Raw genomic sequence first — 144,179 nt, 5'->3', positions numbered from 1 at the left:
ATGAGGGTGCCCTGGGAAGGCAGACAGCTGTGCTAGGAAGTTATAAGAAGTTGGGAGTTGCCTGATATGGGTTTTGGAAACCAAAGTCAGGTCCTCTGGAAAAAAAAAAAAGAACAAATTCTTTTCTTAAAAAAAAATTAAGTACTTTCTTATTTAAAAACACTTGTAATTTTGCAAGCTAGCAGTAAAATATTGAGTCCAATATTTTACTAAAAATTACCAATTAGCACCGTATATATTTTAAAGCTCATTGGAACATTGTTTCACTGCAAATGATGATCATCTCCAAGGTCAAACTAGTCTCAGCATGTGATTTTGGTTCCAGATAAAAATATGTATTTGGGGGGCTGGAGAGATGGCTCAGAGGTTGAGAACACTGACTGCTCTTCCAGAGATCCTGAGTTCAATTCCCAGCAACCACATGGTGGCTCACAACCATCTACAATGAGATCTGGTGCCCTTTTCTGACCTGTTGTCATACATGGAGGCAGAACACTGTATACATAATAAATAAAAAATATTAAAAAAATATGTATTTTAAAACCAATTAACTACATTAACATATTTGTTAATCTAACAAAATCTAAGTACCATAGTTTAAAGCAGCGTTTAATCTCTGAAATTTTTCTAAAAAGAAGGCACATAAAGAAGTTGAGAAATCAGCTATAAAAACAAATAACTCATTCACTTTTTTTTTAGAAACCTCTTATTTTGTTATTCTTCCAGATTGAACTCTTAATCACCAAGCTGTAGCTCCACACTCTCTAAGATGTAAAATTAAACAAGGATGGCCATTAAATTTCACCAAATGGCTTTGGAGTAATGAATGAGTTCATGTTAAATAAGTTCTTCCATTTTTATGTTATTAGCTAATTACATTATAAAATGTTTCACTCTTGAGTAGCTGCATAGATGCAAATGGATAAGACCAAATGACTGTCCATAACGTGATTTCAGGAATGCTCATTCTGGAAAGTTTTATTGCTAGTGTCTAGCTTGATTTCTGAATATTTAAGAAATGTGTTGTCTAAGATTTCAGCTTTGAAATATCTTTTAAAAGTCTGTGGGGTTAGGATATATGATCAAAGCTTTTTTTTTTCTTTTGATGAAAACTTTTAGAGTTCTGGAAACTTCCAAAGTCTATCTTTGCATTGCACGAAGTTATATATTTATATAGTCAAGGTTTGTGATTATTTAAACTTGTGCTGCTTTATAACTAGTGTAGTAGTTTCTTACATTGCATATCAAAATTACCAGCATTATTTCAAGCTTAATTCCAACCAACACAGATGTGTTATGGCAGAGATTCAAGGGGCCAATAATCCAGCCTGGTATTGATGCTTCTCTGCTCGGGACCTCATGACGCTGAGATCAAGGTGTTGATTGCTATGCCATCATCTGGAGGCTCGGCCAGGGAAAGGTCAGTGTGTGGGCGCCCTCAAGGTGTTGGCGGATTTCCTTTTCCTTGTTGTTGAGAGACTAAGGCTTTCATTGTGTGGCCAGCAATTGGCTGTTGGTTGCTAGCAGCTGTCCTTTGGTTCTTACAGTGTGACCTCCTCCCCAGACCTTTTCAGACTGAAATCATTTACTTTGAGGAGATTTTAGTACACTTTAAGGGCTCACCTAATGAGCTATATCCATTGGGAATAATTATCCTCTTATCATCTCAACGTCTACTGATTTGGGGATCTTGCATCGAGTGGCCCCTGTGCATTCTAACATAATCACAGTATAGGCAAGCTCTTGTTCTGTTCACAAAGTCTGGCTCATACTCAGAGGACTATAGTATGTACATATGCTAGATCAGGAAAACTCAGGGGTCATCCTAGAGTTCTGTTTGCTCCTCTTTATCTATCTCATATTTTCCAATTGGGGGCGGGGGGATGGTCAAAGCTTCCAAGATGGCGGCTGTGTAAAGTCCTTCCAGCTTCAGTGGAAAGTTTTGCTGTCTGTGACAGCGCTGTGTTGCTTGTGACTCTGGTAAGACGAATGTATTCCCCCCCCCCCCCCCGCCATTTCTCCTTTCTCTTGTTAGGGTGCGTCCTGAGAGAAACTCTTGCGACAGCTCCAGAGGTCAGAGGTTTGTAGTTCACATGTTGTCACTCAGCTGATGGCTCACCTTGCTGGAATGAGGCCATATCCACACCTGCAGCCTTTCCACGCTGCCTGGCTCTTTCTTCAGCTTCTTCAACCCCCACACGAGGTGTGAGCATATTGAACTCCACAGTGATTCCTCCTAGCTTCTGTAGGCTATTCATGTCATCCAAGGTCAGAGGCAATTGGAACTGATGAATTTCAGTGGATATCAGTCTGTTCTCATAAACCCCAGATGATGATGGCAGATTCCAGAGTACTCTTGATGCCTCCCTCTTGGTGACCTCCCCCACCCATATTCTCTTCCTGATTGTCCTATGAACTTCAAGCTTCAGGGATGAGGCAATAAATCTTTCAGAGGCAGCCAAATAGTTCCTAGAACTGCACAAGGCCAAATCCTGAAATCTGTTCCTTTATATACACATATAGGTAGGTACACACATATGCCTATGAGTAAAATCACATATATATCTATACCACATAGATCTCATGCATATGTAACTGTATATATGAAAGAGAAACTGCTGTATGTAGTTTTGCTTTTCTGCACCCTAAGCTGCTATTGTATGAATTTTCATCATCAACACAGCTTCCCAGTAAGCTATGCTTTCTGTCAAAGTCAACTTTTCTCTTTGAACATTAAACATTTTATGTCTTCTTCTTTAAATAATAATTACCACTTCCATTTTTGGGGGGTTTATTGGTTATATTTTTGCTTGCCTCTCAGTCCTCAGTTTTCAATCTGTTGAATAAAAATTAGATCTGCATTTTATGTTTATGGTCAGTCTTGTAGAGTGATTTATTTTACCAGTACCAGGTCATTTTACAAGCATGTATTTGGAATGTTCCAGACTCAGTGAATCTGTGCAGCAGGCTTATAGAATAGAGGTAGGGGCATGAGTTCTCGTAAGCAGGTTAACCAGCACATAGTAAACAAGACCCTCTTGTTGCCATTATAATTTACAGCTGTAATGTGTTAATACAGATGTGCATACACACACGCACACACAAATTTTTGTAAATTCTTACCCTTTCACAATGATTTATGTTGTCAGTGTTATAAGCCAACAGATCTTGAAACTTGAGTGGCTTCTCAACATTACAGAAAAGGTTTTTGTTTTTTTGTTTTTTGTAAACAAAGTCAACCTTCTAAATGTCAGTATTTATAGGAATAATAAAAGAAATGTATAGGGTTTATTTTTATAATTTTTAATTCATGTACATGTGTGTATATCTGTGTGTGGGTATGTGCAGGTTCGCACAGGTGCCTATGCGGTTGGTCAACAGAGGACATCCGATTTCCCTGTAACTGGAGTGACAGGTGATTGGGAGCTGGGAGACAAACTCTGATTCACTGTAAGGGCAGCAAGTGCTCTTTAAAACTGAGTCATCTCTCCTGCCCCTTCATTTTGAATTGAAAAGAAAAAATAATATTGAGTTGGACTAAATGAGCTCCCACTCCCCAAGTCAGAATTGCCTTGTGGATCATATTGCTTGAAAGGACAAAATCTTTTAAAAAAAAAATGGTTTTATACCTTTTTCTTTTGTGACAATCAGTGACTCCCTGGAGGTGTCACCGCTCAGAAGAAAAGGGATCCTGGCAGTTGGGAACCAGGGAATATTGAGTTTTATAGCTCGTGTGGAAGAGCGCTCTGGCAGCCGGGAGCCAGGGGATAGCACAGACCACACACACACAGTAAGCATAGCAGCTTACAGCCCTGATCTAGGGAAGGTTTCCCTAATGTGACAACTCTGCTACCCAGGAAAGGGCTTCCTAGGGAACTTGTTACAACTCGGCTCTGGTGCTCCACAACGCTGCTCTGCTAGGGGAAGGCTCCCCCAGTGAAAGTGTTACAGCCCTGCTCCGCTCTGTCTCTGCCCTAACCTCAGTCAAGAGACTAATTGGGAGGGAAGAATCCAGGAAAGTGGCTGCATCTACCAGGCTGCAAGAAGAGCAACCACAAACTGAACAGGCACAGGGCTTATATAGATAGGGCTTCTTAGGGGCGGAGTTTTCTCAGGGAGAAGTGGGAGGGGAATTGGTTAGTTTTTCCCTGCACAAAGATTGGTTAGTTTAGTTGGTCGGGGCAGAGAGACTGATCTCAGAGCCAAACTGTGTTTATCGGCGAAAATGAATGCAGACAGACTGTAAATATATATACAGCTTTAATGGGGAAATAGACTTACAGAACCACAGGTTCCCGCAGAGAACAGGAAAACAGAAGGGGCGGTTGGGAGCACGCCCCGCAATCTTTATAAGTAAAAAATATCCTCGGGGGACCCTGCCCCCAAGTAACGTGATTGGCTGGATCTCTCCTACGTGTGTTTCTTTCACTGGCCTTTTTAATCCTTTTGACTCTAGTTTTGGGGTCAGGGCATATTTCTTTCACTGACTCTCATTCTAAGAACAAAGTATGTTTCTTTGGCACTGGTTTTTAGAGTCAGAGTACATTTCTTTGGGTCTGGGTTTAGAGCTCAATCATTTTTTTAATGGCTCTAGTTTCAGAGTCAGGGTGGGTTTCTTTGGCTGGACTTTTACCCTACACTCCCCTATTATCTTTAAGGTGAAGACCAGAATCCATACTTAAGATTTCCCGCTGTGATGGTCCCTGCAAAGTTCATTCACTGGGAACCAACTGGGAAGCAGTGCTAAGAGTCAGGGCTTCCCTGGTGAATGAATGCATCCATCTGTGGACTATGCAGGAATCTATGGCTGAATGAATGACTCTGTTGGCAGATGGGCTATGGTGAAAGTGGCAAGCTTGCTGTCTTTTACCATGCAAGGTACAGCCAGGAACTGTGAGCTGAATACGCCTCTTGTCTTTATGTATTATCCACCCTTAGGTATTTTGTTATAGCAGCAGAACATGGGCCAAGACAACCAATGAGTATGAGTCCTCTGTGGCTGCCCAAATACACACCTCAGTATTCTCAACATGAAACTGTATTCACATGAGAGGACTCATATGGATTTCACACCATTCCTTGCTCGCTTCTGCCTACAAACTCCTGTCTGTGATAATAACTTTTTATCTAGAATGTTATCTTCCTGCTAGGCTTCCTGTCCAAACCCTATTCACCTCAACTTTTGATAACCAAAACCATTTTCTTCCTTTTAAAAATTTTGTTTTATTTTGAATTATATCTCTCTGCATGTTGTATTATGGTGTGTGTGCATGTGAGTGTAGTGCCCATGGAGGACAGAAAAAGGGTTCTATGCTCTGGAGCTGTAGTTACAGAGGGTTGTAAGCTGCCTGACATGGATGCTGAGACCCGAATCTTCTTTAAGTTGAATTACTCATGTAGCCCTTAGGTCCAGCTCCTTATTTCCCCATGTGTGAACATGTACATACAGATAGTGTGTATAATGTACTCAGTTCCTTCAAAAATAGCAGTGCCATTTCATGTTTCTTGGTGTGGCCTAAAGGGCTCAAGGGAACCTGCACTGTATGAGTTAATGAACTTTGCCACAGCTTTTTCAATAAATTGAACCCAAATCAAACTTGGGAAGGTCCCCCTTCCCACCACCCCTCCCTCGACACACAAAGAATCTTTGGTCACACTGTAAAACACTCACAGTACTTTATGATAAGGAAGACTGGCAGACATGGAGTTGGTCATTCCCTGTGCTGCGACCAACTTTAACCTCTTGGCTAAAGCTCTTGTTCTTGCTGCTTTGTCCGATTTTGCTCACATCTCAGGAAGTCCCACAGATGCCTGTTATCCTGGAAATTCAAACTGCTGGTGAGAGTTTATCCTCTGTTTTCTCAGCTTTTCAGGTGCTTTCTCTGCAGGATGATCTCCTGCTGCTTGAAGTACCCTTTGTCTCTCATAAACAAGCCGAGGTTCAAAGAGCATCTTACTGAAAACTTCTTATTCACATCCCTCATTGTGGGAATTGGGTCATACCCTGCCTAAGAACGGCCTATGGGAATAGATTCTCCTTTTGCTGGTGCTCCATCCATTACTTCATACTTAGCCATTGTTTCTGTTTCTGTTATGGTGCTGGCTCCAATTCCTGTGATCTTTTTCTTGGTCGGCTGTAACTCCGTGTGTTGTGTTTTTATTCTCACTGATAAGAAGTAAAGTTTTCCAAGGATCACATCCTGTAAATGATACTTTGACTTAGTATATTCAAAATCTATGTGCAGACAGTCTTCAATGCCCACTTCCATTTTAACAGAATTGACATCAGGATAGGTAGCAAGCTGGTGAACAATAAGACTTTACTCTTTCACTGAGTCTGTCAGCCTCCTCACAACGGTCACCTTAAGAAAATACCTCAGGCGGACATTGGAACTAATGTATGACTCACATGGTTTTCCACTTGCATAAATCCCAGATCCTAACTTCTGCTCTGAGTCAATTCTCTGGGTAAAACTGATGCTAAGATTGTGATTCATGAGTATTACTCTTATCATTGAAAAGTTCAGTTTGATCTACAAATTCAATCCTAATTCCTTATTGCTCTAGCCTCTTTCCAGGATGCTTCAGGCAGGACTACCTTTCTTGAAACAGTTCTTTCATTATAGAAGGGATAGTGTTTTTCTACTTCGCCATCTTCAGTTTCCACTGCTGCCATTTTTCTGGCTTCCCCATGATTAAGGGCAACATCAAGCTCACAAACAGGACAAAAAAGGCTCCAGGAGAGGCAGAGGCAGGCGGATCTCTGTGAGTTCAAGACCAGCTGGTCTACAAGAGCTAGTTCCAGGACAGGCTCCAAAACCACAGAGAAACCTTGTCTCGAAAAAAACCAAAAAAAAAAAAAAAGGCTCCAGGAGAATTCACTGTTACCACCACCAGGTCCCCGTGTCACTCAGCTTCCCCTCAGGAGAACTCTCATCCTTGGGAATGGGTTTTGAAGTCAACACTACTGATAAGATTTTGGTGTGAATGTGGCTTGTGACAGATGCTGTGACATTCCCTCAGAGACTGTTCCTCCTCAGGATTTCCTCAGCTGTGGGACAGTCTGATATAGCTTGTTTTACCCGAGAATCCTGGTACAGGGGTACTTACAAAATCCCAGATATAAGCTTTTAGACATTAGCTTAGGTTAAAACAAGCAAGCAAACAAAACACACAAAGAAAGCAAAAACCATGTCCATAACATTGACAACAGACCCTTGCTGCCCAGCACTCACTATACTCAGACAAATGGCCTCTCTATGAATTCAGCTGTGCCTGCTTGTAAAAGCTCCTCACAGTTGGGCTTGTTGACTATTGTCAACAGTATCCTGTCATTTCCTTGTCCTGAGGTCCTCCTGTCTGTATCTCTGGTCAGGAATGGTGTCTCTTTGAGAATGATGAGAGATGGATATGCCTTTGAGAAAAGGCAAAACACAGAACACTGTGTATTTCTACAGAGCTGGGCCAAACATTCTGCATCAGAAATACCATCCCACTTTACTGAAAGTCCATAAACTACACACACACACACACACACACACACGAACATATACAGATCTAACTACATTCTTATATATAAAACTATAGATCTTTTGTTTACAGGGAAGACACAGAACATCTCACAATGAAATTATGTACAGAAGACCAATTTGTAAGTATTTTTCTAAAAATAGCTCTTCACTGATGGGGGTAATAATTTTGTGGATAAAGTTGACATGCAACTTGACTTGCAAGCATGAAGATATGAGTTCAACTCTCCAAACCTATGTTTTAAAAAAATAAGTCAAGTATGGTAGTATAGGCTTTTAATCAGTCTTGGGGAGGGAGACTTGGGCTGGATCCCTTGGACTCACTGGTCAGGCAGCCTAGTCTAAATTGTGAGCTCTAGGCCAGTGAGAGTCATGATCTCAAAAACACGGAAAAAATAAAAGAAAAGAAAGGTCAGACGCTAGAAGTTGTCTCCTGGCCTCTCCACGCATACCATACTCATGCACTCACATGAGTATCACACACAGGTACACATGTGTATGCATGCACACACAAAATAGGTCATCACAATTTATCATACATTTGCAAGAAGTATCTTCTTAAGACTCCAAAACAATCCTCTAAGGTACAAAAGGCAGGCATAAGAGGCAAGGTCTTATTTGTCCTTGTTTTCTGCTATACTGTGAGAGCCCGAAGGTTAGAATCGGCATTCACCGTTCACTCAGGACCTAGTATGCCCATGGCACACAGAACTTCCACAGGTACGTGCTGGGTTAGAGAAGAGACCCCGCTCTTTAAGGGTCAGGAAACTGAAGACAGGCAAGAACAGTGACCTGCCCCAAGTCACGCTGCAGGACGATGAGTGCGTGAGGATCCCAACTGCAGTCTTCGGACCCCTGAGCCCAATCTCCTACTGTTTATTGCTCAAACATGTGCGGAGATCCCACTTAGCAAAACCTGAAAGGAAACATGGGATTATAAATGGAGTTTAATTTGTACTTTCAGAGTTTCTTTATCACTGTGTTATTTGTAGAATAAATACACAAAATTGGGGAAAGAGTCCTTGAGCAGAATTGAAGCTCACTGTGAGAGTAAGACCAGGGCCACAGGCTTGTCCAGTATGTGTCACTAGGCCTGTATTGATTCCACAGTCCCAATCATGTGCTTCTCCTGATGGCACGCAGCTGGCCACACAGGCCAAGAGTGAGCCACTGCATTCCCACCTTCAAAATAACAAAGGCCCATGACTGGACATCAGTGCACTGCCACAGCAGTCAGTGTAAGCGGCAAGGCACTTAGCGCTGTGACTGCCATGTTATTATGAGAGGAACCCAAATTATTTACTAAGTCGGGGAGTCAAAGTAGAGTGCTCATGCCCCACACTTTAACAGTGAACTAGAAAAGATCCGAGTAAAACTTTTGTTCCCCAGTATTTCCATGTATCTCCCACCCGCTTGCCTCTCACTAGCTGGGAAGCTAAGCAGAGCATTCCTGATTGCTCAGCAGATGGAACATGAGTTCATTGCTTATTTTCTGAGCTCCACCAATGGGGAGATTTCCCCCTTAATCTCTGCTGGTTATTGAGTGTTTGCTAGCCCTCAGTCCAGTCCTGGGAGCCTGGGAGCTCCTTGTTCTAGCAAGTAACTGTCTCCTTCAATCATTTTTTTAAAAAAATTGTGACTTTTATTTGTCTATTTGAGTGTGTTGAGTGCATGTACCCAGGCATTCGGTGCTCTCAGAGGCCAGAAAAAGGCATCAGATCCCCAAGATTTGGAGTTACCGGTAGTTGTAAGCCACCGTATGAGTGTTGGGAACTGAATTCAGGCACTCTACAAAAGCAGAAAAGTTGTCCTATCCCCTGGGCTAACTCTCCAGTCCTGCCATCAGTCACATATAACATCAATTGGGCCAATCAAAGCGCCACAGCAGAATACATTTCTTCTAGAAGTTTCTGTACAGACAATTTATAATTCTTGTGGGGCCATTACATACAGAGGAGCAGTGTTTAGAGCTTGTTGTGAAATGATGGAAAGAAAGAAACAGTAGAGGTCACCTATGTATTTCTCAGGTAGGTGACTCCTTATCTTGTCCTCAGAGAAGACCTGGTATTCGTTGTACCATTCCGTGGCTCTCCATTGCCTTTCTGAAGACACTGAGACCTAAATGCAGGGAAAGTGTTACTCGTCTGAAATCACAGAGGGCGATTTTACAAATCAAAACATTAACTTCACAAGTAAGTGGAAAACACAGTTCCATGGCCTCCAGAAACCTGGAAACAAACTGTAGTTTTGAATGGATCATGACACAGAAACTCAGTGCACAGCACACGTGTGTCTGACAGCAAAACCTTTGTCTTTGAGAGCCAAAGGTGTGTCTTGAAATTCCATAGTTCTGATGGACAGATGCTGTGTAAGGAACCTGTGCACATCTTCACGTTTAATCCACAGAATCTGAAGACTCCAGCCCTGTCTATTCAGATAGCTATTTTTTTAACATCCTTTTTTTTTCTTTGAACATTTTATTCATTTGGTGTCTTGAGAATGTGAGTGTATATGCCAGTTGCACCTGTAGAGGTCAGAGGACAACTTTCAATGTCAGTTCTTTCCATGTGGGTCCTGGGGATTGAACTCAGATCTTGGGCTTGAGGATTTTAGTTGCTGAAGTTTTTAACTGCTGACCGAAGATAGATTTATTTCCAAGTGATTAATCCCATCGCCACTTACCTTGGTAGTTTTCCCAGTTGGATTGACGAATAGAAAAGTCATCGATTAATGATCACATGGGCAGTTAAGACGCTTTTAAAAGTCAACTCATTTCGACTGAGGTATCTGAGTGGAACATAGTCAGAGCTACTGTGTGTATCAATAGAGCATCCTTAGATCCAGGCCTTTCATGCCCTCCCCCAAGCTTTAGCCATTGATCTTTTGGGTCCAAAGATGATGAACATTTACACAGAGAGAATTTGTTTAAGGGAAATTGTGTTGACCAAATGAAGCAAGGCTCCCCAGTGCATGTTTGTTCCATGATATCAAAGCCTTTTTGACTGTTGACATTTGGTGTGTTTTTGAAGGACAATAAAGAAAACATTATAGTCAACTTGCTTCAAAATGGTTATCAAAGTATCCTCACATGAACATTTTTCCTGTCACTTTAAAAATGTTTTATATTTGGTACATGGAAAATTGTAAACAATACCTTAAAAGTGGTCTGACCTGCTGTCTTGAAACACATTGACTGGACATATTGCCTATGCTGTTTGTATAGTGTGATTTATTATTCTCATTTTCTCCATTGATTTTGTCCAATTCAAAAATATTTGATAAACATTTTAAACTAGGGTTTAATTACATGGTCTTAAATTAAAAAATCCTCCTGTCTCAGCATCCCTGGTGCTAAGAGTACAGATGTGCGCCACCACAATGGACTAAGTTTTGAGCGACTATGTACTGGGCACAGGAGATTGAAGAAAAACAGTTCTGGAGCCCAGGACAAATATTTCTCTTCTACCACGTAGCATTTTCATGAACATGGCCTTGGCAAATCTGGTTAATGTACACAAGTTCCATCTTATCAAGTAACTTAGGGTAAAATTGAAGCAGAGATGAGGACCAGCTGGTTGCTAGGTACCAGTCACTTCATTTGGCAAGTTGTTGTCAAAGAAATTAACTTATTAACACTCCCACTTTCTTTCATATAAATGAATAAGGTCACAGAATTGGAGGTGGGGTGGGAAAGGTGGTTCTTTGTATATATAACCTACCTGCTTTGCCATACAAAGGCATAAAGACCCCGTGACTTCCAGTCATCTTGTGGTGAAGTCAGGATCTGAACACAAATCCCTCCTCTAGCTCTTCCCTCTAGAACTACTGCCCATTGGTTTCCTTCAAGTACAGTAGGCAGGTCAGGGCCAAAAGTCTAGTTGAAAGAAGGACTGGGAGGTTGCTTTTGCATTTCTGTGTATGCTAGAGAAAAATAGACCAAAGTATCTTGTCAGAATATTTTACATCAAAAATAGATTTCACCTGTAGTAAAACAACTTGAGGAGACTTGAAGAAAGTAGAGTAGAAGGTTTCTAGAATGTTATGGAATATAATATCATTAGTTATGAGTAAGTGAAATAAGTTTTAGTATACAGAATTAGTACAACTTTGGGTCCCTATAAAGATGATAATGAAAGTCTGAAAAACTCTCTTATGGAAGAAGTGACAATCAGCTCTCAGCCCTAAGTAGGTCACCTATAGCAACATGTACACTCAAGGCTAAGAAAACATCAGGAAAGAGGGGGTAGGGAGAATGTTAAGAGATAAAGGATGTGGAGTTGCATTATGTGAAATGCAGACTTGTGCGCATGCTACGGCTATTGCATTAACTCACAGCAGCTGTGAGCAAGATCAAGCCATTCAGTATTTCCGCATGGATGGAGGAGGGGTTCACAAACCCTCAACCGCATCTGAGAACCCAGTGGTAGCTGAAGGTTCCTGGGGAAGGGAGAGTCGGGGTGTGGCCTCTGGTAGGTGGCTCAAGCTCCAGCAGATGGCCCCTCAGCTATTCACATGCAAGCAGCACTAAGTCTCAGGTCTCAGCGAGTGAAGGAGGAGGAGGGAGTGGAGAGATGAAGTTGGAGGGGATTTCGGGGAAGGGCGGGAAAGATTGGATGTGATCAAAATACACTTATGAATGTATGGAATTTACATCAAACAAAGTTAAACTTACATCAAAGAATAAAAAGAAATATTGTGTACTAAAAACGACTCTCTTTGAAAGCAGGATTTTGATTGAATGGAACTGACTGAGACTCAATATGTTGTCTTCGTGCTTGGGAAGATGGCAGTAATTCTGTCTCTCGAAAGTCTGAGATAGGCCCATACATAAAGATGGTAATGAAAGTTCAGGACCAACTTGGGTTACAGATTAAGTTTCAAGACAGCTTGGGATCCATAGTAAGACCCTGACTCAAAGTAAAAATAGGAAAAGGGGGGAAGGGGAGGGGAGGGAGAGAAAGGAAAAGGGAGTGGAGAGAGAAGAAAAGAGAAGAGAAGAGAGAAGAGGAGAGGAGACAAGAGAAGAGAAAAGAGAAGAGAAGAGAAGGGGAGGGAGAGAAAGGAAAAGGGAGTGGAGAGAGAAGAAAAGAGAAGAGAAGAGAGAAGAGGAGAGGAGACAAGAGAAGAGAGAAGAGAAAAGAGAAAAGAGAAGAGAAGAGAAGAGAAGAGAAGAGGAGGGGAGGGGAGGGGAGGGGAGGGAAGGGAAGAGGAATGGAGAGGAGAGGAATGGAGAGGAGAGGAGAGGAGAGGAGAGGAGAGGAGAAAAGAGAAGAGAAGAGAAGAGAAGAGAAGAGAAGAGAAGAGAAGAGAAGAGAAGAGAAGAGAAGAGGAGGAGGAAAAAGGCATAAAGAAAAACAAAGGTCCTGGAAGATGACTCACATTCCAAGTTCACTTTGGCTTATAACCAAATGCCTGCTTTTCAGTTTACAGTGTGAAAGGCAGGTGTTTTACTCCTGTTGGCACCTGGGCATGTGTTCTTGGCAGGGAATCATACAGGTGAGGAATCTTGGAATCTTAGCAAACACGAACTGGACCAAAGAACCGGCTGCCTTCATCAGCTCCTCAAAACCTTATAACCAAACTTCTCCTTCTACCTAAAGGCTACTCCCTCCCAAAGAAGGAATTATTTCATATTCTATAGCATGGGCTCTCCTTCTTGATTCTACATACATCTTCCCAAAGTTGATGCCTTCTATCCTGGGACTCCATATTATTCCTACTCCCCTTTTCTAAACCAGGTTTTCAACCTGTGTGTCTTCCCTAGCTTTAGATAGATGGTCCTGGTCCTCACACCTGTCTGTCACACACAGATAAATCTCAGCAGTTCCTATTCCTTTCCTTATGTAACCAAGAAACCTTTTGAAACTTGAAGCCCAACATCTTCACCCTCATCACTTTGTCTTGGAGGAGATTCCGACATTGGCTTGTGTTGTGACCTGTATTAACTTTGTGGGCCTACCCATGGAAGGAATCAGTTCCCTGGTCATGATTTGGCACTCAGGGCAAGCAGTGATAAAAAATATTTTCCTTATTCTTGAGAGAGATTAGAATTCAGGGCTGAGCTCGAAGACCCCAGAGTTAGAGACCTTGAATTTCTATTTCTCTTTTACCACTTAGTAGGCAGGGAACCTTCAGTAGGGGATTACCATCTTTGTCTCTCAGTCTCCCCATGTGCGCAAAAGAGATTTTTCTAATGTAAACCTCAGAGGCCAGCTTTGAGTAGCAAATGGATCATCTATCGTCATTTTTAGGACACCTAGTAACTACCACACACTGGTGTTCCTCTCTGTCAGTACTTTTTCTAGATTCCAAACAGCCCTTTCCTTTATGACAACATCATGCCTCAGAAGTTTCACAACACAGGTGAGTGGTTATGGTTTCGAGTAACACCCTCCTGACGTGTGATACAGGGCAGATGTGATTAGATAGGTTAAGCTTGTTTTCCATTGACCCCATGCAGCGCCATGAGGCACCACAGAAGTTACTTCATAAACATCATTCTGTGTTCCTTCATATGATAGTCAGGCAGATGATGACATGAAAGGAGGCATAAAACAGACTCAGAAAAAGTACCAAGTGTATCACATTCATGGGTCCTAGGAAACTAGAGACTTGCCATGCCATGTTACCACAAAAAGATCTGCATCCAAACTCAGGTCCTCTGGAAGAGCAGCAAGGGTTCTTAAGAGCTGAGCCCTCTCGTCAGCTCTGTCACTGCATTTAATGACTTGGAAATGGGCTTCTTGCTGTCTACCTGGAATGAACAGCACTGGATAAGTCCTGATCCACATCAAGGTGGTTCCAGACCCTGAGTTCATGCTTGCTACGCCCTCTTCTGATGGATCAGTGAAATGCAACTCCAGACCCTTTGGCCCCACTCTGTTCCTTGCTAGCAAAATAGCTCCTGACCAACAGAGCTGTTGGCTATACTTTAGTCATTCTCTTTGACCCTCATCTCTGATCTCTGGGTTTCCTCATATTCTATCCCTCACCTCAAGATCCCAAGGCCTGGGAAGTTCAGAATTTGATTCTGATCTCACATAGTGGATGCCATACCATGAATTCTAACCCCTGTCTTTTCCTTACAAACTTGCCTGTCTGTCTTTCCATCGTCTCCATTTGTGTGTGTGTGTGTGTGTGTGTGTGTGCTACTTGTGAATGGGAGTGCAAGTATATGAAGGTGTGCATTTGTGTGGAAGTACACATTCTGATGTGTGTGCATGCATGTGGAGACCAGAGTGTTGTCCCTCAAGTGCTGGTCCAAGAATCTGCCCATCTCTTCTGTTTGTTTATAGACAGGCCTCTCACTACCATAGAACTTGTCAGTTAGGCTAAGCTGACTGACCAGCGAACTCCAGAAATCCATCTGACTCTGCCTTCCCAGCTGGGGTTCTAAGCACACTCAAACATGCCTAGCTTTCTCTTTTTCGTGTGTGATTTCTGGGGGTCTGGTCACAGGTCGTTATGCTTATCTTTACTGATTGAGCCTGCTCCCAATCCTTCACCTTCTCCATTTCTTGCTGACAATCCCATTCCCTTGTTCCCCCAGGTTTCAAAACCTGGAGTGAACACTGATAGAACTTTGTTCTCATGTTAGGTATTGAACTTCTGCTATAATAACTCAGGTTTACACCACTTTCCTTACCTCATCAATATAGCTTAGACTTTTTTGTTATATGCATGAAGTATACATTGAGATAATTTATCAGCTCCAAGGCGTTTTAAACATGGAATCCAGATATTCTCTAGAATGCCCATAGATGACTGTGAGTGGACTTATAAAACTTCTACTATCACTTTAAAGACATGATGCATTTACATAATATATACATTTTCTTTGCAAACTAATAGTTTTCATTAGTATCTTCAAGTATTCTGAAACAATCGTCTTTAGAAGACTGTTCGTCTTTGAATTATTCCAGTTCCTCACCTTTTTCAGCCTCCAGAGGCCAGCTGCCTTCATTGGCTTGTGGCCTGTTCCCTGCAGGACTGAAGCCCTAGGTTTTCACATCTTCCACAACTCAGTACTTGCTCACTGGCCCCTCTCAGGTGACCCAGGATACTCTCCCAATCCAAATTCCCTTAACTTAACCATATTTGCACTCCTACCACCCTTGCTGGTATAAAATAGCATTCATGAACTCTATAAATTAGGGCCTGGGATCTTTGAGGGGCTATTGTTCAATGTGTCACGACAATCCATGCCCCAAATTTGTGAAGTGCCTCTCTCCTAACAGTCTTCATCAACCCAGGCAGGTTTTATTTCTCAATCTCAAACTCTTACCTGGTCAATCTCCTGTTAAATTTTTGAGGACTTCCTCTTGCTTATCAGATCAGCCCATATCTGTACCCAGCCTTACAGGTTTTCAGCCAAATGACTGTGGTTTATCTCTCTCATCTCATCTCTAGTTTCTACCAGCTGGGACATCCTAAGTCACTAATACCCTGCACTCCTAACTCTACAGCTTTACACTGCTGCCCCACTAACAGTATCCTTTCCTCTCACCCCACCCATCTCTGCCACTGGGTGACTGTTGATAACTGTTTTTCCCCATCATTTCCCATCCACAATGTTTTCCTTTAAAGACTTGAGACACTTTGATCCAGAGAGTAATCATGTATTATTTCCATTCATTCATCTGTTGGCAGAAGAGGAGTAAACATTCCTGGGACAAAGTTTCTATGTGTGCCTCTGAGTGTTTGGAGGAGCTTCTGAGTGGATCCTTCTCTCATGTTTGCCAGAAAGCAATTCTGTACCCTTTAAAGACACTGTGACCTTCATTTGAGTGTTTTGTCTTCCATCCAATAATGCTATTCTGGAATGTGTTCTATTGTTATCACTTAAAGAAGAAAAATGTTTATAGGAGAATAATTATTTCACTTAGTGAAAAATTACTTTTATTTTCAACCACTTTAAAGCAATGAAGATATTTTCCTTTATAGGAGACTTAAAAGAAGAGCAATGTGAAAAACTTAATATTAATTTCTTATTTATGTGCATGAGTATTTGTCTGTGTGTGTGTGTGTGTGTATCACACATGTGCAATGCCTGCAGAAGCAAAAAACAGCATCAGTTCCCTTTGATCATTTATAGAAGTCTGCCAAAATATACATTTCCTATTTCCTATTGGAATTTTTGATTCATCCTCCATGTTTATTCCATCATCCAGAACAGAATGGTTTTTTATAGCAAGCAATAGTTTTTTTTTTTTTTAATTTTCCTGGTGAGACATGTCCTTTACAGTGACTGGGAATAACTGGCCCAATTTTGACTTGGGGGCCTGCAAGAGGCCCCCCAAGGAGTTTCCTGATGGTATCAGGTTGCCTTGTCTGTCTTTTGTTGATCTGCATTCATTGGTCCAATGTTGGCCTTTGCTACATCTTCTAGTCCAGAAGACTGAGACTTTCTATTTTTGCCATTCCCAGAGAAGACATTATTTCTAAGAATTGCTTGTCTACAAACCCTTCTCAGATGTCCTATTCTACCACAATTAAAACATTTGGCATTTTGATGTCTCCTCATACCTTTGGAAATTGCTTGTCCTATCCAAGCCTCAGTATTATAGTCAAATGTCTCAATGTTCATTGTATGCAGGATCCATTCATCCATCAATGCTGATCAAACCTTTAAAGGCCCAAGTATCTTTTTGCATTCTAAGTTGGCATTTTCAAAAGCCAAAGATTCAATAAGTACGTGTTTAGCTTCTGGGTCTGTTATTCCTGTTTGTACAACCTTAGTTAATCTTTGTAAAAAGTCACTAAAGGTTCTCTTCGGCTGTGTTTAACCCAGGTATATGATTCAATTTTTTTCCTAGTTCTTTAATGCTGTCCCAAGCATTTAAAGCTGCTGTGTGGTATAGGGGCAAGATGTGTTCATCATAAAGGGTTTGATCCTATGAGTCAGCATTAAGTGCCCTTGCCAAGAATTTGATCTTGGGAAGCTTCAAAACCTTTTGCTTTTCCCTGTTGTTCTAAAATTCTTGTCTCTTCTTGCCAATAACATTTCCACAGTAGTTTCAACCTGTCTTCCAGGATTGCTGAAACTAATTGAAGTCAATCATGTGAGGTAGCCTTATTGCTGGAAGCCCTTGTCTTTACCACCTCCCTAACAAATGGTAAATGTAAGCCATAAAATATGACTGCTTGCTCATTTTTTATAGATCATTCATACCTATAGGTTTCCATATACATTCTTTGGTTTGGGCATTTAGAACTTGATGGTTTGCCAGAGTTGATTACAGGGTAGGAAGCTAAAACCCTTGGTAAATCATCTCTGACTCTGATAGGTACTGGTGATGTTAAATCCTTTCCTTGTATCTTCTTTCCCTGCTCATCAGCTCTTATAATTTCATCAACCATTTCAAATCTTTTTACCACTGTCTTTTGTAAATCCTGAATCTCTTGATTTATGAATATCTCTAATGATTTCATTGAGTCAGTTAGCCTCTGGTCCTCATTCTGCACATATGACTCCAAGGTATGAAATTTTTCCATTAAGGATAACTTCTCATCCTTGGATATCATATGAAAGGTGTGCAGATTTCCTTCCTAGAGATATACTCTATCTGCTAACTTATCATAACTTTTTAGCAGATTTTGACTGTCAAATTCAATAGTATGAATCCTTTCAGATAATTTCTCAGTACCTGTTGACATGGATTGAATTTTATCTGTCAAATTAATGTTATCCTTTTCAATGGCATTAATTTTTTAGCTAACTTTTGATTTTCAATGGTATTAATTCTGTCAGCTAGTTCCTCATTATTAGTCTGTAAAGACTGCATCATTTCGAAAAGTGCCTGATTCTTGGTTCTGTTATCAAACCATTTTCTTCAGGATATAATATAAAAAACAAAGCTAAGTCCCAAAATCCAATAAATGGATATATTAGAAAATACCATATAAGCCTTGCAGAATACCATCTATAGTATAAGCAAAAAGGTTATTAAATTCCTGGATGGTAATATTGTCTGCAATTATATAACTTTCAAATTCATTGATTTATTTATTACTCAAATAAAGTTACCTCCATTATGAGATTGCAGCAAATTGTAGATGTAATAATCTTTATTGATCAGCAGGTGTTGGAGTTCAGACATGTAATAGAGAGATGCGACTGGCTGAGGAGAGACTTGACCAGTATGGCGTGAACAGTCCCTCTCAGTTCCATGTTGGGGCCTGCTTAAATACTGACAAATTGCTTTGCTTGACAAATTAAGAGCAATTAAATCAATTCCATACACGGAGAAAGGTTTTTTTTTTTTGTTGTTTTTTTGTTGTTTTTTCTAGAATATCAAGGAACTCAGAGCTTTCAAGCAGGGAACACAAACCAGAAACTGCACAAGTCTCTGTGAAGTCAGGAAAAAAGGGGGAGAAGCCTGCATGAGCCTGGAAAATTGCTAGTCACCTCATGGTAGCTCTACTGTGGCAGGGTTTTGACAAAAATTGCTTAGTAGGTGAAATCAAGCCAGGCAGGTGGGGATGGGAGATATTATGGGCTGTAGACCTTTTAGTCCTTTTTGGGACAGTCCCGGTAGGTGTGGAGTTGGGATTCACGTGGGCACCAGATGAAGATGGACACTATAAAGTATTCCCACACTAGCTCAAAACTGAGTATAATAAAGGGTTCTTTATTTAGGGGTAGATTCACAGATCACAGTCCTCTGCATGGGTGAGGAAACAGAAACTGAATCCAGCAGTGGAGAGAGAAAGCATGCAAGCTTTATGGCTGCATTTGTAGTATAAGAGACCACACCCAAGTGGGCTGGATCTTAAGGGCTATTGACTAAAGGAATTCCCACAGAAATTCTCTCTAGCTCCATTGTGATGGATTAAAATCGAGCTTTCCCATTTTCCTACTTGATGGATCTAGCTTTCTTCTACTCCAATCCCATGCTCCACACTGTTGTAAGATTTGGCTCTCCAAAATTTGCTCTGTATTCTGTGTCTCATACTGCCAATCTCCACTCCCAGATACCCACTACTGCAATAGTTCATGTCTCAGTTTAGAGTGGGGCCCACAGGATCAAAGCAGTGCAGTAAACTGAGCCTAGTGTGGACAGTTGGACCAGGCTTTCACATAGACACACACCACAGACTATTAAAAATAATAAAAATAAATGTTTCTATTGAAAATGTTAAGTGTGAAGAAACATAGGTCTCTTTAAAAAATAAAACAGTCCTATGAACATATTTTATTATTTAAAGAACAAGAATTGTATAATTGGTGCAAATGTCATAAAAATAGACTTCTTTAGAGGAGCCTGGGGAGATGTATTAATGGTTAAAGTACTTGTCATGAAGTGTGAGGATCAGAGTTTGGGTCATATTCACCAGAACCTATGTAAATGTCAGGTGGGTGTGTGGGCCCATGTATGTACTTTCAGTCTCAGAAGAAAGAGAAGAGGGGGTCATACTGTTCTTCATATCAGCGACTTCTGAATTTGATTGAAAACCCCTGCCTCACTAAATAAGATGTAAGAGTGAATGAGGATGATTCTTAGCATCAAGTTTGTGCCTCCACATACATATGCACCCATGCACGCACCTGTTCATACACACACACACACACACACACACACACATGCACAGCCATACATATGCAGTACACACATATAAAAATAGAAAAAGAAAATGTAGACTTTTTTTTCCAAAAGATAATTTTGGGCAATTCCTAATTCATGATTTTAAGAAGAGTCAAGAGAAAAACAAACAAACAAACAAAAACCAAACTCGAGTTCAAGGGGGGAAAATTGACAATAAAGAATTCTGGGTAAATATAGTAGCTTGGGAGACTATGTCACTGAATCCCCTAATCCCTTATGAAACAAATGAAAATTAGATGGGTAAGGTAAAGTATTTCATAGTAACCAGTCAAGGAAGAGACATAAGCTCCCACTCTAATTTAAAAAACCTTTTTTTATAGTAAGGAAGAAAGTGTACAGAAGATTTGAGTCTGGGGTATTCTGGACTGGCACCCAGCTCTTCCCTGCTTCAGGGGCGTACATCATGGAGCACAGGAACCCAAACCTAAGGATTCTCACCAATATCATTCCAGGTGGAAGATACAGACTGGCAGCCAGGCACAGCAGTTCTTGTTGCTTTCACAAGCTTGGTGGTTTAAAAACAGCATAACTTATTTTCTTACAGATCTGAGCTAAATGGTCCACAATGTATTTTCCCAAGATAAAATCAAGATTTTCACAGAGCCTTGTTCCCTCTGGAGGATCCAAGAAACAATGTATCCCTTTGCCTCTTCCAGCTTCTGGAAGCCACCTGCCTTCTTTGACTCTTGGTCCTGTCTTTAATCTTCAGAGAACATGGCTCCAACACCTGCTGTGATGGATCAAGCTCCTCTCTCTTCAGAGTGCCCCTTCCGAGGACTTTTCTAAGAACTGTGCTGGCTACTTCCGGGTACCTTCTCCATCTCAAGATCTTTACCTTCATCACATCAGCAAAGCCTCCGTTTGCCACAGAAGGTAAAAGACAAGTTTGAGAATTAGATAGGGACATTTTAGGGAGAAGTCTATGCAACAAAATGTAGTGAGATTTCTGGGGAGAGAGCAATCTGGCCGGCCTCTGCAAAGCTGCATTCGACCTCAACCAAGCTCTCTCGCGCCCCCACGTGGACTATTTTGCAAAACTTTTAAATGCAATTTGCACTAAGGTCATAAGACTGGGAAAAACATGTGCATCAAAAAAGAAAAGAAGTCCATGGTTCAATTCTGAGGTCACTTTTATACCCTAGAAGTCAAGAATCCAGGAGAAATCTTTTCAGAAGAAAATACAGTCAGTCAGAGAAGCAGACCCACAACCGCTTCAAGCAGAACTTAGTAAATGTGGGTGGGTGTGATCAACATGTACATATGTGAAATTGTCAACAAATAAGTAAAAGAAAGAAATAATTTAAAAACTTGGTAGAATTATGAGTTCAATAAAATAAACATCCAGAGAAGAAGTGACTCTTGAAAATGGTACGGGTTCAAAAGAGATGTTGATGTTCTAAAGAATAGGTGCTGGAGAAATGGCTCAGTGGTTAAAAGTACTTACTGCTCTAGAAAGACCATGGTTCAGTGTCCAGCGCACACACAGTGGCTCACAGCCTCTGTAACTCCATTACAGGTAGCATGGTGACCTCTTCTGGCCTCTGAGGGATTCTGCACATCTGTGGTACACACAAACTCATACAGACATACACACACATGCATATCAAATAATAAATTAATTAATTTTAAAAGAATTTGCTAATTGAGATCAGAGCAATGTCATTTCAGGCCTTACATGAAAATTAGAAATTGCAAGAAACAAATAGGTCTGACCAAAATGCTAACCAGTTGCATGGATAAAAGTCATGGTGAGTCAAATATATATAAAATCAGAGAAAAGGCATGAAAACAATGAGAAGGAAACTGGAAGGACATCCCAAAATAAGCCTGATTTCTGCCTGGATGGTAGAAAGTTCAAGAAATGAAACAGAAAGGAAAATTCATAGGTAAATTTATAAGAAGTCCCAAAGGTAAGTGGAAAACTGGTTCTTCACATTGAAATGATAAACAATAGCCAATGAAATAAAACAAGACAAAGGGAGAGTTCTAGTTAATGAACGAATCAGTCAAGCAAATCAAAAGAAACCTGTTGCTATTTGCATCTATAATATAAATGTCTAATTACCTATCAGTATGACATAAATATGTATCATAAATTATGTAAACATGCTTATATAATCTATGTAAATACACATGTAATTTATGTAAATTAAGATTATATTTTCCGTATATATTTAGGTAGATGTACATTTTAATTTCTATCTATCTATCTATCTATCTATCTATCTATCTATCTCTCTATCTATCTATCTGAGACAGGGTCTCACTATGGAATTTACTATGCAGACCAGGATGACGTTGAACTCAACAGAGCTCAACTTGCTTCTGCTTCCTGAGTGCTGGAATTAAAGGCATGCACCATCATGTCTGGCAGCACACACACCTTTTAAATTACTTTTCCTGAGGCAAGTTCTTAATACATATTGCCCTCAAATGTGTGATCCTCTTGCCCTCTTGCCTCTACCTCCTGAGTACTGGAATTACAGTTAGGAGCCTTCATGCTTGGTTATTCCATTCATATTTACTATTGCTCTTATTAACTTATGCAGGTTTACCTGAACAAATATATATATATATATATATGTAACTACAGATTTATATCGTTAAACTTTATATTCATAAAGTAAATATAGATTGTGATGTACACCATATTGGTAAATCATCCTGTGCCATTTGAGCTCACTGAGAACCCTGCTCTAGAAGTGGGGTTGATTCTTCTCCCCCATATTTCAAGCATATTTGCCCCTTGTCTATCAGTGGCCTGGATTCCCGTAACTCAATGATAGAGAGGGTAAAAGAATAGCAAGAGTGAAAACATCCTGTCCTTGAAAGCAGCAGGAAGGTAGACCATTTTCAACAGAGCATGCAGGGAGCTATAGTAGAAAAAAGGTCGGACAGTCAGTCATGGGAAGCTTATCCATGTGGGGTCAAAAGGGTGCTGTAAATTAGGAATTTTACCCCATTGTCTCAACTCCCCCAATCAATTTCTACTGGATATTTGCTGGCCTTGCTTAGTTTTGATGATGTAATCTTAGTTATTTGTTCTTTTTCTTGAAGTCTCACCTAAGGAGACACTGTTCTTTGCCAGACACTCTGGCTGTCTTCACAGGTCTTTCTCAGTCGATTTCTGCTGGGTGTTTTGGGCATTCAACTTAATGTTGTTTTGCTGTCTTATCTATTCCTGTTTTTCTATCTGTCTACCTACCTGATGTTTGCTATTTATTCTTTTAGTTTTGGTTTACTCATTCAAAACCAAAAGTATGATCATTCTCTAAATCTTGCAAAACGCAGGGTTTCCTTAAGTGTCATGTTTACTCTATGCATTTTTGAAGAAAAAAACATTTTTAAGATTAAGGGACTTCCCTTTTCTTAGTTATTTGCTATTTTTTCTTATAATGAATGGGCGTTGACATTTAAGAACTTCTCATGTACTTCCCTAGAAGGTCATGTGTTGTTTTTTTTTTTTTGATCCGCTCATAGTGTGTCTCTCACAATATGATTTCCTAATTTTAAGTGGGCCTTGCTTTCCTGGAAGAGCTATTCTTATTCATGATTCTTATTCTTTGGATTTGTTCTCTTGAGTGTCTTAATATTGCATGTGTGATTTATTTTCTCAATGGTATTCACTAGTGAGATTGACCTATATATAGCCTTCATCTTATATAGTGTGGTTTTGGTATCAGGATTAGGACAAACTTAGAATATGAGCTATCTGTTTTTCAGGAAGAGTATCTGCCTTGAATGTTTAATGGAACTAATCACAGACCAGGAGTTTCCCTTGACACAAATCAGTTTTATAATTCTGATCTTATTTCTTTAACAGTAAGGCAAATTTCTATTTCTTCTTGGATCAGTTTGGGTAAAGTTATACATTCTATGTAGTTATTGCTTTGCCTTAGTTCTCAAATGTGTTGAAATAAAGTTATCCACAGAATCTTCTCTTCTTTAGAACCTGCATCAACTGAAGGGATATAACTTTTTTTAAAAAATATTTTTTGTTTTATACTTATGGGTGTCTTACCTGTTTGTGTGTCTGTGAACCACTTGCAGTGGTTCAGTGTGTGCAGTGCCTGAGGAGGCTGGAAGAGGACTGTCCTCTAGAATTAGAGTTAAAAGTGGTTGTGTGCCTTCAGGTGGATTCTGGGAATCAAACCTGGACCCTTTGCAAATCCTGAGGGGTATCTAATTCTACTCCTCTCAGCAGTCCTCAGTGCATGTGGTTCTGTGTGTAGTGCGGGACCAATGAGAGTTCCCCTCCACAACAGTGTGTCTATTGGTGTTGTCATTGTTCAGGTTCTGTTTAGGCAGCCATTTTGTTGAGACTTTATGTAGCTTCCCTGCAATTTCTAGAAGACACGATTTCAAAGCATACTGCTGGTCATCTGACACAATCTTTCCACCTACTTTTCCAAAATGTTCCCTGGGCCTTAGATCCAGGAGTTGTTTTGTAAATGTATCTATTGGGTCTGGGTACCCTACAATCAATTGTTCTCTGCATTTTGACCAGTTTTGGTTTCCTTTAATGTTCACTGTCTGCTACAAAAGACAATTCTTTGGTGAAGGATGAGAGCTACACTTAGAGCAAACTCATTTCTTAAGTGCGAAGTCCCAGTGTCCTGGCTAGAGTATCAAGCGTGTTACATATACATATATGTAACAACAGCAAAGAAAAAGAGGCCATGATTTAAGGGGGAGTATGAAGTTATATGGAAGGGGAAGTAGAAAGAAAGGGAAGAGGGAAATGATATAATTATATTTTAATTTTTAAAAACAAAAAATATATTGAAAAAAGAAGTGTGATGTTTAATACAAGTATCCGTGTACATGTAAGAACTATAAAGCTATTTTGTTTCTCAATAGAGTGCTATATAGCTGTTCTGAAATACTTAAGAGATGAATTTTATCTTTTTTGTGCTTATATGTGTATATTTGTATGTGTGTATGTGTGTGTATGTGTGTGTGTAGTTGCGTGTGAAGGCTAGAGGTTAACATGGACCTGGAGCTTACCTAATGGGCTAGTCTGGCTAGCCAGGAAGTCCTGTCCCAGGGATCCTCCATCTTCTCTTTCCCAGCGCTGGGATTACAGTTGCATGCCATCACACCCTGTTGTTTTGCCAACCACACCATCTCCTCAGCCCCTGGACACATCAGTCCTGGTTTGACACGGAGGACATCATAGATTGTGTCACCCACCCGGCAGTCTTGATGCCCTCTATGGCTGCTTTTCAAGTGAATTCCAGCCCTTATCTGCTTTTCCTGAAATTGGTGATTTTTTTTCATAGCTACTGCAAGTGATGACCTCTTTAGGGCCAGAGAAATAAGAAGCCAAGAGTCTACCAACTAGACATGTATGGAAGTTCACTTTAGTTCCCTGAACTGTCTGCACTCCAAACACAGCTGAATTCAGGAGCGTCTAGTTTCCCAGATAATGCCAAGACACCTGCTTCAAACTGCAAAATCACATGATCTTGAATGAGCCTAATACAAACCCAGTTAAGATGTTTGATTCGTAGCCAGAGAAATGGCTCTGTGACTAAGAGCACGCACTGCTCTTCCAGAGGACTCGGTTTCGATTCCCAGCACCAACATGCTAGCTCACAGCAGCCAGGGGTTCCAGTTCCAGGAGATTTGACACCCTCTTCTGACCACCACAGCTTCAAGAGCAGGAGGTATACTTACACATATGCCCAAGAACACACACACACTCAAAGTAAAGTATTTAAAATGTTTAATTTATGATACTTATTGTGTCCTCATATATATATATATATATATATATATATATATATATATATATATTTCTGAGCACATATTATCTTAAAAATTTGCATTAGAAAAATTGTGATTGTTTAGAATGACAAAATAGACTATATTTTTGGGTCAAAATATATTTCAGATATGTTTCTCTTTCAGTTCTGATTCCCATATTCTTCCAAAAAGGGAGCCATCTCTGAGCTTTCTCAAATGGAAAGTTCATGTTGTTTCAGTTACATAAGAGATTGCTTCCTCTTCTGTAACTGAAAAGTTTGAGCTTCACACGGCAAGCAGATGTTGCCCCTGTGTTGCCTCCATATTCATTAGCCTATAATGAATCTATTAATTGAATATGTAAGTTTGACTAATTAGACGGAAGCTATTTCTTCAGATTTAAAGGGTAATAATAAAAAATTTAAATTGCATCACCAAATCAAGCATTTAAGAGTTGATAAATGTGAACTGGAAAGTGCACAATTCCAATATAAATTAGTTAATCATCTCTGTTAATCTAGGTGAGATACATTAGTGGAAAGGTCAGTCCATTTGAGGCTCGATCTGTTTTTCAGATACTAAATTTAAAATAGCAAAGCGAGAGCATGATGAAATGAGGAGGCACAGGATCCCTCTTCTGACCCAGAGGCTGAAGAGTGGGACCTCTGTGATGGATACCCACATCCAGGCCCCCATCTGAATACCAATCAATACCCTGGGACTCTTTAGAATGCATTCTAGTTTCCTTTTTGTTGTGATGTAATGCTCTAACCAAAAATAACTAAGAGTCTATTTAGCTTACACATGCAGTTCAGAAGGAAGACTGGGCAGGAACTCAAGCAGAACCCATGGAAGAACACTGCTTACAGGCTCACTCCCAGGTTCACGCCTAACTAGCTTTCTTATATAATCCAGGAGGTCTTGCTCAGGAGTGGGGTTGTCCATAGTGGGCTGGGCCCTGCAGTGACATTTCATTTGCATTTTAATAAGTAAAGCTTGCCTGAAGATCAGAGAGTAAAACCGCCCCAAAGGTCAGCCTTACAGACCAGGCAGTGGTAACACACACATTTAATCCCAATAGCTACACTAGTTGCCATAGAAGCCACGTGGTTATGCCTTTAATCCCAGTGGTGCACGCCTTTAATCCCAGCCCTAGAGAGGATTATAAAATGGGAGGAAACAGTGCTCAGACACAGTCTCATTCTGAGATTCCTTGGAGAATTGCCATTTTGGACTGAGGTCGAGGTAAGAGCCAGTGGCTGGCTGCTTTGCTTTTTGAATCTGAAGGTTGAACCCCAATTTCTCTCTCTGAGTCTTTATTAATCATGCTCCAGGGCCCTCCAACATCACTTAACAATCACAACAGTTCCCCATAGACATGTCTATAGGCCAATTTAATCTGAGTAATCCCTCAATAGAGATTCTCTTCTCAGGTGACTATAGGTTGTGTCAAGTTGACAGTCAAACCCGACTGGACAGAGAGCAACTGATGTCTCTGGAGTGGAGCCAGGCACTCAGACATTCTTTTCTAACTCTCTAAATGAATATAAATAGACTCAAGGTTAAAAACCACTGAACTGTTCCATGGATGTCTGACCCCTGCTCCCAGCTCAGCAAGGGTAAGATGACCAAATACATACACATAAGGAAACTGACAACTTCGAGAGATGGCTGCTTCTCTGCTGTGGGGAAAACACACTGGTTTCTCCTCTATTTCCTCTCTTTCTTCCTTCAGCAAAGGGTCACGTACTTGAGATAACATCATGTGGATTCAGGAAGCTGAAAGCATTGCCAGTTCCCAGCATTTGCTTCTGGAAATCCCAGTTTATAGAGATGGGTTCTATCTGTGTTACCTTTACACACACACACACACACCTCACAAGGCAGCGCTGTGGAGACAGTTGGTTCAGTCTGTATGCTACAGTACTTGTGGCCCTGAGTTGAGTCCTCAGAACCCAGGGGAAAAGCTAGGTCTCGAGGCTCATGCTTGTGATCCACATACTGGGGAGGCAGAAACAAGGAGAAAGCAGGGACTCACCGGCCAGTCAGCCTTGCCTGATCAGCGAGTTCCTAATGAGTGACTCTATCTTTAAAAGCATGTTAAAGTGGATAGCTTCTTGAGGATCAACACCCTTGGCTGTCCTCTGGTCTCTACACTCTAGGATATACGCATGAACACACACACACACACACATGGGAAACGTCACAGGTGTTTTCTGTTGGACCTCATGTTGGAAACTCGTGTCTTTATCTTTTGGGCTTCATGTCTGTTCCTATAGTAATCAGAAACACAAAGAAACCGATAGAAGGCCCTGGAGAAATCAAATGAGGGACTTTGTCTTTTCTGATGCCTTCTTTTATAGTCATTCTACATTTCTCCTGCAGCTCTCCAATGCTTTGAATATTTAATTATTGTCATTCAGACTCATTACAAATACAGGACCAGGGACATCACACAGGTTTGTGTGTGTGTGTGTGTGTGTGTGTGTGTGTCTTCATAGGCTAGTATTTCCAGGTTTAACAACAGTCTCTAGAGAGTCAGTTTACCTGAAGGGGAACATATGCATGACTATAGCAAGATTCCTTGCTATTTGGTTTCGGATGTCCAAACGGGATGCTCATGTCCTAGCCATGAATGTCTTCTGTTTTTGCCTGGTGCCTTCCACACAGAATTTATAGTTGAGAAGTGGTTAACATTCCTCCTCTGCTGCAAACACAACTAGTGGCCCTCGTATCCTTTCAGTGGCCCCTCCCAGAATGCAACAGAGGACACCAAGGGTTGGTCATTTAGTGTTGTTTTCTAGTGGTTATGAATGAGTCTCTATCCCAAACACTACTAATGTTTGCGTGAGAATCTCTTATGCCCCGAAGATCCTCAGAATTCAATGTCTGCATAAACCCAGCACTCCGGGGAGGAAGGACTTGCTGAGGATTAAAGAGTTCTATGGAAAGTGATAAGAACAAAGATGTCTATATAGAAGTGGGGGTTTTAACAGTCAAAAGCAAAATATAAACTCAGGAGCATGAAAGACAAAAAAAAAACCTGAATTATATGCCAAGCACTTAAATTGTTAAAAACATCTATTAAAATCCCCTACCTTGGCTGGTAAGGTGGCTCAGTGGGTAAAGGCGGCTGCTGCCAAACCCAACTACCTGAGTTTGGTCCTGGAGCTCCACATGGTGGAAAAAAGGAACCAGAACAACTTTCAAAAGTTATTCTTTGACCTTCACACGCACACCATGTGCACCCACAATCCCCCCAACACAATAAAAGCAAAACCTGATGGAGTACTAGTAATAGCTGTGCCTAATCTGTGGCCCACACGGCTCTATCTTTAAATTCTCATGAGCAGGCTCTAAGCAGAACATTTTCTATGACAAATTTGACTTTTTTTAAAAAAAAAATCTTTTAATAACAGTTTTTATTCTAAACCAACTTCAATCTAAAATTTGACGGAATCCCCAACATGTTTTCCTGCAAACTAATTCAAATTAAATTTAGTAAGATAGACGTCTTAGTATCAGACACAACTCACAGGTTGCCCACAGTCGGACATAGTCACCTGCAGAGGGCGCTGAAGCCTTTTTCCTCAGCCCTGGCGGACTAGATTGCCAGCTGGGCTCTTCATGTTTCCCCCTGTAAAGTGCAGTTGCTGCTAAAGGGTAGCACCTGCATACTCAGATCACTCACTGTATAGTGTACATGAAGTAGAACTGGGCCTTACAACAAACACAAATCTAGTTCCCACTTTTAAAATTGTCTCCAGGCATCCCCCGAACATGGAGGATCCCTTTCAAAAAATAGTGGTGTGCTATGTACTGAAGCAGAGTTTTGGAGTCCTAACCAGTCAGTGAGCCGCTTCCTGAAACCACGGATATCCCTTTTTGTGGAACACAGTGACCAGAGGCCACATTAAGAAATGAGGGAGTTAATATCTAGAGAATTTTTATAGCTAATAAATGCCCCAATCTCAGCCTCTTCTGGGCATTAGGAGGAAGAGCTAATTAAATGGGTGTTTAGATGGCCAATAAAAAAAAGTTAATATCGATGTTAAATAAGTGCATTTATTTTATAGAATTTTTATAATGGGTCCAAAATACTTCATTAAACATTTCTGGGTAAAAAAAATAGGCAAAGTTCTTTCTATAAGCGTTTGTTAATGAATTAAATGTATTTCCCTCTAAATATACTCTGCGTTAAGCTTGTCAGAGTTTTCAGGAAAGATTCTAAATAAAGTGGCCAGGCACATCCCTTTAGAGATGGATGAGACCATTAGGAGACACTTAGATCTGAAACGAGCTCTGAGATCATTCTGCATATAACCCAAGCCCTCTCTCCCCCCTTTTTTTTAATATTTCAAACAATGTGCCTCTTTCAAATCATTAGACTTAGAGACATTTAAGGAACTGATTCGATTAACCCGGATGATAGAAATGCTATAACATGTGATTTATTTTTTTGAAGATAAATTACAATGTCAGCATATCAGAAAAGGTAGGTTGTCGTTAGTGATGGAAACGGGAAAGCCATTAAGCAGGCCATCTGACACTGGGATTGCTCCAAAACGTAGATAGGGGCTTGACTTCCTTGCTGAATGTGCAGCTACCGTGGAAACAAAGGTTCCTTCCTGGAAAGGGATCTTTATGTCACATTTGGGTTCCCTTGTTGATTTTGAAAGCATCATTCTTAATAAATACTTGCATAGTCTTAAAAGCAGCTAAAATGCAGCCCAAATGGTTATGGTTTTATGCCTTAAAGTCGACCTTCACATAAAACCCATGCCTTGAAATTACAAGGTTGCATTCTATTTTTCAGGTGAGGAAATTTGAGGCAAGAATTTATTTTTCTCCGCTACAACTCCAGGGTATTGGCTCCACTAGGCCTAATAAATTGTTTTCACAAGGAAACAGAGCATGCTGGAGTTTGGGTTTCCTGGTCCAGGGGGGTTCAAATGAGATGTGTCCTAAACAATAAATAAGTACGGGCTGGAAAGGCAGAGAGGAGAAATACTGTACTGCTGCTGCTGGTGGTGGTGGTGGGGAATATGTTGTAACCAAATAAGGAGAAAAGAACAAACTTAGAAATATGAAAACTGTTTTCATAATTATAGAATCTATGGAGACAATGAGATGACAAAACAAGATAATAAAGGAAATGGAGGGAAGAATGAAAACATTGAGGAGGGGTATGGAGAGGATCTTTAACACTGAGGAATATAATTACTGAGGGTCTACAAAATGTAGACTAAGTCAGGCAATGGTGGTACACGCCTTTAATTCCAGCACTTGGGAGGCAGAGGCAGAGGCAGGCAGTTCTCTGTGAGTTCGAGGCCAGCCTGGTCTACAAAGCGAGCTCCAGGACAGCCAGAGTTGCACAGAGAAACCCTGTCTGGAAAAACCAAAGGGAAAAAAAAAGAAAGAAAAAATGTAGACTAAAGAAATACTATGGCTAAAATATTCTGTTTCCTGCTAAATTTGTTCCACCTTCAAGTCAATAAGGTGGTCCAAATGTGGCCAGAATCTTGCGTTTAAGATGGGGGGAGTTATCCCATCTTAATCATGAAGGAAACCATTTGTAGAAAACCTTGAATGTAAACATGCAGAGTGAAAGACGTGACAAGCAACAAAGCTTACCACCTCAGAGAACAAGTGTTCCTTATCCTGAGAAGGTAGGGAAGCTGCCTCCACTTGTGGAAGTGGCCAGCTATGGTCCTTTTGCTCCGAGCAGACAATAGAAATGCATTGGCTACTGTGACCCACGTTGTTTAGGAACTGAGGAAGACAGATGGGAAACAGAGGACTCAGATCCTGTGCTGATCACCTCACTGTGTAATTACAAAGTGTCCTGGGGAAGGAGTCATGAGGGAACAATTAAACCAGCTGTCACTGAGCATGATCTGGGAGTAGCCTCCTGTACAGCCCAAGACAGAAGTCCATCTATCTGGAACAAATGTTGACAATTGTATGGTCTGTGGATACTGTTCTTTCAGACTGGAGCTAGCAAGTAAGATATGGGTCAGAAGTGGAAACTCTGACTTGTGCTTTGAGACCACTCACTCACGATACCAGTGGTTTCTAGGACGTGACCGTCCTTCCAGACCTATTCAGCCATGGGGCCCAACACAAATTTCCCCCATTTTCTTTCTTCCTCAAAAGTTTCTGCTGGCTTCTCAGTACCTCAGCATTAAGGTCCCCACAAACATTGGCATCCCCACAACTTGGGCTTAACTGCCTTAGCAGCCTTGTTTCCTGCTCCTCTGGCTGCATCTAATGCTTCCCGAACCCTCTCCAACAGCTCTGTCCTGGTGCTTTGCACACTCTGCCTGCAGTGTGTGCCTGCCTCTACCTGTGCGGGTTTCACTTCTCCAGTCGCAGCCGCTCAAAGGTCAGCTTCCCAGATTCTCGGCCTCTGCCTGGCTGGAGCAGCAGGTCCTGCCCTTGATGCACTGTGAGAGCAGCCCTTCCTAGAGTCGGGGACGCACATGTCTAGAGGAACGGTTGCGAGCTTGCTGGGGAACAAGGCTCTCCCTCCATCTAGCTTCAAAGTGACCTCCCAGCACTGTGCCCTGCCTTGAAGATGGGGAAAATACCTTTGGGTGGAGGGAGGACAAGACATAGGACACAACAAAAAAATAACTGCTTATTTGCTGGTGCTTTTTCTCTAAAAAAAAAAAAAAAAAAAAAAAAAAACACCAAATCCTGAGATCAACCCCCACCTTACAACAAGATACAGTCTTTGGTCTCTTCTGGTGTAAGGGAGGATGAACTTCTGATCCTCCTGCCTCCACGTCCCAAGTGGAGTGCTGAGCCGCTGGGTTTTCAGGCATGCATCACTACCCTGGTCCTATGTGTGCTGGGAACTGAGTCCAGAATTCTGGACAAGCACTCTACCAACGGAGTTACTTCTCCACCAAGTTCTCCTTCTTCCTCAGTATCTGGTCTTCTATAGCATAAACAAAAAGAGATTCTCACGAGCATACTCCGTTATTAAGACACAATCTTTGGCCACAGATATTCTCCGTGAACGGAAATCTCTCAACGACCCAAATTAAGGTGCATTGCTGCTCTACGAAGCACTCCACTCAGGTCACCTGGGGCAGCTAATCTGAATTCTCAGAGCCTGCATCCTGTCTCACAAACTCAGTAAGACCACAGCATTCTGTCTGTCTGCACAGCACCTAACCACCAATCATTAGGCAGCTTTAGTTAATGAACATATTTAAAATCCATGTTTTCTGTACAAGCTTAAGACATGGTTCTGAGTCAAGGGGTTCTAAAAACGACATGAGGGGAGAAAGAAGCAGTTGCTCGGGAGTTTAGAATGTTCCATGGAAAAACAGGAGGAAACAAAATGGAGAATGTTTGTGAGGATTTCATGGGGATGAGGCAGAAAATCTTTAAAAGTTCTTTCTATATGGGGCTCCAATATTAGCCCAATGATTCCCCATAACCCTATCTGGAGTGAGCTGTCCAGCTTCTTGATTGGTACCCATCTTTTCCGCCATCTCTACTATCTAATAGGCCGCTAGTTGGAGGAGAAGGAATGGAGATGGAAGCTCAACCTGGGGATCGGACAGGATGGCAGTTGCTACCAGACTGAAAATCCCGTGTTTCCGGGTGTTGTTGAAAGGAGAACAGAGGGGCCGGGAACCACACACCCCAAGGCTCTCAGGCACAGCTAGGCCGCAGGGCCGGCAGAGGGCAGCAGCTGGGCGGAGAAGCCTAGCGGGGGGCCAGCGCGGCCGGCGTCTGCTGCTCCAGAAAGTTCTCCTTGAGAGCGTGGGGCGCATCTATCACCCCACCCCGTGGCCACGCGTCCTTCGCGCTACGTGGGAGGGCTGGGCGGAGGGTCCCTCGAGTTGCTCGGTACCCGGGGGTGTGGAGGGGAGGGTCAGCGGGGAGTGATGGGGCGCGGGGTTCGGCGGAACCTGAGCTCGGGCACCTTTTCACCGGGGCCGTCCGGCCACTGGGCTCCTAGGGCCTCTCTCTCTGAGTCGGGTCCCGCGCGCGAGGCGGCATCACGGCCGTCGAGGCCCCCGGGGGCGCGGCGGACTTGACCGTGTGGGCGCGCGGCGCCGTGCGCCGGGCCGTATGCAAATGCGGGCCGCGGCGGGACGTCCTCATGGGCCGCACGTCCAATAAGAAGCGCGCCCCGCTTGACACCTGCCTATATACAGCGAGCGCGCCCGGGCCGCGCAGCGCCCCGCGCACACCCACCCGCGGCTGCCCATGACTTCCAGCGAGATCGCCATGCCCGGCGAGGTGAAGGCCGACCCCGCCGCGCTCATGGCCTCGCTGCAGCTCCTGCCGTCGCCCACGCCCAACCTGGAGATCAAGTACACCAAGGTAAAGCCGTCCGCGGACGCTTTCTAGAAGCTTCCCTCGGGATGTCTTCCGAGGCCGGGGCCCAGAGGTCGCCTGTCACCCCCCGCGCCTCCGCGGGAACGACGATGCGGGCTTCTGAAGTCCCACCGCGGCTCGGGGAGCGTCTCCCGGGAACCGGCCCCCATGAGGAGGCAGCGCGGGGGTCGCCGTCAGTGGCGGATGGCGGTGACGACCTCGGGGCTCACTAGGGAGGTGGAGTTTCTCAAAGCAAGCTTGGGTCGGGTTCTGGGGTCCCCTGGGTGTCCTTAGGGCGAGCCGAAGTCCGGTTCTGGGGGTCCCTTAGATATCCCTAGGGCAGAACTAGGCTTGGCTCTGCGGTCCCTCGGATCTCCGAGCAGGCTGGAGTCCAATTCTGTGGTCCCCCAAGTTTTCTCAGAGCAGTCGGAGTTCCGGTTTTGGGGTCCCCCGGGTCTCCTCTGCAGACCAGGGTCCGGCTTGGGAGGTGGTTCCCCAGGGTCTCCTCAGAGCACGCAGGCGTGCGGTTGTCCGGGTCCGTCAGTCTCAGAGCAAACTGGGGTTCCCCTCCAGGGTGGCTTTGCAGTCCCGCGTTGCCCCGCAGCCCTCCGGGTCTGGGCTGCGCGGCCGCGCGGGACCAGCTTACCTCAGAACCGGGTCGCTGCAGGGGTTGTCAGGACCCGGGTCCCACAGATTTCGCGGGAACCCGGCCGAGGCACAGTAGATCGATGCCAGGATTTCTTCAGGATTTTGCAGGCAATGCACATCTTAGTAAAGGGAAAACAACTGAATTCGCACAAATTAGCGAGCTCACTTTTGCCCTGAAAAAAGTTCAGTTTTTTCCCCTAACGAATTCTGACGTCTTACGATTGCCAAGCAGGAATTATTTTTGTTAACCCGCATTAAAAAAGCAATACGCGCCTGATACCCGATGTAAATTGACCCCACCCCCACCACCACACACACTTTCTCGGGGTGGGGAGAATCTGTTTTATCCATGAGGTGAAATTTGTGAAATACGTACACAAAGGGAATGTATGTTATAGCAAAGAGGCGGGCACAGCATTTAAAGCCACATTTCTTGGGAGTTTATTTGAGATTTCTCTTACTTGATTCTCATCCCTTCCTCAAACTTAACACCCATTAACTTAAATGCAGCGTGCACACACAATACAGCTAATTCGTGCTCCACTGCGGGCATTAGAAGATGCACGAAATGTAGAGAACTTAAGTTAGTCGCCTCTGACACTGCAATGGTTGAAAGAGAAATGCAAAAACATCGTTTCTGAAAATTTGTTGCATTGAATTTCAAAATTAGGACTAGTAGGATTCGCATTTTTGAATGTGGATTTAGGTGGATTTAATGTACCTGTTAGCTTTTAGATGCTGTGACAAATTTTTGAAAGCCATTTTAATGAGAGGTCGTTAATGGTTATAGCCCTTTAGGCATTGTTTGCATAACAATAGTGCCAGTGTGTGGCACATCTCCCGGTTTAGGAACAAGCCAGGGAAGCATTCACATAAAAGTTTTGTTTTATGAGGGTCCCTAACCTCTTCTGCTGCGCTTTAGAGATCTTAAGAGGCAAGCTGCACACGTGATTGCCCAGGGTTTGTTTTAGACTTTTGATCAGCTTATCCTAACAGACCCTGAAAGTCTGCAGTAGATATCTTTTTCAGAATTTCATTTGGAAGCTCCTCCAATTCTTTTCTCTAGCCGCCCCTCTCTTCTCTCTCTTGTTCTTCCCCAGTAGGAAGGACAACTGATTTATAGCTAATTGGAGTCTTTAATGTCGGAGTCTTTTTTAGCTCCATGAAGACTTTTATCCGGGATCCACTTTCCCACTTATTACCAAGAAAAACAATCAGAAATGAAATAATGGATTGTAACGTGATTCTTTAATTTGTGGGGAGGAGGCACCTTATTTTTGCCTTGACAAACAACCCTCGTAAATGTGAGTAACACTAATCCACAGGCGAGCTCTTTCACAAAAACGTGTAAAATCGGCTATCTGTGAGCATTCCCAGCGGCTTCTGTTCTCAGCTCTTTAGTGAGACTTCTAAATTTTCTGGGACAGGAATCACCAACAAGCCATTTTGGCTTATTTTATTTTAACAGAAAGAATAGTGACTGCTCTTTTGATAGCTTAAGATTTTTTTCTTCAAAAGAAAAAGTTGGGAGGTCTTTTTTTTTTTAAAAAAAATCATTCATGATTAAATGTGAGGAAAATATTATTATAAATTTCAAACAGAATAATGAACAAGGTAAACAGGTACTCCTTTAGTGCTATTATATTTGCTAGGAAAAATGTTAAAGGGTAATGTAAATTTTATTATGTCTTCTCAGGAAACAAAACATTTGCATCAAATAAAGGTGCTATGAGGCAAATAGACTTATCATTCATCATTTGTCCTGTTTAACATGTCCTTATTGAATGATCTACAATATGATTTTTCTTTGTGATTTGACATTATAAACTAATAAGTGACCAACATAGCTGATCAGATTATGAAAATTTTAAAAAAGTGTTCTTGGGATATTTTGCATTGTGATTCTGTATTTTCTGCAATTTTCATCATTTTATTTCTTCTAAAAGAATTTTGCACTTTTAATAAGAGAAAGGGGAAAATAGTCAATATTATGGTAATGCCATTGTGTGTCAAAAGTTCTGTAAAAATGCTAGGAAAGGAAGGTTCAATCTAGAAGCACTCTGAAAGAGCCTAAGTATGGCTTTCTATTCGCTTTTAAGCAATTGCATTTCACTAAAAATTAAGTCTCTGGCTCCAAGTTCTAGTATCTATTTTATACAAAAGATAAATGACAATAATACCTTTGGAATATGTCTATTTTCCTTTTTCTCCTAATACAGGAACCTAGTCCCCAAGTTATTTTTCTTTCAGTGATCCTTACTAAGGAATATGGGTTATTGTTTGCTTACTTGTTTGTTTTTTGAGACTAATAGTCAAGAGAGAGGAATACTGGAATGAAGCGTGGAGGGCACAGGGTGGAGCGGAAAGAATGTATGCTCCCTGTGTTCTTTGAAGACTGCCTAATAGCTAATATGGAATCTGATTGCCTTTCACTGTACTTTTCTCAGATTTTCTGAGTGATTTCTGTTTCATCTCTCTGGTTTTTGTGTTGACGGCCATATTCTGTAAGCATACACATTGTAAAACTAAGGCTTGGCATTCTCATAGGAACTGCTCCTGACTGTGGGACCTCTCTTCCTCTCCCTCCCTTCTCTCTCTCCCCCATTCCCAGATTCCCAGGTCTTTAAAAAATTTTTCTTTATTCCACTCCACTTTCTGCTTTCTCTGTCGGCTCCATCTTTCTTTCTAGCACCACTGGCTCCCTCTTTTCATGAACAACTGAAAAATCCCCGTAACTGACAACATGCAGGGTTCTGTGTTCCCCCAGCGTTTGATGCTGTGGAGAGGCACAAGGATCCAGAAAGAGGATGTTTGTTGAGCACTGGTATGCTGCACTAGAGGAGAAAACACAAAAGGCAGCTCACTGGGAAAAATTAGAACAAATGTGCATTTGGATACCTATTGTTTATTCTTTTACTTGTTCACTTAACACCCTTTTAATAAGTTTGGTCTTTTTTTCTGGGGTCAATTCCAGCTCTGTTCAAAGGGTTTTTGAGGGACCATATCCTAACAATAGTGCAAATTGGATTATGGAACACCTGCCTTCTAGGAACTTAAAGTCTTTTTTAAAAGATTGAGTGCCAAAATGTTCTTCTCAGCGTAGCAGTAGATCAGCTGATCGATGTAATGATAATGTTTGCAGTACCGCTTGCATTTTCACGGGGCTTATTAATATTTACCTGGCACCTCCATGCATGAACACACACACACACACACACTTTAGTCCTGTGAAATCTTTTGAAGGAGAATAAAAATAGGAATAATTGATAAGGAAGAACTTGGCCTTGAATTTTGAAAAACTGAGAATGCATTCTTTGTCATGCTCTTTACTTTTCTTATCTATGACACTTGTTTTAAAATGTAGAAAGATTAAATATTCATTTTTATTGCTTCTAATGGAATCATGAGGAGAGTGTGAAATCCATCTACTTCACTTAAAAGAGTTGCCTTTATCATTTTTCTCAAGATGCATTTTTATTTTATATGTATCCTTGAGTATTCGTATGTGTACTGCATGTATGCAGGTGTTCAAAGAGGCCAGGTAAGGGTGTCAGATCTTCGGAAGCTGGTGGTTGTGAGCCACTTGTTTGGGTGCTGGGAACCAAACCCAGGTCCTCTGCAAAAGCAGCAAGTGCTTTTAAAACCACTGAGCTGTATCTCCAGTGCTACCTTTATAATTTTTGATTCCTTGGCTTTAATTTACTATCTGTTATTTTTCTTGTTCTTGGTCATGATTCTTGCCTTTTCTGGACCTTGGATCTTGCCATCGTGGATCTCATTCTAAGTTTTCATTCCAAACATTTATCCTGTTTTGATGATAAATTATCCATCTAGATGTCTGTTTATAGAGGACTTCTAGTTCTTTTTTTCTTGCTTTTTGTTGTTTGTTTGTTTACCTTTTCAGAGTCTGGGGAGATGGTTCAACCAATAGAGTACTGGCCTGCAAGCCTGAGGACCCACAATGCTGTCTTTAGCACTCATAAAAAGCTTGGTGGGACAGCTGGGAATATGAAGATGGGAGTCCTGGGGCTAGCGAGCATGCTAGTCTGCCTGAGTTGGAGAGCTCCTTGTTCCATGAGACTTTGCTTTACAAGATAACTGGGAAAGTAGTCAAGAAGGGTACCTGACACCCCCTCCATACCCAAACACACAGTAAAATAATACTTTTTAAAGATAGCAATACAGCTTTTTGATGCTTTTATCAAACAAAGAGTAGCTGTCATGGGATTGGATTGGATAATCCTCCTTAGATCCTGTTCTAGTGCTTTCTGCTACAGGTACCAGGGTTACCACGTGGAACCATCATATGCTGAATGATGAACAATCTTTTTCTATTTCAGTATAGACTTGGGAACCTGCCCTGTGAGGTCTAACTTCAGTATAGCCAAGCTTAAGAAAAGCCAGGCATGTAGAGTTGGTTCTTTATCTTTTCCATTAGTGAAACTGGATGATCCAACCATGACCAAGCCAATAGGTATTTCAAGTCTTAGCACATGGTTCCCAGTTCTGAGTCTTTCTCAGTGGAATAATGAGATGCATATACTGATACGTGGTTTTGTGTTTTGTGCTATTTTACTAACAGTTTATTGTGGTCCACAGACTATACACAGCCCACCTGGTTTTGTAAAAAAAAGTTTTATTGCAGCACAGCTCTGCCTGTTCAGTAACATATTGTCTGTGGTTTCATTACAGTGTCAGAAGCTGAGTCCTTATAGCAGAGACCATACGGCCCACATTTTGGAAAAAAGTTTACAAGCTCTTGACATGGAAAGAGAAGGGCTTTGAGTTAAAATAGGTTTTGTTCAAAGACTGGCCAGGCATGCATTTGTTGACTACCTGGATAGCTAGCGTAAGCATGTAGTGCCAGGTGCAGTGCCAGGTCTTAGAGAGTCCATAGTCAAGAGTACATATAGTGTCTTCTCTCGATGAGTTTTTCTTTCTTTCTTTCTTTCTTTTTTTAAAACTGAGTTTCAATTTTTACATTGATCAAAATTGAAATAGTAGTACCTGCTTCTCAGGGCTCACAGGACTAAACAAAAAAAGTACCTATGCTGACAATAAGCCAGTGAAATGTGTTTTTGTAGATACAATGATTTCACTTGGATCATAATTATATTTGTAGTTCCAAATTGAAGGTTGCCAAATTTAAGAAAGATCAGAATTGAATGATTATTTGTGTGCTATGTACTTTTCACTAAAAAAGACTCTCTGGGTGTTTCCTCAGGTGTCTTATATTTATCAAAAAGTCACTAAATTAATTTCCAAGCTAGTATTTCAATAGCAAATGCTTTATCTGATACATGAGTCAAGGTGTAACATTAATAGATTGCATGCAATATGCTCAATTGGCTGAACATAAATGCTGAGTTAGGAATACTTTTAAAATAGTTTGAACGAAGATGTAACCAGATCTCAGAAGTTAGTTATCTTTTGGCAGTGGAAAAATGTCTTTGATTTATGTAATCTGAAACTGTAGAAACCTTCATTGGCTTTGACTATCCAAGATAATGCATGAATTTGAAGGCAGAGGACAGTCACCTTCCAGAAAGTAAAAGCATTTGCCAGTGACTAATTGACAGCCTTCCTAGCCTCTTATTAATTTCTTTATTTATGATGTCAGGTAATTTGAAACCCTTCGTTTCCTGTCAAACACGAATCTAATGCCTATAGACCTGATTGCTGTTATGTTACCTTGGCTAATTTTTAATTGCCTTTCAGACATTCTCAAAACCCTACTCCATGTAACCTTTCAAATATATTAAAGTTTCCAAATTGTGAAATTCTTATCTGTGGTATTTATTACTTGTCTTGCTTTAATATTGAGTCATATTTCAATTGTTTCCCTTTAAAATATGAACATTCCTAGTAGGCGAGCTCTCTGCCAGCAAACTACTAGAATCTCAACTCTTACTAGTGTATTTACAGTAAACCTATGTTTGAAAACACTTTCGGGCTTTGGAAATGCCTGTAGGAATAATAACTGGGTGTTTGCCGCATCCTGACTTCTGCTGGACCCTTTATGCTTGCTTCCCTGGGACTATACCTGGGAGTTAATTGCCTTCCTTGTAGTGTGGTTAAAAATTAGAATGTCTTGGGGTAACTATGCTCATTTTTATTCTAGAAAGAAGCCTTCCTGTTACAACAGTTGGGCGCTGGTGCCTCAAGTGGTCATCTCTTCACTTCCTTACCTGTTCACTATGTGACTTTTGGAGAATCAAAGTAGAAGTGTCTTCACTGCTAGATCTCCAGAAAGATACAGTTTGCTGTCCAGATGAAACAGCGAGCATTTTCCTCTTATTTCTAAGAATTTAGGTGAACATGAATATGAAAATTCCTCCTAATACTGTTTCTTGTTTTTTTTGTTTTGTTTTGTTTTGTTTTGTTTTTGTCAGGGTTTCTCTGTAGCTTTGGAGCCTGTCCTGGAACTAGCTTGTAGACCAGGCTGGCCTTGAACTTACAGAGATCCGTCTGCCTCTGCCTCCCGATTGCGGGGGTTAAAGGTGTGCACCACCGCTGCTAGCCTAATACTGATTATTAAAGATGAGAGAGCAATTCAAAATAGATTATATTTGTATATTTAACCATAACTTTTATTCATCCAGCCTAAGTCTGCTTATTTCAACTCTGAGACTTCAAGCCCTTTGCTTCATGCCATTTCTAAGTTTTCCTAAAGATTAAGCCAAGACAAAGTGTTGTAGGTGACAAGTCCCTTCCTACATAGAGAACTACCTCCAAGAAGTAAGTCTGGCAAGATATTATGAATTTAACAAACTCATTAATAGGCAAAAATAATCTTTTCTATAGCCACCAGTCCCTATAGCAAATCTATAGACTGGGCATGATGATGGAAAAGGTCAGGGTAAGAGGATTCAGTAGCAAGGCTTCAGCTGGGAAAATGATACTAGGTAGTGCCTGTGTGCATTCATGGGGACAACTGGAGGCCTTCTTTCCACAGGGGCAAAGTTTGGACTTCCTCAGCAAATCCTTGGTTGGGGGAGAGCAAGAATCAACACAAAACTTTGATTTCATTCTTTCCAACTCTGAACTGAGCAAATACTGTAGAGTCTCATATCTAACTGAGCAAATACTGTAGAGTCTCATATCTAGGATAACAATGTAACTTAGAAGAGAGGCTATTTTCTTTTTTAATTTTAGATTTGTTTATTTGATGTGTGTAAATGTTTTGCTTGGCTATATGTCTGTGTACCATGTGCATGTCTGGTACCCAAGAAGGTCAAAAGAGGGTGATAGAATTCTCTAGATTTAGAGTTATGGATGGTTGTGGTTGATGAAAATTAAACCCAGGTCTTCTGCAAGAAGACATGCTCTTAACTGCTGGGCCATCTTTCGAGCTCCAGAGAAAGCTATCTAACTGTATTACCCAGGGCCAATTTTATTTTTAACTGTAGCCAGAGTTATCCTTTCCCTCACCTAAAGTTGCTCATTTGTTGATTAATTCAGCATTTGTTAAGGCTTCTTTTGTACAGAGCATTGGTAGTCACTGTCTGGCACAAAATGACACATAGATGTGGTCAGCACGGGAAGACCCTGAAGAGAATCCCTGCTCAGCCACTGAGTGAGGGTGCGTGCTAGTGACTTCCATGCAGATGACAGGATGAAAGTGGATCAAGTGCTTGGGGAGTCAGAAGTAAGGAGACTTTTCAGGCTTGCTGAACAGTCACTGTAGTTAGATACATTCAAGAGGAATCAATTACATAGAAAAGTATAGGTGGTAACACAAGTATGTGTGTATATGAATATGAGAACAGTTCACACAGATCATTTCCTCCCCAGCTCCAGTTGAAGCTCCCTCTATTAGAAAATTTGTTTAACGTGCCTAACCTATCTGGCATCATAACTTAGCAACAGTGTACTGTAGAGGAAGAGTTGTGCACCCAACCTGTGACTTCTAGAGCTGCCACTGCCATCCATAATCACCCAAGGGTATTGTTTCACGTCTTCCCTGCCTGGGAAAAGAGCAGCATTTAAAGGGTGGTTTCCGCTGAATGCGTACTGCTTTTCCGCATAAAACTGAAAACTTAGAGTGAGGTCCGCATGGTTGGAGACCTTCTGCAGTTCCTAAGGCATAAAGAGTTGCACCGAGACCCTCCTGCAAGCTCCTTCCCTCCCCTTTGTCCTCAGAGGCATTAATCTTTATCTTATCCATACACATAGACGCACCCATAAATAGTGTGTTGTTGTTTTCTGTGATACAATATTTTGTATAAGTGGCATTATGCTGTATATATCTTATGATATATTTTGCTTTGCTTAGCATCATATTTCCAAGGTTCACCTGTATTGTCAGGTATACCTACAACTTAGTCATTGTCATGATTTTATATTGTTTCATACTTTGTCTGTATCCTAATTTTTAATTTATTCAACTGTTGACATTTAAAGTATTTTCAATATTTTGTGATAAAAATGACGTGGCGAGCAGTCTTCAGCATGTCTCCTTATATAACTAATGAGAGAGCTTCTAGAATAGATGTATACAAGAGATTTGCTGGCTCATGACTGTTGAAAGAGTTCAACTGGAAATGCCAGGTCTCTGTCTAACGTGATTATGTAAGTTTCAGCTCCACTATCTGTCGTCTACCAGATTCCCCAGTGCTCTATATCCTTGCCTGTGCTTGGGTTCTGATACTTGCCAGACTTGGCAACTCTGTATGGAGAGAGTGATGTCTCACTGCAGTTGTGATTGGCACTTTCTTGATTTCTTGTGAGATGAAGATTCTTATATACTCAATTGCTATTTGATTTGTCTCTTATGTAAACTGGCTAGGATTTTTGCCCGTTTTTCCATGTATATGTGTTATTATTGATTTATAATATTTATTAATATTCAGACATGCAATCCTTTGTCAGATATATAATATGCAAACATTTTCTTGCTGATTATATTCTTTCTCTCCATCTTTTTCCTCTAATTATCATTAAGTTTTAATTGCAAATGAAGAAATTTTATTTCTTGACTAAGAAATACATTGTAATTTCAAGTGTTTTGACTTTTTCCTTTTATTTTTTTTCTTTCTTTCTGGTTTTTTGAGACAGGATTTCTCTGTATAGCTTTGAACCCTGTCTTGGAACTAGCTCTGTGTACCAAGCTGGACTCAAACTCACAGAAATCCACCTTCTTCTTCTTCCTCCTGAGTACTGGGATTAAAGGCATGTGCCTCCACCTCCAGGTGTTTTGAGGTGTTTTTATATTGCTCTGAAAGTTTTGCTTTATTATTGAAACCTTTGATTTTTTTTTTTTTTTGGTTTTTTGGTTTTTCGAGACAGGGTTTCTCTGTGGCTTTGGAGCCTGTCCTGGAACTAGCTCTGTAGACCAGGCTGGTCTCGAACTCACAGAGATCCGCCTGCGAAACCTTTGATTTTTGTATTCATGTCTTAATCTCCTTGGATTTGGTATATGGTTTATGTGCAAGGACACATAAATATGAAAGACAAATGAAATAGTGTATGGAAAGTCAGATATATTAATGGGTACATTATTTTGTTTTTTTTTTTTAATTTTGTTCTGTGTAATTTTGTAATAAAATTAGGAAATCTGGAATGTGTGGTCTCCAAGTCTGGTCTTCTCTATTGTGGAACTGTAAGAAGTTGATGGTCACTTTTAAGGACATTGGTTTCCCTAAACTAAGAGCCTACTTCTAAGTGAACTTATTTTAAAACCCCGAGACACAGATGATTACAATTCACTCATGCCAGAATTGAATTCTCCTTGCCTTCCTACATTACTGTAAGTGTTAGATGTCAGCTATTATTGTACTCACACTAGAGGACTTGCATGCTTTCTCTCTTCTGTGAGTACACGTGTGCACACACACACACACACACCACTCATTTTTGAAAGGCCATGGTAAATAAAGCAAGTTTTTAATTATAAGCTGCTTGTTTATACGTTTTGGAGAAAGCATGTATGGGTGACAGTATGAAAAATAATGTCTAGTTCAAAGTTCTTAAACAAAACAAAACCTAATTCAGGGGCCAAAGGGATGGCTCAGTGATTAAGAATACTATTTGCTCTTCCAGAGGGTGTGAGTTCAATTCCTAGCACCCACATGGCAGCTCAAAACCATCTGTAACTACAATTTCAGGAGATCTGATACCCTCTTCTAAGCTCTTTGGGCAGTCATGCATGTGGTACACAGACATATATTCAGGCAAACACTCACATACATGAAATAAATAAAATCTCAGAAACAAAAACCGAACTAATTTGGTACAGTATTTTATCCTGCCTGTGTAAAATTTTGAATTATTTCTTAGCATCAGAGTTGAAAATAAATCATAGTTTATTCAAATAAACCATTTGAATATACTGTAACTCGTCTTTAAAGTCAAAGCTGGTGCTCCACATTTCCCTCTGTTTTTGGATTCTGTAGGCAATAGGATGCATGCAGCTGTGCCTATGTTTGCAAAGACTGTTACTAGATTCTCTGACCATGGCGTAGAGTCCAGACCCTCTGGGTGTAGTGCCTTGTAACACCTAACCAAGTTGGCCTCACAATGTATTTTTCTATAGTGAACTTGTATTGTCTATGAGCCCATATTACTTATTTGTATTTCTTTAAAACTGTACAACTTTTGTGTTAGAGATTATACTTTTCTGTATAATTCTATCACTAAATTGCAAGCTCTTATATATCAAGGTATATCAAAAGCATTGAGCTCCATGTGTAGCAGTGTAGATGCATTGGAAATGTTTGCTGACTGAATGGCTGCTGTATAATTATTATTAATAGCTGCTGATGTGTATATGAGTATATTTAATTCTTATGGAAATCCTATAATGTGAATATTATAGTAATAGCTCCCTTTCACAAGTGAGAATATTGAGCATATTTAAATTAAATATCTTTTTGTGGTCGACCACTATAGCAGGTAACAATGCCAGCATGCTGTTCTCTTCTTTGCTGTTGGTAACAGCAAGAAACACACAAGAACTCTAAGAAAACAATACAGTTTGAACCATCAGCTCTACTTACTTTTAACAGTACATTTTAAACCCAGCTCTTTGGCTACAAATACCAAACCTCCAGTTGATCAGTATTTTCTGTAGCCACTAGTAGCAACAGTTGGAATGGCTAAAGAGGAAAGACCAAGCAAGGGAGTGAACGGAGACAATCTGACACGATATGAACCACCTGGATAGGTGTGATTTTGCAGGTGACGGTAAAGCAGAGGTGTCTGGGTTCTCACAGGCTGGCCTCACACATTGCCCTGAACAACACCTGTCTGCTTGCTTCTTTTTCATTTAAAAGATGCTCTCTTTGTCATGGTTATGATGAGCCCTTGGCAATGAGGATGTGTGCTCTGAGGCTGCTGAATGTTCACATGTATTTCACAGTCTTTTTTTGACCCCGCCCCCCCCCCAGCCGATTATTTTGTATAATTTTATTCTTACCTCTGTGGAGAATTACCTTCCAGAAGAGTTGGGTGGAAATGTTCCCTCTGACTGGCTAGGAGGGCTAACTCCTGTCAGGTTACATGGTTACTACATGGATCTGAGCTTGAACACAGAGCAGAGCAATCCAGGCAGTAGTCAAAGCTTCTTAAGTCGCGTCAGTGATAGAAGGAGGAGGTGCCTACGTTTTTATTGGAAATGGCTCAAAAATCCTGAGCAAAGAAATGTTGACTGTTAGTTGTCTCCTTTGGTGTGATCTTAGAGCATTTAAATTTCTGTCTCCACTTTCAGAGAGGAATCTTTCCTTCTTCACATCGCCACAGGCCTGCCCCTCCTCATTCTTTCCATCTCCTGTTCTTCTTACCTGTGCCTCAAGGAGTTTCTCTTAGAGCAGACCTCTGATGATGGGCAACCCTGGTTAGACTCATTTACCTGTTTTCATAAAATGACTGGTTGGGCTGGGCAACCTTTGTGGCTCTCTCTTCCAGCTGATGACCTAAATGGCCTTTAGGGAACCTGGGATAGCCACATTTGACTTCTATGAGCCCTCTTGAGAATTTAGTAATTACTTAATGGATTGAATTGGTGACATATACTATTCCAGATAACAGCCTGGGTTGCATTAAATTAACCTTTGCAAATGGGTATTTATTGGTGTACTCTTAAAGGACTACATGTGTTGGCAGTAATTGGTCTTCCACGTTTCTCTACGCTGATAGGTGTTTGTACCGAGTGAAATTTTTCTCAGATTAGAACCTGGGTGGTAGTTTTAGCCATTTAGTGATGTATGTCATTGTGTTTGGCACACTGAGCATAAATCCTGTCTTGTAAACAGCAGGGAGACTAATGAGGTTTGCCCACATTCGGGTGTCATTACCAGGAATTCCAACAGAGAAAAAGAGAAGGCCTAGAAAAGAAGTACAGAACCGGGATTTGGGGGGCCTTGATAATCTGCTTTAAGGAGGGAGATCATTGTTCAGAATTTACTGTAGATGTCTGTACACAAATATGGGCTAGGAAAACAAATGTTTTGCCTTTAATGAGCATTTACAAAGTCACTGGCTTCACTTTCCAGGAAGATGGTGTGGTCTGATTTGTGTTTCTGTTGTGAGTGTCTTAAGAGGAAGACCTGTGAATAATGTGTGGCTGTGGGGTGTGCTTTTTGCTTACTGGGAACCTTATAATTTAAGTCAACTAAGATTTCATATCAATTTTAACTTTACAACTTTTGGAGTTTCTGCATTTTTGTAGTAACAAATACACATAGCTTCGGAGCACACCAAATCTCTTGCAAGAAGCCTCCCAAAAGGTAATATTTGAGATTTACTTCTAATATTTATCTCTTACTTCTATTAAGTGATGTATATGTTTGGTGCTGTTACACCAAAGAGTATAATTATTGCTTATGCTTACACTAGTTTTTTTTCTGGACTTGAACTTTCCTGTTTTGAAATTAATTAGTATTTTTGATTAAAATGCTTTTCCACCTAAAGCACTTTCCCCTCCCCCAACTCCTCCCAGATCCTTTCTACCACCCAATTTCATGTTCTTTCTCAAAAAAAAAGGAAAGAAAATAAAAATCAGACAAATAAATTAAAAAAAGACAAGAACCACTAAGACAAAAAAAATTACCAAAACAAAACAAAAAGTGTTCCCAAAACAGGGAGTCTATTTTGTGTTGTTCAGCTGCTCCTGGGCATGTTGGAGTGTGGTTTATATACCTAGTAACACTCCATAGGAGAAAACTGATTTTCCTAAGACCACATATCATGGTTGCTTTGATATATTTTGTAGCCCAATTTTTGGTATTTGCATGAACTAGTTAATGAGCACACTATAGAAAATGAAATTGCCTCTCTCGTTTGTGGGGTCACTAATTGTATAATGGCAACTAGAAAGTGAGTGCTAAGGTATCGTTTTGAAATAACCATCTTTTATGCATTTCTTCTCAAGAGAAAACACTCATCCCGGGATAGGAAACTCCTTTGGTCCCACCGACTTGCACAGTCCTTTGAAGTAGACCCTCTCACTGAGGGTACACACAAAGCAGTGAACGAGGCAGTGGGTGAGACATTCGAGGACGGGGATCTGCCTCTAAGGTGTGCACATATAGTGATTCCTCATATAACATACATTTATTCAACTAATGAATGAGCAAAATCATTTGATTGCTTGTTAAATTAGGTCCTGGAAACAGGAAGATGCTTTGTGATCCTGGATGACAATTTCCGAGACATTATTTTATTACTATAAAATAAGGGGACAGAATGAGATGCATATTTATTTATGTACTTATATAAATAACTAGAAGAACCATTTTTCCTTCCTATCTTGATGCTTTAAAACTCCCCACTCTCCAAGACCCAGAACCTGGGGTTAAGAGAACAGGAAGGACAATACTGAACCTGTTCACACTTAATTATCTTTCTGGGGCCAATTTTGGGATGCTTTTGTTAAGAATACTTTCCCAAAGGTGTAGTGGTGATTACTAAAGAGTGCTCACAAAACCTCTGTTAATGATTCTCCTGTACTGAGTGCTTGCAGTGCAGTAAAGTTCACTGAGTAAGAATTAGTTTGGGATTCTCATGGTTTTTGTTTTTTGGGTTTTTTTTTTTTAGTATATTAAAGGATAATATTTTGCTATGTAAAAAAGAGATCCTTATATAAAAATATGCCCAACAGAAATCCTGTTTCATGTCTGTTAGGTTTACAGCCCTCGAAATTAGAGCAGTGGCTGCTGTGATTATTCCTTCAGATAGCCAGGAAAGGTTTGTGGCCACTTCTTTAAGCTGTTGCAGCAGCTTTTCTGCCAGGCTAAGTTCCTGAAAGCCACAGAGGGCCCAGAAACTCTGAGGTGAGAAACCTTGTCAGAAGCTCACCGCTTTTCACACAGTCTAATAGAGACTTAGCACTTGGCAGGTCAGTGCCACTGCGATTTGTCTCTGACCTAAGAGTTCTGGAGTTCTTCACATCAAAACCACATCTTGCTGAGCTGAGATCAAACGCAGGAAGGTAAGGGCCCTGTCAGTGATTTATCATGCCAGGGAGAGTGCTCAGGCCAGATGGGGCCACTGGGAGTGAAGCTGACATTCCAGCCGCTTCTCATACAGGAGTATCATGTAGTTAGGACTAGTTTTTCGGAATAGGATTGCATGTCAAGTGGCAGCTTTCAGTGGTATTTCGTAGGAAGTCCTATAGCCAACATGGGCTTTTCTCACAATCATCTACTCACTTTTTAACCTTTAAATTGTAATTAGCAATTTCTTGACCAAATAAACATTTGGTTTTCTTTCTTCCTCTCTCCTCCCTTTCTTCCTCCCTCCTTTTCTTCCTTCCTTTTCCTCTTATTCCTTCTCCTTGTAAGGTACCCATTAAAAAAGAGGGAAGGGAAATGGAAAAAGAAAGGCATGAATGAATGAACTAAGGAGCATTGAGATCTCAAAAATGTCTTTTTAACATTAGTTTTTCTAAACATTAGATGTGAGTTTAAGGTAACAAGCAGAATCTATAAACTGTGAAACCTGGCACTTATTAGTTCGTCATCCTTTTAAGTCAAGGATGTTTGGAATGAATCATTGTAAATAATATTACAGAGTAATTCCTGAGATAGGAGGAGGCATTTTATAGATTCTTTTGCACATTTGCTAAAGCCAAAGAGAGAGAAAACAAGGAATCATTTAAGTATAAAATAGATATAATTGTGTTAGAAATTATTTTATTTCCATCTGAAAATTCACTAATTCCTCTCTATAACTATACCAGCAGTATATGGAAATGATTGCCTTTTATTTATCGTCATGAGGAAATGAGAAACCCTTCATTTACTGATTCCAAAGACCTTTCAGTCTTAGGATATTCAGCCCTTCTAACATAGGATGTTTATTTTACAACTTAAATGAAGAAATTAATTTACAAGCTTACAAGTGAAAAGAAGTAAATCAATTTCTCATTCAACTGAAGGTGCTGGTTGCTTCTTTGGCCTTAAGTTTTTCTATGATGAGAGCATTTTACGTAAGTGGACCCAGCTTTCACGGCTAGAATTACCTTTATCCTGAGAGTCAGTACTCGCTTGATTTCTATGATGTCACTTTATTCATCGTCAGAGTTATTCTGTCTGATGAAACTCCCCAGCTCTGCCAAGAGTTAAGTTGGAAGTGCAATAATGAAATGATACCTGCTCTATTTGTCACTCAGTGTTCTTGAAGCATGGTGGCCTAAGAAAATCTGGTTAATTTTGCCAGATAAAATACATCTAGTTAAATTTGAATTGGAATTATTAAGTAACTTTCTGGTGTAAGTGTACCCCAGGATTTCTTAGTGATTTGGAACATACTTAGGTTGAAATTTTACTCATTTTTCTCTTCTTAATAAATTCCCATTTAACTGGGCATCCTGTCTCTTGTTGAAACTGGCTACCCTAAAGTGTTGGACAGAAGGCTTATGATTCTTACTTGTGAGCTGCAAAATAGACACCCGCTTATGTAAATGTAATTGGCATTAAAATGAAGGAAGATTCAAAGAATCCTTTCTAATTGTACTGGGACCATTGAGTGCCCTGGAAAGACTTCTTTCTCTTAACCCTTAGCAATGCTGTTGGATAGGCCAACCAGATCCATTGTAAGGACAGCTTAATCTCCTAAATGAATTGCTCCAACCTTCCAATTCAAAATCATACAAACAAAAACATTGAGATAAGCTGGGTGCTTTTCAAATGGGGACCCCTGTGGCTTTGAAAATAAACACTCCAACCTCTTTCCACTCCAACACCCACACCCACTAGTCTTTCTGATGTCCTCCATTTGCAAATGAACGGTCAATCCTGAGAAAGACAGAAGACTAATTAAACCCAGGGAAGATAGGCAAAGAACATTTGTTTCCAGGCAGAAGACAAAAAGAAATCATGTTACATTGGGCTTACTCAAGACTACCAGTGGGCAGTGCAGCCCTTTCTCCAAGCTTTTCTTCTCAAAGCCCATTTCCTTGGCCACTGATCAGCCCCTTTCCTGGCCAGGACTGTTTGGAAGCACCTTTCTTAGCCTTTCTTCCAGTAGCAATAGAAAGGACATCCAGGGAGTCCAGTTATATGTGGGACAGCCTCTTCTACCTCTCCATCTCTCTCTGTGATGATTGGCAATGGATCTTCAAGTAGCAATGAAGAATGAACAAATCCAGAGAATATGGTGATTAGAACATTCATAGGTTGCCTTGAAATTATTATTTTTATTTTTATCTTCTGGGTGTAGATTTTCTTCCTGTATGCATGTTTGTATGCATGCATATATGTATGTATGTATGTATGTATGTATGTATGTATACCATGTGCAGGCATGCCTCATACCTTCACAGGCAAGAAGAGAGTGTCAGATCCCCTGGAACTGAAGTTAGCCATCATATGGGTGCTAAAAACAGAACTCGGATCTTCTCCAAGAGAAACAAGTGCTCTTAACTGCTGAACCATCTCTTCAGACTCTTAAATTGATCGTTTATATCTTGAATCAGAATCAGTAAAGCATCTCAGTGCACACTGGGACAGACTTTTCTGTAATCCAGTACCTTATTCAATCAGTATTTCCTCTCGACAAAGTGTTTTCATCTTACATTTTGTATGAGAAAATTGAGCCCTAGAATGCTTACATGACTCACCTAAGTTATGCTCTCCAGTAATTGCTATGCATGTGGAAATTTGACCCTTTGAGGAACTATAGGAAGCATGGAGAATGTGTGTGTGTGTGTGTGTGTGTGTGTGTGTGTGTGTTTAGAGAGGGAAAGAGACAGACACACTGGAAGAGAGAGAGGAAGGAGTGGAGTATTGAGATTTGGGGGGCGGGGAAACCTAGAAAGCCCTCCAGCAGATCAAACCAAGTGTAAGACACAATCTCTGCCTGAAAGAAGTTGGGAGAGCTGGGTGGTCACAACTGATGTAGGAATGTCCTTTACAGTGCCTGGAATTATGATCCACTAGGTCCATGCTGACCTGGATCACAGCGTTTCTGGAATTTTCTAGGACCTTTTATTGTAAATGCCTTGAGATAGCCCTGAGCATTTCAAGCATAGAGGCCAGGAATGTCTAACTGCTTCCTGGATAATTTGGAGCTAGCTTTGTCCACCTCAGGCAGGTCAAAATGTACTGTCCTTGACGGATGTGACTGATGATTCGTCAGACTGCCCTTTTGTCTCTCTCCTTTCGTCACTGTCCTTTCACTTTCAGAGAGACCTTGCGGTTAGACGGCCATCTTAGACGGCCATCCCAGAAACTGAGTGTATCTCTGCTGCCTCACTGCGTGCCCTGCTTCCTCCTCCCTTCATCAGTACAGCTTATGGCAACCCTGCATGTTGTGTCATGTGTTGAGCATTCAATCCTCGATTTAAAATATAAACTTACAGTCAGTTCTGAAAAACAATTGTTGTAAACTATTTCCTTTGGTTTTTTGTTTCTTGTGACCTTATGTGTCTCGAATACTTCTAAGAGTCTATTTGCATTCTGGAAAGCCTATTCTCTTTTCTGTCATTTGATTTAGGACAGAGTGTAAGTTACATTTAGGTCACACACTATTGGGTCCATTATTTAAAATTTTTAATTGATTTCGAGTTAGAATTAATAAATTAGGCCATGGCAAAGCAAGCTTGGTAAAACAAAACAAAAAAAACAGAAAACATGCTTTTGTCAATAAACTATCACATTTATTGAACAAAGGTCATGCCTCTGTAATACCAAAACATAGACTTTAAAGGGAAAAACACCATCAGTCATCTAGGTGTGTATATATGTATATATATACATACACACACATATATGCATATATGTGTATACACACACACACACACACACACACACACACATATATATATATATATGATACTATCGGGGGTGGGGAGAGAAGAGAGAGAGGAGAGAGTGTGTGTTTTACCACTTCTTCCTTCTTAGTCAGATGCTTTAGTGAGAAGCAAAGTATAGAATGGAAGTCCTTACTTTTGTCTCAGTTACACAGGTAGATATTTCTAGAGGAGGTTTGATCAAAGACCTGAGCTTCACTATCAACTTTTAACTTTGTATTTTTAGACTCTTAGCTATCAGTAAAGTAAGCTGAGATACTGTCTCTAAAAGCTAAAAAGACTTTTGCTGCCTTTGTAATGCCCAAAGGCTCTAACTTCACAGAACACTGTACTGTGATGGCCACCAGTGCTTGCCTCTTGTTCATAAAGCTCCAATCAAGTACTTTCACCAAGACAGCTGGTAGACCTACAAGTAGAGATGTCTACGTACAGTAAGTCTTCAGAGAACTGCTTGGTGTGCAGACTGATAGGTCTGCTTACTGATTCACTAACTGGTGCTCCCCAGTGATGATTCAAATGCAGTTCAGTGGCAAACTAAGTAATATTTAACTCCCCACAGCACTGCATACTGCAGGGTTTGTTTAATGCACATAATTTAAAGCATTTACTAGAAACATAGCAAAGCTTTCTATTATTGAAATATAACACGGCAGCCTGTGTCAAGGATTGATTGAGGATAGGAAATAACTTCTGCCTAAATCCTATCCATACCTACTGTTTAGAGAATTCCTCACTCAGAGTTCAGATTTCCCAGTCAGAAAATTCATGACTACCTCTGTCTATACTGTAGTCATGGCAACTGTGCTGGGAGCTGAAAAGGGTGCTAAGCCTGATTCGCCCTCCAGAGCGGCTGCAGAACTGGTTAAGTGAGGCAGCTTGCATGGCTAAAGCATACTGCTGAGTATTCTTCCCAGCAACTGATGAGATTAAAAACCAACCTATTGCAATCATTAGGATAATCTGTCATGTTGATAGCCGATCTGAACATTTATTCTGTCCCCCTTTACCCACGAACATGGTTTACTGACTGTATCTTTTGGGTATTTTCTCGTGTTGTTTGTTATCATAGGATGTAGGAAAAATTAAATGGATCTCTGAGACCTTTCTTCAAGGTACTTAGAGAGAGGACCCTTTTCATTTTAAGCCTTAGGCACATAGATACTCTATCTCATTAATGGCCTACCGGCTTAGTAAGGTAGATAGTCATTCTTGCCCTTTTTATGGAAGAGGCTTTAAGCTTTAAGCTTTAAGCAAAGCTTAAAGAAGTAACTTGCTAAGTTGCTCTGGATTTGTGGGGACAGGCAGACTGATAGTTAAAGGGAGACCTTTAGCTCTGGTAGTCCCTTTCTAGGGTGTTCTACAATAAAGATTTTAAAAAGTGCTTTCAAGGTTAATTACTTCAGTCCTTGGTGCATTTCCTACTTTACTTGGTTTTGCATACGTTAGGTACAACTCTCCTAACAGTCATCATAGTCTGGATAAGTAAAGCAACTCTACATTTACCTTGCAGTTAGCGCGTGGTGTGTGTGTGTGTGTGTGTGTGTGTGTGTGCATATGCTCATATATGGAGGGCCAGAGGGCCACTTTGATGTCTTCCTCAGTTATTCTGCACTTTATTTTTTTCAGACAGTCTCTTAGTGAACCTAGAGCTCTCAGACTGGCTGTACTGACCGACCAGTGTGTTCCAAGCATCCACCTGTCTCTGCCCAACCTTCCCCCATACCAAACTTACAGACACGCACCATGCATCTGGCTTTTACATGAGTGCTAGCGATTCCAACTCAGGTCCTCATGCTTGTGCAGCAGCTGTTTTACTGTATGAGGCATCTCCCTAACTTCTCACTCCAGTGGTCTCTTAGCAAATACAGTTGCATAGAGCAGCACGATTGTCTTGGATTGACTTTAAGACACATGTTTGTGGTCTTCCTGGTTAGCCTGGTAGTATAGCCATGTTCTCCACTTGCATATCTGAACATCTCTCCTGGCGACTATGAGTTGTCTGTTCCTTTATGATTTGGGAAGGGGCACTTCTGATTGGCAGAACGCCTTCACTGTGCTGCATTGTCCTTATTGGCGTTCTGCAAGCATACCTCTGGGAAGGTAGTATTTCTGAAAGGAAAGAATTTTATGTGCCATTTCCTTCCCAGGTGCTGAGCTTCTAGGATGCTGTAAAATATTTACAGAAGGGAATTATACTTCAGTGCAGAGTTTTTTAGATGCTCTTCGCTGAGTGTCTCTAGTAAAGTGCCAATGTGAATTTTTATTTTCATTCCCTTGGCCAGGAAGGGAACTGTTGCCAAACAGCTGTGACTGGCTCATAAACACTTTGGCAATTGATGTGTTTCTCTTGCTCAGCTTTGGGTGCCCAGATTCTATAGAGGAGGGGAGTGTAAAAGGCACTCACCCACTCAGATGTAGTCAATCAGCTCCTAAATGCAGTCAAAGTTGGGTAGTCCCATTTTCTTCCAGTCATCCCAAGCCAGTTCTGGGCCAAGTCGTTATGATAAGATTGCTTTTGAAGTCTCTCCTTCTAGCTTCTGTATCGAGGCTTGTGGTTTTAAGAGCACAAGGCTATTTTTTTAGAGGACCCAGAGAAAGAATTTTCTCTCAGAGGCTCATCATACTCAGCTGCTCTCTGCTCTCTGGCAGTAGTTCTTCCACACATAGGGGCACTCGTGAAAATGTCCCAGCTCCTCATTTAAAGTTGTGTCATATTTCCTGAGGTAATCCACGGTTTCCCTAACATATTGTGCCTTTGAAAAGGAAATGTGAAGTTACTGCCTTCCTGCGTTGGTTGTGTTGGAAGACAAAGGGCCTTAGATGTAAAATTGCTCGTGTTGAACAATTTCTAAGGGACTACATCAAGGCTTCTAACAAACTGTGGAAGAAGCAGAGAAGAACAGTTTACATACCTTATTGGCTATCCAGCCTGCTTTCCAAGTGGACATCAGAAAAATTAGATATAGGAAAAGCACTGGTGTGGTCCTGGCTTCTATTCTGCCACTCACTGGGAGCACACAGCCATTGACAAATAGTTGGATTTTATGTGTAGGTTGCCTAAAGCCCCTTCCAGCTCTGTAACTATCTCTTCCTAGCCAAACCCAGCCTCTGTTAATATTTAGACCAGACAAAGATATTCATGAGTAGATACTGAAATAGAGCTTTAGTAAGCCTGACTGTCAGAGTACTAGCTTACCATAGCCATACAGATCGTTACACACCAGAAACAAAAGTCAGTTTTCCTGGGAGAAGTGTGGGACAGGGTCCCAGGTGACTTGTTTTAGAACTCTTCTACTTAAATTTTATCATTCTTTATAATCATTGATTACATATTAAAACCAAGATATAATGGGGAAATGGCAGAACATGAATTCAGCACTGTTGTCTAAATGGCGGTGAAACCTCGAAGCACACTTAGGGAACAGAACATTGTGCCTTATCATGGCCTCTGATAAGACATCATACCAAGCACCCACTGATGGCTGTTTTTGCTCTTTGGGATCTCAGATATAAAGAGAATGAGAATGCCAAGGCTAGCAGAAATGACAACAGGTTTGCTCACAAGCAACGTTTCCCAGTTAGTTGATAGTAGATTCCTAAAGTGTAATTTAAGAACTTATCTAAAAATTCATATAGGAAGTGTCTGTCAATGGATGGGAAAGATTTTTTTGTCACAAATGTTATACATTAGCCTTTCTTTGGTTGCCAAGACACAGACTCTCAGGAAGACACTGAAAACTGGAAAAACAGAGTCATTTGCCAGGTGTTGTTCCTTCTGCTTCTTCTCTTCCCTGTTCTGCCCTTCCACAATGCTATCAAAAAATGTCCTAAAGTATTATCTCCTTATGAATAAACCCATAAGACACAGTGTGTCACATCTGAACTGTAAACTGGCTACCGTACACAGTTGGTGGTGGTCAGCTGTGGAAAGCCGTTCTCATCTGGCGTCCCAGGCTGTGTGTCACTCATGAGAGCCTGTGAATCATTTTTTCTAAGGGCTTTAACAAGATGCTGGCACTGCCAGGGATGGTGGCACACGCCTTTAATCCCAGCACTTAGGAGAAAAAGGCAGGCGGATCTCTGTGAGTTTGAGGCCAGCCTGGTCTACAGAGTGAGTTCCAGGACAGGCTTCAAAGCTACACAGAAAAATCCTGTCTCGAAAAACAAAACAAAAAACCCACAAGATACCAGCATTGTTTTTAGGACACGAATCACATTGTTTTGGTGGTCACAAGATTTATTTAAAGTCATATTTTGGTTTAAAACAATATGTCTTAGTTTAGACGAGAACCATACAGACCAATGTCCTATAGTGTGCCATAAAATAGGAGTTTGGATTTAGACGAGGTGAAAGGAGAAAATAAGCAAAGCAACATAAGCGAGATGTTATTCGGTGCTAATTAAGGGACAGCTTGTCTCAAAGGTGAGATAGAATGTCTCTAGGGTTCTAAGAACCTTAATTTATTATAGTTATTAATATATTATTATTTAATTAACACATTATTATAGTTCCTACTGGAAGAAGTTCCTACTACTTATGCAGTATCAACACAGAGCAAACATTTATTGAGCACCTACTAAGGCCAGGGTTCTATTTTCAGATCGCTATAAAAATAAAGATGGTATAGTTGTCCTTAGGAGCAAACAGCATAGTAGGAACACTGATAGACGTAATGCAGAATAGTGTGATAAGTAGGCTCAGATGGCTGAGGAGCTTGGGAAGTCTTTCCCAGAGCTTGTATTTGAACTGTGTTTGGAAAGATCACCATTACTTTAATACTTTAACAAGTAAAGAAAGAGAACAGCATATTAAAATATTCTGGCTCATAAAAGTTTGTTTTGTTTAAGAATTGCTGTAGTTTTAATATGGAATTTGGGAGGACCAAGAGAGCTATACTGTCTGAATGTCTATATGGCTCCCCGGTTTTTTATGTTGCAATCCTATTACCAAGATGAAATCTTTGAAAAGTGATTAAACAGAGTTTCCCATGAGTGGACTATGTCCTTATAAAAGAAACCTCACACTTCTATCCTGCTGTGAGAGTATGAAGAGGAAGGTGTCAGCTGTGAACCAGAACGTGGTTCCTCACTAGATGCTGAACCTTGATCTAGCTATCAGAGCTGAGAGAACTTTTTCTCTGTTGTTTGTAAGCCACCTGCATTATGCTGTTTTGATGAGCGGTTGAATGAATTTGTGGAGGAACTTAGGACTACAGAATTTAGGGCTCTATCTGCCATTAACACAATTGCTGGTTGTTCCCAGAGGCACCCCTTCCCATCTGTATTTAAGTATGGACATGTACTTGATGGAAAATATGATGTCTGGGAGTTCATAGTGAAATGGCAGTATTCTACATCAGTGCTCTGGATTAGGCATGGATGAAGTCTAGAAGGATAGACTATGCCAGATCAAAGAAGAAACACAGAGGTTAACTTGCTTAGGGTAGTACAGTGCCACTCAGTCCATGCATGCCCTGTTTCCAGTACAACACTCATACTGAGGGAAGGTGTCTGGTTGCTGATGTTTTAGACTCCATATCTATTGCATTCCTGGCTGCTTGCAGGTTCTTTATTCCTGAGCTTCAGCTTCCTCGTCTGTAGAACAGAAAGAACTCATTCCTGTGACAGTCCTGAGTATTAAACTGTCAACCTATCACAAGTGTCTAGAACCATGTGAGTCAATGTTAGATTTCATTAGTCCCTTGATAACCAGTTTTTATGTTTGATTTTACAGTGAGTTCCCTAGTTATACTATTTCCTACTGCCTTGGACTGGACAGAACATAGATCTTTTTAGGCTGTCAGCTTGGCAGAGAAAAGGAGGAAACCCAGGAATGCTGAGTAGAATGGAAAAACTTTTGCCCAGTAGACCTACATTCAAGTTTCTATTATGTGAGTTATTTGTGGCATGAGTTTGGGTTTGTAACACAACCATAGTTTATTCTATGGGAAAGTAAAACAGTGTCTACATCACAGATTTGTTATATAAATCAAATGAAATAGTGAAAGTTCTTAGTACATTGTGGGTAACTAATCATACTAACGGCTCTGGATTATTTTTCTGGATTGCTATTATCCATATACTCTGGGTTAAAACAAAGAACTTCCCTAGACTATTATTTATGTCTCTGCAGGTTGCTTTGCGCTGCAAAGTGTCATCAGAACCATGCATCTAGATTCTTAGCCCAGTTCCTGAAAACATGAGCCTTAGAAGTCCTGCCTCTGAAATTGTGGGCTCAAAAAGAAAGGTTTTCTTTGACAAAGCCCAAATCCTTGAGTGCCCGTTGCCTTCTGTCAGGCAGGTGTACTTGCTCTGCTTGGATTTCAGTGAAGCACACAAATTACCTCTCTGATATTATTGTATACAATTTGAATATAAAACACATCATTTTGGTTGGGGTTGTGGAAATAGTTCATCTAATAAAGTGCTGGATTTGCAAACATAGGGATGTGAGTTGATCCCCAGAACCCATATAAAATAAAGCTAAGCATGGTGGTATGAATTTATAATCCCAGCATTGGAGATGCAGGAACAGGTGGATCCCTAGCGCTTACTGGCCAGCAAATCAACCCTTCTTGGTAAACTCTAGTACAGTAAAAGACCCTGACTGCAAAAAAAAAAAAAAAATGTGGAGGATGCCGGAGAAAGGAGTCTGCCGGCCTCAATGATCACATAGTCACTGTGCACACACATATGTCTGTATACATGAACATGCACACACATGGATATATCATTGTGTAAGCATCTGCCTAGATGCATAGGGGATAATTAATGAATACTTCTAAGTATTGCTAAACATTGTATTACTAAAGCCACAGTTAGGCTGGTCTCCCCAGCCACAGCATTGAACACTTAATGTTAAGAGCAGGGCTGGTCTTCTTTGACAAAGCCCAAATCCTCGAGTGCCTGTTGCCTTCTGTCAGGCAGGTGTACTTGCTCTGCTTGGATTTCAGTGAAGCACACAAATTACCTCGCTAGAATAGATGCATAGTAAATGCTTGAGACCAAATGAAGAAGTAATGATAAAGTAGATAAGAAATAGGTGTCAACTGTCTCCTCTAACCTTTTTGCTTTCTTCGTTTCCTCATTCTTTTCAGTTCTTCTTTTCCTCCTAATAAAGTGTCATGAATTCCTTAACTGTCCTATTACCCTTTTAAGAAGATAATACTTCTTTCATTTCCTCTCCTCAAAAATGAAAAGTGACATGCCTCTATTATAAAGAAATGGCCTCAGCAACTTCTAGAAAAGCACTAGTGGTTAATAAGTTACTTTTTATTTAAATACATATGCTTAATGCTGGATTACATTGTAAAACTCTCAGGGTGATTTATGGTCTTGGTCGGCCTTAATTAACATCCATTCCAGGGGAATAGTAAATGGGAATGGTCTTCACAATTGAGGGCGAACAATGAACTCTCTGGGTGTTGTCCAATTTGTAACATGATTTACATGGAAGCAAGCCCTTCCTTTCTTGGGGTTATCCCTTTTTCATCTGGTGTTTAGGACGGGTTATATATAATCCATAGATAGGAACATTTGCTGTCAAATACATTGGCTGATTTAGAGCTAGGCCACAGAATGGTCACTATTAATAAAGAGGGAGAAAGAGAAAAAAAAGATCTCATCTGAGACTTTGCAGGGATTCCAGATTCTTGCTATGTGTCATCGCTTGTCCGGCCCATGGCGGTTTTACGAAGTGACCATAATGAAAGTCAGATTGAATGCACAGGATACATACATTTAATCAACAGCCATTGGAGCCCATAGTGCTGGAAGAGTTATAAGAGCCCCGTGAATGCAAATTTATGGCAAAAGAATCCAAGGGGCGGGAGGAGATGAATGTCTGCTGAATGGTACTACCTGACACGGGACACCAAAAGACTTTCCAGAGTGAGGGATTTCAGTGTAAGGTTTGGCTTGTAAAGCTGCCAGCTGCTTGGTTTCAAAACTTGAAACATTTCCAAAACCTTGGACGAGGCACTTTATACACGCACTAGAGTAAATACTCTGGTTTTACTACCAATTTAAATGTGCTCAGTTTACAGTAATGAGCTTGTATAGGCATTACCTTGTTTATAGAAAGTGGAACAGGAAGAAATGAACATTAACCAGGACCAGTAGCAGTTCCCATTGCCTTCTCCTGCAACACGATGGCAAGCCTGGTTTCTTCCAGTTTGGGGCTGTGCTACAACTGACACCGGTGTGTGTGCCTGGCTTTGATGCCATGTTCCAACAGAGTCTCAGATGCTGTCCTTCACCACGCTTCTATCAAGGCCACCTACTTAATGGTTGCTTTAAGATGCCAGTAGCATAGTTAGGAATTATGGGACAGTAGATTGTACAGAATTGGGATTGCTTTACCCACGCCTGCTTTCTACAAGTGATTTGGTCTCAGGAGTCATTTATTCCCTCTTAAAAACTATTTGCACATGATGTGATATGGATATGGAAGCCCTGGTCTTTGTCTGTTGGAATGGTGAGTCAGGACCCTCTTTGGCCCTCTTATTGATGGGATCATATGCCAGAGACAGACAGATCTGTTTAGACTGAGAGACATAATGCACTTGGCCTAGAGAAGAAGGAAAACAAATCTAGGAGACCCTAGTGAGCACAGTGTCTAGAAGATAGGAGACTCTCAACAAATACTGGAGAAAGAGATAAGAAACAAAGAGAAGGCGGGAAGGAAGGAGGGTGCTAATGAAAAGAGACTGTAGAAGCCCATGTCTAAGAGGCACAGTCCTGAGTTAAGCTGTGTTCAGATTTATGGAAAAGAAAAAGAAGAAACCATACAGGGAAAATTTGAGGTTAACAGACAAGCAAACACATACAGGAAGGCACTGATACCAATGCAAATAGAGATTTGTTAGGTATTATAAAGAAGAAAGCATATCCTGAGCCCCATTGACCCCTCCCAAGTCCTTTGGGTATGTTGCCTACATACATCCTAAGACTGCTGATGTCCAGGGTCTAGCTACAGGTCTTTACTTTTCTATTTCTTTGCAGAGCTTCTTAGACTCTTACAGACCAAGGACACAAACTTACGAATATCAGTATGACACTACCAAACATCAGCACACTCCTGCAGTTCCTCCTCTGCTGGGGGTAGTATTAGCAAAATGTAGAGGCTGCCCGAGCCAAGAGCATGACTCAAGCCTACAGTGAATTAAGAGTTCTCGTAGCATAATCATTGTATATGGCTGTCAACTTTTGTTTGCCTGTTTTCATATCCCAGACTTTCTGTTTGCTGAATGATCTTGCTTTTTCTAGCATATTTCCATGCTGAGAAAAGAAAAAGAGCTCGTTATTAAGTCAGAGTAACTCAGAATGGCGGGTCTTCCATTGAGTTCTCCTGGGAGGTGGAGGTTTCTCTTTGTCTTCATGCTCTCTCTCTCCCTCTGTTCCCTCAGCTCTCATCCTTGGATGTTTCCTCTAGTCATTTATTGCTCGAACGTCGTTTCTCCCTCCCCGTTTCCTTGCCTTTAAGCTAGGAATTTCTTCTCTATCTATTTAAAACATCAGATCTCTGAGATTTCTTTGAGGCTTCTTATACTTTAAAAGAACTTTATTTTAAACATACTTTTTTAGCACTGTTTTAGTGACTATGTATGTATCATTGTATCATTGTGAACATCTTCCCATGGCATTTTCACCCAGTTTTATCTTTGGTCTTTGTAAATGTGGGATTAGCTGGTAACACTGAAAAATGTTTCTCCGCTGGCATGACTTCCTATTTTCTATGACTCTGGCTGCTTTTTATGTGTTTTTGGATTTACTCACTATTGTTTTTATGGATTTCCATGATTTCTGGGCCTGTCTTCCCTGAATGTTCACTTCCTACCCTGAGGATAATGTTGAGGTAGGGGCTGGTGCTAAGGAGCCAGAGGAAGCCCAATCCTGCAAACTTTCCGGATGGCCAGAGCCTTGACAATGGGGAGTGAAGCTAAACTTAGCTTTCTTTCTTCTCTGTCACACTTGAGCCAGGATGTCAGATGGTCCTCAGAAAGGAACCGCAGTCAACCAAGAGGGGCTGCCATGCCAGCAGAATCATTTTATTAGGGATAGAGTTTCTGCCTTCCACCTCCTGTGCCCTACCCCAGGTCATCCTCCCTCCTCAGTTCTTCTTTCCTGGAGTATCCTTCTAACATTTCAGCCACACTATCCCACCAGTCCTCCCCTCTCTGTAGAGAACATTTGGAATTCTTATCTCTGCTGTCCATCTTGGCAGTAAATCACAGACTGTCTTACATCATTTAACTTTCCTGAAAGTAATCTAGTCTGTGAAATATTATTATAAGTCCCAGAACAGCAGAGGACATGTCTTCTGTGAGTTTTCAGTAGTACTTACAGACGATTCCAGATTTAGAATAGCCCTTTAATAAACACAGGCTTTTCTCTTTCTATAAAACAAAATCTCTGCTTAATTATTCCCCCCCCCATTTAGTTCCAAATTGTTCCATTTATGATTGCCAATTTATTTCACAGGGAAGGATGTTAGAGAGAGCTGTGCAGGTCCCTTGCTCTTATGAGGTATTGCATTGTAAACATGATACATAGCTCTTCCCTTTTCAGATGTTTCTTTAAGCAAGTATTTTTAAGTTTCTGTATTTTAAGAGGTTAGTAGTTGCTGCTGGAAGCAGTTAAGTTACACAAGATTTTTATTTCATCAGTGAAGGAAATGATGTCCTTTAAGATTCTTTTTGTCATAATGCAACTAGATCGTGGACAAATATGTATATATGCATATATGCACATTATAAGTGTATATATTTAAATTTCAATTTCCAGTGATTTTTGATTTCTATATTGGTCTTATGTCCTAAGACTTTGTTAAATTTCTAATCTTATTTTTGTGAATTTCTTAGGAATTTCTACACGAATAAACTATCATTTCTAAAGACATTTTTCCAACCTCTGCTTTATTATAATATGAAATATTATAGCATGAAAGAGAAATACTAAGAGCAGATATCCTTACAGCTGTAACTTTTAATAATGAAAAGAACAATGCTCCGAGAATGAATAGAGAGCTAAAAGAAAATACAAAATGTAGGTTTTTCTCTAGTGGCAAATGCTGGTGCTAGTTCTAGGAACAGTAAAATAAACTCCACTCAGCACAGCAGGATGCTCAGAGGACAGCCGGCAAGATGGACCACATCCAGGACTATAGACACCATTTAACAAATTCCAAACAGTAGAAATAAGACAAATATACTTTCAGACCACAGGGGTGTTGAACTAGGACAGAAAGATAGCTAGACAGTCCACCCTCTTGCAATACTTGGAGGTTAAACAATGTATTTCTAAACTACACCACTGCCAATGAAAACAATCTCAAGAGAAAGTGAAAACATTTTGAACTAAATAAAAATAAAACATCAAAATGATATTGAATGCATATACTAAAAAATCTAAGCTTCTGTTTTAGGAAAACAGAATGAAGAACTATGTAAGTCTAGAATAAACAGAAGAAGATTTTTAAAAATTATAGCAGAAATGAACTAAAATTTTTTTAAATGATAAAATCAGAGGCTGTTTCTTAAAAAATAAATAAATAAAACAAATAAGAGTACCAAACAGCCAAAATGATTAATTCCAAATTACTGTTTTAGGAATGAAAAAAGAAGCTACTATGCCCATGGACAGTGAAAAGATAATTTAAATGTATTATGAACAACCATGGAACCACATAATTTAAGTGAAACGAACAAATTCTTTTAAATTCACACTCAGTCAAAACTTAAACAAGGAAAAATAAATTTAAATAAGCCTAAATGTATTCAAGAAATTTAACTGGTAATTAATAAACTTAAAAGCATCAAATCCAGATGTTACCACTGGTGACTTGTATCAAACATATAAATTCTTCACATTCTATTCCATAAAGTATAATGAGGGGAACATTAATTTATTTTATGGGGCTATCATTATCCAAATACCAAAACTATATAAAGACTTTATAAGAAAAGAGAACCACAAAGCGGACCCTTATGAGCATGGCTGCAAAGCATTCAACAAAATATTAGCAAACTTAATCGAATAGAATGGACTGGGAAGGAAGAAATGAAATAATTATTGTAGAATCTCTAGAGTTCTCCTCAGTCCAAACATGAAGCTTCCTAAGACCAGCAAGAAAGTTGCAGGAACACCTTCATACTAGAAACAAGCCAATGGAAATTAACATTAAGAACACACAGTATCAATGAGGGAGCAGGGGTGAAAGAGACTGTCTTCAGTATCTTTGTGAGAATATATTCTTTATAAGCCACAGTTTAGCTTTTGATTTAGCAAATCAAATGAGATCTAAACAAATGGAGGAAGAGTGCATGGATAGGAAGACTTGGTACATTGGAATGACACTTCAAACTTGATCTGTAGATTCAATGAGATAACAAAAGTTTTAGTAAAGCACTTTGTAGCTGTCAGCGAACAGATTCAAAGGTGGATGTGGAAAAGCGGCAGACCCAGGATAGTTAACTATTCAAAGAGGACAAGTTGGAAGGCTAGCATTATCCAACTTCAAGACAACTTATTAAAAAGATCTTATTAATAAGACAGTGTGACAAAAGAGAAAAGCAAATAAAATAACTTAATATTTATAGATAAAGGTAATGGAGCCAAGGGCTACACTGACAAATTCATTACAAATGAATAACATTAGGGAACATCTCATCTTTTTTTTTTCAATGCTAAAAATGAAAGTGTCTCTAATGCCAGGTTTCTTGCTATTTCAATAATGGCTGCCTCAATCAAAATATCTCTTTCCTTGCTCTCATCTCTGTCCTTCCTCTGTCTTGACTATCCCATTCCCTCAAGTTCTCTTCTCAATCCTCTTCTCCTTCTACTTTCCCATCTTCCCCCACGCCCATGCTCCCAATTTTGTCAGGCAATTTTATCTATCTTTCCTTTCCAGGTGGATCTATGAATGTTTTTCTTAGGGGTCACTTTGTTACTTAGCTTCTCTAGGATCAAGAACTATAGGCTCATTATCCTTTGCTTTGCAGCTAGTATCCACTTCTGAGTGAGTAAATACCATGTTCATCTTCCCGGGTCTGGGTTACCTCACTCAGGATGGTTTTTTCTAGTTCCATGCATTTGCATGCAAGTTTCAAGATGTCATTGTGGTTTTCTTTTTCCAATGAGTAGTACTCCAGTGTGTAAATGTACCACATTTTCTTTATCCATTCTTTTTGAGTGGCATCTAGGTTGTTTCCAGGTTCTGGGTATTACAAATAATGTTATGAACATAGTTGAACAAATGTCCTTGTAGTATGATTGAGCATCTTTTGGGTGTGTGTCCAAGAGTGGTATTGCTAGGTCCTGAGGTAGGTTGATTCCCAATTTTCTGAGAAACCACCATACTGATTTCCAGAGTGGTTGTACAAGTTTGCATTTCCACCAGCCTAGCCAAGATCCTAAACAATAGAGGAGAGGGTTCCCGAACTGGCCTTACCCTGTAGGGAGATTGATGAATATCTTAAATGTCACCATAGAACCTTCATCCAGCAACTGATAGAAACAGAGGCAGAGACCTGTAGCAGAGCCCTGGGCTGAGCTCCCAAAATCCAGCTGAAGAGTGGGAGGAGTGAGAATATGAGCAAAGATGACAAGACCATGATGGGTTCACCCACTGAAACAGTTTATGGGAGTTAATGGGAGCTCACCAACTACAGCCAAACAGGGAAGGAAACATTATAGGTTCAAACTAGTCCCTCTGAATGTGGGTGACAGTTGTATGGCTGGGGCAGACTGCAGGGCCACTGGCAGTGGCACCAGGATTTGTTCCTACTGCTTATACTGGGTTTTTGGGAACCTATTCTCTTTGGATGGATATTTTTCTCAGCCTAGATATAGTAGGGAGGGCCTTGGACCTTACCCCAAAGCAATGTGCTTTACCCTTTCTGAGGAGTGGGTGGGGTGGGGTGGGGGATAGATGGAGGGAATGGGACGGGGGAGGGGTTGGGAACTGGGATTTGTATGTAAAATGAAAAAAGATAGTTTTTCTTTTTTAAAAATTAATTAAATTAAATTTAAAAATGAAACTTGCCGGGCGATGGTGGCGCACTCCTTTAATCCCAGCACTCGGGAGGCAGAGGCTGGCGGATCTCTGTGAGTTCGAGACCAGCCTGGTCTACAGAGCTAGTTCCAGGACAGGCTCCAAAGCCACAGAGAAACCCTGTCTCGAAAAACCAAAAAAAAAAAAAAAAAAAAAAAAAAAAAATGAAACTATCTAGTTTCACCATTAAATATACTGATGGTTCTACATTTTATATAAATGTTCTTTATTAAGTTGAGGACATTTTCTCAGCCCCTATTTTGTTGAGGGGTGTTTTGTCTTGAGACAAAAGATTTTGCCAAGTTTTTTTTTTTTTGATACAACTAATCATCATGGGAGGTTGAAACAGACATCTCAATTATCACAGGATGAACAGATAAATGTTGACTATGAAGATGACCGAACAACTATTACACAAGATCAGGATGAGAGTCACAAGTAGAGAGCTGCCTCTAATAATTAGTATGTCAGGACAAGAGGCAGAAAGAAGAAGCATTAGAATAAATGAATGAAAAAGCCAGCCAGTGGCTATTCCTAGTAACAGTGGAGGCCCAGCTGGAGGCAGGACCAGAAAGAAGCACTTACATAGTTTTGGTGATACTGCTAACAGTCTAGTGCTTGAGTGGTGGGTTCATACTGTTCCAGTAGGATAGATCTTAACTTGTGTTTTTGTTATACATATCCTTTTGTATAAAGTACAACAGAATATAATAAAAATCTGTTTCCCAAATAAAGTCTTCCCTTTTCAGTATGTTTGAGATTTTATCTTGGTGTAGAGGTCTTTCTAATCTTATCTGTAAAAAATGTTAGACAGTGATTCATGTCACCTCCTAACAGACATTCCATTCTAGTAACTTTAGTAGACATCCAGTATGTCTACTAATACCAACAACAACCCATAAAACATCAATGAGACAGCTTCTCACAACCATGAAAAAAAAGTTAGCGTTCACGAGTTAATTTGTCCCATCCTCTTAGGAACCTGAACAGGGCATGTTCCTTATTTTATGGGCCATCTGTTTCTTCTGCCTTCACTTACATCACAGAATTATGTTAAAAGTGAATGCTTAGCCAGGCAGTAGTGGCACACACCTTTAATCCCAGCATTTGGGAGGCAGAAGCAGGCAGATCTCTGAGTTCGAGGCCAGCCTGGTCTACAGAGTGAGTTCCAGGACAGCCAGAACTACACAGAGAAAACCTGTCTCAAAAAAACCAAAAAGCGAATGCTTGTACATTTACAAAGAAATTAAGTGATAGACAGGGAGTCATATATCTTTTCTATTTTGAAAGCCCTCTGAAGTGGGAAAGTCCACAGCTTTCCTTACATCCACCCTGAAATCCATCACACCATAAAACAGAATTTCCTACTTTTAACAAGACTTTAAGTTGAAATAACATGGAAACCTTAAATTAAGCATTTTTGGTAACATGGATCCATATTTTAAGTTAGACTTATTTTATTTTCCACAAATCCACATTTAAAGGATGCTTTAGAAAAAGGAAGGTGTTGTGCCATTTATTTCTTCATTCAGAATATTTGTTTTGAAATTATATAGTAAAAGAAGGCACTAATCAAGGACTTGTAACTGTTCAATATTTTTCTTTTAAAATTATTTCAGATCAAAAGAATTTGAAAAACTAGTGTTAAATCTTTGCCCAGATCCTCTATATTAAAGACTCCTAGTTAAAGTTTTCACTAGATAGCCCCTTAAATCATCACTGAAATACAAAGTGTGCCCGTGTCTGTGCCTCCACTTTCTGTCTTACAATTGTGAAGTATCTTTCTCTGTTCATTTCCCTCTATCCCTTGATAAAGAAATTTAATTCTGAATTCTTAACTGTGTTCAATAAAATCTCAAAAAAAAATATGACTAAGGTGATGCCTCTGAAGTGTTTTCTAGCTTCTTGAAATATCTGACTGTAGTCAGTGTAACTAGAAAACTGAAGGGTAGTACGCTCATGGTGACTTACTCATTTCTATACAACCCCATGATGTCACTGCTTCTTTATTTTTGTTTTTAAAGCCTTAACTGGAACTCTTTGGTGAATGGTATTAAAATCAATCCTAAAGTAATGAACTAGTACAGTGTTTCAAGATCCAGGGAAAGGGAGATGACTTTAAATTCCTCTTATAAATTTGTTAAATATTTTTAAAGTGATGAATGGATCTAGAAGTGCCAATAGGAAGAAAGTTAGTTTTATTCTATTGAAATATAAGTAATTTTTTTTTCTAGTGAGTAAAGGCATTATCTGCCAAGCCTGACTATCTGAGTTTGATCCCTAGAACCTACATAGTGGAAAGAGACCACAGACCCCCATAGGTTGTCCTCTGATCTCCACACACGTACCACAGTGGGCACCCATATATCCCCAAATGCATAGGCACGAAAATAAACAAATGTAAAATATTTTGAAGTAATTTTCTATTTGATCTTTAGAAAACTTCCAAGAAATGAAGTCATGCAATCTTAGAAATATACTTCACAAGAAAATTTAAAAACTAAACTTGAATCCGGTAACAGAGTTGTTATTTGAAAAACTAAGGAATGGGACACCTTGACGGGCTCTTTAAAATCCTTTCAATCGGCCGGTTAGCTCAGTTGGTTAGAGCGTGGTGCTAAAATCCTTTCAAATGTAAGAAAACCATGCCTAAAAATCTTAGCTTGAAAGTTCTAGAAACTCTTTGGTTTTGCTAACATGTGTGGCTTATGACTTGTTTAACTCGGTAGTTTTACTAGGTAACACAATTAATTCTTAATTCAAGAGCTGACTATAATTAGGGAAATGATTTTTCCAAACATATTCAGGTTCCTTAAATATTCCCTAAGTCTTGCAACAGAGAAACTGATTTGAAAGTTTTAGTGATTATCTCTTTAACCCAGGGTTTTACCCCATAGATAATGACCAGAAATTGAACTACCAATACTGTTAACCTTGGTGTGGGATCATATACAAGATGCTCTGTCTTTCTTTGTTTATTGGTGGATGGACACTTTAATTGGTCAGATGTTCACTGAAGTTAAGATTCTTACTTTATCTTTGGATGAAGCAACTGATATGCGAAGATACTCCTGCATTAGGAGTGAGGCTGGACTTGGCACTGTTTTGAATGTCTTTCAACACCAGATTCTATATGTCTGTACCAATAGGTGTATAGAACTGGTATTGCTATGATGCCTCCATACTGCTGAACCATTGACGGGCTTCTGATCTCCCATATCTCATATCCCATTTTGTTGTGTCGTTCTGTAGATCTTTATTAACAATGAATGGCAGAACTCAGAGAGTGGGAGAGTGTTCCCTGTCTGCAATCCAGCCACAGGAGAACAAGTGTGTGAAGTTCAAGAAGCAGACAAGGTAAGTGTTGCTTTGAAGATTCCCTGTGGAATAACCACCAGTAACAGCAAAACAACGGACATGTGTTCTAGATGCTACACTTAGGTGCAAGCATCGCTTCTTTGATGACAGCAGGTATTTTTTCTGTATTGAGTGTTTCTCTTAATTGAGCCTCTTCTTTAATTCACAGGTGGATATAGACAAGGCAGTGCAGGCAGCCCGCCTGGCCTTCTCTCTTGGTTCAGTGTGGAGAAGGATGGATGCTTCTGAGAGAGGACGTCTGTTGGACAAGCTTGCAGACTTGGTGGAACGGGACAGGGCAGTTCTCGCAGTAAGTAGACTAAGAAAGCAGCTATGTTTCTACTCTAAAATGACCACTCAACTGGAATGTGAAGTGTTGTCGGGTAGGGGAGTAAATGAAGTGTGTAGTATGTATATGAAATATGAGAGATCTTTGGGGAGCTCTTCGTGGCAGTTTGAAGGGAAAAAGCCATAGCATTGCATCACTGCTAAGGATCTTCCTTCTCATTTCCTCACACCTCCCACAAGCAAAGCAAAACACATCCACTTGACAAGCAAAACAAAAGCATCAAGAACAGAACCTCCAGGCTGTTTGCAAAAGACAAATGCCAAGCGGCTTTTTTTTTTTTTTTTTTTTTTTTTTTTTTTTTTTTGTAAATCAAATAGGAAAAGAAGGATGTGGAGCCTCGTGCATTCTACTCCATTTGTTCTACCACTTCCTAGAATTAGGAGAGAGAGTGCCACTTCGTCTCGCTAGAACTATCACACACTCCCAGCACACACAGGATTGTCTTCTGATCTGGTGCTATTGGTTGTTTCTGCTGTTGTTTTTTTTAAAATAAAAGTTACTTTGAGGGCTGAAATGTTTGCTTAGCAGTTAATAGTAAGTACTGCTCTTCCAGAGGACCTGAGTTTGACTCCAGAACCCAGATAGGTAAGCTCATAACTCCCTGAAATTCCAACTCCAGGGAAGCAGACCTCTAGCCTCCACAGGCATCTTTCTTCATGTGCTCATACCCCCTCACACACGCCACACACTTCAAGTAAAAAGAAATAGTTTCTAAATAGCTAGTTTCTTGAGAATGAAGACTTTCTGAAATTAAGAACCGCTTAGGCATATAGGCAGTGTATGTCAGGGATCCATTCTTGGATGGTCTTCAATTGGTTATGGGCTCCACTTCTTTTCTCTGTGTTTTGTAGACCTTGGCTCTTTGTTAGCTAACTACATTAGAGAATGCATTGTCTAATTTGTGAACATATAAATGGTCTTAGAAGGACTGGGAAATTATTGACCTTTATAAAGTGAGCCAGTGTAGAGTGATAAGTAGCAGTTAAAAATGAGCTTTGTTTTGTGGAATAAGGAGGGGAACTGTGCTGTCAGTAATAGTGTTATTTAACTTCATTAAATGGAAAATATTTCAGGTTTAGTGTTGTCAGTAATCAAACAGTTTTATACCAGTACATGTTATATAATATCCTGTTACAGAGAAACATTACATTATAAATATCCATTTTGTTTATTTCATTGTTAAACTTCTAACAGCCTAGTATGTCTCAGGTGAAAGCAGTCTACTTCATTGTTCCAGTGATCATTGTTTTTGAAACAGACTTAATCAATTTAGGAACATGTCATTAAAATAATGTTTATAATGTAAAGCTGTTTATTATTGCTATTTTTATAAATGGACCAGATACTTTACTCTTAATAGATAATGGTTGTTAACATAAATGTTTACAAAAACCAGTCTTTAAATTGTTAAAAGTCTGGGCTTCCCCAGAGGAGATCTTGTTTATTTGGTGGTAATAAATAAGCTCGCTATGCACCATGAATATTTCACTTCTCAGCAGGGGTCTTGGCAGCTGTGTAGAACATTTTATATCCACATTGAATGCATACAAAACCGACATCCCTGCTTCTCTTTGTGGATTCAAATTACTAGTGCACTCTCAGAAAGTTCCTTCTTCCACTCTGACCATTAATATAACTGAAGGTGGTTTGACAAGCAGAGCATTTCTTTATCATCAATTAAAGAAGCGTTGTGTTTATATATCTGGACAGTGGACAAGGAAAACACAGGCACAAGAACAGCACGTGTATGTCCATTGTGGTCTTTTACTAGTAACTCAAGCAAGTCTGTTAGGACGGGACACCTTCCTGTTTGGGAAAGCAGAGTTGAACAAGTGTGCATCACCAGTCATGGCTAGCCCTGTTCTCTCTATTCTTTGTTTCTTCTTCTGTAGAATTAGACTCACTACAGTGTATTACTGCAAAGTTCTGAGGACTTAACTCTTCTCTGTTTCTTTTCCTACAGACCATGGAATCTCTAAATGGTGGCAAGCCATTCCTGCAAGCTTTTTACATCGATCTGCAGGGAGTCATCAAAACCCTGCGATATTATGCAGGCTGGGCTGATAAAATTCATGGAATGACCATTCCTGTAGGTATGTGAAACATGAGTATATCAAAGAGGAAAATGTGGAGCTCTGCCGGAAATACTTCTCCAAACACAAAGAGCAGCCAGATGCAATGTAGATATGAGACACTTGTGGCAGCTTAAACTGAGCATAGGGCCAAACAGATTATGTCACTAACCCTGACAATGTCCCTCTTTATGTGTATAGATATAAGCGTGGAGAGCCACTTAAATCAATTTATCAGTCAGCTAGGGAATAGCATACAGGGATTAGCTGCTAAGAGCTAGGTTAGATCCTCAGGATTGAAGTGTGTGGAGCAGAGGGGCATTCGGTAGAAGGGGATCTATTTTAGCAACTGGGTGGAATAAATTTTATAGGAAAGAGACCAAATGAAGGGGACATGAGGACTCACCTCATGGTTGTCAGCCTAATAAGACTAAGCTAGGGGGCTCCTGAGGGGAGACTAGGTAAGAGAGGTCATAATTACTTAGATATTTATTCTCAGATTCGTTTATCCCATTCCCATTTGTCCTTTGTAATACCATAATTCAATATCAATTTGATTTCATTGTTTTATTTCTATAGTGAAGTCCAGAATTTAGGAAAGTCATGTGGTCTTTATGTATTACCTGTGTTTCTCTGCAAAACATCCCCAGTTTTTCTTCACATTATAACACAAGAAATAATGGCTGTTTGCATAGCACCTGAGCATGTTAAGTCTTCTTTTACTTTGAGGGTAGAACTGTGATTCTGTAAAACAAACTCTAATGAAATAGTGTATGCCTAATGAGATGCTAAGAATTTAGTGTCTTAGCAAGGTCACTTAACCAGTAAATTTCAGGTCTACTAACAAAAATGTGTGTGTACTTTGAATATAAATGAGCAGTCAGGTGTAGAGATCAAGTATTTACCTTGTTTGCCTTCTAGAAGGACTTGGGAAGTAGAGAAGAGATGATCTTTTTTTTGAACCTTCAACAAGATGCCATTTCCTCTTACTTTGGAATTTTGCTCACCACCCTCTATTCCATCTCACTCAAGACCCACAATTAGCTACTATTGTTTGATTCGAAAGGGCTCTGGTGCTGATTTCTTTATAACACTATCCATTATTCCCTGGCCCAGCACTCAGTAGAGCCATTCTCTCTGATCATAAATCCTGTGCTTTAACCCTCCTGTGGCAACTCCTACTTATGATGATTAATAATAATCATTACTTCGATTTATTGGATACTTTTCTTTTGTTCATTTTTTATCTCTTCTGCTGTAGCAGCCCTGAGAATTATAATTTCCTCCTTTTGATCTTTGTGACTCAAATCAAGAGTTCTCTGTTCCTTCACTGCTCTTTCTTCCCTGTGATCGGAATCAAACTTATTTATAGTTTGCTAAGAGTGAAAGAGCAGTTGTGGTGCCCTACTTTCCTCTGAATGACTGTTACTTTATTGATTTTATAGTAAGTAGGAAAACAGGATCCATACTTTAAGCTGAATTTTGTTACAAAATGGCTTTATGATATGCCAACATATAGTGAAGGTTAAAAACTACCTGGGTCCTATGTAGCTATTTATCTGTTTCAACTTTACTCCAGTTTTACCTGTTAAACTGAAGACTGAGCTAAAAATGCAGATAATGATCAGACGCAAAGCTTTTGTCTTCAGTCAGCTCTTTCTGGTACGTCAATAATAGTGAATGCATGGGTGAAATCTGAAATTCTATTTAATCATAACAAGAGTGAGGGCTGTTTGCTGAATTCACTTGATGAGAACCAGGGTAATTATAGGAGCTGAATGGATGGTGGCAGGAAGCTGTGGGGTCAGCTCTTCATAAGGAACCTCTTGAAGACACTGCAGAGAACCCAGGGGACCCATAAGGCTGATCTCACTTTATAGGCACAGGAATCAATTGCAGAAGAGAAAACTAACTTATTTTCAAGACTGTGTAATGAAATAGTGATAGAGCTGAAATCTATTAATGGAAGACACAGGAACAATCTACCGGTAGACTCCTGGAAGGAACAGTGTTAGTGCCACTTTATGCTAATGTCAAGTTTCATTGTGTGAATGGACACCCACAGAATCTGTCACTGTGGCAAAATGCTCAGACAGGTCTGCATGGTGCTTACATACACTGGAATCTACTAGGATGCAGAAGGGACTAGTTCTATGTTTTTGGTCTAAATGTTAACTACTTGGATTAGTTAAAAAGTTGTTATCTTCTCCAGAGTAATTCTAATGCAGTCAAAGGCCCTAGCCCTGAGCTGTACCCTCAAGCCCAGATTAATTCTGTGTGAACGTTAGAGATAGGAAGATGGTGCCCATTCACTGAATTATGCTATAGATTCTTGTGTTGCTAAAGAACTCATTTTATTGATACTGGCTATAGAAGACTCACTACAGCTATTGAAATGCCATTGGTTGTTATCAGGAACTTGAGATTCATACCACAAATCTCACTTCTGACACATGAAGATTTTTTTGGCTATAATTACATCATTAGACTTTATTTTATGTGCAGGGTGTACCAGAATATGAGAATAAAAGCTACATTAAAAATTTTAAAGCATTTATAGTCTCTGATTTTAAAAGTAATGTTTGCCTTGAAGGAATTACCCAAATATTTAAACTTTTAATTAACTAAATATTACTATCTCTCTGTTTTCATCTCTCTGTCTCTATCTCTCTGTCTGTCTCTCCCTTCTCCCCTATATAATTTTATCAAATTCCCAACAAAGAACATAGGGAAGTGGCTTAATTTTCACAAATATCAGAGAGACTTATTCTGTACTTGCCTCTGGGACAAAGTCTTTTCCTAAGGTACCTACTGTGTGTGCATACTCAGCAGACACTAATGCACTGTTCAACCAGTGTCATAGCACAATATCTAACTGGAAGGTTCTTACATTCTCCACGACCTGAGGATTCAGAATCTATTCCGCAAAATCACAGGGTGCTTTGTTTGAACATTGAAGTGTGAGAGGCACCATACAACATCTAGACAGCATGGGTAGCCTGCAAAACTAGTTTCATACAGTAGTAAGTGATAGACTTGTTTTATTTTATTTCTAAGATTTAAAGAATGTGGGAAGAAAAATGTTACTAATCCTTGAAACTTGTCACTTGATAATTTTCCTCGAAATGAGGCCAGCAAGTAACTCTGTTCATTGTTAAGGAATGAGCCAACCTGGCGAATCAAACAATTGATGGGCCTAGTGATGCTGGGAAAGATTGGCTCCCAGAGGACTGGCTCCTGGTGACCCTAATATAGATACTTGGGGGACTTGTAGCAGGGTCCTGATAACTGTGAAGGGCCTCTAAGTGCCCTCAGTCCTCCCCAGGAGGCCTAGTAGAAGGTATATCTCTCATGTTTTCCAGAAATCACATCTGTCTAATTGGGGGTGTCCTTTGAACATATAGGAGCACCCATTGCATTCACAGGGCACAGGGCCCCAATTCAATGTTTTCTTGAGAAAAGTTCAAGATCCAAGATACCCTGTGTGTCTTTATTTAGGACTTAGTGAAGTCATTTGTGAGGACTGGAAGAGTCAGTACCCTCTCTGTGCCAACCTTTAGCTCCATGTGTATCAAATCTATGAACAGATTATTAGGTACATTTTATCCTCTATAACTCAGTTTCTCTTAAGACACAATTATCAGATCAAGTTACTCCCCATAAGATCAGCTTCTAAAGCTATTGTTTACATTTTCCTTTCCTTACTTTCATTTTTCAGTAGCTTTCAACATTACCTGATACCTTTACAGCCTTGCATGTGGAGGCTGGAGATGGGAAACCTATGATCCCTGTGTTTGTGCTCACGTGGATGACTGATGAATTTGCTCTGAACCACCCGTTTCCTTCAGTTGTGCTAAAATAAACATCGAGTTCTTCAGTTCATCTTCCCTCTACTTCCTGCAGTAATCTGTCCTCATCTCAATGATCGACACCGCCCTCCAAATCAGTGTTTTGTATTCAGCCACTTGAGTGCATCACCTTAGCTAAATTATCGTTTAGTATGGGAGCTTTCCTTGCCAATTGAATTTTATATAGTAGTCATCAGTATTGGTGCTCCTCACGGAAACCCTTTCTAGAGAGTGCAGTAGTGACTTGTCCTGGCACAGCTGATGGTATCTTTTCAGAAGATTCACGACTTGTCTCATACAGCGTTGGAATACTTTAGCTGATTTTTCTTTTTCTTCCTCCTCCTCCTCCTCCTCTTCCTCCTCATCTTCTTCTCTATGTGTGTGTGCTCACGCGCACGTGTGTGTGTGTGTGTGTGTGTGTGTGTGTGTGTGTGTGTGTATGTGTGTGTGTTTGAGACAGGGATTTTCTGTGTAATAACCCTAGTTGTCCTGGAGCTAACTCTGTATACCAGTCTGGCCTTGAACTCATAGAGATCCTCCTGCCTCTGCCTTCTGAGTGCTAGGATTAAAGGTGTGCGCCAACACTGCCCTGCAGTCAAGTTGAACTTTAAAGTACCACTTGGAGTAAATATTGCCATCCTATGGATAGTTTCTGCATACCAGTTCCCTGTCCCACCTACACAAAGCCTGCCTGCCTTTCTTTCCTTCATTGAAGATAGTATCTGTTAAAGAAGCCCAGGAGACAAGGTGAAGATTACTGCACAGTACTGTGGCAGTGACCAGTTACCTTGATAGTCACAGTGTTCCTCAAAACACCTAAAATAATGAAGGCCCCCAAAGAAAAAGAGCTAAGGTTTTAAATTTGAAGAAAAAATTGAAAATGGTTAGTATTTTCACCCTTAAATATCATTAAACATAGCGAACAGAATCAAAATTAGAACAATTTGCCATTCTCCAGCTTTCAGATTGGCTAAAATTCAAATATTCAGAAAACCAATTAAAGAGTAGAAACTAATGTTGTTAAAACTTTTTATAACTTTTATAAAAGATGATTTGGCAACATTTAATAAAGCATTAAAGACACATATACTTTAATCAAGAACTCCCAAAGATATACTAAGATACATTAAGTGTTATCCTTTGCATTGTCTACAGCAAGTAGTAAGGAGTATGCAGAAAGCCACCTGATGGCCCTCAGGAGAGTTCACAGCAGACCTGTTATTGAGCCCAGGACTGAGTTGCAGTTTGCCTTACATAAGAAAGGAGAGGGGAGACAATAGCTTGATTACCCTTGTGTGAGAGGCTCCGCATAAACTTCCCTGTAAGTGAAAGTTCCTTGGAGAAATGAAGGCCATAGATAGCAGCTAATTTGTAGAAGAAGGACTAGAGATCAGAGAAAGGTGGGGGTGGGAAGGTGGGGGAAGGGGAGGAGCAAAAAGAGACTTTATTTAAAAAAAAAAAACATAATTTTGAACTTAGCTAAAACAAGCCTGGGTGATAAACGTCAGTGGTTAAGAAGTGTTGAGAGACAAAGATCAACAACTTAATGAGTCATTTATCTTTGTCTCACCCGCACCCTCCTGTTCCCACCTTCATCCCCAGCTCCCATAGGGAGGCTTCCCTGAGTATTAGCTGTAGCTTCACTTTCCTTGGGGACTGAGGGCACTGCTTTTGACAGACAAACCACATCAAGCCAGCATCAGAAGCAGAAACAAAGATGTGGTTCAATTAGCTTTTTAAACGTACCCAGAAAAAAGCAACAGCATTTTTCTAAAGAATTTGGTTTGGGGTTCCTAGGTCATTATTCGAACTGCCTACTATTCCTACAAGATAATCAAGGCTGGCCAGTGTCTCCAGCTATTCCTCCAAGCCCCTAACATACTAGGGCACTCTCTTGTCCTGCCTCACTGAGGTGGAACTTTGGACATGCCAGTGTCCCCAGAACCCAGGTTGTGACTGTGACAACTGCATTGCGTGAGAGGGAATATATCTTACTTTCCTTCCTCACACTTTCCAGGTGCCCGGAATAAAAAATGTTCTCAATAGCACTTTACTTAGTGGCTTTTAATTTTGAAAAATACCCAGTGAGCTGTTTAAAAGCTTGAGGTACTTTAGCATTTAAATCTGCTTAACTATTCTATATGTGTTAGTATTTAACATAAAATTGAGTTTTTAATGTGTTCCAGTTTTAAGGTTTCTCTTTCATGACTGCTTTGCCTATCATAAGTTTGTATCAATTTGTCATAAATGTCCTCTCATCTGGCATTCTGTCCACGTGGTAGGTTTATGTGTAGCCACCCCCACACAAACACATACCAAATACCAGCTTTGGTGTGTGGCGAGTAGTATGTACTTCAACTTCATTTCTGGTTTTCACTGGAGGACCTAAGTTTAGGGAGGACCGAAGTCCTCCCTCTGAATTTTTCCCCTGACAGAAACTGTTCTGTGGAGTGATCATGCTTCTTGTTTTCCAGATGGAGACTATTTTACTTTCACGAGACATGAACCCATTGGAGTGTGTGGACAGATCATCCCAGTGAGTGTATCTTCTCACACTTCATATTTATTTTCATTTGACCCAGTTCTCTTAAAGACACAGAAAACATGGTCCTTGGTGATGTGTGTTTTCCATTACTGGGAAGAAGAACTCGAGCTCATGTTGTTGACATATCTCTAACAGCCTCTCTGTAAATGCTTATTTGAACAGGTGAATAGTGGTTTAGGCCTATTACCAAGAGTTGAGTTCTCAAGTCACGAATTCTCCTGATAAAAATAAGCAAAGCAAAGTACAGTGTATGAATAACCCACCCTTGGCTATGAATGTCTATCTGCTTATGGGAAATTAATGCGGGCTTGTATTTGCTTGTTTGTGTTTCTCTTGCCAGCATATTGTTTTATATGGTCTCTTAATCCCTTTCTTCCCACTGTCTGTTTTCACAAGAATCTAGAGAGAAGATGCTCCAGAAGACACAGCAGTACAGTTAACATCACAATCAAAATTGAAACCATTCCCTGCTGTTTTCTGTCTTGTAAAGAAAAATAGATGCAGTGACTAGTGTTTGGCTTGGAACACTAAACACTGTCCTTCGCTCTCTCCCATACACGCCCTTGGCACAATACAAAGCGTCACCCAAGCTTCTAACAGTACTGGCTCATAGTTCCAACTGGGATTTCAATAGGGAGGAGGACAGGGGGTGCTGACATTAAATTCTCAGTATAGATAAGACAAGAAGTTTTCTCTTGCAAAACAGAGGAAAGACTCAAAGATAACGTTTGAATTTGGGACCAAAGATTTTTAGGGGCTTATTAATATTTGTTAAATGATCGATAAACTCTGGTTTATTTGTGACTTTCATTAGAGAATGAAGAAAGGAGGGACCCCCCGCCCGTGTCTGCTACCTTCTCTGTAAGCATCCTCAGAGCGGCAGCTTCCCTCACAAGACAAGAACGCCTGTCAGCTCCTCCCTCAATTACTGCCTCCAAGATTTACACACTGTAGATGGAATTAAAACATCACCAAGGACTCCTAAGTTTATAAACAACTAAGGAGGAAAGAAATTGGGTGTTTGGTGAAGGCAAGACACTTGTATATTTTTGCAGCTTGCTAGAGCCAGTGAGAATCCTTCAAGCATGGCAGCTGAGGTGATTCAGGCCCAAACACAGTGTGGTCAGGGGCTGAAACCAGAGGATCAGGAGTGCTGTTTTCTTCCTTAATGAAATTATTAATGATACTTGATAGTTAGGAGTCCATGCCTGAGCTTATAACCACACAAGCTTAATATTTAAAATCAGTTTATATCATGTTAATCCCCACATTCACATATTCATAAAAATACTTTAGTTTGGTTTCTGTAGGCGTATTTTGCAGTAGGAAGGAGGCTGATAAAATTTTTGTATACTCATTGATAATTACATTTTCTACAATTTATAATTGTACATTTATGACAATACATACAAAAATGCCACATTGAAGTTCACATTGTCTCAAAAATAATTGATAGCTAGAATTTTAGTTTCTAGTTCTTATACATGAAGTATTTTCATACCAGTGTGAAAATATTGGCATAAAAATCCTAAATTTACATATTGAAATTCAGGAACAAAGCCCAATTTTCAAAATACATAAACAAAATAAAATGTAAAGCTAAACAAACATTGGAAATGACTCCCTACTCCCTTTCAATATGAGGTTTCTTTAGGTGGATGGTTGGGGTCTACCATGTTGAACACAGTGAAAGAGATTTTCAAGGCCAGAGCCTAAATGTCATCAGAACCAAGGTCTACACTTGGCAGTGGAGAGGATTTACGTTCAGGATGATTTTCAAAATCTGTGAAGTCACAGCTTGGAAATTAAAGGAATGAAGGAACTTCCCCCCTTTAACCTTGCTTTTCCCTTCCAGTGGAACTTCCCCCTGCTGATGTTCACCTGGAAAATTGCTCCCGCGCTGTGCTGCGGGAACACAGTGGTTATCAAGCCAGCAGAGCAGACACCACTCAGCGCACTGTACATGGGAGCCCTCATCAAGGAGGTAGGAAAAACTGACCTTAGGGGGTTTCCTCACCTCCTTCTTGTGGAACTTGTGAAGCAGAGCCTAGCTGACATGAAAGGAGATGCTCACACACACTGCCCTCCCATTTGTGTTTCTTAGGCTGGCTTTCCACCTGGCGTCGTCAATATTCTGCCAGGGTATGGACCAACAGCAGGGGCAGCAATAGCGTCTCATATTGGCATAGACAAGATTGCGTTTACAGGCTCTACTGAGGTAAGTACCCAGGAAACCACTGAGGGACAGTCCCATGAATGAATAAAGGGGTTTATCAGAAATACAGGTGTAATGGTGCACATTTGTGATCTCAGCACTGGGGAGGCAGAGATGGCAGGTCTCTGGGGTTGCTTGCCAGCAATCCTAGTCTACTTGGAAAGTTTAAGGAAAGGGAAGGGGCTCTGCCTCAAAAAAACAAAAAAGCTATTGCTTCTGAGGAATGACAGACACCTGAGGTTGTCCTCTGGTGCACATGTGTGTGTACATACATATACACAATAAATACCTAAATAAATGCTGAAAATAGTGCCATAGGCTCAACACCCAACAGTGAGCATCCAAGCCCCTGAAGGGGCAACATCAGTCTCAATTATAGAACAACAGTGAGTGTGAAAGCAGAGGTGCACATTGACTTTGGTGACTCTGTGTAAAACTACCTCAGAGGCTCCGGACATTACTTTTAGTCAGGAATGTGAAACAGAACAAGGAGAGCAGCTGGAAATCTGAACTAGCCTCATGGAGAATACAGGGACAACCTTCCCTTCTTTCCCTTTCACCAGGGTCTGTAGATACAAGTGGCAACTGACTGCCTTCTATGCCATAGGGATGCCACAGAGCAGAGGTCAGCCCAGCTTTCTGTGAAAGGCCAGGTACTGAGTGCTGGAGACTTTGCAAGCCATATATGTTCTCCATTGCATACTCCACTATGCCAAACTGGTGCCAAGCATGCCTGATATAAATAAACTAAAGAGTGAGGCTGTGTACAAGTACAACTTTTTTCATAGATGCTGAAATTTGAAGTCTATGTCATTTTTGGGCATCAAAATATCTTATTTTTTCTAGATAGTGAAAATGTAGAGACTTTTTTAATCTAGTAAGTCATATCAAAAATAGTAAGGCAAATATGAGTTGTGGTTATGGATCCCTGATTGTGACAAACCTGCTATTCCATCATGACTTGATTCAGGTTCAGATGATAAAAGAGTTCTCAAACGTTAGAAACTAGGTGCTACAGAGTGCCTGCATCTGGTTAGGATAATGGCACTAGAAATGTTGTTTTCATTCCTGTTCTGTGAGCCTGCACTGTTCCAGAGCTACAGGTATCTTTGTTGGAACCTCGTGGCTGACAGCCACACTGAATGTGAGATATCTTCAGGGCTGCAATGTTGCAACCTAGTAGGAAGAATGAGAGCTGTGTCTGTCAGTTAGAGTGGGAAATGGAAAAGAAACAAATGGGTTTAGTAGCATTTTAATACCATATTTATAAAACATTATTTTGGCCTATCACTATACAATTAGTGACTCCCTATTTTACATTCTTCTCCCTGTGAAGTCTTTGAGCTCTGGTGTATGATTTACACTTATAACACAGCCCAGTGTCATTATGCACATTGCAAGTGTTCCATAGCCACATGTGGCTGATGGCCAGCATACCTGACAGCAGGTCTAGAAGCTTCTTAAGGTCAGGTGATGCAAAGTTAATGGTATTTAGTTAAAATGGACTCTTACTGATTTTATATTAGATTAATAGACTTGAATGATAATTTATAGTTAAAAGTGACTGAATTTTATATTTGTCAAGAGTTTATATTGTTTCTAAACTTTCATTTGACTTGTCTTGCTATCATAACTTTGCAATGTATGAAACATACATACAAAGCAAAATGTGGACGTAAAAGGGAAGTATTCTTCCTGGGTGCACTGAGTCTGTTGCTTTTGAAGTATTTGCTAAAGACTAGATGCTAAAGAGCAGTACGTCCAGTTAGGACCAGACGAGAGAGCAGTATCTACAAAACAAGCCATTGGAAAGAATTCTGAATTAAAAACTGAGGGAAAAATACAGGTAGCCCTTTTAACAGAATCTCAAGAAACCTACATCTTTATCCCATATGACTATGGTGGCAAAAATTCTGAATAAAACACTTCCAAACAAAATGAAGTAGGATCTACAAAGGATTATATGCCACAGCCAAATACAAATTTTTCCAGGAGTGAAAGGTTAGATTGCTATAGAAAAACAATCAATTTAACACTCCGGATTAGTAGGATGAAAGACAAAAGCCATGTGATCATCGCAGTAGACATATAAGAGCACTTGACAAAAGTCTGCCCGACACAGAGACTTATGCACAACTGTTTATGACATTATTCTTTGAAGTAGAGACAACCCAAATGTCTATCAAATGATGAGTTGACAAAATGTAATATATCCTCAGATGGTATATTATTCAATAATTAAAATGGAAAGAAACATACATAGCATGGGTCAATTGTGTAGACATGAAACTTAAAGAATTCAGTAATGTCAAGCTATGTCATTATTTTATGATCATACTTAACTGACAAGTGTCTAGGAGAGGCAAATGTACAGAGGCAAAGCAGATTAGTGATTTCCAGGGGCTAAGATGAGTGACCAAGTGGATATAGAATTTCTTGTGCTAGTGTTGTATGGTATAAAACAGTGGAACCCTTCCTAATGCTTCAGCCGTTTAGTACAGATCCTCATGTTGTGGTGATCCCACACCATAAAACTATTTAATTGCTACTTAGTAATTGCAATTTTGCTACTGTTATAATTGTAATGCAATAATCTAATATGCAGGATATCTGATATGCGACCCCTGTGAAAGGATCTTTAGACCCCAAAAGGGCTTGTTACTCACCGGTTGAGAACCACTGATATAAAACAAGGACCAGTGGATTCTCCCAGACAAGGGTGAGGACCTATCTTTCTCACTGTGTGCTCTTGGCCTCCTTCCTGTCTTCATGTTCATGTTTGGCAGGCCTGTAGTAATTCTACACAGGCTTATTTGTGGTTGGGACAACACATGTGAAAGGTCTATCCTTATTGCTTGGCACGTTGAAAGATTTCAGTAAACACTAGTTGAGTATGAAACTTCCATCTGCACAGATTGTCTGTTGCAGGCTGATTCCCACTCTCCCCTGGCAGCTTCACCCTCCTTGTATTTGTTTTGTGGCTTTCATAAATAGTTTACAGATATTTTTGGCTTCTCGTAAGCAGTGTATGTTTCATGTTTTAGAAAATTGACCAAGTGCTAGCTTGCATGATAAGCTCTTTTTAAACTTTTTAGGTTAATTAGTGGACAACCTAGAATGGAGCCCAGGAAAAGAGTTTGGTACCCATTGAAAAATTCAGTTAGGATTCCTTGCTGTGGTCTAGAGTAGGGGCTACTCTTTGAACCAGGGTTTGCCAAAATGAAATTCTGTGGCAGGGAGGACTTACGAAGAATATGTAATGTAGATATTGCTTTCAGCAGTTGTTCAGGAACACCTCACTATGGTGTTAGTGGGGACTCATTCAAATTCAGGTTCCGGGACTTCTCCCCAGAGCTTCTAGCTTAAGCTGGCATTGGCAGTAAGTCTGGGAATCCGCGTTTTAATAAGCTTTTCTAAGAACTCTTCACCCATAGTCAAGAATCAGTGGTTTACTTGGTTTGGATTAGTTGGGTCCCACTCCACAACCACTTAGAACTTGACAATGCTGAGAGTGTTAATTTGTGCTGAAACAAGACTTGTATACACTAGAAGACCACCCACATTGTCTTCTAGACCCACAGTTTCACTGTAGCCATTCTAACAGCTCTTCCCAGCTGACCTATGCTGCTCAGCAAGCTCTAGTGAGCTTCAGTTCTGTGACGCCTGACTCTTGTTTGGAGTAAAGACCTTAAATGTTGCCTCCTTGTGTTCCAGAAATCTCAGGTTATTGGGCACTATATATTTTTGTTTTGTTTCTGTTTTTTACTTCTTTTACTTCTCTTCATTATTCCTTTCAGACTCTGAACACTTTAATTAATTTATCTCAGTGCATCTGTTTTACTGTAAAAGCTATTAAACCATACCTTAATCAGTCACAGAAGTTCAATGTAATCTTCACGTTAGTAGTCTACAAAGGGTATGGCCCAGTTAACCTATACCATGACATTTTACTTGACTATTGTTACTAATAGATTTATTGAGGCATACTCAAGGTGCAGTAGCTCTCATCTATTTAAAGTGTGCAGCATGGTACAGCAGGCATGTGTAGTCATCTGCCGATGAGGGCGAGAGTCTGACTTCAGAGAGTGCCATGCAGTCAGCTCACGTAGACGCCTTCTCCTATCTTCCCTCCACCCCACTCCCTGTATTGCTGGGTACTTTATGCATTTTGACTACGTTACTTTTATTTTCTACAAGTTTATGTGAATGGACACACACAGTATCAACAGGTGTTTTCTCTTAGAAAATTAGTTTGAGATTCACTTGTAATATATTTCTACTATTTCTTACTGCTGAACAATATTTCATTTTGTGTATAGATCACAACTTGATTATTCTGTCAACTGTTGATGAACATTTGAGTTGTTTCCCAATTGGGTCTAGTAGAAACATTCTGTGAGCAATTCATGGACAAATATTCCCTGCTTCCTCCCCAACCCGTGTGTGCATGTGTGTATGTGTGTGTGTGCGTGCATGAGTGTGTGTGTGTGTGTGTGTGTGTGTGTAAAGTATAAAGTACCTAGGGACAGAGTAGCTATGTCATGGCCAGTTAAGGATTTCATACCTTTTCTATTTCTACCTGCAGTAGAAGCACTTCCAGCTCCCGCACATCTTCACCAGCGCTTGATATGGTTAGTCTTTTTAATTTAAGCCATTCCGATAGCTGGATGGTACTAATATCAGTGTTGTTTCACTTAGAATTCTCATCTGTTAAGCTGTTTCTTATATATATTTGTCACCATGCATTGCCTTCGGTGAGGTTTCTTTTAATCTTTGCCCCTTGGGAAGGGGACCATTGTTTTCTTACTTTTGAATTCTCTGAGTTCTTTGTATATTCTGGGTACCAGTTGTTTATATTTTTCAGATCTTTCCCACAGGCTGTGGTCTCTCTATAATTGTCTTACCAATAGTTTGGAGGAGAACAGTTGCTCCTGAGCTTGATGAGATCCAGTCCAGTAATATTTTCTTTTACAGATCAGGCTTTTGGCATTATGTCTAAGAAACGTTTGCCTGACTTAGAGCTCAAAGGTTGTCTCCTGTTTCTCCTTTGGGGATTTTTGGCTTTGCTTTACATTGAAATATGTGCACTTTTGAGTTAATTCTTGTGTTTGTTATGAGGTAAAGGTCGGTGTTTTTCTTGATGGTATGAATAGCTGTAGTTACCACCACTTCTTGAAAAGATGCCCTCCTTCACTGGATTACCCTGTGTCTTTCTAAAGCATGAGAGTCCATATTTGTTTGGCTCTTTTGAGACTGTTCTGTTTTGTTTACCTGTGTTTCTATTCACCAACACCACAGGATATGATTTTGATGGCAACAGCTTTATAAAAACAGGAGAAAGTACTCAACAACTAAGCACTCATGCTTTAAAAGTAGAGATAGTGTATGAGAAAGAGAGATAGAGGGGGTTGTCATTGTTTGAATAAGATAGACCCAATAAAATCATCTATTTGACGTAGTCACCAGGGAGTGGAATTGTCTGAGAGGATTAGAAGGATTTGGCTGTAGCCTTATTGGAGGAGATGTTTTTACTGGGGACAGGCTGTGACGTTTCAAAAGCCCATGCCAGGCTCGGTCTCTTTTTCTCTCTTCCTGCTGCTTACAGATCAAGCTGCAGCTCTTGGCTACTGCTCCAGTGCCGTGTATGCTGCCATACTCCCCACCATGATGATAATGGATTAAATCTCTGAAACTTGAAGCTATCCTCAATTAGATTCTTTTGTAAGAGTTGCCTTGAATAGTGTCTCTTCACAGTAGTAGAACACTGACTGAGACAAGGAGGAAAGCCGGATAGTTTAGTAGAGAATCGGGTATTTCGTTGAAGATGGTTACTAACTCTGTGTTTATAAGAGACTTGTGACATGATAGGAACATGTACCGCAGTGAGAACCACACTCCAGTGTTCATGGTTTCAGCTAACTTTTCACTAATAGTGAGCAAGTGGAGGATGCTCACAGGCAAAGCATATAGTCACGTGATCTCCAAACCCCTTTTAGTATTTATTCATTCATCTATTCTTTTCGAACTTTGCCGATTACTTGGGAAATCACATAGATTCTTCTAGATCGAACATGTCACTTAAAAGTAGATTTAACCATGGCTTCTGTTAGGATTGCTCCAGGAAGAGGGAAACTATTGACACACTGCAAAACATTTGCAACAGTCTGAAACAAGAAGCTTAGCTGAAGTGGCTGCTTTCCATTTTACTTTAGCAAAAACCTTCAGTACTCAGATTAAAGATAGGATTAACTTCTCCTTATGCAGCTAAATACGTAAGCAGTACATGTAAATATTTAATAAGTGAGTATGAAAGGCCTCTTATAAACACAGAGTCAATAAACATCTTCAACAAAGTACAGGAAGACAGTTTGCATTTTGCTTGATATAGTATTATTTTTTCATTCAGTTAGATTAACAAACCATGATTTCGTCATTAGTCAACAAGATAGTAGGGAGACCATCAAAGCAGACTACAGGAAAGTCCTGATTGATCTGTGCCAAGGCAATGTTTGTAGCTAGCAGCTGTGTTACCTCTGATGCTAATTCACACAGTGGGGTTCCCCTTTCATTTCCCCAAGTTGGGTGACTGTCCTGTTATATGATGCAAGCTCATTGCTGCTGCAGCGGCACTGACGAATCAGGTCAGCTCTCTTCTAGCCTTATCCCTCATAGGCAGCTGTGGTCTGGGACACTTGCAGCTTTTTTTTTTTCTTAAAACAAACCAGCAAAAAGGCCTTTTCCTAAGATTGTACAAAATCTCATAGTGAATCAAAGGATTGTTTTAGTGAAAAAATACAATGTTGATATGACAAAATGTTCAACTGTACAGGTTTTTAATTTTTAGCTCTCTTTTTTAAATTTCTTAAATCATGAATACCAAGGACTAAGAGGATGTGTGCTCCTGTCTCTTCTGTCTGAGGTGCTCTGGTTCCACTCTAACTTGCTGAAGCAAGAATTCTGCAGTAATCCACCCTCCAGGCTGAGGCTGAATGGCCAGGTCCTTAGAAGCCTGTCCCTTGAGCTCAGACTTCCTTCTTTCCTTCCTGCTTCCTTCCTTCCCTCCTTGCTTTCATTCATTTTTTTGAGAATGAAAGCTTTGGAGCCTGTCCTGGAACTTTCTCTATAGACCTCTAACTCACAGAGATCCCCTTGTCCCTGCCTTATGAGTGCTGGGATTAAAGGTGTGCACCACCATCACCCAGTGACATGCATCTTTCTGACTTGAGTAAATCACACTTCTTCCTATTAAAGTAAAGTAGGAAATCAAATCTTGAGTTTTTGCTTGTTGATCTAAAATGAAGAAGTGTTATGGAACAAAAGGATGGTGAAGTGGGGCAGACAGCTGGTTTAGACTAAGTCATAAGCTCCTGTGTATAATTATCAGACTCCTACATAGCAGAGGGGCCCTGGTCCCAGCCCATCTAGTGAAGAGGAGCCACTGGAGAGAGGCCATGGTGGGGAAAGCCTGAAACACCCTGTGATATTCTTGGTCCAGTCTAGGCTCTGCCACTCCATGGGGACCAGTTACTAAGTCATAAACCTCTTTGAGTCCTGTTTTCTTCCAACTGTAAAGCAGAATGATAACTCTAGCCCTTCACAATTGCCATGAAGATTAATTGTGTGTGAAAACATAGAGCATACAAGAGGCACTCAGTCAACAGCAGCATTAGAATGGAGCTGTGATGACAGGGGAAGGCTGACTTTCAAGATGGATTTGGGTTTGTTTTGTTTTTTTTGACACCCCTCCCCCAGGTTCTTTTATAATTCTGGGAATTGAACCTTGGGCTTTGCACGTGTTAGGCAAGCACCCTACCACTAAGCTATGTCCCTAGCCTGTTCCCATGGTTCTTAGTGGTAGTGATACATTTGAATACTCTCGGGATCTTTTGAAAACTAGCCGCAGCTCTAGCGCCCAGACACAGAAAGGGCTGTGAGAGCCTTGGCTTCCTAGCTACAGTCAGTCCTCCAACTGTGCAGCATCACCTGCGTGGTAGGTGAAGCTAGATGAGAAAGAGGGGTGCTCAAGACCCTGCTTGCTGCAGACTCAGCCTGGGTAGGCTTTCTCCAGTTTCTCCTCTGTCGCCCTCACTTCCAGAGGCTTTACAAGCCTTGCTGGGGCTTGCTGACTCAACAAATGTGACTGAAAATTAAACACATACATAACACACACACACATCCACACACACATCCACACATCAGATCAAGCCCCTGCACTGACAAGTTCAGTCTTGTGAGGAGGACAGACAGCTGGTAAGCTAGTACGGGGTGAGAGTTCTGGGTGAAGCACGGTGGCATGGAGGAGAAGCACCAAGCTCTATGGGAAAGGTGGGAGAGAGGAAGCTAGCTGCTCAGAGGAGGTGCCCAGACCGAGGTCTGCGAGGACTTTTGAGCAAGCCAAGGGAGGAAAGCCTGGCCTGCGGATGAAGACCCAGGGGCAGTTCCAGGAAGAGCTTGTGGTTTTATGGGGTTTCAGTGGTAGATGGGTAGTGGGGAGGATCATGGGAACAAAGGCCAGAATCATATTCATGGTTGCATTGATTTCCAGAATCTGCATGATCTGCATTTCACAGATAGTGTTTTGAAATTGCTGTTTCCATTGGAAAGTTGCCTTGTTCTTTTCCTTTCTGTTGAGAATTGAACAGATTAGTTTGTTTCTTGGTATTTCAGAAGGACCAGACATGCACACTGCGTGTATTTCTGTGCCATTCCCATCTAAACTGGAACCAGGAAATACAACCCTGGAAGCTTAGGAGGAAAAAGGAAGAATCAGAGTCTGTGTATTTGGCCTTTGGCTTAAGAAATGAGCATATACTAGAGGAAACGGGCATCTTCAGAAAGTGAACTGAGTCTTTTGTACAGGTCTGTTTTCTGTTTCTTAAAAGGCATTTTAGCTCTGAGAAGGGACCTACCTTAATTAAGTTAATTAATTCATGAAAATTTTTAACCAACCTCAGAAACTGTAGAGACCGAACACCTTGTATAAATATGGCCATGAAAGGCCTTTTGTGTTCTTTATTTTTTTTCTTTTGTCCTGGATAACAAATTATTTTCTTTGTGAAGAACCAAATTACCTTCCCCCCACTCTTGCATTGCTGCAAACAGGATTCTGGAGAATTGCGGCTCTTGTAGGGATACTCCTAATATCAATCTTGAAGTCTATTCAAACAAGTATGGGAGGCAGAGTTGGTCTGTGCCAACATTCCTGCTGAGAATTAGCCCAGTTTCACATGTCTGTGGGAACCCCCACTCACACCGTGCCTGCTTGGGGAACACAGATAGAGGCGAGTCTCTGCAGGGAGTGCAGCCTTAGGAAACAATGCGATAGGGACACTATCGGTCTTTCATAAGGAGCGCTGTGTGGGGAAACTCAAAACAGACCAGCATTCCTACCATCCTGAACAGCTGTGGTGCTCTTGGGAAACGCTACTTCTGCCCCTTATGGCAAGAAAAACAGTTTCTGAGTGAGTACAGGCCCCAGGAGTCCCATCTGTCCTTTTAAAGTGCAGTTAAGCAGAGGCTGAGGGACAAATTTGCTGCTCTGATTGAGCTTTCCTTCTGCAGGTGAGGAAGCTGAAACCAGGGGAGGGGAGGGGGCAGCTCAGTTTGGTAGGAACAAACACACTTTATAGTACACAGCATTTTTTTTATTTTCCTTTATTTTATTTTCTAAGGCAGTCTATGTAACTCTAGCTGACCCGGAACTAGCTATGTAGATCAGGCTGGCCTTGAACTCACAGAGGTCTGTGACTCTGCTTCCCGAGTGCTGGCTGTAAAGGTGTAGGTCACCACACCCGGCAAGCCTAGGACTTTTAATCCTTAAGAACCAAACTACTCCATAAACCTTCTTATGGTTGTCCTTCCCAGGCACATCATCCCAGGATGTGACAGGAACGATAAGAATGTGCGGTGACACCTTTACAAATTTAAAGACTGAAAACCAGGTTCTTATGATCTCTGTTTATGCCATACACAAGATTTCGTTTCCCAAACTGTACAATAGTTCTCCTTTCGTCTGTACATCTATTTCATTCGATTAGGCCTGACTTTCATACAGTTTGCCCATTAAACCTTAAACCTCCTTTACTCACCAGGCACTTCCCACCTCTGGACATGTAGAAAGGGGTGTGGAACATGCTCCTGGGGAATCACCCCCAAACCTTCCCACCTGAGAAGGGCAGTCAATCCAGGGATTTGTTTTATGTTTTCAGTCACTCGTCCCTAGACCTGCTGATCCCATAGGTTTTGATGTGACACCTTTCCAAGGAATTGTGTTGTAATTCCTTAGCTTGATTTTCATGACTTGCAGACATATGAGCACAGGTTCTCCCTGGCTCTGATTTTAAGCACATCATCTTCCCCTGCTTTGGGGTTGCATTGGTTCTGTTTTCCCTTTGTGGTAATGGTAATAAGGAATACTTTCTGTTTGGGGTCACTTTACCTCTCTCCACTCTCCAATCCAGGGAAGATTCATGTGTTATGGTATATTTGTCAGAGAGTTTGATCTATAAACTAAGAACACCATGGGTAGGCATAATGATGCCTGGCACTGCGATTAACGAAGATTCTTGCCTCCTTGCTCGTTTACACAAGTCAGAGTGGCCTGACTGGGTTGGTTGTAGTGAAGAATGACATTAATGTGTAAGTACCTCTATGGTTTAATCTAACTGGTCCTAGTATTAAGTTAGACCCAGATTTTTCAAAAGTGCACTCCAGAAACAGTCACACTCACTGGATACCCTCTAGGTTTACATAAGAGTCATTCTGGCTGCGAGTTCCTTGTCGCATCTGGCAGAGAGCAGAACGATGAGTATGCACTGAATGAAGGCAGTCTGCAGCAGGTGGATTTTTAGAATTGTTCTGTTCACAGACCACCCAGGATGGAAGTGATCTCTCATTGCTACCAATTTCTCCTGGAGGCTGAGCTGCAACTTGACCTTCATCCAGAAACAAAGAAGAAAGGCATTATTCATCCCGTATTTGCCCTTCAATATTTATCATAAATAATCTTGGTTTCTAAGGAAAGGCTGGCACAGGAAAATTGTTCTCTGATGATCATGGACTGAATAGTTACTGTGGCCATGAAAATAATCATTGGACAACATACCTAGCAGCAAAACCCGACACCTAACAGAGGAGCCTGGTGGTCATTCATTCCTGATGAGTGTCAGGGAGGGGGGCTCAGAGAAAAGCAGTGCCAGCTGACTGGTACCTTCATTACCTGCCTTAACCATTTATTCAGTATCTTGCTCAGTATAAAATCCATGACTTCTCCTTGATGCAACTTCTTTTTTAAATACAGAAGCTACTGTTCTCCTTTTCCATCAGTTTGTAGTGTGTAGTCTCATCATAAGACTGGTGGTTTGTGACACACACTGCATCCTTGGTGACATAGAGAAGGAGGCAGAACAGAGGACAAAATAAGGAGGGATGGGTGGGCCCCTAAGTCTGGGCCTTACAGTCAACCTGCTATTAACCAGCTAGGAAGCCTGCTAATTAATGTTTATTAGTTTCTGCCTCTTAAATCTGTTGTTTTCTAGAATGAGATAATATATTCCCCAGGGGGTTATGGGCAGCATAAATGAATCGGGACATGCAAATGTCTGCCCTAGACTCATATCGTGAATGACATATTCATGAATTCCAATAACTATCTTCTTTGACAAATCACTTATTTGCTTTTCTCCTAAGACATTAGAATGTGCAAGGAGCAGAGAGAACCTAGCACATTGAAATTCCTCACAAGAGCAGACAGTCACAGATGGCCACGCCTTCAGGGACTCCTCATAGGTGATGGCACGGAGTCTAAGAGTAGCTGGATCTTGAACTACCAGAGACAGGTTCCTTCTCCGTCTTCTTGGTATCTCAGGCTCTAGTCATAATTTCTTCTTCACACTGTTGTCTGTCAGACCAAAGGGCCATGACTGCCTTTGTGTCTGTGTGTGTTCTTCTCAGAAGAGAGAGAAAGCATGTTTGCTTTTCTGGAAACATAGCCTTTACTGAGCCCAAGTCTTCCTAAGTACTTTGTCTAGAGGCAGAAGAGACCCAAGCTGGAAGGATAGCAAAGGAGAACTTTAGCTGGTGAACCAAAATCAGTTATTAATATTTATGACCAGATTTTAGCATTTATTACACTTTATGAATAACATTTTTGTGCAAAACAAGAAACTAATTCTATGTCTTTTAGAGATATGACTTCTCTGAAAATAACAAATTATTCTTCTCTGATGATCATGGACTATATAGTTACTGTAGACATGAAGATTGTCAATGGACAAATACCTTGTGACCACAAAAAAAAGGTTCTTTTCTCTGAATGAGGTCATTTTTTTTTCTTAAAAGAAAAGAAAATGATAGTGAGGCAGAATTACAGTGAAAGCAGTGGCATCAACCCAATCACTGCACAACATTGGAAGCTGGGCGGTTCCTAAGTAATTACCGTGCACGGAAATAGTTGGGGAGGTCTGAGGGAGACACACGTCGGAAAGTCTAGTGGTACCTACTGTCTCAGCCGCCTAATGAACTGCATTGAACTTAGAAGAACAGACCCTCCTTGCTCCTCACCCTTGTGTGTGGATAGGTTGTGTGGACACTTACAGTGTGCTCGGCTGGATTCTAAGAGCCGTCTGCGTTAAATCACTATATCACAGCATATCTAAACACAAATGCACATATACTCTTTATCCCCATTTACAGAGGAGGGAACCAAAGCTCAGAAAGCGGCTAATTTCTCAAGATCCCAGTTGCGTATAAGGCAGTGAAAACTCTAACCACTGGGGTCTTTTCTCTTAACCATGCCTTTCCAGTGCCTGAGAACTTATTATCCTGCTATAGAGTCTCAGTAAATCAGCTAAGACACCAGGCATAGACATAAATGTAGCATTTCTCTTCTCAAGACTTCTAAAAGTTTTATTTCTCGGTAGAATCCATACGAGTAATGTTTCCTCGGCACAGACCAAACTTCCTGTATAGGCTACATGACAGCTCAGCAGTTTTCATGAAGTGACCTGTGCTCTCCAGTATGATACCCATATTGCAGACGGATCCTCTGAGGCCATCACTGAGGTATAGTTTTTGCATAGGACATCCATCAGGAATCTCTGCCAAGGGGAAGATAAATCACAGCGCAGGCTCGACAACATTAGTCTCCCACATTAGACATAGTGAGGCATATATGGCACTGCAGCAAGGACAGGGCCTTTGTAGCCTGCTGGCATCACTGAGTGCATGTAGGCCATCCATCCCCAAAGCATCCATCCCTGCCTAGACAGATCCTGAAGGGTCTGGCAGCTTCAGTCTTTCCTCGGAAAGCATCCTCAGCCCCTGAGGTAACGTACTTTCTTGAGCAGAGCCTCTATATGGCATAGCCCTATTTCCTTTTGACACATTCAATTCCTTGACTGATATCTACTTAGTGTCAAATGTTTTTTCTTTAAATGGCCTTTTGTTCGCTTGAATTCTAGATGAATAGGCATTTACACACTAGTTAGAAACAGACTCTCAACTCTCTATAACGCTTTAACTCTAGCCCAAAGCAGAGTAATTTTGGAGATAAATGAACAGTTTTTCGATGATTGCCCCCCCCCCGACCCCTGCCAGAAGCCACATCCCAAGGAAAAGCCATAATGTAGTGGTGAAACTTTTAGTCAGGTGTTGCATACTATTTATCTCCAACAGAGTCTTTAGCCTGTGTCTTCCCTGGTGAAAGGAGAGCATCCTTTTATCCTCTTCAACATTGTGTTTAGCTGCACCCCAGCTGTCTCTGCTTCATCCTCCCAAGCTGACCACAGAAGTTGTCCCTTGGGATTATTTTGCCTTTAGGGTCACTTAACTACCATGTCCATTGTCGCCTGGAGCTGGCTTTGACCTCTGACTGCAGCAGTGGAAGATGTGTCAACCCTCTGCCTTCCCTTCCTTTCAGGTCGGAAAGCTGATTCAAGAAGCAGCCGGAAGAAGTAACTTGAAGAGAGTAACTCTGGAGCTTGGAGGGAAAAGCCCCAATATTATTTTTGCAGATGCTGACTGTAAGTGGCCCACAGATCTCTCATGTGTCAGAATGCTACCCTTCCCCTTCCTCTTCTATATCCACTCTTAACAGAATGTCAAGAGTCATATCGTTGAAGTAAAAATTGAAAATGAATGAAATTCATGCCCTTGCCATACTGACGTATGCACGGGCAGCCCATATATGGTGGTTCTGTTGAACTTGTCCATATTGGGTTTCATGGTCTAAATTGATGAGGATGAATGACCAAGTCTCTTTCTCAAGAGGGCACTAGTTCTCATTACAGATGGTTGTGAGCCACCATGTGGTTGCTGGGAATTGAACTCAGGACCTTTTGGAAGAGCAGGCAGTGCTTTTAATTGCTGAGCCATCTATTGCCAGGGCATAAATTTCACATTTCATTTTTTCCAGTTCAAAATTATCACTGCCAGTTTATCACCAAAGGAAGGGCCCAAAAATGTAGGGAGGAGGGGACACATTTTGTACTGAATCCCACCTCTGCCCACTTCTTTCCAGAATGTCTCTGAGATGATCATTTAATATAGGAAGAAGAACACCTAACCAACACTGAACAGTCTAGGGCCATTTTGACTTTCTGGTGTTGTAGAAGGGGGGTAGAAAAGGTGAAGGTTTGCCCATTGATATGTAATGGAAAGGACAACATTCTAAGACTCTGACACCTCAAATATAGTCTCTGCTTAGATCCAAGAAATCTGAAACTTTTCAGCCGGGTCTCCAGGTCTATCATCCACCCAACTGGCTGGCCAGTCATCAAAACATAAATGCTGCTTCCAGAGCACTGGCTACACTTTCCCAAACCCATACCAGCTCCTCTAGTTATGCATGCCAACCCCTTTCCCTTGCTCTCAGGACTTGTGTGGAACAAGCCTTACCAGAAGCATAGGTTGGTAACTTAGGAAACCCTTCCAGGAAGAGACCACCTAGTCTGTGCACTGTTATCCTGAAAAACTCTCTAGAATGAAATTCCAAAGTCCCCTTCAGCTGTTCATTTCTTCTTCACACCCTCCAGGCAACTCTCAGTTCTGTAATTGGAGAAGTCAGGAGCAAGAACGTGCATAGATTGAAACCACCTCCCAGCTTGAGCTTTGCAGGGTTCACATTTAGCTTCCTTGTCAAGATTAGAGATCTTGGAACTGGAGAGATAGCACTTACTGCTCTTCAGTGGACCTGAGTTCCATTCCTAGCATCCATGTCAAGTGGCTTATAACTGTTTGTAACTCAAGCTTCAAGGCACCTGCGCTCATGTGCACATACCTGCGTGTAGACAGAAACACCTACACATAATTAAAAACAATAAAAATCAATCTCAAAACACTCAGATTTCATGCCTCTTCCTCTTGAGGAGCAGGCAGTCTGCTGTCACTCCACTGACCCAGTCAGTCATCTAGCTACCAGCATGCAGATTTGTCAGTATTACCTTGACGTGTAAGAAATCGGAGAGGAGGGGGAAGCATTATCACACTGCTGTTGAACAATTCTATAGAGAGGAGATACAGTGTCTGCAAAGAAGCACTGTCATTACGTGTAACCACCAAAATGATGATTAAACATACTCCTGATCCAGTTGATCAGGAGTCTTAAGTGGGCAGCCTTAGGCCAAACGCATAGAATACGTGTTTCCTTTTCTAACCATTACACTAATCTTAAAAGGTTACATTAAAACTCTGACCTCTGATTTTCCTTCAAACTGGAAGGGTTTGGCAAGCTCTGGGCTTACGTTCATGTATGCTAACAGTCAATTGTGGTGGCTTCTGTTAGTCTCCATTGCATTTTTTGCTCACCTGGAAGATTTACAGTTATGATCCTGGGTCTTTGTACAGTGAAATTTAAATCTCCTGTTATGAGTGATTAGGGCTGGTCCTTCTGTTTGCAGAAACAAGAAAGAGGCTCAGTGAGGCAGTGTTATCCAAGTTTACATAGCAAGCATTGTCTGTGTCTCAGTCCAGAGCTACTCACTGGCATAGGCTGTGATAGCAGGGCTTTATTCCCAGGCCTTTGGAGAGTGGGAAGGAAGGTGCTACCTCAACAGGCCACAGGCAAGGCTGTGCTAAGAATACGATGCTTCCTCTTGCAGTGGACTACGCTGTGGAGCAGGCTCACCAGGGCGTGTTCTTCAACCAAGGCCAGTGCTGCACCGCAGGGTCTCGAATCTTTGTGGAGGAGTCCATCTATGAGGAGTTCGTAAAAAGAAGTGTGGAAAGGGCCAAGAGGCGCATTGTAGGGAGCCCCTTTGACCCCACCACTGAGCAGGGTCCTCAGGTAAGAAACCATAAGCATTATCTTTGTGTAACTTAATCTGGGCCAGCACAGATCCTGATGCTTATGGAACCAGGCAAAACAGCCTCTTCCACTTCCAGCTGCCTCCTTATTCCTGTGCCTTGTCTTCGTGGTTAAAATGTAGGCACTGACATATTGCCTCTCTTTACATTACTAAATATAATCTCTGGGGAACATTGGGGTGATTTAGCTATGAGGAGATTTCTGGGCATGGCAGGGTGGATCTTGGTAATATAGCCCCACCCTAGGCCTTCTGGCCACTTTTCAGATGCTCAGGTCAGGAAAGGTGGATATCTCCTTCTCAGACTCTGTTCCCCTTTCCCAGCTGCCAGCAGTTCTGTCCCTGCAATGGTCTGTGACATGTAGGAATGAAAGGTTGGTTGAGGTTCTCTTTGGCTGTGCAGTTATTTCTTACTGTGCCTGCGCTACACCCGTAGTGCAATGGAGACGTCATAAATGTACATCCTGAGCAGCAGGCTGCACACTCGAGCACTCCAGCCTGGCTGTAGCCATGATGGTTCCCAAACCTGTGGTTTTAATCTACTCAGGGTCAGAATTTGCAAGGGTTTGTCTAAACTCATCTGCAACACTAAGCAAGAATTTTCTAGTAAAAGAAACCATCTCTGTTTGGGTACCTCTGGTGAGAAGGTTGATATTTTAGGTAAGGAAACCTGGGTGAATATAGCTTATGTCACTCACCATAATGACTCAATGACAGCTTTGGTGTTGGCTTCTGTTTTCAATCAGAATCTTTCACCCAGGAAGTTTAATTCACTCTCTAAAGACAGCAGCCATGCATTAGATTCTCCTCTAAGATAAACCCAACAGTACATAGGGCGGCACTAGTGTAAGAGGCTGTGTGATCCACTGTTTTTGTCTTTTCAGTGTCAGCATATGATTTGCTTATTATTCATCTGGACAGAAGTAACTGTTCTTTATAGAAACTGTGAATAATTGAGGTAGCATTTTGATAAGTTCCAAAAAATTTTGACCTGGTATTTCAGGCTAGATAGTCATTAGCATTCTTTAGATTCCTCCATCTCTTAGGTGCAACCATAAAAAAATATTCTATTTTTTCACCATTTAAAATTGAGTAGGTAATATTAATTTCATATGATTTGACTGGATGCAGTGACAGTAGGGGGAGAAAACCACACAGGGGTTCACAAGAATGTGCGTGTTTCTATTTTCATGGAAGGCCTTCTGAGAGTCATCAAGTGATTTCTCCCGCAGATCGATAAGAAACAATACAACAAGATTCTGGAGCTCATCCAGAGTGGTGTGGCCGAGGGCGCCAAGTTGGAATGTGGAGGCAAAGGACTGGGAAGGAAGGGCTTCTTCATTGAGCCCACCGTGTTCTCCAATGTCACTGATGACATGCGGATTGCCAAGGAGGAGGTATCACGGGCATTTTACAATGGCCACATCTTTCCTGGGATTGCCAGAGCGTTAGGATAGTCATCAAGTTTAACACTTTTCATCTTGGCATACATAATTTTGTTGCAGATCTTTGGTCCTGTTCAGGAAATCCTGCGGTTTAAGACTATGGATGAAGTTATAGAAAGAGCCAATAACTCAGACTTTGGGCTTGTAGCAGCTGTCTTCACTAATGACATCAACAAGGCTCTCACGGTGTCTTCTGCAATGCAAGCTGGGACTGTCTGGTAAGACTTATATCCACTGGTGATATAAGGAGCCTTGCTAGCTCACAGTTCACCACTGTCATGAAATGCTAACTTTATTTCAAAGAGTTTTATTTAACCCACAGGGAGGCTGTAAGCCCAGTGAGCATGGTCCGACTCCGTAGGGCCTTTGGTCTGTTACAGCATGGCAGATGGTGGTGGATGAGGACATGGCCAGACAGAAACCAGAAAGCAAGATTCAGGGGTAGCACTTGCTTAGAGCAGCTTGCTCCTGCAGGAACTACCTTAATGCCTGGCTTCTGGGTAGCTCCCCCAGTGGCTAAGGAGCCCCCACCAGGCTCCAGCTTTAACAGTTCCTCCTCATCCTCCAGCACCACCACCCCAGTGACCAAGATGTCCACAAGTGAGTCCTTAAAGGACAAACAACGTCCAGACTGTGGCAAGGCATTATAATTCTCAGGGGCCTCGGCAAGGATGGGGAAGTCAACCTGAGAAAACACTCTAATCAACTAGACCAGAAAATTAAAGTCATTTTGATCTTTTCACTTTGAAAATTCTTTTTCCTCCAAGAAATATACTAATTGGATTATTTCTCTGAGATGGGTTTGTATTAACAATGCTGTTTTCTTCCTTCAGGATCAATTGTTACAATGCCTTAAATGCCCAGAGCCCCTTTGGGGGCTTCAAGATGTCTGGAAACGGGAGAGAAATGTAAGTGTCAGAGATTCTGGTGTCTACACAGATGGAATGTGCCAGCACAGAGGGTGCTCACACAACAGTTCACTTCACCTCCACGCCTCTGTTCATAAGCTTTGTTGTGCTATTGTTTGAGATAGGGTCTCACTCTGCAGCCTGGAATTACCTGGATCTTTGTAGTGTCTGCTGACCTCAAACTTACAGTAATCCTCCTGCCTCTGCCTCCTGAGTGTTGAGATTACACCATACCCAGCTTAATCTAACATTTTACTGAGTACGAACTCACACAAGCTGAGTATCACGTGGCACTAAAGTGAGCAAGGTGCAACTCCCTCACACTCAGAGTGGACAGAGAAATGGATCCACTATTCAGCTGCGTCTTGTCAGGACAGGGGGAAAAGCTGCATGTTGTCTGCAGAAAAGAGCCCACGAGAACACACCTTTGCAGTTCTCAGGGCTGGCATTCTCCAGCTGCCAAGCCAAGGAGCACGCCCTGCCACAGGAACATTGCAGTGCCTTCAGAAACCTTGAGCTGCTCCTTTGGAGCATGAGGCTGTACGTGAAGCCTGGCTGGCATGTTTACTTCCATGCTCCCCAACAAAGCCACCAGAGCTCCGAGCTCCACAGTTGTGCATTCCCATGACACCTGGAGCTTCCAAGGGTTAACTGCTGGTTGCCATTCCTTCCGTGCCCATCCTGGTCACTTGTCTGTCCCACCTGCTCATCCCTGTAAGTCCTTTCAAAGTTAGGACTTGAGTTAGGACATGGGGTCAGGGAGGGAGTAGCTGAAGGTACAAATTGAACACATCTCCAGGCCTTTCAGGGAAATTGCTTGGAAATTGGGGAGATACCAGTTTTTAAGGCTGAGATGCCTGGCACATAAGGGGTGCCTTGGCAGAGGCTAGTGGAGAAGAGAGCAGAAGAAGGGTGCACCAGCAGTAGCACTGCATCCCAGCCTTCTTCTGCCAGTGTGAACAGTAGGAACTGCTGCTCATGCTTCTGGAAGCCATGTCCAAGGTCAAGGTGCTGGTAGATGCGGTATCTGGGAGGGGTTCATTTTCACACATGCACTTACCATGTCCTCATGAAGTTCAGAGGAAAGGATGTGTGCTGGAGCCTGTCCTAGAAGGGCTCTGATCCCATTTGTTGGGGTGGAGCCCTCATGAGTTAATCAGTTCCCAATGGCCCCTCTTGTTAACACTATCACATTGCACAATGCGTTCCAACATACACATTTTGGGTTGACACAAACATCCATACCTCAGCAGCCGCCCTCGGCTAAGGGTCTGTTATGTATCTGGCTTTGTGCTAACTCCTTCCCTCACATTATCCCATTTGATTTGTGTGGTTATATAGATATACTTTGCGTGCAGGAGACCTGGCCAAGGAGTAGAGTGGTCAAGCAGCTGTCTCAGTCTCACAGTCAGTAAGTGTCAGGTCTGACATTCTAGCCTAAGGCCCAGTGGTTTCATCTAGTCTCATGGCATCTAGCCATGGAAGCTTGGGGACCAAGCACAAGGACTCTTCTGGAACAGGCTTCAGAACAAGCACAGTTGTCCTGAGATGCTGATGATCTATAGAAACAGGGCTACCGCAGAAGTAAAATAGACAAGAGACTCCTCAGAGCAGGCTTCAGTATTAATTGATTTTTCTTTCAGTGGTTTCAGGGACTGAATGGTGGCCAGAAACTTTCTGGTCTGACACCCCCAGTTATAAAACTTATGTATCTCCGTTTGAAAAGAGTAGATCTGTTTTCTGACCCCTGTGGCTCACAAGAAGGAGCATCATCGCCGCCCCTTCCTTCTGCCATTACTGAATGATTTTTTAATAACAAATGTTTATACCACAGTCTACTAACTGGTAGTGAACATCGCAAGCAAGGCACTGGGCTTGGTCTCAGGGACTTCAGCACAGTAAGGCACTTAGAATGTTGTTGGGTAAATGAAATGTACATTGCAGGTATCAGAAGGACCCCAGGACAGAAACCCTGGAGTGAAAGAGAAGCCCAGAAACGAGGGAGAAAGTCTGGACATTGTTTCAACATGGTCTTGCACTTGGTTGACTTGGCCTTTAAGGAGGGGAGTAGTTCAGCAAATGGAGAATATTCCTTTGAACTTGGAGGCCAAAGCAAGGTAGTTGAGAGGAAGTGTGAGCAGAAGTACTGTGGGAAAGGTAGGGATGCTGTCTGTGGGATGTGCAGGGACCCGGTTAAACGTGAGGAGGGGATCTACGAGCTTCATATTCTGTGGCTGGCATTGGCTGGTCGTGTCTAGCCGCTCAGCATTGGGCTGTTTGGGTGAGCAGCTTTGAGGCTAAGAGAAGTTTGGAAAGTCATGTTGCTTGCAAATCTTGGCACTGTGCTTCCTACCTCTGTAAATTTTTGTAGACAGAAATTGCCTTCTTCCTAAGCTTTGATGTCCTTCTCTAGAAGATGAAAATAATTACAGTACCTGCCTGGGAGTGCTGCTTTGTGGATATGTTGGAATTAAGTAGCTAAACATGTAGTGGTGCCTGGAAAGCCTTTCTCCAGCAAGTGAAGCTTCCAGTGGCCATCAAGGAGGGGCTGCTAGAATGGTGGCTCTTCCTTCTTTTGCTTCAGGAGCAGGTTGCTCCTGAAGTGTGGCTGTTTTCCTGCCCCACAGTGGCCCGGCTCTTCTGTTCTCCTGTGCACCTGTGTTGCTCTCTAACTTGTCTCCCAGCAGAACTGTAACCCACCTGGAATCCTCTTCCCACAGGGGTTGCGCTCCATCAGCTGCTCCAAACCATCCTGCACACAGGACCTCTTCTCGGCCTTAACTCTCTGGCCCCGCTTGAGGCTGCATTCCACTTGCTTGCTCATTTCTGGCCTCTGTGGTTGTCCTCACTAATCTCTCTGAAGTGTCTGGACAGTCACTGGTCCTGGGAACACTGTTCTCATTCGGTGTTTTGCTACAGATCATTAACAGGGTGAATCACCAGGATAATATAAACTTGTAATAAATGGCCTCTGGGTAATGGAGCGCAGTCCCAGGCTATCCTTGTCCCTCATCCGGAACAGGCCTTGCTGGGATTCAGACTTTTCATGTTATGTAAGTCTGGTCTCTTCCTAGAAGAAATGTCTCTTTGCTGGAAAGCTGGTTGGGGGACAGTTCAGCTCTGTCAAACCATAGAGAACAACAGCCAAGAAAACCTGAAGAGCGGTGTCTGTCTCCTTATAGATGTGTTGGCCATGTGGCCTTCCCACTGTAGTTAAAAGATCATGAGGGGCTAGGGCTCTTTGGTGAAACTGGTTGCATCTTCCATAAGTCAGGGTTTCTCAGCCTTTTTCCATTTGTGATTCCTTATTGCCTGAGAAATTTTTATTAACCACTGGGTAGGTAAGTATGCAAAATATATATACAACCCAAATATTTCCTGATAATCATAAAGAAATGTCTTATAAAACAATTATTTGGAATATATGTCATTTTACTTTTTGTTAAAGATTAATGAAACCTAAAAAAAGATTAATGAAATCTTGCCTATTTATGAGATGGATGTGCTTGTTTAATTTTACATAAAGAATTAAATTTGCTGGCTATTTGATGCTGTATGACAAAGAACGTCTTCAACAGTTTCCAGAGCTGAACACTGCTTCACATAAACATGGATGCCCAGCAGCAAAAGCATGTTTAGAACCATTTCAGAACTTGTTGGAAATTCTGTCTCAATCCAAAGTCAAAATTCATTTAACTAATTTTTGTAAAACTCAGATAGCAATTTTTAAAATCAAACATTCTAACAATACAATCCAAAGATGTACTCATTTGCTACTGATAGGCTGAGGAGGATGATAGGAAAATAATGAATTTATTCATTTTTCTTTTTTCATAATAAAAATTATGTTTCTAGCAGAAACCTTTTGTGTCCAATAAACATGTGATTCATAACAAAATTCCCTGACTCATAGCAAACAGTATTCTGAGCTGAGGTGTTGAGTTTGGTAGATGGCATGAAGGCATATACAGTGCTAAGCGTGTGTTGCATGTTCAGAATCAAGCAGGCACACATGAAGCCACAAAATGCAATGGGCAAACACAGCCTAGAAAGCCTCAAATGTTGTATATTTTATTTTGAATTAATTTTTTGGCCATTGAATATTCAGAAACCTCTACATTGGAACTCTTTTCATGACACAAGCCATTACAGGCCACAGCTAAGAAGCTGCGATGTAAGTGACCTGGCGCGCAGTCTCCACTTACTTTCAAAACGTGTTTTCTCTTCCTTAATGACCTAGAGTAATAGGAAATGCTTTAAATAAAAGAGCCTGGTCTGCCTTCTATCTAGTCTGATAGTCTGCAGAGAATCTCCTTCGCCTTCCCTCTGGGAAGAATTGTTTGCCTCACATCCCAGTCTCCTTGCCCACCCCTAGTTGGGGCAGAGACGGGAAGTGATCCTTTCACAAACAAGCTGCAAGGAAGGCGGACTATCTAGCCTCAGTTTCTCCAAGCTCTAAGAGGTCTGCTTTCTACAGGTTTTCTGATGAGTGTCCCGCCCCCATCAGAGGCTAGAGGGGTGCTTCTCCATGCTGCCTGCCCGGAGAGTCCTATTCATTTTCTGTCCTTTTTCTCCTGCCTTATCACAGTCCCCAGAGATAAAAGATGGGAAAATACAAACTACAGTTCACACTGAACCAAAGGGATGGAAAGAGAGCTGTGGGCATCTTAGACAATGTGGATTAGGACTGCAAGAATGAGAAATGGGATGGGATGCTGTGCAGCTTCTCAAATCATGCACACATACATGCACGCACAGATGCATGCATATGCCTGCATACATAGCATGCATGTGCACAGAAGTCATCTGTGGTCTGAGCGGTTAGGACTGTTAAATATGCTCGTCTGGGGACTCACTCTCAGAGACTCTGGTTGAGTAGATCTGGGCTACAGCCCAGGATCTTCATGTTGTAATAAACTTCTGGAATGGTGCTGGTGCAGGTGGTGTGGGGACCTCATTCAGAAAACTGTTGCAGCAAGCCAAATAGAAACTAGGGGAAATGCACACTCTAAATAGAAACCCAACAGTTTCTAAGATGGTTTGCTGGGTGCCTCCAAAACCTAACATTTTTTCCCTTCTTTCTGGGTATAGCTCCTTGCTCCATCTCAAAAACTAGCCTGGGTCTACAGAGAAGCAGGCTTGGGGCCTTGCCAGGGTCTCTGCGCCCCCAAGAGGTGGTGTGCAGTGATGATGGTGGTCAATCAGGGATGAAGGCTTCAGTAAGGAAGGGCAGCCTCTTGAGCCGCAGTGAGGTTCTTCCTTGATAACTGCGGGTCGAGATGTGCCACAGACTTTAACCAGAGTGAACAGATTTAAGAATCCAGACTTAAAAGATTTTAGAGTCCCTTGGACAGCCTTCTCAGAGGCTGTGCAGAATGACCAGCTCGCCCTCTCCAGAGCTACAGAAGCAGAACCTTCAGTGTGGGAGGGTAAAAGCCATAGTGTAGTCATGTTCTTTGAATGAGAACTGTATGCTGGGGCACAGGAGCTGCCACAAGGGAGGTGACTAGGCACCAAGAGGAAAGGGATAGCTCAACCAAGCCCTTCAGCTAACTAGTGGAGGGTCCCTGGTTTCCCTGTTCACTGACTCTAGGATTCTGTTTTTGCTCCATCATGCCTGTGATACACTACTCCAAGGCCTCTCACTGACCCTCTTGGTCACCTCTAGGTGTGACTCACCTTTGTCTCTGAGCAGGCTGTGTATTCGTCCATGCCTGGGACTGGACAAGGACCCTCCAGCCAGTGAGGCCACCACAGCTTCACACACACAAACATGGTGGGAGCCAGTGGGGACACTTGAATGCAGCCATAGTGACATGTTTCTGATTCCATAGATATGTCCTCATAGGTCTCACAGATTGGAGACAAGAGTGGGAAGAAAGGATTCTTCTGCCCAAGAGCATGTATAAGGAACTAGAAGGCAGCAAGTAACCTCACTGCCTCCAGGAAGCACAGAATGTTCTAAAGAGGAGACGAGTTCAGAATTGTCCTAAGTCAGGAAAAAATTCAGAGAAAGCCAGAATAAACTGGTAGTAGGTGCCTAGGGCCTGGGTGGAGTTGTAAGGGTACAGTTTCTGAGGAGGCCCAGTTCACTCTTCTTGAAGTAGAGTGGCCCAGTGTAACGTTTCTGCTTGCAGTCTTTCTTGGTTCCTGTTAGTTTCCCAGGGGCCCTTGTCAACTTGGGTGTGGTGCCCGGAAGAGCTACTGGCAATGCTGCTGGAGCAATGTGGAGGGCCATGAGATCCCAAAAGGAACAGGGTGGGCCATTGCCCTAGGTCTTACTTGTACAACTGTAGGAACTGTATCATTTGCAGCTGACTGAAGGAGAAGAGTGTTTTCTCACTGCCTTTCACATACCGACGCCATTCTGAGTAGTTCCTCCCTGAGGGAGACAGTGTGGCACCAGGGTAGAAGTGAGGAAACAGTTGTACGCAAAAGCTTTCCTCCTCTCCTCTGCCTCCTCTCCCTCTGTGTCCTCAGTGTGCTGGGTAGTGTAGCAAGCCCACAGTTTTAGGGAGGTCAGACAGCAAGATGAATGAGCTCTGCTCATTGGGGACAGAAGTGCTCCAGCAGAAGTGACACTGGCGGACCCTTCCTCTGTGTAACACTCACCTGTGAGGTACTTGGGCTCCCACCAGTCCTTGGCTTTGCTTTCCCTGAATCCATCAGTGATAACTCAGTAAATGCTTCCTGACAGCCCCGCACATGTCACCAGCCCCAATTCCAGGAGAGAAGTGATTTAGGAGACTCGTGTGGAGAGCGCTCCCTAATGGTCCCCTTAATTACTTCCTAAATCTCACCAGCCTTGTGGGGCCATGGACAGCACTTGTCAGGGCCATATTTAAGGTGGTCCAGGTGGTTTCTGTCTTCACACAGTAGGCCTTTGGCTATCCTATCCTTCTTCATTTAGGAAGTGTAAGGAATGAGACATGGGAACTTTGTATACTGGTAAGGATTCTGGTCTAAGACTTCCATCTCAGAGGTAGAGAAGAGCTCTCTAAGTAGGCTATCAGCGTGGGGATGTCGGAAGTCTGCAGAGGCTGGAGCAGGGTTCTGCAGAGTGGTACACCCATTCCTGCAGGGCCAGCACTCACCGGAGGCGGAAACGTGGCCCAGGCAGATCTCGGGCCTGGCTTTTTGCTGCCGTGGTGCTCAGCTGTGAGCCAGCCTGCCTTGGCTAAACCAGGCCTGGTTCTCAGGGTACCAAGGAATCACCTCCTTTCTATCCTGTGCTCTGAAAACCAGTGATCCTTTAAGACAGGACATCTGCCCATGAGAGGGCAGCTTTCTACTGAGGAGGGCTTTGCTCGTTGTCCACTAAGAGTTTGCGTGTGGAGCCCAGTGACCCGCTGCGCATAGATGACAGCTTCACCTTCTTGAAGATGCCACCACAGGTCAAGCACAATCCCCTGGGCCATTGGTGTTTGAATCTGCTATCTGTATGTTTCAGGGGAGAGTTTGGCTTACGAGAGTACTCTGAAGTCAAGACCGTGACGGTGAAGATCCCCCAGAAGAACTCCTAAGAGGCCCAGATGAAAGGTGAAGTACTGCTCACTCCCCCGCTTTCTCTGGAGTGCCCAGCACTGAGGAGTGCAGAGTTGAGCCCAGGCCTTCTTTAAATATTGAATTGATGATATTGGCATGCAGGTCACTGCACTTTTGACACAGGCCAGCGAGGCATGGTTTAGAGACACTCTGGAAGGAGTCACCTTCATCATACCAAATAGTGGGGAGATAGGCAAGGTGGGGGAGTGCTTGGCACAGCCAGTGCTGTGTGGAGCATGGGATGGGATAAGGGAGCTGCAGTGTTTGGTGCCATTATCACGGAGAGCTTTCCTGGAGGAAAGGTTGCCTGGGCAGCACTGTCCTCATGTTCCTCCTTCCAGTTCTTCCCCACTCCTCACTCCTCCCTCTTCCAAGGAGACCTCAGCTGAGCTCATTTAGGGCAGATGTTTGGGCCGGGAACAATTTTCCAAGGTTTTGCAGCCAAATTACCATTTCATGTTATCCATTTCTTCAAAGCCAAACATGAAATGGTTTTAGTTAGAGCCAGGGCAGACTAAAAATGCCAGGAGCTGGTACACTGCAGATGTTCTAAGTGGTAGGGATGTAGTATGTCCTTTTCTTACTTCCATAATTAACACAGCAAAAAGAAGATGCTGATGGGGTCAGAGGTCATCTTGTGTAGTTCACAGCTTCTTAGCTTTCTACAGTGTGTGTGTGTGTGTGTGTGTGTGTGTGTGTGTGTGTGTGTGTGTCTGTATGTGAAATCTTGATTATTCTGGAATAGAGCAAGGACCACAGCCCTTGTTTCCATTGATGAATGAGATATTTTCCAAAGCTGATCTTAAGACTAACTGAAACAGTCCAGGTAGACTCAGGAAGCTAGCAATGCCAGAGGCCTTGGAAGAATGACTGTTTCCAAGGCCAGCTGGCAAGTCTGGAGAAGTGAGTTATTGCTGGAGTCAGGACCACAGCCTCTTCTGCATCCTCATGCCCACTGTACCAGTACCGGCTACTCCAATGCTGTCTGGTTTGGCCCACCGTGCTATGACACCTGCCTGGAATCTGCTATCAATGCATTTAAAGATGAGTCCCAGCTTGATGATGCCCTTCTCTATTTGCAGAGCACCAGTATGCCAAGACTGCCACGTCCCACCAGGCCTCATCTGTCATGCCCTGTGGCCCGCTCGTCCACACACAACTAGTGAGCTTCAGCCTTCAGGGGGGAGGTGTGAAGCAAGCCTGACTCTCCTTCCTCCCCACCCCTCCATTCCCTCTGCCTTCCAGTGAACCTCATTTGGTGTGAGCAGCACTGGCTTCCTTCCCTTCTCTCCCCAGCTGCCAAATTGAAGCCAGTCTCTAACCTGGGTGAACAACATTTATTTAAAAATGCCAAATATAACCTAGGTGTAGAATATGGGCACCTATCTATCGCCTTCTCAATTTAACGGTTTTCCACTTTCTAACAAACCAGTTTTCAGTTTTCTATTTATAACCTGTCTGTCTACATACTTTCAAGCAAGTTCTCCTTCCTGTTACTGACGAACGACAATGTGCTCAGCAGACAGAGCCCTGACATGCGCCCTGCTCTTCCTGCAGCACACCCACGTGAACACACCATTAACCAGCTAGTTCCCTTCAAACCACAGTGTAGAATGTGAAAATGAAGATTTATGACTTTTAATTTACTTCAAAAGAAACCTCTGTGCTAGCAATAAAGCATTTATATTGTGTATACCTCGGGACTGTTTGTGTTTGTGAGTCTGTCCCACTGAGCCCATTTTTGTCTTTCCTTCTTAGCCGGGATTTTTGGCGGGGGCGTACTCTTACGTGACTGAGCCGAAGTCTGGGAGGGTATTTTATAGAATACATTAAGGTTAAACAAACAAACTTGTGCTCTCGCACTATTTAAGACTTGTGTGTTTACAGTTTTCTGTGGCACATGAATATAGACATGTGTAAACTTCAGGTTTTGGGAACAAACCTCAAAGGAATCTATGACGTGGAACTCACACACCCTGAGCGCACATCAGGGCTCCTGCTGCGGGGCGTGTCTCAGTAGCTACACTTTTACCAAAGGGAAGTAAAATCGAAGGTTGGAAAGCTGATGGGGTCCATCTCGGCTGTGAGTTGGACGGCATTGCTGCCTAGGGCTTCCTGGCATCCTCTGTGCTCTTGGAGTCCACTCTTATAATAAGCTTGGATTTTTTTTATGTCATTTGTCATATTGAGAGAGAGAGAGAGAGAGAGAGAGAGAGAGAAATGGGGATAGGAATGCACATGCCAGATCACATGATAAGGCCATGTTTGAGTGGATTTTTCTTCCACCATGGGTTTCTGGAATCAGACTCGGGCGGTTGGGCTTATGTGACAAGCACTTTTTCCTGCTGAGCCTTTACATCAGCCTCAGAGTGGAGGTTTTAGGAAATGGGTCTCACCCTTAGGATTTCCACACCCCTCACTTCCAACCCTCGGAATCTGTCGAGGTTCCAGTCAAAAGAGACAAAAACATGAACAAATGATTTTGCCCAAAGCAAACTGGAGTAAGAGATGCTCTGCTCTGGACTGGGTGGGATTCCTTGCTGTGGCCCCTACAGGAACAAACGGAATATGGAAAATGGATCCCCTTGGGCCAGAAGCAGATATAAGGCCATGCTCCTATGAAGTGGCCTCACATCAAGTAGATGAAGCAAGAGAAAGGCTTAGGGTGATGAATCCTTTGGAACACGGTTATTCTGTGTGTGTGTGTGTGTGTGTGTGTGTGTGTGTGTGTGTGTGCACGCACGTGTGTATGTGCAGTATGGCTGAGGTGAGTTTGGGAGAGCAGTCTTGCTGAAAGCAAAACCCTGCAGAGACAGAGGTGAAGCAAGCCTGGCAAGACTAACAGGTTGGCCAGGCAGGTCCAGCACGCGGGCAACAGGCCCAGCCAGAGGCCCTGGAAGTGGCCTTGCTATAGAGTAACAGTAGCCAAGGTCAAATAAAGAGAGAGTCTGATACAATACTAGTGTGGGTCCTAAGGATGGAGAGAAAGGAAAGACAAGAAGCTACCACCACTTGAATGAATCTAAAAGAAGAAAATAATGATTGTTTCAAAGGCAAGTAACAAGGAAGGTAAGTGGCCACTGCCCCAGAAACTGATGCATGGATCAAAGTTGTAGGGGCAGATCTTGACTTAGAGCTTCGGACATGGATATTGTGGTTGATCCAGAGATATCCAGAATGAACTCTTGAGCAAGTATTGGAGAAAAGGGACTTTGCTTGGGTGGCTTTCTATGCCCTACACATGGCTTTCTTACCCTGAGTAAACAGAACGGAACAAGGCCAGAGGGGAGCACCCAGAGGCTGTAGTCAGAGGAGTAGCCTACGAGGAAAGCTTTCTTGTCCCATTTTGTGATTCTCTCCACAAGTGTGCATTCACCATGCTAAACACTGGCAAGATGATGGGCATACAGGCAAGCTAGTTGGGCCTGTTACCTTGCAAATCTCACGGCATAAAGTAAGTCAGCCAACTGTGGCTTTCTTTACCATCTCACAAGCCCCTCACCAAGGTGGTACAGCTTTTATAGCTCTGCTCCATCCTAATTTTGCAACTTTGCCCATGGCACTAGCTGAGTTCCAGGGTGGTGGAGCGAATAGAGCAGCACTGTGTCGGGTCAGAAGACAGAAGAAGCAGTTAGAGAAATGGCACAGTGAAATGCTCACCTCGTGGCAGGAGGCCCCAAGTACTTAAGTGGCATGTGTGCTGTATGGACAGGTAGTGCCAGAAGTTTCCACTCTCAGTGGCCAACAAGAAGGAACTGGGATAGATTCAGCATCACAAGCTGGACAAATCTCTCTAGAAACACGGAAGGTGTTTTCCTAGGGCTCCAGAAAGCTTGCAGTTAGCTACAGGTGTGGCAAGGCCTGGAGAACTGTCTGTCCAGGAGGCTGGAGTTGGTCTGCCCTTTCTACTGCTCCAAACACTGAATCTAAAACCATAAGTGTATCTCTAAACACAGACTAAGGGGAGCATGATGAAAAGAAATTAAGCCATTTAGTGATTTAAAAAAAAAAAACAGATCTTCAATTTGACTTAAGACCTTCTTAACAAAAGGGAGCCCATGCCTGGTACTAGAAACCTGACCCAGGGCTGGTGAAGTCATGAATCCTGGAGGAGAATCTCTAACCACCAATTTTCAAAACCGGCACAATTCCTAACCACGGTCTATGTGTTTGTCCTTACACCCAAAGGTAAGGGTCATCCTCACCCTTCATCAAGGAACCTTTCTGCAATAAAGACTATTACAGAAAATCACAACCAATCAAAATGTGGCTGTAGGGCCTAGTACCCACTGATACATCTGTAAGACAGCCATTGTGCCTAAGTCTCAGGGATCATTGCAGAAGAAAGTTTGTAACAGCCAGAGAAACAGGAAGTTTGCTGTAAGGCTGTGTCTCCTAGGCCTATTAGAGCTATGCCCCTAAAATCTCACCGATTGGCTACCTAAGAGAATTGAACAAGAATGACACTGGTAGACACACTGGCATGGATGGGGAAATCCCAAAAGGACTCAACCTTAGTTTTAAAACAAAGATAAATAAAATGAAAAAATTACTGGCAACCAAGGAATGCCGAGAAAGGGGCCTTGTGCTACTCCAGGAGGTCTCCCACATTCCCCCTCCAGCCTGTCCAGTGATGAGCAGTGTATCTAGAACACTCAGAGTGACAAGATAGTTCTGTCAGCGCCTCTAGGTCTTGCAATGACCCTCTGGCCTGGCTGAGTAGTGTACGAAGCACACAGGGCTCAAACCTGTGTGACAATCGGACCAGCCTCCACCCCCCTTTTCCTTCACAAGCAGTCTGGTCTCCTGACAGAAGCTTCTCTCACCCAAGGCTTCCCTGGGGAATGTAGCTTGGAGAGCTAGGGTGTTCCGTTGTCCTCACGGCTGGCTGAGGCACCATGAATGTTGTAATAGGAGCTGCGGGCTCTTCCCGCCACCCGGCTAGCTTTACCTGAAATAATTACACGGAAACTGTATTCTTTTAAACACTGCTTGGCCCATTACTTTTAACCTCTTATTGGCTAGCTCTTACATATTGATCTAAACCATTTCTAATATTCTGTGTAGCACCACGAGCTGGCTTACCAGGAAAGATCTTAACCTGCATCTGTCTGGAGTGGGAGAATCATGGCGACTGCCTGACTCGGCTTCTTTCTCCCAGCAGTCTGTTCTGTCTACTCTGCCTACCTAATTTTCTGTCCTATTAAGGCCAAGGCAGTCTCTTTATTTAACAAATGAAATTAATACAAAACAGAAGACTCTCCCCCATCATTTCCCCTTTGGTGTCAGGAGTGGGATATGGTTGAGGGTTGGGAGGTTGGGGGAGGAATTTTATAAGCTCAGGGATCTTTTGGAAAAAAAAAAAGAAGAGGGGTAATTGGATGATGGGATAATAGATTTATAATTGTGAGTTACTGTTTTTAGACAAATATATTGGTATCAATTCTTGTATATTGATACAAAGTTAAATTATATTGACTATTGTATGCATGCATGTTTCTACCTCTGTTTAAAACATTTTTTATGTATTGACATATATTGTATTGATATATATTGTATATATTTACCATATTGCAGTGTACATTTCTACCTCTGATTAAGATACTTATATATTGTTTGTGTATTGATATATATTTACCATATTGCAATGTATATTTGTACATTGTTTATATTTGGAGGTCATTATCCTCATTTGTTACACAGTTGTTTATTGCCTTAGTCTTTAAGTTAGATAGATATTGAGAATTATATAGATTAATAGCCATCTAAGTTTGTCATTTATAATTAGACTAATCAGGTTCTTTAGATACACAGAGATTATACTCAGTATAGATAGATAATCTTCAACCTCTTCAAAGAGCTGTAGAAAATGGCCTTTAATCTAACTCAGAGTTTCGTGATAGTGAGACACAATTACTCCTGGAGCACCGATCTATTCCCGAGAGAATGTTGAGCACCAAAGACACTCCACCTGGAGACTTTCTTTTTGGCAGAACTGGCCTTTGGGCAAAGAAAAGCCTATACCTCAACGACTGACAAAGATACAGAGCGTGCATCAATGGATAAAACAGGACTGTCATATCCTGCCAAGACAGGGTAAGATAGTTTTGAAAAGTTGCTTGCCTTTGAAAATGGTATGTCAGTTATGTTAGGCCTTAGCCAAAGTTGGTTGCTTCAACGCTGCAAACGTGACTTTGGGTGATTGCCCAGGTAGCTAGTTGTCTCTGTGATTTGTTGCATGTTTTGGAAGTTGTTTTTACTGAACTTCCTAATTCCCCAGTTAACATTATTTCCCTTCTCAGATCTTCGATGAGGTTGAAATGTAGTTACTTTTCTCTCATGACTTAGCCAAGTTATTTATTATACAAGACCTAAGCTAGTTAGAATAGGATATTTGTACTTATTGTATATAATTTCATAGTAGGTTTAGAACTCTCTTACTTAAACAAAAGGGGGAGGTGTTGTGGGAGGTCCTTCCGCTCCTCCAGCCAATAGCCGCTGAGATTCCAGCCCATTGGGGCGTGGTCTCTCTCTTTAAAAAAGCGGCCACTTCCCTCCTCGCTCTCTCTTACTTCCTGCTCTGCTTCCAGCAACTAGACTCCCTTCCTGATTGTGCAGAGGGCTGTTGTCTGGGATGGTGATCTGTAAGTTTTTTCCCCTTTAAATAAATAACCATTCTCTTAATCATAATTCCAAACTGGTGTGGGATTATTTGTGACTTATGCCTTCGCCTTCACCATGAAGTCTGCTGTTCAATGGATGGGCAGGTATCTGTTTAAAGTCGCACGTGCTACATGTCTTGGGACAACTGAAGTTGCTTCTTCCTTCTGTTCCTCTGGAGCAGGTGGGGTGGTAATGATTGTGAGAGCCCATGGGGGAGGAGATGGAAGCCATGGAAAGAGCTGCCCCTTCTACGTGGTGGCTGAAGAAGCTAGACAAGAACCTCTCAACCTGTTTCTTCCCTTCTCTGTATGCATGTGTTCATGTGTAAATAGGTACCCATGTGTGTGCAGGTATGTGCCTGTGTGTGTGCATGTGGAGGCCAGAGGACAACTCTGGATACCATTCCTTAGGTGTCACCTGCCTCATTGTTTTTGACAGGGTCTCTCATTGATTAGGCTGCCTGGCCAGTGGACTCTTGTGTCTCATAGCTTCTTACATAGGATCTGGGGGCAAACTCTGCTTATCATGCTTGCAAGGCAAATGCTTAGGAAACCAAGCCATCTCCACTGCCCAAATAGCCTGATTTCAGCCCTGTCTCCCTCTGTATTTAGAGAAACACTTGAGGTCTCATATTCAATGTTCGGAGCAGCATAAAAGGCAGACCAATCCCAGCACTCCTGGCTGGACCAGAGAGTCCTCCAGGCCCTGCCACACCTGCAACCAAAGACAAGGTTTCTGGGGTCCTAGGAAGACCCTCTGTGATTCCAGACAGAGGTGTCCAGCCGAGGGATTGATGCTGAATTTACTTCAGTTCCTTCCTGTTGATCACTTAAAGTGACGGATCTCATTACTCCCCAGAGGTGGATGAGTAGTGAGAAGCAGGAACTCAGTGCTGAGCTAACCAGAGCTTGGGGAAAAAAACCTAGGAGAGAGGAGTAGTTTGTGGAACAGCAGAAACTCAGTCTCCATTGGCCACTCATGAACAATAGATGATCTGTGTAAACCGGAATAAAATCCAGACACTGTATTAATACAACTAGCTCAGGTCCCCAGATGATCCAGAAGGAAGTGTGAGGCCCACCAGTATGCTGAGTGGAAGTACTCACTGTTCACTCCTAGCCCTGCACTGCCAATGCCTGCCCAGGAAGGTGGGTGGGCAGGCTTGTCGGTTAAGGTCCGGGGAAGAGTGAGGGACACAGATAACAGAGGTTGTCAAACATATCGCTTACCTTAGAGTTTGTTGTTGTTCAGTTTTAACACACTCATTCCACAGAGGAGAGCAATGTACCCAAGAAAATGACCCCAAAGGGTTTCCACCAGCATCTAGTCAAGCGCCTTTGAAAAACTAAGCACTCGGATCCTCAGTTTCCTTACCCCTAAAATGGGGTGACAAAATGGCCCACCTGCCTCACTGCTCTGTGATGGTTTGAGACCACTCACGCCATGTGTGGCCCCATTGTAAGTGTTCGAACAAGCAAAGCAAGCAGATGGAAAGTCTCTGTCCCGAGGGCTGCAGTTCTGAGGGAGTGACTGATTTCACATTCTCCTGGGGTGGAGCTTGTGTAGAAGCCAGGCAAGAAGACACCTCTGTGAGTTTGGGCTCAGTGATACAGTGAAAGCTCCAGGGCTGCATAAAAACCTTACGTGTGTACAAATGACAAATGGGCAGAGGAAGAAATCAGGGAGACAACACCTGTCACAACAGCCACAAGTAATAGAAAATAGCATGGGGTAACTCTAACCCAGCAAGGAAAAGGGTGGCAAGAACCTCAAGTCTTTGAAGAAAGAGATTGGAGAAGATAGCAGAAGATGGAAAGATCTCCCATGCTCATGGATCAGTGGGATTAACATAGTAAAAATGGCCATCTTACCAAAAGCTATCTACAGATTTAATGTAATCCCCACCAAAATCCCAACAGAGTTCTTTACAGACCTCGAAAGAGCATTATTCAACTTCATACAAAAGAACAAACAAACAAACTAGTATATCTAAAATAATCCTGTTTAATAAAAGAACTTACAGAGGTATGACCATCCCTGATTTTAAATTCTACTACAGAGCTATACTAATAAAAAACATATGGTATTGACATAAAAAGACAGGTGGATTAATGGAATCAAATTGAAAACACAAACATAAATCCACATACCTATAGACACTTGATTTTCAACAAAGAAGCCAAAATTATAGAATAGAACAAAAAAGTATCTTTAACAAATCGTGCTGGTCTAACTGGATGTCAGCATGTAGAAGAATGCAAATCAATCCATATCTATCACCCTGCACAAAATTCTTGTCCAAGTGAATCAAAGACCTCAACATAAATCCCCTGAACCTGATAGAAAAGAAAGTGGAAAACAGCTTTGAACACATTGGCATGGGAGACAACTTCCTGAATAGAACATCAGTAGCACAGATCAACAACTAACATATGTGATCTCATGAAACTGAAAAGCTTCTGTAAAGCAAAGGACATGGTCAACTAGACAAAACCACAGCCTACAGAATGGAGAAAGATCTTCAACTCCGCATTCAATAGAGAATTGATTTCCAAAATACATAGAGAACTCAAGAAACTAGACATCAAAAAACTAAATAATCTAGTTTTAAAAATGGGGTATAGACCTACAAAAGAATCTCAAAGTCTGAGAAACACTTAAAGAAATGTTTAACATACTTAGCCATAAGGGAATTGCAACTTAAATGGTGCTGAGAGTCCATCTTACATCTATCAGAATGACTAAAATCAACAACATAAGAGACAGCTCATGTTAGTGAGAATACAAAGCAAGGGGAGCACTCCTCCATTGCTGGTGGGAGTGCAAACTTGTACAACCACTTTGGAAATCAATATAACAGTTTCTTTAAAAATTGGAAATTATTCTACCTCAAAACCCAACTATACCACTCTTGGGTATATACCCAAAGGATGTTCAATCATACCAAAAGGACTCTTGCTCAACTAGTGTGAGAAGTCCTTCTATATATGTGTTGCTTTTATTGGTTAATGAATAAAGAAGCTGCTTTGGCCTGTGATAGGACAGAGTAGAGCTAGGTGGAGTAAACTAACCTGAAAGCTGAGAGAAAGACGACAGAGTCACAAGAAGCCATGTAGCCCAACTAGAGACAGAAGCTGGACAGAACCTTGCCGTTAAGTCACAGCCATGTGGAGATACACAGATTAATAGAAATGGGTTAAGTTAAGATATAAGAGTTAGCCAGAAATATGCATAAGGTATTGGCCAAAGAGTATTGCAAATAATATAGTTTCTGATTAATTATTTTACAATCTGGGCAGCCAGGAACGAACAAGCGACCTCCTACTACAGACAAGCAGCTGCCAACAATACTACTATGTTCTAGCAGCTTTATTTGTAATAGCCAGAACCTGGAACCCAGAAGCTCCCTCCCATCTCTCAATCACTGACACCTAGAAAGTTAGCATCAACCAGTTGTTCTGGCTTCCTTCTGTTTGAAAGGATACATAGCAAGCAGGGGTCAGGGTAAGTGGTAAACCTAAACTTTGACACACTGGGCTGAGTAAGTGGTGGCTGGACTAAGGTTTTAACTGTTGTTAGATTATTGCTGTGGCTGTGGTCCCATCTAAGTGAGAAGCGTGGTAACTTTTTAAAGCCTAGGGGTAGAAATCATGAAAGTCCTTAGGAAGGAGATCAGACTCACCCAGAGAATTTTGAAACGAGTCTCCTGGGCTGAGGAGAGAGCTCGGTAGTGAACAGCATTTACTGCTCTTCCATGGGACCAGAGTTAAATTCTCAGCACCCATGCTGGGCAGCTCACAAACACCTGAACTCCAGCTCCAGGGGATCTGACACTCTCTTCTGGCCTTCATAGGTAGACACAGATGGATGGCATGCATGTATGCTCACATATACATGTGCTCACACACACACACACACACACACACACACACACACCTTTTTAAAATAGCAAGTAGAATCTTTCCCCTCCATCAGGTGGTCACAACTAGGGAGGCTCCAGGTGGTCCTTGAAGACAGGAGAATCTCCTCATCAGTTAAGCCTGAAGGACCAGAGATTGCAGCTGCAGCCTCCCAAGAGCCTAGAACAGTTCCTCTGTTGCTTGTGTGGTTTCATTCCCACATAAAACTGTTATTCTTGCAAACTAAATAAAAGGCTTGCCCATAAGACTTCTTGATAACCTTTACAAACCTAGGACAAATAAACCCATCTGGGAAACCCACTCAGTCTTGAGGGCTTAGCTCGGGGCTTGATGACCCAGGAATTCTGATCTGACTTCTATTCCCTCCCTCTCAAAGATAACAAAGAAACGAATGCCAAAGCCACATACATATTGGAAACACTTATCTTTTTCTTCCCTCCAACCCTCAGAGATAGCAGCTTTGGAAGAGTTTTGTACTAAACAAGCTCATCGGGAATTCTTTTCAGGAAATTAAGCCACAGTTTGAATCTTGTCTATTCAACACATTGTTTAGAAATGTTTGGGTAATCTTTAAAGTTTGTCTCCAGAACAGAGGATCCCATACCCTCCAAGTGAATTCTTTCGGTGTCTGAAGGTCATTAAGACTCCAAGATATGTGCTTATTTGTGTGGGTTTGAATCACACATCTGTCCTCGGCTGAGGGGCAGGAAGCCATGACACTTGTAAAGAGAAAGCCTTCTGTAGTGCTGCCATGATGTCCTGGAAAGAAGGGGGAACCTGTAGGTGTGGCTACAGCTGCCCACTAGGGGGCCTCGCAAGGTGATGGGACTCAACTTGCTGGGGTCAGTGCCAGGGTGTTAACAGGTTCAAAGCCCTGAGGGCAGGGGGCTAGCTCCATGGAAAGCTGTGGAAAATCCTCAAGTTGAGGCATTTGCCCTTGAGGCCACAATGTGCCAAACAGCACCCTCTCCAGACCATGAAAGCCTGTCATAGCAGACACTTGAGCAGATGTGTACACCTATGTCCATAGCAGTAGCATTCATGACAACTAAAGGCAAAAGCCACCCATATCCATTTGTGGAGGGATGGATAAGCAAAACATGATGAGCAAGGGGTTATGTATTTCTCTTTTTATATTTATTTCTTTGTAGTGAGACCCAACTATTTTCTTCTTGTTGAAAATGAAAATGTACTGAAAGTTTTCCCTACCTCCCTCATGCCGAAAAGACTAAGTCTCTGCTTCTGGTGCTTACATTTATTCTATGCATTTGTGTTGTATTTGACAATGTACAAGTTATATGTTCTGTATTAATACATGCATTATCACATATACTGTGCAACCTTAGCCCTGGAAAGGTAGGAAATCTTGAGATGAGCTAAGACATGAGTGTCTAAATGAATCTTTAAGACATTATGTAAAGTAAAATAAGCCAGTTTACAAAAAGACAATGCTAAAGCATTCTGCTTAGATGAGATTCCTAGAGTCACCCGAAGGATGGATGGAAGGATGGATGAATGGATGGATGGATGGATGGGTGGATGGATGGATGGATGGGTGGGTGGATGGATGGATGGATGGTGCGTACAAGGGTTTGGAGGGAGGAATGTGGACTGAGTATTCCATGGGTGTAGAGTTTATCTATCATCAAGACAGAGAGTGGTAATGGCAGTCCACAGGGTGAATGCTCTAAATGCCACAGAACTATGCATCAGTGTAGTTAAATGGAAAGCTTTATGTTTTGTATATGTTACCACAACACATTTTTTAAAATTCTGCCCATAGTAAGAGTTTATATGTTCATTCATGCACGTACACATACTCGGGGCATATGACTGATAAGAAGTCTTGCTTTCTCAATAACACTTGTATTTTGGCAGGAGCTAGGCCCTAAATCAAGGTTTCTCCTTCTCCCATCTGGGACAGCAGAACCCACCAGGCAGTGCATACTGGAGCTCCACCCCCACCCTTGCCCTTTCTCCAACAGGCACCTTGCTTTCCTCCCTCTGCAAGGCAGGGCTGTCCTGGGCCAGGCATGTCCAAGCTAATAAGCAACTATCCACACTGGGGCTTCTGTAACTCCAATGTGCTATTTCTCATCTCTGCTGCTCCTTCTTTTTGTTCTGATCAAGACTAAAATTGGTCATCCATCCAGATTTGAAATGGCACAACTCATGCTCCTGGTTTTCAGAGATACAGACACGTTGGGTACAAAGAATTGACTTCCCAGGGGACAGAAAGTTTCACCATGTTTCAAACAAAAAGTTGATTTCAGCAGGAATTGTGACAATATGATGTGGCATTGGGAATATTTAGTCTAATGCCCTCAGTTTTCAGATACAGGAAATGAGCCAAAAAGAGAAGTGACTTCCACAGGGCCAACTCTTATGTCTGGGGTTCCAAGCCTCGGTATGGTGCCTTTCCTCCTCTGCCTCCTGGGCTGCCATTTAGAGAAAGCTGAAAAATAGAATGAGGTGGCTAATTGTAGATGCTTCCAGAAAGTTCCACAAAGTATCTTCGAAGCCCATTAGTACACCTTTAAACACATAATCACTTGGCTTATAAGATTAACTTGCAAAAAGCAAAAGTTTTGCAGATCGTTAAGTCTGGAACAAAAGCCTTCTTGTAGAAAGAAACATCAAGAAAAAAAGACGGTGACATGTAGGAGACGGCCATTGTGACTTCTAAAATCCAGGCATTAAAAACAGATGCCTGTGTGTGTGCATGAGTGTGTGTGTGTGTGTGTGTGTGTGTGTGTGTGGTCTGTATATGTGCACACATATGTGTGTGTGTCGTATAGACATGTTCTTATGGATGTGTGTGCCTGAGTGTGTTGGTTCATGTACATTTGTGTATGCACATGTAAATGTGTATATAGGTGATTTCAGGCGATGTGTCTTTCTTCATCACCCACCACCTTCTTTTTTGAGACAGGGTCTCTCACTGAATCTGAGACTCGCTGGTCAGGGATCTCTGGGGACGCGTCTGTCTCTGTCCATGCAGCACTGAGGTTATGCACAATGATCCATTCGTCTTTTACATGGCTACTGGAAATCAAGCTTCATGCGTATGCAGCAAGTATGTGCCAACTAGCCAGGATTTTCCCTGAAGTCCTCTACCCAAGAGAGGCCTTCCATCAAGGCCCACTGATGTGGGAGTGTCATATATCAATCTGTTGATTTCATTGGTTAAGCAATAAAGAAACTGCTTGACCCTCATAGGTTAAAACATAGGTGGGAGGAGTAAACAGAACAGAATGCTGGGAGGAAGAGGAAGTGAGCAGAGACTCAACAGCTCTGCTCTCTGGAGCAGAGATGCCATGCTACCCTCTCCCAGATGCACGCGATAAAGCTCCGACCCAGGATGGACGTAGGCTAGAATCTTCCCAGTAAGCGCACCTAGCTGTGCTACACAGATGATTAGAAATGGGCTAAATTAATATGTGAGAATTAGCCTAGAAGAGGCTAGATAGAAATGGGCCAAGCAGTGTTTAAAAGAATACAGTTTGTGTGTTGTTATTTCGGGACATAAGCTAGCCAGGCGGCCGGGGTGCCAGGAACGCAGCCCCGCCGCTCAAATTACAACAGCCCACCTCTTCACCATGGGCCAGTTGATGTCCTTTCAGAATTCAGCTTTGCTGTCTGTAAAAACAGGGGTCTGCACTGGAGAGGGAAGTGTGGTCCTGAGGATGGTGGCTTTTGAACTAGAGACAGAATCTCGTCAGTGAAGTGTTTCAAAAATATCTCCCCATTTTCTCTCTGAAGAGGGTGGCTCAAGTGAACTGGGGGTGGGGAGCGGTTGTGGGTGCTGCTTATTTGTCTTATTTTAAGTTTGAATTATTTTAGTTATTATTAATAGTTAATTACAGACATTAGATTCAGTCTTCAAAAGGAAGAAAACTGGTTTTGTAGATTGGACACCCCCTCTTCAATGTCCATCATACCTCAGAAGTCTTTCCCCAGACAAACCCAATCTTGTTTCTTGATAGCTCTCCAGAGATGTCCTCTGAAGTCTCGAACAGCCCAAGTATTTGTGCTTCAGCTTGATCTTGAGACAAGTCTGGGCCTGCTCTGCAGAGTTTGCTTATGGCCAGGCTTGCCCCAGAGGCCCAGTGTATACTGGCTGACATCTTGCTGAAGGCCAGCACTGATCAGAGGCCTGAGAGCTCCAGTTGTGTGCAGCCCCCAAGCCAATCTCTTCTCACAGAGGAAAGTAGAATTCTCCCTCTGGCCTGGAACCAAGCTGGGAAAAGCTCCTACCCTCAGAGGGTGACAACAGGGGTTTTGAGGTGTCAGGATGGATGACTGTCGAGAGCCCCAGGTATTGCCTGAGAATGAAGATAGTCAAGGCAGAAGGTATCTCTCTCCAGGCCCTGGGGAAGATGAGGTTCTGAAGATCTGCCTTTCCCTCCTCTGTCCTCTGTGACGTGAGGAATTGGAATGCAGAGATTATTTCCAAAAGCTGACTGATTATGTATCTGAAAAACTAACCCAGATGCTAGAGGGTAAAAGCTCCCTACTCCTGGGACTAGACTCAGTAACAGCTCACGGCTCGTCTGTTAATGGTCCTAGCACTCTGTGTCTTCACATTCTCCTGCTCTTAGTCAATAAATAACACAGCAAAGCCACACCAGGGGTCTGGGTTTTGGACAAATTATCTTTTCAGCACTTGGGTCCCTTGACTTCGTCTCTGGGTTGCCTCCGGTGTCTCAGCCAGTTGGCTAGCCTCAGAGCTGGGGCTGAGTTTGAGCTTTCTGTGTGACTAAAGGAAGAATCCCTTTGCATTGTTGAAAATTTAGAGGGCCCTGGGAATGGCCCCAATGCTGTGGGAGGGACCCCTACTAGGATCCAGGCACCTGGGTTCTGGTCCCAGCTGTGCGTTGACTCTGCGCTGTTGGCCTTGCTCTCCAGCCTCAGGGCTGCATCTCTCTTCCACATGTGTCCCTTGTGCTCACCAGAGTTCTTCATTACACTGCCGTGCTTAAATCTCACCGCCCCCTGGGGCGAGAGCTATGAGTAAGCCCATTTTATTGACAACAAATGAGATTGGAGAGGATGTCAGAACAACAATGCGGGAGCCAGAACTCAGAGTCCTTCTTGACTACACATAAATGATGGATCCCCAACCCTCAGTCTCTGCCAGACCACTCTCCAGTCTCCAGAGGTCTCCCTTCCCATCCTACCCTTACCCACATGGCATCCTTCCTATTCCACGCAAAGGCCTCTGCTTCCTCCCATATAGCCCATGCCCTCTTCCAACTACTCATTTCTTGTGAGTGTTTTTTCTTCCATACCTGCAACAAAGGTAGCAGGCCATGTGTCCAGAGCCTGGTTCCTTGCTGGACGTGGGGACTGTATAAGAGAAGGACTAATCCTGGGGTTCCTCCCCCCACTTCCAGTCTGACACAGGAAGTAAAAACACATCTCTGTAATATTACGTGGTAATCCTCCATTAGCAATAAGAAGAGCTTCTTGGGAAGACAGGGGAAGACGGGGATAAATTTTGATAGGGGAGAAAGAACTGATAACAATTTGAAGAGAAATTTTATAGGGAAGGTGACATTTGAATTAGTTAATACCTCCTTGCTTCCAAAAGGGATTTTAGAAAGATGGGTGGAGGTCAGAGGTCAGAGAGTGGAAACACTGATTTACCATGCAGTCCACTGCATACAAGGCAGGGGTCCAGTGGCACCACATCTTGGCATCTCTTTTGGTCCAGTGGCAGACAGGTAGATGATTCACTGGCAGGCCTGTCTAAAACTCACATCCTGAACCCTATGCTGGCTCGCTCTGGCACGTAGCTTCTCAGAAGAAAAGGGTGAGAACAACAGAGATGTGTTAGAGAAGAAAACCCCAAGGGTATGAAGTTTTCTTTGAGAGGAGAGCACCTGTCCACCATGCAAGGATAGGTGCTCAAGTGTACTCCAGGAAACCAGGAAGGTGCCAACAAGGCCACAAGAACCCATTCCATTCTGAACGGACTGTGCAGGGAGAAGCACAGCTCCAGAGAAGCTCAATTCCAGGCTTCTTACTTCCCTTTGAGACCATAAGACAGGGAGTTTCATCAAGGCTTCTCTGGTATCCTAGGCTGACCAGTGGACTAATGGCTGCTCTGCTGAAATCCCCAGGAGAGCCGTCATAGGAAGAAGGAGCCCAGGGAGGGAAGAGCAGGGCAGAGTAGGGCAGGGCAGGATCCACACAGCAATCAGCCTGAAGTCAGGGGCACAGGCGGCTATGGGGATGGGGAGAGTGAGGGAAAGAGAGTTCCAAAGACACTGGAGCGTACAGACAACAATGCCAGAATAATGGACTTCCAGAGGGCCAGAGGCAGGACCTCCACTAGCGGATTCCGAGCTCCCTCATTTCCCAGGCCCTGTGCTGGGCTCTGGTGCTGCACTGAGAGCATGACTTAGCTCCTACATCCAGGGCCTTGTGGTTTGATTTATCCTTCCTGGGTCTATTCTGCAGGGCTCATGGTTTGCTTTATCCTTCCTGGGCCTTTTCTGCAGTGTCAAGTTCAGTGACATTCCTCAAAACACAGATGAGAACTCCTGGTTAAACTTGAATCTTTTCTCACTTCCTGTCACTAACTGACCTGAGCTGTGAAATAGTAATCCTTGCATTTGTCCAGGGGAGCCGCTAGTCAGAGATCCAATGAGATTGGATCCGTTGTGAGTCAGGCATGCTTCAAATCCAGCTTTGCCATGCCTGTGAGACCCAGGGCAAGCTGCCGATACTCTATACTGTGTATCCTCTCCTATAAAACAGTGGGAGGGTCAAGGGATGGCTCAGTGGGTAAAGCATTTGGACCAGAGTTTAAACCCCAGGCAGCCACATTAATGCCACATGGGCATTTCATCCCTTCTGTAACTCTGGGGCTCAGGAAGAAGAGATGGGGCCTTCAGTAAGATGTCAAGCTGGACTAGTTGAATGCTCTGGGTTCAAATGAGAGACCCTGCCTCAATATCTAAGGTGAAGAATGATTGAGGAGATACCCAAGGTCAACATCTGACCTCCACATGCACATCATACACAACATCACCCATCATACACACACTCACACACACATAAGACATACACACACAGACACACACTCCATATACACACAAATCCAAAATAGATAGATGGACAAATAGGTAGATAGATAGACAGATGATAGATAGATAGATAGATAGATAGATAGATAGATAGATAGATAGATGATAGATATTTTAATTTAGAGAGAAAAATAGAGGGTAAAATTACCACATACAGTAGGCTCACATTATGGGGATTGTTGACAATGGTAAAGGGCATTCAATAGTCTTTGAACATATGCAGATGATACACCAGAATAAAACACTTGAAGTATACATAACATACAAAATATCCATATCTAAGAATCAAGAGCGCACACCAAATCAGTACAAAAGACCACACCAGCAGAAAACCGAGAAAAGAATATGAATAGGTAGGTGATCTTCAGAAGAATGAATCCAAGTGATCAGGCAGCTCACAAGCAGACATCCTGATAGCAGTGCAGACTGTCACTGATGAGGTGGTCTTAGTGTTGCTTTAAATAAACTCTGTGTTACTCTAGCAGAGTAGACTATTCTTAACTCCTTTCCATGGGAGAGGAATTGTGAGAGAGAAAACGTGTTTCAATGTATATGCACATATAAACAGACAGAGAAAGATCCTACTGGACTGTAAATACACTCACAGTGCACGATGTGAAAACGTGATTGTCAGAGAGAAGAGAAAGGCTTGGAAAGGGTCTCGCTGGATGAGCATCATCAGCAGTTGCTCCTAGGGAACAGCATCAGCGGTTGTTCCTAGGGAACAGCATCATCAGCGGTTGCTCCTAGGGAACAGCATCAGCGGTTGCTCCTAGGGAACAGCATCAGCGGTTGTTCCTAGAAAACAGCATCAGCGGTTGCTCCTAGGGAACAGCATCAGCGGTTGCTCCTAGGGAACAGCATCAGCGGTTGCTCCTAGGGAACAGCATCAGCGGTTGCTCCTAGGGAACAGCATCAGCGGTTGCTCCTAGGGAACAGCATCAGCGGTTGCTCCTAGGGAACAGCATCAGCGGTTGCTCCTAGGGAACAGCATCAGTGGTTGCTCCTAGGGAACAGCATCAGCGGTTGTCCTAAGGGAACAGCATCAGCGGTTGTCCTTAGGGAACAGCATCAGCAGTTGCTCCTAGGGAACAGCATCAGCGGTTGTTCCTAGAAAACAGCATCAGCGGTTGTTCCTAGAAAACAGCATCAGCGGTTGCTCCTAGGGAACAGCAAGGCATGGAAGTGAGGTAATCAAAGGGTGCTTGAGCTCTATGAGGAAAGCTTCATTTTATCTTTCATTTTCTCAGATTCATTTAAACTGATTGATGAGGAAAATGCCAAGTATATCTAATAACTTACTTCAACATAGGTTCTGACTCTGGTGCCTGGCCACCTGGGTATGCACCTGCTCTACCACCTCCTCTGAGCCCAGCCAAACCATCTAACATACCTTGCCCCACTTTGCCCATCTTTCATACAAATGTAACTATATTTGCCAAGGGGAGTTGTGTGAACACATGAACCTAGCATGCTGACAGTTCAGTGTCTGGTGTGTGGAAGGCCTGGGTGCTATAATCCACATAATCATCCCCTCTTTCCCATTGCAGGTGATAATCATTGCATGTTTGCTGCAGGGTATTGATCACACGATGAACCCCAAGATTGCATCATTCAAATAAAAACAACCATAGGTCAAGAGGAAGAGCAAGCAACCAGTTGACTGGAAGTGATATTGAGAGTGAGGGGAAGTCGGTAGTTGGGAGAGACAGAGAGACACAGGCAGAGGAAGGAGTCACGCCCAGTTCGAGGAGTTTTTGTTTCAGACAGGATCGAAGAAAGCTGTCTTTCTGAGAGGACAGAGGAGGAGGAAGGTCAGCTGACTGCTTTCTCTCCCTCTCTGAGCTAACAGGTTTTCACCCCAGCATCTGGCTCCTGAGTGTTTATTGGTAAAATAGAATGATCGAGACTTAGTTTAAAAAAAAAAATGCATCCCTACATGGAGGCGGCCGAGGCAGCAGTGGCAGCATGAGAAGGAGCTCCCAGGCCCCTGCATCAGTAGCGAGCAGGCAGTGCTGCCTGCAGAGGCTCAGCCAGCAGTTGAAGCAGCAATAGGATCAGATGCAGCTGCAGTGCCACATATAAAAAGCAGCACGTGTTAGAATTGGAGAAGTCCACAGTTAGCCTGCTCTCATCAACTGATAAAGAAATTAAGACCAGCACATTCAGTGCTCGTCCACGGGGTGTGTGGTTGTCGAAGTTGAAAGCCCAGATCCAGACTGGGTTATTGCTCTGACATACAAGGTCAAGTTCTTCAGTGTCCAGACATCTCCAGCCCACACTTCCCTTGAAAACACCCCGCCGTCCCATCCTTCACACTCCTTTCCCCAGACCTCCTTTAGGGACATGCGACTCCAGTAAAATCTTCATGCATTGCACAGATGCTGTATTTGGGGCCAGAGAGAAAAATCAGTCCTGAGTTTGCTGGCTCCCTTGTTCTTGTTCTCAGCTAGTGCTCCAAGAAGATGACACCTAACGGTTGTAGTTAAGTGCTGAGGGGTCCTCGCAGGTCCCAATACCTGTCAAGTCTGGCCTCATTCTGCCTGCAAAGTCCAGAGGAAGAAATCGAGAAAATCTTGAGGAGTTTTCCCAAGAATTTTAGAGATGATTTCATTTTCTACTGAATTAAATAAAGTGTTAGGGGCTAGAGAGATCAGCAGCTAAGAGCACTGACTGCTCTTCCAGAGAAGTCGGGTTCAGTTCCCAGCACCCAAGTCTCAGCTCACAACCATCAATAACTCCAGTTCCAGAGGACCTGATGTCAAGGGGACTGCACACATGTGATGCACAGACACCCCTGCAGGCAAAATATCAATACACATAAAATAAAAAAGAATATCTCCAAAAACACCGATGGCAACTTTTCAATTAATCTTTAAGAGGCAGGCAATTTAGAGGGCCGCAGGGACGGCTCGGAAGTTAAGAGCATCACCGCTATTACAGAGAAGCAGCGTTCAGCGCCTGTCTATCACCCACATCAGGCGGCTCACAACCATCTGCAGCTCCAGCTTCAAGGGCTCTGATGTCCTTTTCTGGCCTCCTCGGGTATTAGCAGGCACATATGTATACACAAACAAAAGCAAATCTCTTAAAAATAAAATCAGAAACAAGCACTTCAGGAGGTTTGCAATACTGTTTTACTCTCCAGAGTTGGAATAGAGGTGCATAGGTCAAGGCAGCCTGTTGAACAGTGGTTCTTATCCTGTGGACTGTGACCCCACTGGCAAACTTCCATCTCCAAAAATATTTACTGTAAGCGGAGACTGCTCTTTCATTCGCATATATAGAAGGGCATCTCACATCAATTTACACTATGATTCATAACAGTAGCAAAATTACAGCTATGAATTAGCAAAAGCATTGTATGGATGGGGTCACTACAGTATGAGGAACTTTATTAAGGGTCACAGCCTTAGGAAGGTGGAGAGCCTCTGCTATAGATGAATGAGTATGTGAATAGTACGTATACATTTAGAATATTCCAGAACAGCATGACTTCCATGTATTTTGTTTTCCTGGAGTATGAATCCAGAGCTTGTTTCAGTATATCTTGTTATACACTTTTAAAAAATTCTCTTTTTAACATATATTAGGGGTCAAAATGATATAGAGTACTTTTGGGTAGCAGATAAACATAACTTAATGAGGCTAAGTTAACACTTAAGAAATGACTCAAAAATTCATCCAAGAACCATGTCTTGAACACCCCCGAGGGAGGCTGAAGTTTTGGGAGGGGAGCTGTGGGAAAGGGAGTGGGGAATCTTCTCCTGAGAACATGTTAATGGACTCTTACCTTGGGGTACAGCAGGTGGTGATGTGCAAAGGGCAAACACTGAAAACAAAGAAATGCAAATGAGACATGTTGGCCCAGTGTAGCCTCTCCAGGAGAGCCCTATGCAGGACCAGCTTTGAAGGTGATGGATGGAGCCTGGGCTCCCAGCTCAGCTGGCTTCAGACTACCGACTTCCTCCTGGAGGACTGGGGTGGCCCAGTTCTCACAACCACACCGTGCCTCATTGATATTCTTCAGGCCCGCCATCTCTTAGAGATAGCTGGGGATAGTCTGTGAAATGTCTTTCCTGCTCCATGGCTGGTACTGAGTGCCACTCACAAGAATACAGAATTAACAAGTTTGTTCCTGAAGTGAGGTCTCTTTTGTTTTGATGGAGAACAGACATAAGGTGGTTGTAGCTTGGTCCCTGATGCCAGGATAATGTCTGCCATTGTTGGACAAGTTCCTGAGAAAGCAGAAGAAAGTATGAATGGCCTGAAGAGCAAATCATGCTTAGCCAACTTCAGAAGACTCACCTAGCTTATGGAAAGGGAAAAGACAGACTGTTGACCATGTTCGCAGTGTGAGTGGTCTTCTCCCCAGAAAAGAAATCAATTCTAGTCTCCAGATGATGAGGGAAGCCACTAGCTAGCTACCTGTGGCAAGGGAGGCTTTTCATGAAGCCTCAGATCCCTGGGATTGGAAGTAAGTTATGAGTATGGACAGAAGAAAAGAAAGAGAAAGGGGTGGAAGAAAAATAAAGGGGAGGAAGAAAAGAAGGAAGGAAGAATGATGGACAGAAAAAGGGAGAGAAATGGACAGAAGGAAGGGAGAGCAATAGGCAGAAGAAAGAAAGAGCAAGGGATACCACAATGCAGATGTTGGTTGTCCCCCAAGGCCCATGTGCTAATGGTTTGGTCCCCCCAATGGCACCGTTGGAGATGTGGGCTAGTGGGAGGTTCTTAGTTCAATTGGTAAGAGCGCTCACCTAGCGCATCCCAGGCAGGCCCTGGGGTTAATTCCCCAGAACCATATGAAAACAGGGACATTGGTGAAAACCTACAATGCCAACATTTGGGAGTGGAGGCTGGAAGATCAGAAGTTCAAGGTCAGCCTCAGCTATGTAGCTGAGCTTGAGAAAAATTCTTAACCTATTATATATCTAATCAGAAAACAGAAAATCGCAAACACCCAATGATCCATATTAAAGGAAACAACGTGCTGTCGAGTGTCTCCTGTGCCAGGGCTGAGAGCCATCACCCACTTGCTTGATAAGTTCTTCAGTCCACCAGCTCCCGACACCAATTGGTCCAGTCAGCATTGGTATTCTGACGTTGTTGCACCTGCCTGGCCTATGACTCCACCCTTCAGCTGCCCTCTGACCTGTGGCTTGGAGGTGTCTCTGCTCTGTTGACTTCAAGATAAAGACTTCCATCTAGGCAACGTGGAACAGCGGAAGGGTGTAGTTTTGCCTGGAGACTCAGTCTGAGGGAAGCCCTAGGATTCGTGAGAGCAGCCCTGCTGAGAGCCGTTCCAGTTGGCCACTACTTCTCTCAAGCACAACTGAATGATTCCCAGAGTGATCTGTGACAAATCAGCGCCATGTGACAAAGCTGTGGGCTGCCTGCACATGCCAAGCCCCGGCTCTCAGAGTGGCAGACACATCTTTTCATCCAGTCTGTGAGCGAACGCCAGTGGCAGGCCATTTCCACACACACTCTAAGTCCCTGAGACAACTAGGTAGGTATTACCCTCAGTTACACCAGTGCAAAGCGAGGGGTGGGCTGCAAGCCCTTCTGTGCATCAGATTCACGGGAATGCTTGCACACCAGAGGTCTCCAGGCTTCCTCTAGACACGCCAGATCAGTTCACCTACCTGAGTGGGAGTCTGGAGTGGTAGTTTTGAAAACTCCGTTGAGATTCATGTGCCATCTGTGGCCATACTACCCTGAGCACATCCCATATGGTCTCAGAAACTAAGCAGGGCTAGGCATGGTTAGTGCTCAGGGAGATCCGAAGGCCAGCTTCCCAATTGCCTGAGATGGGTATTGGAACCACCCATCAGACAATTGTTTCCTGACAGTCACTTCCCTGAAAAGACATTGGTTTCATCTAGAACTCTGGCTAAGCCAAGAGCTGTTTCTAAGCTCTGTGGGGGCTACCACAGTTGTTTTTCACCACACATGCTAATCTCAGACTATTATTATTCAGACTAGTAGAAAAGGCTCTAAGTCTGCTCCTATGTCCTGATTGTTCTGAGTATTGGTTGATGGGGAAATAAAAGAACAGAATATATGAAAGTCAGTGAAGAAGAGGGGTAGGGAAAATGAAAGTGCCATTGACAGCTTGGCTTTGGTACCTGAATGCCTAACAGTGTACCTCCAAAATAGCTGCGGTTAACTCACAGAACTGGGGTAGGTTTTCATGAATAAATAGTGGAAACATGCCTATGCTTGCCCAGTTGACATCGCTTCTCTTTGATGGAAGGGATGGCAATGACTCCTGCCCTCCTGGACCATGTGGTGTCTGGGACTGCATTCCAATCCTTTCTCCTCAGCCAATGCAAAGCATGGAGGAAAGGAGGTGTGGAGGTCCACACCCCTGGACTCATCCCACTGGCAACGATCTTGTTCAAACCTTGTGCTGACCCAGAATCTTTTCCAAGGTTCTTAAGGGTTCATTAAAAGTGTTTGATTGAAGAAAAAAAGCAAACTTTGAAAAACAAAACCAAAAAGTGTTGTTTTGCTCGTTTGAAGCTATTTTGCGTACCACCCAGTCCCTGGCTCTGGAAGGGTCAGAAGCCCCTGAATGGCAGAAGAGGCTGGCCCTGCAGCTGTGGAGTGTCAAATCTTGCAGAACCCAGTCAGTGAACTGAGAAAACAGAGAGTCATCTTTCCGATGAGGCCAGTTCCAAACACAGAGGCTCAGTCATCCTATTACAAAGATCGCCCTGCCTCTGCCTCCAGAGTGGTAAGAGTCAAGGCTTGCACCACACCTGGATTATTGTGACTCATTTTATGTCTGATAGGGGTGGAGAGCAGGGACATAGGACCTCCTCAGCTCCTGCCTGAGGGCTGAGCTCTTGAAGGGGCAGTTAATGGACGAATGCCCAGGCAACTGGTGATGTTGGTATTTGGAGAAGATTGGGTCTCAAACAAGACACTTGCAGAGTGCTTCCCTGTGGTGACCTGGTGAGAGCACCTTCTGTGTTCCAATGACCCCGTGTCTGCAGGACAGAAGTGTGCCTTTGCTCCTGTTCCACAGAGGAAGAAGTTGACACTGGGCCTGTCACCCAGTGCTGGGACACACTGCAAAGTAGCACAGCAGGCCCATCCTGACCCCGCAGACAGCTTCCTCACCCTGCCTCCAGTACCTTGGGTCTGCTCCCCAGACTCTGCACACGAGGATTCCACCTTTGAAAGTGGGAGAAAAAGAACCTCTGTCCTGGATCTGATGAATGAAGTAACACATGGTGGTTTGCGTGGACTTGAGGACACTCAGGAATTGTCAGTTGTCTTTGAGTTCCACAGTCCCGGTTCACTTCATTGTGTCACCGTGACTCCCATTCCTGGAGAGATGCTTTCTCAAGAGCCTGTACTCAACCATAAGGCCGCTTGATGAGTTACTGCTTACTAACAAAAGAAAATGGCCAAAATCAAACAGACAGGAAACAGGCCTGGGGTGCTTTTCAATAGGCACTGCCCAATTTGCAGTTACTTAGGATGCAAAGCAAGTTTGAGCATGGAGACATGTTCTTTGAAGATGCATTTCCGGGTTCCTGGACTGCCTTACTAGAAGTGCAAGCCTGAGGTTGTTGACAGTCCTGTGTACCTTGCAAGGGGGCCTGTTTCTGGGGTAGGCAGTAGTTGGAGCTTACACTGCTTAGCAAACTGTCTGGAAACCACAGGCAGAGCCACAAGGGTGTTTCTAAGGTCCATGTGATACTCACTTCCACATGACTGACAAGGCTGGGGACCAGGCAGTGAGTCCTCCAAACAGCCACTGAGTGACAGAAGTCCTACCCCAAAAACTCACATCTCTATGCTGTGACTGCCCTACCCACAGAGGCTCCATAAGTGGTACCAGGAAGATGGTAAAGATGGAACGGGACAGAAGTATGGACATATTACTTGGGGCTTTGTGGGTGGGGAAGGGTATCTTAGAGGAAACAATTTTGGAAGAAAGGGAGAGAACTTCCATTCTGCCTGGGTGTGCAGTAAATGCTGGGACAGTGATCTGTCCAGCTGGGGAAGGGCCAAGACTAATTTAACCTTTGGTCCAATGGCTGGGAGTCAGCTAGTTTCCTTCCCCTCTTACATCACTCCTAGAGATTCAGACAAAAATAACATGGTCCCGATTACATGACATTACAGGCTCTGAAAATCCACTAGGGAGGAGGGTGTTGAAATCCCTCAGAGGCAAATTAATCCTAGCAAAGCAACAGCTGGAAGATGAATGTCAAGAGGAGAAATTGCAGCGTATTGCTTCCAGGCTTCTTTGGAAGTTGATTTTAATCCAAGCAATTTCAAGAGGGGTTAAAAAGCACTAATTTGGAAGCATAGACATTTGTTACTTTAAGATGAGGCTTGGTACAGTCCTCTGCATGCTGTGTTCTGCTGGTCGGCACACTTTCAGATTTACTTCCTATGTCCTGATGTTTATCTTGGTTGTTTCGTATTGAGATACATAATGCCGTGGCCAGAGAGTTCACCACAACAGTGTTGGAGCTGCATTGGGCCTCTGTGGATAACACCAGGTCTGGGAGTCAGCTCTGCTTAGGCTATTGATTGGACCTAGCAAGCAGGAGCTGGGCACCTGTTCCTCCTCCTGGGGCTTATCCTGTCCAGAGTGGACACTTGAGCATTTCCTGCAAGCACAGCCTGGAGCCCCCGGAGGACAATTTACAGAACCTATACGCACCATTTACACTCACAGAGCTAAATATTTCCTCTCCCCAGGACACAGCCGTCCTCTGCACACTGCCTGCTTTGCAATTGGACATTACTTGGAGACCCAACGTGAACTCTAGATTAGAAGTGTCGCAGCTGGAAAGGAACTGGGCTGCAGGAAACACACTCTCAGGACAAGAGAAAATCTACCATGATAGTTATAGGGTGATTATATAGGATGGCTCTAAACTCAGGACTGCCTGAATCCAAACCCCGCTATGCCCACCACTGCTGTGTGACCCTGGGTAAGTCCTGTCTGTACTTTACCTCCTCACATTGCAGAGTGGCATGGAAGGTGGGCGGTCTTTTGGGCAGGAAGGGGAGTGCTTGGCACAAGTCTGATGAATAGCAAGGACTGAATGAACAAAGCTGACCACGGAGATGTTTCAGTCGTTAAAGCATTAAAGTATTTGCCTTTTAAGCATGAGGACCTGAGTTTGCTCCCTGGAATGCGTATTTTATAAAAAGAAAAAAAAAAAAGCTGGGCACAGTAACACAAACTTGTAATGCCAGTGCTGGGGAGGGAGAGACAGGTGGATATCTAGGGCTCACTCCAGCTAGCCTAGCCTGATTGGTAAGCTCCAGGCTCAGGAAAGGATGCTGTCTACAAACGAATATGCTTGAAGAATGATGTCCACAGTTATCTTCTGGTCTTCAAATGTACACACATATGTACTTGCATACATGTGAACATGCACACACACACACACACACACACACACACACACACACAGCTGTTCTTATTGTCAGAACACTGGTCTTGGAGGTTTGGGCAACTTACTTCAGAAGCTTAGATGTGAGTGAGGCCCTAGCACAATATTCAGAACCAGATTCTGTTTTAGCCTTTTAAATCATAAAAGCAAAGACATCTGGAGATTTGAATTTGTGTCTCATAGTATCCCTGCATAGGTCGGTGGCCTTATGCCTCTACCAGCTTTGGTCTTCTGCCTTTCTCAGTCCCACCCTGGAGGCAGCAATTAGAGTAAAGCTTCGATTCTTCCCTAGGATGAGTGTCTTGTCATCCGCGGTCACACTGCAGGTTGAGATGAGAAACAGACTCTGTGCTGAGGTTACCATGGTCACACTGCAGGTTGAGATGAGAACAAGACTCTGTGCTGAGGTTACCATGGTCACACTGCAGGTTGAGATGAGAAACAGACTCTGTGCTGAGGTTACCATGGTCACACTGCAGGTTGAGATGGGAAACAGACTCTGTGCTGAGGTTACCATGGTCACACTGCAGGTTGAGATGAGAAACAGACTCTGTGCTGAGGTTACCATGGTCACACTGCAGGTTGAGATGGGAAACAGACTCTGTGCTGAGGTTACCATGGTCACACTGCAGGTTGAGATGGGAAACAGACTCTGTGCTGAGGTTACCATGGTCACACTGCAGGTTGAGATGGGAAACAGACTCTGTGCTGAGGTTACCATGGTCACACTGCAGGTTGAGATGGGAAACAGACTCTGTGCTGAGGTTACCATGGGGTCACACTGCAGGTTGAGATGAGAACAAGACTCTGTGCTGAGGTTACCATGGTCACACTGCAGGTTGAGATGAGAAACAGACTCTGTGCTGAGGTTACCATGGTCACACTGCAGGTTGAGATGGGAACAAGACTCTGTGCTGAGGTTAGCCCTTCTCCCTCAATCCTACAATTCCAAGCTCTACCCCAATCCCTTAACTCTGACTCTTTCCCAGGGAGTGCTGAGTCCAAGTGCCTTTAAAAGGTCCCCTAGAGAAATCCTTTTCAAAGCAGACGGATATTTAGGGAGAAACCTTCCTTGGAGATTCTGAGTCTGCTCTGAGGTTCCTCTAGTACCATATCATTAAAATAATATTATTAATGAGGTGCTGGAGCATAGCTCAGTTGGTAATATGTCTGCCTTGTAAGCTTGAACAACTAACTGGATCTGGTCCCCAGAAAGCTGGGTTTGGTGACAAGGCCTTATAATCCCAGCACCAGGGAGGTGGAGACAGGCGGATCACTAGGACTCACTGGCCAGTCAGGCAAACATATTTGGTATATTCCAGGCCAATTAAAACCCTGTCTTACACAAACATAGTTGACATCTGAGGACTGACAGCCGTATGCATACATCCCTGCATGTGTGTGTACATTTGCACACACACACACACACACACACACACACACATATACACACAAAATTTTAAAAATAAATATGAAATGAAATAAAACTGAGCCATCATCAGGAATTCTGGTGCCAACACCTTACACATGACGCTCACTGCAGTTCATTGGGCTGGTTATGTTTTTCTGGCCTGGCTTTCAGGCTAGTTAGCACTTTTAGAATCATACGTCTGGGTCCCCGGTAAACCTCTTGCTAGTACTAGTATGTTATGTAATTAGTGGGACTTCAACCCAGATCTTTTGATTCCCAGCCCAATAACTTTCCACCCCAGTGTGGGAAGCTAGTAATGGATCCTGTTTGGGATGTGTGGAGGTTACAGAGCTGAGCGATGTTCCCAATGGAGATTCCCTAAGGGCAAGACGGGCCAAGGCATCTGTGCAAAATGAACATTCATCAGATGCCAGCAAGGCAAGCCTCGCAGATTTTCTGGAGAATAAGGCAGACTCTGTCTCACCCTCACGAAACTAATACTTTTCTGGAAAATGCACATGACAAACACAAAATTACACAGATAGTGATGAACTGTGTTGAGCTCAAGGTAAGAATATGCAGGGAGGTCTCTTCTAAATGCAGAAGAGCTTACTAAAATCCATCATCTGCTTCCCACACCAGGTACTGTTTAATGTTATCTACCTCCAAAAACCGTATTCTACCAGTGTGGAAGAAGAAAACCCAGAGAATCCTTATTCTCCTCACTGAACTCCTTTACTTTGGTTTCTAAGTAGCTTCCAGAATCTGCTGCCGTCTCCACCACAATCCTACCTTTCGGTTAGTCCGCCACAGCGCCCTCCGCTGGACCGCTCTCATTCATCCTATGTGCTGCAGCTCCCCTCATAAAGGAGATCATGATTGTGCCACCCTTTACCACCCACCCCCTTCTCCCTGACCCTGTGACCCTGCATTCCCACCTCACTCCTAGAGCCTCAATGCCTTCCCTTGACTGTTAGAATTGAGCCAAACTCCACGGTCCATCTACTATGGTTAATCCTGACTGCCAACTTTATAAAAGATTGACAATCACCTAGACAGGGAGAGAAATAGTGAAGCTTTCTCTCTCTCTCTCTCTCTCTCTCTCTCTCTCTCTCTCTCTCACACACACACACACACACACACACACACACACACACACACACACACACACACACACACACACACGGCAGTGCGCCCTCTTCTGGCCTCTGAGATGCCTGAGGAGAAGGATCTGAGGGAGATTAGGTTGCTTCCAGGCCCCACACTGCAGGAAACCATTTGTGTGCCTCTTTCCACAGAGACTCTCCGGTGGCCAGGGTCCCTGAGGGCAGTGACTCGCTCCTCGGCATGATTTGTGTGGAAATGGGTGCCTGCGGGATTCCTGGCTTGCTCCTTTGCTTGTGAAGTGGCTGCTCTCACTTCCTCCGTGGCATGGCGTGTTCCCTCTAGTTGTTTGGGAGTGTTACATAACTGCCCTTCCTCTTCTCGCTCTCATTCCACTCTCTTCCTGCAGACTGCCTTCTCCCAGACCAGCTGAATACATGGGTTTCATTAAAACGTATTTGTCAAGTACCTGTCTGGGAGTCAGGGCTTGCCGAGAACGGTTCTCCACAGTGGAGAGACCAACAAACTAGGAGAGGAGAGAATCCTTCTTCCTTAAAGGGCTAGGTCTCTGAAGGCCCTTCCTTCTGCAGGACGTCAGGTACAGATTTGGATGGGCCTTCTGGCGAGTCAAATAAAACTATACTGGAAAAAATATAATACCTTAAAACACTGCGTTGTGCTCATCGAGGAACTGAGAGAACACCAGATGATTCTCTTGTCTTAGCTGGACCAGGGCCCGAGCCCTTTGCCTTTCTCCACAGACAGGTCCTGCTGCCTCCATCCTTCACACACTCCCTGGCCATGCCCGTCTTTTTCTCTCTGTGGTCCGTGCTCTGGCCTCCGTCAGTCCTTCCCCCTCTTGCTTTCCACCACCCCTTCTCTCCCCAGCTCTTCCTCTCTCCTTGTCACCATTTGTTCACTGTCACCCTCCTCTCTGCCCGGCTGATGCTGGAAGCATGTCAGGAATCTTTAATTGGAAATACCATGAGAACTGTTATCACCTCCGTTTCACCAGGGAGAGAGCTGGGGCTTCGGGGGCTGACGATGGCTGATTCCCTGAGGCGGATGGAAGTTTAATATCTCACCTAGGTTAACTGGGGCAGTTGGATCTAGAAAGCAAGGCCCGGGTGGAATGTGAGAAATGAAGTCTAGTCTGACAGGGAGGAGGGTGTGCGGCACAACCCAAGATGCCTATAAAGTCGGAGGAGGTGGGAGAAAAGGACAGAGCAGGAAATCAATTAAAAGAAGGAAAACAAGCAGGGAATCCACCACCCTGTCTCTCCCTCTCCAACTGCCCACATAAAAATGACTGTGAGGGAAAGCAGGTACCACCTGGAGCTGGGAGAAGGCTCCAGAGCCTCCGCCTTCCTTGCCTGGCGTGGTTCAGGCCTCCCTCTGCTCTCACAGCTGTCCAGCTGTCCGGCCTGGGTCAGATGAGCTCAGTCTCTTTTGATCTCTTCCCCTGTGAGGTCACCAGCTCCCTGCACTCCCCTGGCCTTCTCCCAGGTCTCAGGACATTTTCCCATCTGTCCGAGCCTCAGCAACAGGGAGGCTGAGGAGGAAGGCAGCGGTGTCCTGGCAGGGGCTGGGCTGGCCCAGTCGGAATCAGAGGGTCCTAGTTTCACCTCTTTGGAGGTGGAGCCGGGGAGGAGTGGTGGGAGCATTGCTAAGAGCGGCACAGTCTGTGGTCCCTAGAGTCTCATCTACCAGAACTGGGCAGAATCTCAACCAACCCTCCTCTACCTCCCAGTCCTCAGCCTGGACCCTGGATTGGGGATGGGCAAGCGATATTCCAACTCCTTCGATCCCAGGAACTTCCATTGTCTGTCTTGAAGAGACCCTGTGCAGATTTAGAGTTAAAGCATTCTACTGCTGACAGAAACAAAGACTGTGATCTAGTTCAAGATGCTTTATGATGTGTTTATTTGTGAACAAGCATAATCCCACAAAAGCGGCCAGTCAAAAGAATACAGCAATAACTGTATAGCCAGTCCTGCCTTGTGTTTCGTTTCCTTGGTTGAGTTTTCCCATGACTGAAAAGAGGAGGATGGAGGAAGAGAGAAGCTGCAGCACAAGCCAGGATTACTGAAGGGGGAAATTATATTTATCCTTCCTTACTACTCTCACAACTCAAGTTGCTCAAGCAAGACTTGAGCCCCAGAAGGCTTCTGTGATTCTCAGAGGCCTGAAGTTAATGTCATTTTCAGATCTAGAGAAACACAGTCACATGAGTTTTAAGATTAAACACCATGAATCTGTGACTGTCTCCTCCAAGTTGTTAGGATAGCAAAGTCACTTTTACCACCAAATAGAAATAGCTTCCAGCTTTATAAACAAAGATACAAGTTGGGCTCCCCAGAGCTAAAAAAATCAGTAAATCATTAAAATATGGTTTTAAGGGAAAGGAGGAAAAAGAACCAAGGAAGAAAGGGAGGGAGGGAGGGAGGGAGGGAGAAAGAGATGGAAGGAGAGAGGGAGGGAGAGACAGAGGGATGGAGGGAGAGAAGGAAGGAGGGAGGGAAGGGAAGAGGGAGAGAGTCATATTTGCTAACTAGGATGGGTGGTCCTCTTATTCCTGAAGACTAGTTAGAAAAACGCAAGGCAAAGAAGAAGATATTTTTAGCTACTTCCTATGCTATGTCAAAGAGAAACATTAAGTTCTTACAGGACATTTTTTCTCTAAAATTTTTCTAAAAGAAGATGAATTCGATGTGCATGAAATACTAGAAAGACTCCATGAAGCCAAAGGGGGGCGTGGAAGGGCTGACCAGGAAAAGCATGTCGTCTGGACAAGGAAATGGTAGGACCTGGGATGCTGGTAGGGATGCTGCCCGCTGGGAAGGGTAACTGCTCCTCCAGGGAACAGCCCAGAGCAGCCCTCCTCCCCAGACAGTCCTCACCGGGGCCCAACATGAGCAACTCAGGCTAGCACATGGTGTTTTCTTTTTCCTGAAATAAAACATCATCACCTGATCGTAGCTAAGTAACTGTGAACTTGTAAAAGTCTGTTTGTCATTCCCCAGAGACCCATTCGAGTGGTTTTTCAGATGAATTTGTTCTTGCAAACACTTTGCAATGTTTCTCTAATTGTTTCTCACAGGCCTGGAGTGAAGGAGGATTACTCCAGTCCCTTTACTCAGTCCTGTTGCAGGTGAGTAAATTGAGGCTCATAAAAAGGGCCGTGTGAGAAGCAGGCACCTCCTCTGATTCATCCTCCCAGTGCTCGGACACCCGTGGGTATGTTCCAAGACTAAAGCAGCTCGCAGGACTCTCAGCCCGATGCTCCCAGCTAAGCTGAGCCTGCAGCCCCCTGTGCCTGTTTGGTTTGGCCCCAACATGCAGCATCCTGTTGATAGCCATTAAGTGTTTTCACAGCTTGTCAGGAGCTTGTACATTCGAGTTTAAAAAACTACTTCAGGGGCTAGCAAGGTGGCTCAGTGGGTAAGACTCTTGCCCCACAGGTATGAGGATCTAAGTTCGATCCCCAGATCCCATGTAATGATGGAATACACACACACACATACACACACACTATAATTATCATAACAAGTTACATATCATATCGGTATTATATAACCAAGAGCTAATACATATTACAAAATATATAAATTAAATGCTGTGTGAACAAAGTATTCTAATGCAATATACAGATACTAATTATACTGAATATTCAGCAAACATTTAGGGCTGCATGAGGAGCTATTCTGGTGCTGTGTAGATGTGCCAGGGCCACAAAACTGAGGGACACCGTCAGGACAGACGTGGGCTGAGAGTCAGATTGTCTGTGAAGGAGAAGAACGTTGAGCCACCACTGCTTTCTCTCCGTGGCTGAACTAGCACTTCCCAGAGAGGCTGCTTCCAAGTCCTCTGCCTCCAGCCTGGTGACCTGAAGGGCTCTTCACAGAGCTGAGGCACTGGGCAGAGGATGTGTCTCTCCATCCCCTCCACCTCTCCCATGCCGTTTCTACTTGAACCCCAGAAGGCTTCTGTGATTCTCTGAAATAGATGACCTTTTCTTCTCTGGCACGAGTCGTCATAAAGGTGGCAGCCTGGAGCCAGGTGCTGGGGAAGGGCTAGGGAGGGAAGCCACAGCTGTCACGAGTTGGGCGCGTCAGAAATGGAAAAGGATGCTTAGCTGGCTCTGAGGCCGGTGTGTTCTGACTTAATAGACTGGGGAAGGGGCCAGGATCTAACAGGAAATCAGGACCTTGTTCTTGAGGCTGACCTGGGGGAGATAGCTCAAGGGACTGGAAAGGAACAGATTCCCAATGGAGGGGAAGGTTGGAGGGGAAGGGCACAGTCTCATTCTTTTTTTAAATTTATTTATTTATTTATTAAAGATTTCTGTCTCTTCCCCGCCACCGCCTCCCATTTTACTCCCCCTCCCCTAGTCAAGTCCCCCTCCCTCATCAGCCCAAAGAGCAATCAGGGTTCCCTGCCCTGTGGATGGAGGTGGGTGGTCCTTGGACTTCCCACGGTCTCATTCTATACCTGCCTCTGACCATACAATATGGAAGAGTGCCTCCACCTGAACATGTCCTCTTTCGTGAACTATAAAATCCTGTTCCTGGGCCTAGAGTTCCTCCTAGCCTAAATCCTGAGGTCTCATTCACAATCGGGAGTGAGAGGACCACAGTGCCTGAGTTCAGCAGGAGTGAACACATACTAGCCAGTTCTGGCCCAGAAGCATGTTTTGGACAACAAGGCGATTTCACCTGAAACAGAAGACATGGGTGTTGGCCCTACCATGGCCCTAGACTCGGCATGAATGTGAGCAAACTATTTCAGGTCTATGGCTTTATTCTTAGCCTCAAAATTAAGAGTATTGACATTCATTTTGTGATTATTTTAACCATTTTTCAAAAAGAAAGATTAAATTTTTCTGAGGTCCCACTTAGGCAGAAAAAAATAGGACTTCCCTGCATGTAGAGGAAAAGGCTCATGAAGCCTCCCCAGTCTCAATACCCCTTGCTTTGGTCTGACTGTCCTCCCAAACTTCTTGTTGAATCTGATTGCTATCCCGGCAGTGCTAGAAGGTGGAACCTTTGGTTGGTAACTAAGGTACGCAGGATCTAGTGCCACAGTGGGCTGATGCCATTAGAAAAAGACAAGCCCAGTCCCTTCTACACGTGTGTGTGTGTGTGTGTGTGTGTGTGTGTGTGTGTGTGTGAGTGTCTGTGAAAGTCTGTGGGGCAGGTACACATGTGTGCAGGTGTACATGTGCGTGCATGTGCAGCTGTGTGTGTGTAGCGAAGCGAGAAGACAGCCTTAGAGGTCATGCCACAGAAGCCTTGCATTTTGAGACAGGATCTCTCAATGGCCAATTAGGCTAGGCTAGCCAGCCAGGAAGTCCCAGCTACTTATCCTGAGAGTGCTGCCAGCTCTACCCTATGGTTTCCAGAAGGAACACTGAGACTCCCTTAGATCAACCTCCTTGCCTTTCTGCTCAAGCTCTCTCACTTCCCCAGGCTCCATGGTCTATTACCCACAATACCCTTGTGCTGCCCTTCCCTAGTCCATTGTGCTCATTCACTGAATTGTGAATGGGCTCAAGAGTGTAGGACTTCCCGGGTTGCTTTCTAACTGACAGAGGTGGGTTTGGCTTTGCTGCTCTTCGCTGCCCTGGGTTTTTGCTTTCCTCGCTTCACACAGGCTCCTGCTGGCTTTAATTAAGCTTGTGGAGCCTCCCTCAGGGCTGGCCCTCATGAAATGAGGTGACCCAGCTCACTGGGGCGGCTCCCCTGAGGCCCCTCAGCTCCAGGCTTATCACAACAATTTCTGCTTCACATTTTCCACAGAACACTGCAACCTGAACAGGAAAATATAGTTTGCGAGTGCAGGAGCCAGTCAGTGCACAGGGTCTCAAACAAGAAGGCTCAGACGCTCCTGCTGCCCAAGGGCTCAGCCTGCAGAGAGGCTGACAGGGAGGAACGCAGCGACTTGATACCAAGGCATGGGGGGCAACCATAGTGTCAGCACAGCTCTGCGATTGGATCATTGCCCTTCATGGGTGTGTAGGGCTCACTCCTAAGTGCCCAGCTATGGAAGAGTGCCAACCATCAACTCAGTGCTATCTATACTTCCAGGACTGGCTTTCAAGGGCCTTGACAACTTTTCTCTCTCTCTTACATTCCAAGGTTATAACCAAAAACTCTTAGAGCCTTGGGAAAATAACTTTCTAAAGAGGGCAGGACAGTGGCAGTGTTACTCAGCAGGAGATATTTTGTGCTGCACTAACAAAGAGCCCCCACCGTTTCAGTGACTTGACAGGCTGGAGTCTCAAAAAGAACCTGAGGTAGACAGGTTCCTGGAAAATGATCGCTGAGATTCACCCCTGGCCTTCATACATAGACAAACACATACATGTGCACACATACAAATGAGACATAACATATATACAACAAATCAATCCTCTTCAATGCACTCAGCAATCTTGACAAACACATGCTGTTCCATAGCCAGCATTACGGACATAATCTGAATATAGACAGTTCTAGCCCTCCAACCATCTTCTGTGGGTTAGTGTGGTTGATGCCAGCCCAACTTTGTTTCCTGATCTGTTTTCTGTTTTTATAAACTGTGTGCCATGTGATTGAAATATAGTATTTAATTTGGGCTCACCATACTGCACCTACACCTCAGCCACTTAGGGGTACGTGTCTGTGGCTCACTACAGCCATTGCACAGTGGTGTCTGCATGGACACACCCGGTCTGCTCGCTTGTTCCTGTCTTGTATTTACTGCTTTTGTATAAATCTGTCATGGACATTTCGTGTGAACATCAGCTATCATGTC

At 42.6% G+C, this 144,179-nt stretch overlaps 1 protein-coding gene and 1 pseudogene across 1 annotated transcript; one reads left to right on the top strand and one right to left on the bottom strand.

The window, feature by feature from the left end:
- Nucleotides 1–5,784: 5,784 nt before the first annotated feature.
- Nucleotides 5,785–10,253, bottom strand: LOC121465968 (annotated as a pseudogene).
- Nucleotides 10,254–33,926: 23,673 nt separating this feature from the next.
- Nucleotides 33,927–109,432, top strand: Aldh1a2 (aldehyde dehydrogenase 1 family member A2). Its single transcript, XM_041679623.1, has 14 exons — nt 33,927–34,228; nt 70,426–70,530; nt 70,700–70,840; nt 72,843–72,972; nt 79,274–79,335; nt 81,200–81,328; nt 81,449–81,562; nt 95,478–95,580; nt 97,657–97,841; nt 99,093–99,257; nt 99,366–99,523; nt 100,139–100,213; nt 107,664–107,752; nt 108,841–109,432. The coding sequence occupies exons 1-13, from the start codon at nt 34,112–34,114 to the stop codon at nt 107,734–107,736; spliced, it is 1,557 nt and encodes a 518-aa protein (XP_041535557.1). The 5' UTR covers nt 33,927–34,111; the 3' UTR covers nt 107,737–107,752; nt 108,841–109,432.
- Nucleotides 109,433–144,179: the final 34,747 nt, after the last annotated feature.

Source organism: Microtus oregoni, unplaced genomic scaffold (genome assembly GCF_018167655.1).
Source record: "Microtus oregoni isolate MIOR12 unplaced genomic scaffold, Mior012 000032F_ref0000030, whole genome shotgun sequence".
Classification (NCBI taxonomy): domain Eukaryota; kingdom Metazoa; phylum Chordata; class Mammalia; order Rodentia; family Cricetidae; genus Microtus; species Microtus oregoni.
The sequence above is the reverse complement of the archived record's forward strand: the minus strand, read 5'-3'. Positions and strand labels throughout refer to the sequence as shown.

Excerpts from the sequence above, each read along its gene's own strand:
- Aldh1a2 (XM_041679623.1), top strand. The coding sequence starts at position 34,112 with ATGACTTCCAGCGAGATCGCCATGCCCGGCGAGGTGAAGGCCGACCCC. Across the intron at positions 95,581-97,656 it reads TATTTTTGCAGATGCTGACT|TGGACTACGCTGTGGAGCAG; the intron begins GTAAGTGGCCCA and ends TTCCTCTTGCAG. Across the intron at positions 99,524-100,138 it reads ATGCAAGCTGGGACTGTCTG|GATCAATTGTTACAATGCCT; the intron begins GTAAGACTTATA and ends TTCTTCCTTCAG.